At 49.1% G+C, this 144179-nt stretch overlaps 1 protein-coding gene across 9 annotated transcripts; it reads right to left on the minus strand.

Annotated features, from left to right (window-relative positions):
- Positions 1–2869: 2869 nt before the first annotated feature.
- SH3BP4 (SH3 domain binding protein 4) lies at positions 2870–97860 on the minus strand. 9 transcript variants are annotated; one of them, XM_057746538.1, is made up of 8 exons: positions 97696–97860; positions 74136–74246; positions 59015–59089; positions 39518–39708; positions 22503–22751; positions 15271–17630; positions 5710–5898; positions 2870–4922 (listed from the first exon to the last, which is right to left on the minus strand). In XM_057746538.1, exons 5-8 carry the CDS (start codon positions 22618–22620, stop codon positions 4698–4700), a joined length of 2892 nt encoding a protein of 963 aa, XP_057602521.1. In that variant the 5' UTR covers positions 22621–22751; positions 39518–39708; positions 59015–59089; positions 74136–74246; positions 97696–97860; the 3' UTR covers positions 2870–4697. The 9 variants fall into 9 exon arrangements, with proteins under 9 accessions (XP_057602521.1, XP_057602525.1, XP_057602519.1 ...); XM_057746542.1 differs by lacking the exon at positions 74136–74246; XM_057746536.1 differs by lacking the exon at positions 39518–39708.
- Positions 97861–144179: the final 46319 nt, after the last annotated feature.

Below are 144179 nucleotides of genomic sequence, written 5' to 3' on the forward strand. Positions count from 1 at the left end.
CGCCCAGCGTGCACATGCATCCTGGCAGAGAGTGGAGTGGAGACCCCCGTCTAACCCCGACCCAAGGCTGGTGGTCAGTGCAACTGCCCCGGCTCTGGCTTTGGGCATTTGCTTCTCAAGCAATTGCTTTTGCGCCGTGTCCTGCTTCCAACATTCTGTGTCTGAGGTGGCACGGTGGCGGGGTGGACAGAGCTGGGCGTTGGCCTCTGGGCCAGCTGGGCCTGCTCACTCTTCCTAAGTTTCAGTGTCCTCACCTGTGAAACTAAGGTGGTCCCCAGGGTTAAATAGGACAAACCTTTCCTAGAGCACAGGCACTAAGCAAAGCCTGGGCACTTGACGGCATTCCTGTTCCCCCTAACGTTCAGGTTAAGATGAGGCCATTTCAATCTATTCTACGTAAAACTCAATTTTATTACAGCAAAAACCAAGGCCCAAATTGACAATGTTCCCCTTGGTCCGGAAGTGAATCATTAGGGCGTGTCATTGCTGTTGGTGTACTCTCCACTGAGTTCCATCCCTGCCATGCTGTCCCCTTTTCTTTTTATTTTATTATTTATTTATTTATTTTTAAATTTATGTGGCTGTGCCAGGTCTTAGTTGTGGCACGAGGGATCTCTACTGTGGCACGCGAGATCTAGTTTTCTGACCAGGGATCGAACCTGGGCCCCCCGCTCTGGGTGTGTGGAGTCTTAACCACTGGATCCCCAGGGAAGTTCCTGAATGCTTTTTAAAATCTGAGCTGGTTTTAATGCTTTCATTGCTGGACAACCTGTCACTTATTTTTTTACATTGGTTGTAAACCCAGCACAAAGCCCATTCTATCCACTCCAGTAGCCGAAGCCATCCCTATTCTGAGATGTATTTTTATGCCAGAGATACGGGCAGTTCCCCCATGTAACACGCGTTTATTGCCCCAGGCTCTGGGGACTGAGATGAGTTTAGACATGGTTGCTGCCCTCAGGGAGCTCCGCGGGGCGGAGGAAGAAGGAGGGACGGGTATGTCGGTTCTAGTGTGAAGAGCCCAGGCAAAGGCAGAGAGGGCTGACAAGGGGAGATGGTCAAGGGAGTTCTGCAATTGGGGGCGGGGAAGCCCAGAGCTGACCGCACAGTGGGAAGTAGGAGGGTGTCTGGATCATCCTTTGTATCCCATGGGTTGGGGAGGAGAGATAGGCAGGGGGACCAGCGGAGGGTGCCGGAGTAGCGTGGCCATAAGAAGAAATGAGAGCAAAGGCACAAGGCAGAGGTTAAGTCCAGGCAGGGCAGTAGGAATGGCTGGGAGACCTACTACGGGCTGCGAGGATCTGCTGACCTCTGGAGCGGATGGTCCCAGGACTAAAACTGGGCTTGACAGCCGCTGTGGCCAGGTGACCTGGGACTACCCGGACAGGTGGGAGCTCAGGGACCACAAAGTAAACGATTTGGCCCATGCCGTTTGATGTGACTGCACGACGGTCAGGTGAAGACCAAGACAGGAACTGACCATGGGCAAAATCGCCCTTTTCTTGGGAAACTGAAGCTTTTTTCAAAGAAGTCCTTCTGATCCTCAAAAACACCTACAAATACCATAACTTTATATGCAAATTATTACCATTAGCAATGTCAAAATCGACATCAATGAAGGACTGGGATTCACCTCCCTCTGCCCCTCTGGCTTTTGCATTAAACTGGGCAGAGACCTCCAAGACAGAGCCACCTGGTTCCTTCCCCATCCTCCCAAGCAAGCCACACCCAAAGGCCGTGGTGTAGGAGGCAGGGCTGAGTTGAACTCTGTCCTCCAAGATCTGTTGGAAGTCCCATCCCCCCAACCTGTGGATGTGACCTTATTTGGAAATAGGGTTTTTATAGACATAATCAAGTTAAGATGAGGACACACTCACTTCAGGTGGCCCTCACCCATGACTGGGGTCCTTAAAAAGAGAGGTTTGGATGGCCGTGTGACGCATTCACCTTGGACTTCTGGCCTTCAGAACCGTGAGAAAATAAACTTCTATTTTAAGCTACCCAGTATGTGGTACTTTGTGACGGTAGCTCTGGGTTGAAATCTCCACCTTTGCCACTAGCTGTGTAAGTCAGTCAACTGCAAAATGGGTGTGAGGACGTGGCTGGCGGGAATTAACAAGCACGGAGGGTAGAGGTGCAGCCCAAGGTTCTTGCTTGTTCAACACACCCCAGGCCCGTGGTGGGGAGGGGGTCTGCCTCTTGTGGTCCCTGTACCCTCTCTCAATGCTCCAGACACCCTGTTCCCCAGGTCTGGCCTGGCCTTGGGCTCGCTGATGCCTACTTACCCCTTGACCTTGGATTAAAGTCACTTCTCACACAAGGAGGCTTTCCTTAGCCCCACTCCTCCCCACCACCTTCAGGAGGCTCTGGTCTCCATCAGTTACGCCGCCCCCCCCACCTCCCGCCGCCATCCTCTTCTCTGCCTGGGCTACGTCGTATTCAGAGGGCTTGGTGAGGGGCAGGCCCCTGGGAGCCTGGCTTGCTCTAACTTGATAAAGATGTCTGGCACTCAGAAATGGCTCCATCCTCAGCTGTGTATTGTGGATTTGGGATTGGCCAATTCCAGGTGCACAGGACCAAGAACACAGCAAGCCACCCCACTTGCACCCTTTGGGTGCTCTGGTCAACACTGATTCCCATTAGTCAGTGAAGAATGAGACCCCTGTGTTCCAGAAGCAACTAAATCAACAGCAAGAAAACATATCCCTGCTAAGCCAACTGTCACCCTGTCATCTAGGGGCGACCGTGTGTGTGTGTGGGGGGGGTGGGTGGGGGGGGCATTGTTCTGTGCACAGATACTTACACTAGGTTTTGTTTGTGTTTTATTTAAAGCCTGGGTGGGTACAGAAAAAAAACACACACACTTAGGTTAAAATATCCAAAGAAAATTTACTGCAACTTTCGTAGAATTGAATTTGTGCTACAAGACACGTTGCATAGGAAACTATTTAAAGCCCCTGAGGAAAAATCTCCATATTTAAGGTGCAACTGGTTTTGTTTCTTCTTTGAGGAGAAGTGAGAGATGTTCTCTGGGAAGACTGAAGGCGGAGAGTGAAGAGGCAGAACGTAAGGTGATTTCGTGTGATGATTTGGGGGAATCGTGTGTCTTGGCTCTTGCAGCATAAAACATGTAGTGTGTTTGTTGTTATTGTTTTTGTTGTTTACTAGCCAGTTGTTCTTCCGTATCTGAATCAACAGATATATAAGAATCTTTTAGCCTGATAAGGGATTTACATTGATTATACTAAGCAATTAACATGTTTCCAGAAAGCAGATTTAGAGAATGAGATTCCGGAACCCCAGACGGCCCGGCATCACTCATGTGAGCACAGCGCATGTCCGGACCCCTTCTTGGGGGTCAGCTCTATCGATCTTCACCCCTGCCCCTCACTCCCTTCCAAGATGATGCAACCACAACGCGATCATAGAATTCAGCCCAGCAAGGTGATCTCCAACCATCAAGGTCGTCAATGCAACAGTCCACCAAGTCCCAGATTTTATGTGGGAAACATTTTCAGAAAATATTCATCCTGCTCAGATAATCTTTATATTGTTACAAAAAAAAAAAAGAAGGAAAGAAAGAAAAGAAAAGAAAAAAAGATTTCCCGATGCTATTTATTTCCAAGGAGAGACCAGTACCCCAGGAGGGGAGAGGGGTTACAGTTCAGGTGGAATGAAGTGGAGAATTTGGCAAGTAGCAGCAGGCGCCTCTGGACGTCAGCGTAGGGTGTGCTTGTGGTGATGGTGTCTTCGTGCCCAGGAGAGGCTTTGAGCTCTGCAGCAAGCTCTCCTCTGCCCCCGGGGGAGAAGCAGGACCTGTAAGAGCCGCAGGGACCACCTCTCTCCAGATGGCATAGCTCTTTTGCAGGACTAAGTGTGCACAGGCAGGGGCCGTGGAGAACGCCAGCTGCCTGCCGTCATCTCATCTCAAGGGTTCCCAATCGCTCCTGCTGGGTTTCACTCTTCCTGCTAAAGCACAAAAAAGCTTCCCCTGTGCAGTGGCCGAGACTTTACTGCAACATGAGGCCGAGGTAACGGAAGGAAATAAAAATAAGAGGGAAGCACAGGACCAGGACGGCCTCAGATAGAATGGGCACGGACTAGACTCGTTTACTGAACACCACGTTTCCTATTTGATTTCTTTTTTGTACAAGTACAGAGCCAAAAAGGTCCAACACCTGAACGAGTGTCTTTCCGTGCTACGTGTTGAAATGCAAAGTGTATCTGGCAATCAGAAACGCCCCCATGACTCTTAAATACATATCTACATCTGTAACATAATTTAAAAAGGTCTTTATAGAACATAAAAACCTCAACAGCATCTGCCCCTATGAAGTATTTCCTTTTTTTTTTTTAACCTTTATGGTCCATTAAAAAATTAGACACCACCATTTTCGTATGCCCCCACCCCCCATACTTTAAAAAAAAGTGATTTTACATTTAAATTTATACTTAACAAATAGAAAGCTATTTGATTGGCAACAACCTGCAGTAGAAATTCCCTTCAGGCCTCCCCTGTGAGAGAGGAGGCGGGTGGAGCATCGTGTGTGCTCGGTCCCGGGTGTGGGTCCAGTGGGAGGGACCCCGGGTCTGTGTAGGCAGACCCTCCCTGCTTCCCCAGCTCCATGTGCCCGCCCAGGCATCCGCGGCAGACAGAGGGCGCGTGCCCTGGAGCAGCAGGAGGTGGGGGAACCCTTTCAAATCACGAAGTCATCGTGGTCCATGGGACTGAAGGCGGCGGCTCGCAGGATGTCCAGGGAGTTCACCAGGATCAGGGTCCCCGTGAGGTGTTTCCAGCGCTTGGTGATGGGGTTTTTCATCTTGTCCAGGCCGAGATGCAGCTCCTGGATGACATCCCGGTAGCTGTCCCCGATCTGGTGGCTCCAGGTGAGTAAAAAGTCATACGCAGGTTTCCACATGGCCTGGATGGTGGAGTCGTCCAAAACCAAAAAAGAGAGAAAAGATTAGGGGACAGTGAGAGACTTGGTCCTAGAACCTCTCCTAGTATGAGCATCTCTGCTCATCACTGATGCTACTTTTTTAAGAGTGAAAAGAACCCAAAGGAACAGGAGGAGCCACCTCTGCCCTAGGCCAGCACATTTCAGATGGAAGAACACACTTTGTGTGTAGTGCCAAGTAGTGACCGAACAAATAGCAAGGGTTTCTCTTTCCTTTCAACCCCTGTAACACTTTTCATTTATTTAGAAACTCATCACATCAATCAAGGACCCCCTTATCCTTGGGACTTCCTGCTTCCCTGGTCTCGAAAGCCTGACTGTCTTTCCAGAAGCTTGAGGTGACCCCCCAAAAACAAGTGAGAAAACAAAGACTCCCTGAGCAGGAACCCGACCGGCCTTGGCCGAAACTGACAACGTACGAGGTGCGTTTCACACCACGTGGGGCACAGCCCCGACCAGAAGTGACCACAAAAGGCTCCGGCGAGCATCATCCACTCGGGCTGAAGGTAATTTAAGATTAGGATCAGTGAGGAACAGGCCGTTCCGCGGATGCTGTACCAGCTTCCCGCCAGGGCCTGGCTCATGACGAAGGATCCTGAGAAGGATGACACGTGTCCCGCTTGGTGCGAGCCTGCTAGGTCCTAGGCACCTGCCTTCACACTGTACCTCATTTTGTCCTCACACAAATGCTCAACAGGAGACATTGTCAGGACTGCATTTTACAGGTGGAGGGAAGGGCAGCCCCGCTCACCTCGCTGTCCACCACCCCGTTTCTGTCCCGATGGGGGGACTCGTACGCGTCCATCTGCTGCTTGGACACCTTGGCGAGCCTCTCGGCCAGCTCCCTCCAGCGCTGGGCCACCTCCACGGCCGTGGTCAGGAGCACAAAGTCCTGGATGAGTCTGACCACCAGGCCCTGGCAGTCCATCTTCAGTAAGGCCTGAGGAGGAAGGAGCAGTCAGGAGGGAGGACAGAGGGCAGGCTCTGGTCTCACCGGAAGCCTGCATCACAGAGACCGCGAACCAGTACCCTCATCTCTGTGAGGCCTGAGTGCCAGCACCGCCGGACTCACAGGTGCAGGAAAAACCACGATCTGCAGGATGTACTGGGTCCCCCGCCCGTAAATTCTCATCCTCCTGGGACCTCCCAATGTGACCATATGTCAAAGTAGGGTCTTTGCAGATGTAATTAGCTCACATAAGGCCCTCATGGACTAGGGTGGGCCCCCTCAATCCAATGACTGGTGTCCTTATAAAGAGAGAAACAGACATGCAGAGACAGAGGGAAGATGTCCGTGTAGGATGGAGGCAGAGGCGGGGGTGATGCAGCCATGTCACTGGAGCCACCAGGAGCTGGGTGAGAGGCACGGACTAGAGCCCCCTCGGGGCCTCCAGGAGGAGCCAGCCCTGCCGACACCTCCACACCTGATCAGGATAAACCTCTGCGGCTTGGAGCCTCCCAGTTTGCGGTACTTTGTCGCAGCAGCCCCAGGACACTGACACGGGGGTGGGAGGTGGAGGCGGGGATGACAGCTGTTCATGTGTTCCCACCCTCACCAGGGCAACTGGAGAGGTGATGCCCTTTGCCCAGACTGCCAGCACTGTGTGGCCTGGGGCTCAGAGCCGGACGAGCTGACATCAGCAGATGGGGAGCCCCAACAGGCAGAAGAGGCACAGCTGGGGACTCAGATCGGGGCCTGGAGCTCAGAGCCTGGAGCCCAGACCGAGATCCAGGCCTTGGGTTCTGGAGGCACCTGAAGGCCCCGCTAGGAGAGGAGGCTGACAGAACCATGAAGGAAGTCTCCAGAACTGATGGACAGCTCCCTCGACAAAGCTGTAAGAGCTTTCTAGCCTGTCTCTAGGACGGGAATCACTAACGATGGCGGGACGGGGGCTCGGGGAGGAAAGAAATGCCCGTCAGCTGGGAAGGAGGCAATGGGCAGAGCCCGGCCCAAGTCCCAACTCCACCTGAACGGCACGGGGCCACCTTGGGACTCGACGCCATGTGGGTTCTGTGTGGCCCCAGGCTGGAGGCTGGGTCACATTAGCATTTCTGGCTGAAGGAAACGAAGCCACATCAGTAGCACACACCCGCAGGCCTACCGTCTGCACACATCACCCTGAGCTACACAGATGGCTGCTGGGTGTTGGGCTGTGGCTCCGCTAAGAGCTCGCACGATGAGTGTGCGGCTTTGGGCGGCCAGGAGGGAGCCCCGGGCAGCAGGAGAGTGGGCATGGTGAGGACCACGGAAGGTGCCGCTCACCCTGCTCTCATCCTTGAAGCCTCTGTGGCCAGCACATCCTCGGACTACAGCCTGACAACTGCAGAAGCGACGGGGTCTCAGACGCCCTTGGACCCTTGGACATCGAGGACACGACAAAAGAGAGGCTACCAGTCACAGGGCCTGGCCTTCTTTCTGTCCCTCTACGCTCTGTCCAAGCACCTGATGTTGTTACTTCATGGCTCCGAAGAGAAAGTGATAAAAACAGCAGCCAACCGGCCAGCCAGCCCCTCCCCAGCTGAGCCAACACGCCACTCACGCTCTCCCGTCAAACATTTGGTGACGACGCGGGCGACCTGGCACCCGTGCATCCATGCAGGAGCAATCTGCTGGGCTGCTACTTGAAGGCACACGGCTATTTCTGAGTATTCTCATCTACATTTTATGTTTATATGCGGGGAACTCAACAAAACGAAGGAATGGTGACTTTGCGGGCTCCCTGAATGCACAGCCGGATGCCCAGTATCTTTGCCTTAAAACACAAGATCAATCCGAGGCCGTCCTGGGTCCAAGGGGTTAGCGACTGGCTATAAAGGTGGGAAGGCAGAAGGGAGCTTGAGGACCATGTGGTCCTTTTCAGATTTTTGCTTTTTGCTTTTAAATAAGTTACCAACTGAGTACTTCCAGGGAGCCGGGTGCAGGGCTCACCCACTCCTGAGAACCCCCATAAAGGGGAAGCCAAGTGCACCCCAATGTGCCGGTAAAATCGAGAGGGAAAGGGAGGGGCTCCCACACCCGGTGAGTGTTGGAGTGGGTCTGGCCTCCAGGCAGCCTGTCCCCGGCTCCTACCCACGGTGTGGGCTGCACAGTGTCTGTTTTATAGACCCGGTAGATGCTGGGTGGCTTGTCCAGGCCCTCAGAGCTCGAGGGGACAGAAGTGGAGGCAGGTCCAGATTTCCCAGGGCTCAGACCAATGGCCTTTCCAACTCTGTGGTCACCACATGACATCAGGAACTGAACATGAGGCTTCATCTCAACGATTTGTAGATTTCAGAAAGTGGTCTCTGAACTTTGATATCATCATGTGAAATTGTTTGAAAAAACTTAAATATTTACTAGATTTGTGCTGCAGAAGACGTGAACAGTATACAGGGATGTGCTTATGGTATAGGGGAGACGATATATTGATAGAATTCTGGATTTAGATTCTATGATAGAATTCTGGATTTAGATTCTACTGCTTGAATAAAATAAGTTAAAAAAAATAAACAACAAGGTCCTACTGTATTACACAGGCAGCTATATTCGGTATCCTGTGATAAATCATAATGGAAAAGAACATGAAAAACAATGTGTGTATATATATGTATAACTGAACCACTTTGCTGTACAGCAGAAATTAATGCAACATTGTGAATCAGCTATACTTAAATAAATTAAATTTTTTTAAAAAGTTAAAAAAAAAATCTTTTGCCATGGTGTAGTCTGAGCCCAGACACGAGGCGGAGGCAGGGTGCCCTCCAGCCACGGCTGCTGTCCTGAGGAGGCCGACCCTTGATGACAACTGTCCCACCCAGGCTTCCTCACAGCGTCCCAGCAGCGTCTGTGTGCTCAGCTGTCAGGCTCTGCAAGTGGCCTCATTTTCCTGGTAACAGAACACTTCGGAGTCACCTGCTTCTGATTTGGGTATCCCTGACGGGGGTGATCAAAGCTGCTCTCTCCCTAGGGTACTGGGCGCAGGCACGAAGGTCCTGAGAAACTCAAACCCTCTCTCTGGCCTGGAGTGGCCACAGCTGGGACTGAGCGCTGCCCACACCGTCGCCAAGGGGTGGTTCATGCATTTTTTTTCTGAAGGGTGCATTTTAGGTACCCACCAATAGTCTCAGCAACAGAAAATTTCTCAGTGGCAGGGATGTGGTTCCCTGTAGCATCCTCTTTAACTTCTGCACACACACCAGTACACACAGATGATACTAGTAAAATACCCAGCTGGTTCCAGCGGAACTCTTACTAGCTGGAGAGACCCATGACGTAAGTCAGGGTGGCCAAGCTTGTTCTATAAAGGGCAAGATGGGACCTATTTTTGGCTTTGTGGGCACGGGGTCTCTGCTGCAGCTACTTGACTGCGGTGGGGTGTGAGAACAGCGCTTGAACAAGTGGGCAGGGCTGCGTTCCAGTAAGACTTCACTTACAAAAGCAGGGGGCCCGCGGGCCAGTGTGCCAATCCCCGTTTGAAGAAACATTCTTATGAAAATACAACAAAACATCAGTCAGGAATAATCTTACATTGAAAGCGCGTTGTTGAATGAAAATACTTCCAGTTCTTAGAGAGCTGGGTTGCTCAGGGTTCTGTCTGCCACCCTCCACACACACACACACACACACACACACACACACACAGGAGATGGCCGTCACCCAAGTCTACGCAGCTCTACAGCGTGAGCCAAATCCTTCTCTCCACTCAGCGTTACCACGGTCCCGGTACAAATCCTGCCAATGTTTTTCGCTTGGGCTTTTGACCACTCAGAAAACCCCTCCCCAGGCCCACAGAGTATATCAGAAGCACCATTAATGCCCTAAAAACAAAAGAACACACTCTGTCGTCTCTCCCCTTCATAAAACAAAACAAAACACTGGACATCGAAAGCCAAGTCCGAGAGAGGTGAGGAGGATGTAGGCATGCTAGCAGGGGCTGTTCAGTCAGGTCACTGCAGTGACCGCTCCTGACACGCACAGGGCTGTTAGAGCATCCCCGTCATTCTCAGGCCTTGCTCGTCCTGGAGTGACACCCGCTGCCACTTGCCAATGCTGGCTCCTCCTGTCTCGGGAGGGCGACTACAGCTCCCAGAATGCTGTCACGGAACGAACAGGGACAAGCGTGCAGGGCCACAGGGCTGGGCCCTGCCTCAGAGCATCATCAGTAACGGTGAGACCAGGCTCCACCGCCCTCCCAGAGACCGAAGACCAGCACACTCGCCCAGCTGGGGGGCCGCAGGCGCCTGTACACGCTCTCTAGGGGGAGATGCAGAACACGGACAGCGCAGGGCGACCCTGGGGAACTGAGGAGCATCCGCAGTGTCCACACTGCAGACCACGAACACTGGCTGCCTCTGGGGGACGGGCCAGGGGCCCTCCGCTGCTGTGGTTCAGGACTGGCAGGTATCAACGCAAAAAGCAGCATCTGCTGTCTTTACAAATAGAACAGTCAATGAGGATCACCTTCATTCCGGAAGAAACAAAACCTGGGATGAACCACAGCAGCAGGGCAGACCCCAGGACCCCGGAAGCTCTGAAGGTCAGCACCGATGTGCACGTGGCCTGGGAACTGGCCCGGGGCCACCAGCCATCCAATCCTCACCCAGCAGGCCAGGCCAGAAGAGAAACCCAGCGCTGCTGCACAGGGCGCCTCTGGCTGCAGTCGGCCAGGTCTGAAGGCAGATGGGGGAAAAAGCCAAGGGATCCACGCACGAGCGTGTGAGGGCTTCCCCACCCGGCAGCCATTCTGTTTGACTTTACTTCTCACCTCTAACGTCCCCTAAAAATGAACCACTCATTGCCTTAACAAGAGCAGAATCCACGATGTGTGTGAAAATTAGATCCTCCACTGCCTGGCGTCCTGGTATTCTGAAAGGGGAGAGGGGCAAGAGGGGAGCCACTGGCTGTCATCAAGGTGGCTCTGAGACTGTGAGGTAGCAAGGAACAAGGACATACCTAATACCTGGGTGGATCCCTGCGGAGCAGGAACACACCTAGATCCCCTTCACGTAGCCTAAAACATTTAATCCCCCCCAACCAATGCCTACAGAATAAAGCACAAGCATTACTGCGTTGTGTCCCACGCCCCCGCTACCCTGCCCCGGTGTACCATCCTCTTGATTCGGCCCAGCCTCTGGCCTCGCCCAGCAACTGCGCCTCTGCACCCTTGGCCCTTGCCCATGCTGTGCCTTCAGCCTGACAGCCCCTCCCCATTGGGTGGGCCCCTGCATATCCCCCTGCTTCAGTGGGGATGTCTGTCTTTCCCTGGTCCAAGGGGATCTTTTCTTCGGGGCCCGTTACGGGTCTGCCCTGCACTCCTGAGGTTGTTCGCTCTGCGTCTCCCTCTGGGAAAGGCTCAGCACCTGGCATCCCTGCTAAGCACACGGTGTGCACCCAAGAAGTGCTGAACAAGTATGCTGTGCAAACGCCCGCCCTGGCTGGCAAGGCGGCTCTTCCGAGCTGTTAGAAGCTGCAGCCATGTACCTGCCACCAGTGCTCCCCGGCCTGCCTTTGACAACAGAATGTGACTTCAAAAGCTCTTCAAATATGTGGTGCTCATTCCAACATCTCCCCAACCCCCAAGTGCCACCAGCAAAGAGATTCTCAGGGGTTCATTCAATGCCCTCTAATGTCTGGGGGCTCTAGGAGCTTGTCCACTCTGGTTACTCTTTTTGGGGTCAGTCCAGCATCACGTCTCCACCCACTTTCATCGAAGTGGGGGGGATGGTCATCAGTGTTGGACAGCCATCCTCTGTTACAGATGGGCATGGCTTCTACTGGAGAGCCGGGTGTACCAGAGACAGAGGGGCATTCTCCATGGTGGTCACACTGTGCGGGTGAGAAAGGGCAGCAGAGGCACCGTGGGGAGGTCGTACAGTTATACATGATGCCTCGGGACCAGCTCTGATATTGAAAATATGCACTAAAACAACAGAGAGAGGAAATGGAACCAGAGAACAGAAACACATCTGACCTCACCATTCTGTGTCCAGGTCAGATTCTCAGCCTGCTTCCAACCATCCATCCATCCATCCATCCATCCATCCATCCATCTAACCATCCACTCATTCATTCATCAACTATCTGCTTGTTTCCTATGTGCCAGCATCCGTTCCCTGGTGGAGTTCATATCCAGTTACGGCAATGACAAGAACCATGAATACAAGTAAATGAGACCATTTCAGATTTGAGAAAGCGCTGTGAAGACAATGATATGATAATACAGAGGGTGAGTGACCCAGAGGCACACGGTTGCTTTATCGAGGGCTGCAGGAAAGGTCTGACAAGAGGACATTTGAGCTGTCATCTGAAGGACAATAAAAAAGCAACCACGTTGGGACTTCCCTCATGGCGCCATGGTTAAGAATCTGCCTGCCAATGCAGTGGACATGGGTTTGATCCCTGGTCCGGGAAGATCCCACATGCTGCGGAGCAACTAAGCCCGTGCGCCACAACTACTGCAGTCTGCGCACCTAGAGCCCATGCTCTGCAACAAGAGAAGCCACCACAATGAGAAGCCTGTGCACTGCAATGAAGAATAGTCCCCACTCGCCACAACTAGAGAAAGCTTGCACACAGCAACAAAGACCCAACGCAGCCAAAAATAAATAAGTAAGTAAATATTAAAAAAAACAAAACAAAAAGCAACCACGTGAAACTGGGGGAAGAGAATTCCAGGCAGAGGGAACAGCACGTGCAAAGGCCTGAGGCAGGGCAGCTGGGTGTGGTCAAGATACAGAGAAAAGGCCGAAGTGGCCAGCGTGCAGGGGGCAGGTATGGGCCCCCAGTGCTGTGGGGTGGGTGGGGCCAGGACTTACAGGGCCTGTGGTATAGAGGAAGGGGCTGGACCTCAGGCTGAGGGCAGTGCAGAGATGGACAACTCAGTCCCTGATTCCTTTTTCCTTTCCATCTCCCAGCACGTTTACTGTCCAAAACCTCCACCACTTCTCATTTGTTCAATCTCTGCTTTCAAACCAAGGAATCATAACTAAACAGAAAACTGCCTTCAGAATGAGAGGGGTGGGGAAGAGGTGGTCTGGCTGTGACAGGGCTGGAGAGGGGGCAGGTTCAATCAGCAGTTGAGGCCTTAGGAAGCCTGACTGCTCAGTGATTTGTTAAGTTCCTGGAAATAAAATACTTGATTTCCAGCGACTCCTCAGACACGCTGGGATAAATCAGCCTGTGGTTTCTAGAAGTTTGGCCAACCATTCAAATCTGCCAGCCCATAAGATGAGGAGATAGGAGAGGAGCCGGGGAGGGGAGGGGAGACACTACAAAATCGGTTTCACTTTTGTACCACAGATCTAACCTGTCTCAGGGCCACGTTCTTGCCAAGGTCAAGTTTCATTTCCTCCTCTCTGGGAGTCCTGATGGCTGTAGGGCTGGCCAGGGAGTGGGGAGAAGGTCCCGGAGTTACACAGACCCCTGTCCTCACACACACTAACCCAAGGAAGCCACCTGAAAAACCTGCTCTCAGAGAAAGTCCCCCAAGTTGAATAAAAAAGATAAAAGAAATGAGGAGGAAATGGAAGTAAGAGCCACCTCTGCCCACGGGGGGAGCTGCTCAGATGGATTCCTCCTGCACCTCTGCCTGTTAAAGGTGAGCCTTTTTCAGCTGTGACGAAGGAACCCTTTATGTTCCACAAATGCACATCATTCCACCATCGACGGAGCATCCCAGCTGGAGGGTCACCCCTGCACACTGCGCGAGGTCCATCCTCGGGGCCCCGGGCAGCTCGGGCTGGACACGAGCCCCAGGAATTGACTTCACAGGTGGGCTGGTGGGGCGAGCCCTGAAGGCAGGGCCCTGGGTCCCTGCTGTGCGGGAGCCCCATCCAGTGCCTGGGCAGGTTCCTCTGCTGCCCCTTCCCACCCCTTCCTCATCCCCCCTGTCGCCATGACAACCGGCTTCCTCCCCACTGAAGCTGCCATCAGCGACCCATCAGCAATGGATGCCCAACAACCTACTGGTTGCCACCTCCAGGTTCCCATCTCCCTCCTCTGGCCAGGTTCTCATCCTGCTCCACGCTTCTGGCACTTTGTATTATTGTGGGGCCACCATCAAGGGGTCTTTCTTCATGCCCCGCTTCCTGTCAGGCTGCAATGCATGCTTCCTGCAGCAGGGGCCATGCACTGTGGACCGTATCCCTTCTGTCCCCTCAGCCTCAGGGGGCAACCCAGGACGTGCATGCAATGATGAACCTCAGCTGCACACTTCCATCCACGTGTGCATCTGCACACTCACGCAGACATGCCTGGCCCATCTGTTTCAACAGGCATTCACGCAGAATGGCAGGTGCTGGGGGGAAAGAGGGGAGCTGGAGTGGCAGAAATGCTCGGGGTGCTGGGAGTCACACCTTACAGAGATTAGGAAGCAAAAAAGGCTGTGTGGAGTCGGCAGAACAAGAAAGAAAGGCCTAAGACCGAGTCACAGGGGTTTCCCATGGGAACAAAAACTAGTGACGTGTCCATATCAGGAGGATGGAGAAGGGAACTGAGGTGGTTTCTGTCACAGAGAAAAGTCAACAGAGAATGTCCGGCAGAGTTTCAACCAGGGATGCCCAGAGGACTTTAAGCTTCTCCCAGATAACTCCTCCAAAGCCAGCAGAACTGAACTGGCAGAGTGGGCTGCCTGTGGGCCACGTAACCAGCACAGAGCTCAGGCCTGTTGGAGGCCGTGAACAGGTCCAGAAAGAGCTTCCCAGCTGGCTTACGGGCCAGGTGGACCCAGTAGTGGGACTCTAACGCCCCGCTCTTTACTTCTTACGGACCCAGTTACCAGCTGTGCTGACAAAACAGAGGCTGCCCTCTCCCCAGCTCAAACACACGCAAAGAAGGAGGAAGAGGAAACAATACAGAGAGAGAAGAGAACCTTTCGGTAAGGTCTGGAGAGAAAAATTCACATCAAGATAAAGTCAGAGTTTGGAGCAGTGGTTCATCAAACTTTCGAGTCACAGATCCCATTGGGAATCTGATGAAAAGATGGATCTTCTCCCAAGAGATCTAAACAGGGGCAGGGGGAGCACAGGGCCCCCTTGCGCCCTGACCCCCTCCCGGCAGACAGAGATGCATTCTGGACCTCCGAGGAGCTCACAAATTCAGTGGGAAGAGACCTAAACGACCCTTGCCGAGGTGGCTCCGAGGTGTCCGGGGGCCCCTGTCAGGCCCACGTAAATGCCTATCTCCAGGTGCACGTAAGTTTCAGGGAGTGGAGGGGGCTCAGACGCTGGTCCGCTGACTCACAACACCACACCCGTGCCCACGCGGGTCAAGGAAAAGGCTGAAGGCTGGACCGAGCCCCATTCTCCATGAATCCAAGCCCCGCCGGGCACTTACCATCATGAGCTCCTTCTGGAAGGATTTCCGCTCTTTGTTCTCCGTGTTGTTACAGTCCTCCTTCAACTTTTCCAGGACGGATGCCACCCGCTCGGGCTCGCTGTCCAGCTCCGCCCGGCAGAAGAAGGTGAGCGGCAGGTTCCCATAGCCCAGGGCGTCCGCAAAGGAGCGCCAGCTGCTGATGTTCTCCATGAGCAGCGTCCGGACGGAGGCGTAGATGTAGGTGAGGAACTTGCATGGGCGCAGGATCTGCTCCAGCAGCACCGACGTGCTCAGCTCAGGCCCGGCGAGGAGGCTGGGCCGCGCCTTGCCCACCACCAGCACGTTCTTGGCGTGCACGAGGCCGACCCTGCCCTGGTGGTAGCCGATGTACCACTCCTTGGTCCACAGCTGCCCCTTCAGCCGGATCTTCTCCTCGCTAAGCAGGGCGATGGCGTCCCCCTTCTTGTACTCCAGCAGGTAGTGGTTTTTGCTCTGCCGCACCACCGTCTTGAGTAACTTGCCAAACTTGAGGTTGGACACCGGGCGGTCCTGAAAAGTCGGGTACTTGGTAGTGGCAGCAAATGGGGACAGGATGATCTTCCCGACCTCATTCTTCTTGAGGAACCGTCTCTGCCCGGACGGCTTGATGGCACTTTTGGGGGGCGGCTGGGGGGTCTGGACGCAAAACTGGGTCAGGATGGCCTCCTGGTCGTCTTTCACTTGGACCCTCAAGGTGAAGTCAGAGAGCTCGCTGGGGTTCTGGCAGGTGATGGGGAAGATGAGGCGGCTCACCTTGCCCAGCTTCACCTGGAACCCTCTCACGGCCTTGGCCTGCTCGCTGGCTTTGACCTCATAGTTGGTCATGTTGGAAAACATGCAGACTTGGAGATCCTGGGGCCTGGACAAGACGAACTGGTGCTTGCCCCAGAGCTGCAGCGCCACCGGGGCTGGGCTAGGGGCCTGGCGGGTGACCTCGCTAACCAGCAGGGTCTTTGGGGCACAATCATGCCCAAAAATGGTCACCACCGTCTTGAAGGATGGGTGGATGTGTTTGGGGCCATAGAGACCCACGGTGACTTTTTTATTGATGAAGTCCCAGACCGTGGAAGGGTAGAGGATGTTCGGGCCGTGAGCAACAATGGCCAGGTACATACAGGGCTCCAGGTTGTCCAGCTGGACCTGGACCGTGTCCCCATAGCTGTAGGTGAGTGGGATGGGGACATACGGCCCCTCCTTTGAGTCGCTCCTCAGGCACTGGAGGCCCACTGTGCTTTTGCTGAAAATGTCACTTTTCACCTCGGCTGAAACCTTCATCTCCAAGATGATGTGGGTTTTCACCTCCAGGGTGCTCAGCTTCACCTCCAGCACAGGACTGATGCAGCTGCACCTGTCGCTGTTGAGCTCCAGCGGGGGGTCCAGCAGAGCCTTCATAGAGATCTGTTGCGTCTCCCCTGGAACCACGTGGCCTTCGGGCACGTGGATGCTGATGTTGGTGTCGGGAAGCTGCACGGCGCCCCCCGAACTATCCAGCTTGCACACGATGTTCGTCTCCACCGCTTGGGTCTGGCCCCACCCGGGACTTTGGCCCAGCAAGTCCAAGTCGTGGCAAGACCGGGCCAGCTTCCGGTGGCTCAGCCAGGCGGCCCGAAAGTCCTCCCGGCTCTGGAACTGCTCAGGGGCCGGTGATTTCAAGCCCGTGAAAAACCCCGAGGATGCAGGAGTGTCAGACTTGGCTTGGAGGACGGAGAGTTCCGAGAGGCTGTAGGAACGCTTGCTCCGGAAGAAAGGGTTGTCCCTCCTGACCAGCGGCTCCGCGTGGAGGCGGCTGGGGGCGGGCAGCTCGTCAAAGATGTTGCCGGTGCTGTTGGTGGTTGCTGAGCTGGATTCGGTGAACGAAGACGTGCCCGTATCGAAGAGCAGCAAGTCCACGGTGCTTTTGGGAGTCAGCTCGTCCACACCGGGCATCACTGGCACGTTCCCGTTGAGAAACGGGTTTGTCTGGACCCCGTTCCAGAAAGGATTATTACTGTAGGTTTTGCTCGATTCCTTCTTGTCATCTGTCCATCCTCCAAGCAAATCTAACTCCTTGGCTACTTCGTCCGGACTGTCTGGAAGATTGTCGATCACCCCGCTGTCACTTAAGGTGGAGTTCCTGTAGTTTAAGGGCTGCACGTAGGAAGAAGGGATGTAGCCCATCTCCGTGGTGTTGTGTGCGTACCACCACTCCCCGCCCGACGTATCCAGGACGTAGAGGTGGTCACCCTTGGAGAACTTGAGGGTGGTGAAGTTGGTTGGGCAGTAGTCTTTGATTGCGATCACTTCCTTTGCATTTCCAAAGGGCGTGGGATTGTCTACGAGCAAGGCACTGGGAGAAGGCACTGTGCGAAACACAAAGGACAGGCAGTGAGAGCAGGGCCGCGGCACGAGGCAGAGCATCATCAAAACCAGGGAAAGAAGTCTGGGAAACCATCACCCCCAACACAGAGACAACAAGCCAGGCAAGTAACCGACAGAAACAAACCAGTGGAACCTGGTGTGCGATTCACCTGGCTGGTAGCTGAAATCGAGCGTGGTCTCCCCAGATCCCATTGCATCCCAACGCTCGGGTGGAAAGGCCACAGAGAGTCTCTCCAGCATCCACAGAGATGCACATCAGCATAATGGAATTGTCAACATGTCCCCAGGTTTCAAACATCTCATTTTGACCAAATATTTCTTTTTTAAAAAAATTTTTTCAGTATAGCTGCTTTACAATCTTGTGTTAGTTTCTGCTAAAAGTGAATCAGCCATATGTATACATATATCCCCATATCCCCTCCCTCTTGAGCCTCCCTCCCACCCTCCCTGTCCCACCCCTCTAGGTCGTCACAAAGCACCGAGCTGATCTCCCTGTGCTATGCAGCAGCTTCCCACTAGCTATCTGTTTTACATTTCATAGTGTATTATATGTCAGTGCTACTCTCTCATTTCGTTCCAGCTTCCCCTTCGCCCCCCACCCCCTGTCCTCAAGTCCATTCTCTACATCTGCATCTTTACTCTTGCCCTGCCACTAGGTTCATCAGTGCCATTTTTCTAGATTCCATATATGTGAGTTAGCATATGGTATTTGTTTTTCTCCTTCTGGCTTACTTCACTCTGTATGACAGACTCTAGGTCCATCCACCCCACTACAAATAACTCAATTTCGTTCCCTTCTATGGCTGAGTAGCATTCCATTGTATGTATGAGCCATGTAACTAACTAACCGGGACTGCCGCTGGTCGAAAGGTAAGTTGAATGTGATTTACTTAGAAAACGCAGTGATGTTAAGTGACCCACTGCATGTAGTCAGGGACCAGAAAAGCCCCTCAGCAGAATCTCTCCATGTCTAAGAGCTGATTCCACGTTCTACCTTCAACATGAAATACATAAACCACGGGGAAGGTTCCCTCAATAAACAGGCCCGGTTCCTAGTTTCCGAGTTCAACTCATTCTTCATCGAACTGTTTATGTGAAATAAGATTTTTGAGGTCAGTCTCTTTCAATCTCTTTTAAATAATCATTCAGAACAATATGGCAATGTTCCCTCCCTCATTCCTCGGAAATCAAAGGTTTAGGTCTGGTCGTAATTCACAATCTTTTTGAACAACTCTTGAAGCAATCTGAAAAATCCCAACACTTTCAACAGTGACTCAGGCTAATGTGTGGTTCTTGGCTTTTGACTGTGTGTTACCGATGTTGACCGCAATTGGAACAGCAGAAAGACAAAAGTCATCTAAACAAGTAGGGTGTCTTTTGAAAAAAAACAGATAATTAAAAACCTAAGTGTTTTCTCTCTTTCCCATACATGACAAAGTGCGTATACTCAGAGGATGAAGAAACTTCTTTCTGAATGAAATAAACCCATATATTTCTCTCCAACCCCCACGCTGACTGTGCCTTGTTTTACGGAGTGTGCTGCCTTCCTGTAACAAACAAATGAAAGTAAACTTTTTTAGTTGCTTATATAAACAACCAAAAAAGGACTACATTTTTTGTGGAACTACACCTACAGCTTGTCTAATATATGATTAAGTCAACAGACATCCTATTCTATCAAATTGCTCCCCCCCACGAAAAAAATCATCAGCCAGCTCCTCTTTCCTAAAGGAAATAATAAAAATTAAATTGTATTTCTTTAGCAAAGTCTCAGGAAATAAAGTAGGAAGTTTCTATTTATTTATACTAACTAAATTACAGAGATATGTTTGGCAGTGTTCGTACCTGGGCCTTGAAGGCTGTCACCTACCATCCTGTCTGGGGTGTCGGGGAGAAGCTGGTTCTGGGATCACCAGACCTGTGATTTAAATCTACACCCTTAGCAGCTGTGTGATCTCTGGAGCCTGAGATTCTTCACGATGGAGAAACCATCCTTCCTCAATGGGCTCTGGCAAGGATTAAACGAGCTGATGCTGATGAAGTGATGAGCATAAAGACGCTTCACCCAAGGTGAGGACTCACAAAATATTATGTTTAAAGAGACATCTCCAGCCCCTTTCTAATTTAGTTTTTCTCCACAGCATTTATCATCAACCAATATAAAATGGACCTTACATATTTATTTTGGTTTTGTTGGGGAGGGCTCCATCACCCCACTAGGGTGTAAGCTCTGTTAGGGTACGTTTTGCTCGCACTGGTGTCCTTGGAACAGGGCCTGTGTCACGTAGCTTGTGCTCAACAGACATTTGTGGAACGAATGCACATCCTGTAAGCTTACAACAGAGAGGTCACATCCATGTTATTGGGACAAGATGTTGGCCAAAGGCAAAGTTAGAATCCCCCTGACTGTGCCCTTCTGCTATAAAATCACACCAGAGAGAAATCACTTAACACTGAAGCGGGGCAGTGAATAAAAACAGCCAAGTCAAAGACAACAGCCTCGAGGGGAGGTGGAAGAAGGCAGATGGGTCAGCTGGGGTCAGGGGATAACATAAGATCTTCCCTGCCCCTTTGTTTTCCAGTCACCGGCTCTAGTAATATCAACTACTTTTTGTTTCCTTGACACATCTAATGAAAATGTCACATAAAAATTAAAACCAAATGAAAATCAAAGAAAGCTGGCCAGCTATTAAAATCTTGTTAGAATTCCTCAAAAGTTATATCCCTATTATGTTCCTCCAAAATAATTCCCTTACAGTAATATTTTTTAAATTAAAAACCAAAGCTATTAAGCAGGCTCTGTACATAGCCTGAGAAAATGTATCGGTGCAAATGATCACTTTAGTCTTACCCCACTGAAGAGTAAAAATGGTTTTACTTAAAATTCCAAGCACTCTCCTTAGGAGAGGAGCAGTGATAAATTTCACTCAAGGATGAGGCTCGTCTGATGCGAGACGGCGCTGCTTCCCATGGGGGACCCCCGTGGAAGTGGACCTCAGTGTGAGTTCCCTTCCAAGACCTGGCCCTTTATCAGTCAAGTGCCACAGACACCTGGGGGCTTCCAGCCAATCAAATGCAGGATAATCCCTATCGAATTCCATCTTAATGAATTCTGGGGAGTGTCGCCCAGATTCACAGGTACCTTGATTTTAATACAAAAAAATATCCCTGGGTGTCAGGAGGTTCAGCTCACTGAATAATACATTTCCTACCCTTCTGACTTGGTTCTCGTGCAGGAAAAACATTCATCAGGGGCAGAAGACTGTGCAGCACATATTTTGGCTGGAACATATTCCCACCTTGAAGCTGGTTTTACCATCGGGATGTGTGGGGAGCTGCTGGGTGGAAATGCTGCCTGGACCATAGGCTGCCCTTTGGGAGTGGAGTCAGGGGGTCTCTCCCCACCCTGCCCCGCCAAGCTAACGAGCCCCTCCCCACATCCCCAGCTGTCTCGCCTGTCCTCCTCCCCCAGCAGTGGTATTCTTTTAGGAATAATAGTTCCTCCCAGATCAGCAGCATCGTCTTTTAAAATTCAGCTCTCTGCCCCTCGTTTTGAAGTCACAGCCCAAACCCCACAACTTAAGCTCAGTTTCCAGCTTCAACCATGATTAGCTGGGTTATAAAGTAAGAAAATAATGCCCATTACTGGATGACGAAAAATAAACGGCTTCATTATTTACAGCAATATGCAATAGGTCCGCTGCACTTATTCACAAAACCTCATGATTCCCTCACTAGTCTTTTCTTTAAAAGAACATTTAAAGCAATGCTCAGGGCCACAAACATAAAGGACAGATAGGAGGAGGAAGGCGCTGAGGATAACTGGGAGAGAGAAGAAGAAAGGCAGACACAGGCACGGGTGATTTTTCGTACATCAGGGTGGTGCGTCACGCCTTTATCCGGGAGATAGCAGTTTAGCTCGAGAAATATTTATTTACCACTGACTTTGTGCCCGGGGCTAAGGATATAAAAGTAAAGATAAAGCTGCTGCAGTTGAGGCAGCACAATGGACCCTTTCAACAGAATTCGGTAAATGTGGTGGGAAAGCTGACTGATGGTGACGGTGATGGAGCATCAGATGCCAGGACGCTCACGGGAGACTCTGACCACAGCTAGCGAGGGCGGGATGGACCCTAGGAGGAAAATGACCCACTGGTATCCTCCTCAGTGTCCTAAGGGTAAGGCTTTATCACAGCCCAGTTTTATGCGGCTGTTAGGGAAACCCAGAGACTCGGTGATTAAACCCTGGGGCCCCCTCTAAACCAGAGGTTGGCAAACTCTGGCCCCTGGGCCAAATCCAGCCAGCTGTTTCTGAAAAGTTTTGTTGGAACACAGCCGTGTCCGTTTGTTTACTCTCTTCCTCGACAGCTTCCTCGTTACAGTCTCCGAGTTGAAGAGCTGTGACAGAGGCTTTACGGCCTGCCCGGATTCAAGTATGTACTCTCTGACCTTTTCCAGAGGAGGCGTGCTGACCCCTGTCCCAGGCCGCCTCTTTATTCTCCAGTGGCTCTCAGGACCTCATCGACTTACCACACTCGCCCTCCCCCTAGTCTTCTGCAGCACCAAGCTCCTACCTTAATGTCACCAAAACTCATGAAAAGAGATACATATTCTGCATTAAGACGTTTCATGACTAAAGGGAAAATTCAAAACCACCTCCCAACACATCAAAACAAAACGAGAAAAGCGGTTATTGTTCCAGGACTGAACTCAGAACACGATGAAGTTGAGAGAGCTAAGATTTAATTATCTGAACGTGACCTTGGCAGCCTTTAAGGGGAAGAGTCCTTGGGTCTTAGAGCTCTTGCAAACCCCATCTTCTCCTCCAGCCAGTTCTGATCCCAGGAGCTCACCTTTGACATCGTTAAAGCTCGATTCTGAAAACCCTTCGCTCAGGTCAATCAAGGTCCCCTCGGACTTGCACCGCGGGAGGCCGCTGGAGTTGGCAGCTCGGATGCGCTGGGCTGCCATCTTGGAACTCTCCTCTTGGGTGAACGGCTAAGGTTTCATATTTCTCCCTCCAGTTATTCCAGCAATTGCTGAAGCTTCTGTCTCAGGCAACCATGCTGCACTACGGAGTCGGCTTTGCAATGTGCTCCTTCCTGAAAGTAAGGGAAGAAAAAAAAGAATTTCTCTTGAGCAAGTGAAACATACGCTAAAGGGTAAATTGAAGGCAAGAGGGAATTCTCTGTCTTCCAGATGCCGTGTCATTTTTCCTGGCCCAAGAGAGCACAGCAGGGCTCACTGCCTGGATTCTATGCCTACTCTATGCCCATCTCCTCGTTCTCTTGGTGCACACAGCCCCGGCAGTGTTCCCTGGCCTGCTGTTTGCACCCCCTCTTCCTGGGGCACAATGAGGTTTGTGAAATTTGCTCGAGCACCTGGTTGGCCCATTCATTACAGTCAAAGAGGAGGACAGAACAGGATCTGTCCACACTGCGAGTCCCAGGGCTCAGGGAAGGGGAAATAAATCTCTCTCTGGCTGCCTAGAGAAAGTGCCTGGTGCCAACGTACGAACAGCGGCTGCTGCGGTGCCAGCCCTAGGCGAGCAGCCCTTAGCATCACTGCAGTGGGTCTGAGGGGACGGCTCCAGGCCCGCACGCTCCCTAAGTCCTCCCTGGACCCCAAACAGACACACACAAATGAAACACTCGTGGCCACTTGTGCCTATACAGCATTCTCGTGTGGCTTCTGTAGACGGGAAGTGGTATATTCACTGAATCGCTGTGCTGTTACCAGGCCAGCAGAGGAAATTTTTGTGGGAAAGAACACAGATGCTCTCCTGAGGCCTTGACTTTTCTGGTAAGGGGCACCCAGGCATGTGAGGGGTTCTGGAGATGAACAAGGTGACTGGCTCCGAGCACACCTCTCTCACCAGGGCCATTGGACAGAAAAGGACCAGCCAGAAGCCAACTTCAGAGCAGGAAATTTCACACACTCCCCCACAGCAGACCTGGGCAGACATCGTTCCGGCTGACCACAGCTGACACAGCTCGGCCACAGCACTCAAAGCAGAGTGCAACCCGAGGGCAGGTGAATTTCACCCCAGTATGGCTGGGTTCACGTAACCTGGCCTCAGGTCCCTTGTTCCTAGATTGCTCTGTCCACAGACAGCTGGAAATGCATCTTCTGATGCAGGCGTATCGCCCTTACTAACGAGAGGGACCAGGGGGCCCTGCACCAGCCTCTGCAGCTTCTGCAGTGGGGATGACGCAGCCCATCTCTGCATGCAGCAGCCGTGCAGCGAGCACACCAGGTTTGCATCCACACTCTATGGCTCCCGGGGATGAGCCTGAGTTAAATGCTCAACAAGAGATCTATTTTCATCTTTGTAACATGGGCTAGTGATAGCACTGTCCTGATTTGTGTGAAGGAGAAAAAGATGACCCAGGCAAGGCACTGAGAACAAGGGACAGGGCTCAGTGACTATTGGACGGACACCACCCCACCCCTCCCCCGGCCCGCTACAGTCAGGCATCAGCGGCCCCAGTCCTGGCTCTGAGTGACCCGCTGGCAGTGGGTCCAGGGTGGATTCCGGGCCACCCAAAGGCCACAGAAGGCCACATTCTTGCACCCAAACACCCTGGACAGAGGCCTGCATTATGGGCTGAACGCGTCCCCCTCCAAATTCCTGCGCGGAAGCTCTGACACCCGATGTGGTGATATCTGGAGATGAGGTCTTCGCGGGAGAGGGATGAGGTTAGATGAAGGGGATGGAATTAGGGCCCTTGCAGGAGGAGACACCAGAGAGCTCGCTTCTCTCTCTGCTGTCCGCCAGGTGAGAACACAGTGAGAAGGCAACGGTCTGCAAGCCAGGAATCGGGCCCTTACCCAAGATCCAAACAGCACCATGGTCTGGGGCTTCCCAAACTCCAGAAATGTGAGGAAATAAATTTTCATTGTGCAAGCCCCCCAGCCTATGGCATTTTGTTACAGCAGCCCGAGCTGACTCATACAGCATGGGGTGGGGGTGGGGGGACAGAAGGGGAGAGCAAGGAGGGGCCCTGGCATCCTCGGGGGAGGGGGCTTGATGCACATGTACGGGAGGCAGGACAGCAGCGACTGCCTCTCTGGGGAGGGAACAAAGCGGGTCCTGGGGGGCCCCTTCCCTTGAAAGCATGCCCAACCTGGGCCCCAATCGCTGTCCCTCCCACCGCCTCCCATCTCCCATCCTGGAGCTCTCCAGTCTGCCTGGACCCCACCCCCCACTTCCATCTGTGACTCACGCACCAGCACTCACACACATGCCAGTTATTTCAAGCATGGGGTGAAGCACCTGGATGGTTTCCCCAATCAAGTGGGATCCCAGATTGCTTCCATTCCTTCCCCATGATGTTACAACTGATGGGATCTTGTGCTCAGACTCCCTTTCCCACCAGGCTCCTCCCCGCAGAGAACTGTGCCCAGGAGCCGGGCCTCCAGGAGAGGCCAGTGCCGATGGGGCTGGGGGCACGAGGCAGCTGTGGCCAGGAGGTGCTGCTGGGCTTTGTCTCCTGGTCCCCATGCAGTCAGCACCTCTCCTCCCCACCCAGAGTCCCCCCTCCAGCTGGGGACACAGCCCCCACTTTAGCAGCAGTGGCTGCATGGCTCTGTCTGCACAGGCTGCATTGCAGCTGGACTGAAGGCCTGGTCACCAGGCTGAAGGTGGCTCTGCCCCCACCAGGTAGCCTGTGGCCACACGTGGGGAGACTGGTTACTGAGACAAGAAGACATGAAAATACTTTGGATCCAAAAAGATGAAGCCTCACTTCCTGGAGGGAATCAACACAGAGGATAAAACGGGATTGCTGGGTGGGCGGGCGGGGGAGGAGAGCTTTACCACAGTTTCAAGCCCATAACCTGCCTTTGATGAGTGGGCTTTCACTTCAATGACAATTCCTACCTGAGATTCCAGGCCTCTTGGGGAGGCAGCAGCCGGATGCAGGTAAACGATTTGGGGGGGGGGTGAGGTCGGGGTTGGTTAAAGCCAGGAGACGCAGTCAGCTGTGGAATCTGACGGCCCCCCACTCAGGCCAGGCTGCTCCCAGGACTCAGAGGCATGAGGGACAGAGCTCTGGCTCCTGCCCGCAGGCTGGAGCACTCTTCCTACCCCATGTTCCCCAGACCCCCCCCACCACGTGCTCCTGCTCAGGACACAGGAACCCCAGCAGCGATGTGCACCTGGACAAAGGATCCCAGGGTTTTCCAGGGCCGCCTGTCCTGACCGCCAAGAGATCAGGATGAAAGAGGCGCTGCCCTGCCCCCCACCTCCCCTGTGCGTATCACCAAGTCCCACTCACAACCGGGGGAAAGCATCTAGCGGAGGGTTTTTATAAAAGCCGAGGTGGGCACAATCTCGGTGCCTTACTTCATGGCCCTGCTCCTGAGGACCCCAAGGCCTGTGGTACCAGCGAGGTTCTGCAGAGCCCGGCCAGCTGCCCAGAGGAGGTGAGGTGCCCCTTCCAAAGGGTGAGGAGTCGCCAGGCAGAGCAGGGTGCGCAGGCCTGGCGGACGTGGCGGGCTGAGCACTGCAAGAGCTGGAGGGCAGGGGCCAGAACATGCCCAAGGGTTCAGTCTTAGCCTGGACACTACGGGAAGCCACAGGTTTCTGATCAAGAAAGATGACGGGCTGCTATTGACATAAATGGAAGCAGCAATGCCCTTTGGTCTTTTTGAGAACTACAGGCGCAGTTTAGGAGAAGCGGCTGAGAGCTGGTGGAGGGGAGAGACGCAGGTGGACGTGGCAACAGAGAGGGGACATCAGACCAGCCCCACCCCCCTCAAAGCCCCGCACAGACGGCCCCATCCTCAACAGAGGAGCTGGATAAAGTCCGGATGGGGCAGATTTTACCTAGGGCTGGAAGAGTGGTTGGTAGCCAAAAACTCAGCTGAGGCCCCTACAGGACACAGCTTCCCAAAGGCGGCCAAGACCGGAGATTAACATGTAAGAGCGATGGGATTCCTGCCGCCCCTGCCCCTGCCAAGAAGGCAGTGGGGTGGGGGGGAGAATCAGGGCCTCGGGGGTGGGCAGGGGGAACAAACCACAGAACACCGCTGGGATTTCGGGAGACTGATGCTCGTTTTTGTTTTGTTAGTGATGGGGGTTACAGTGATGACCCAGAGCCGATGGAGACAAAAGCGTGTTCGTTACATAAAGGGATGGGCAGTCCTTGTAAAACACAGATACCCTCACTGAGGATGCCATTCCAGGAACACTGAAGCCACTAACCGAGCGGTCCTGACAACGTCGCCACTTACCGGCCGGAGCCGGGGACTGAAGTCTGATTCCCCGATGAGCAGAAGCCTAGTTCACACGAGCTTCAATGCACTCATTCACTCTCTCTTCCTCAGGACTGGGAAGCTTTTGTCCCGTGATGCTCAATGCCTCATGGAAAGCCCAGAATGGCAACTTTTCCCAGGGGCAGGGGGAGACCGTCCTTGGACCCAGTCCTGACATCCACCAATACATTCGCGGTGAGTGCAGACACCAACCGTCGCCTCGGGGATGTTATTTTACATCAGAGAAAGACAGGCAGGCAGCTCGGCTGGGCAAGGCCTGGTGGAATTGCTCCTCCTGGGACCTCCCTGACCTGACACCATCAGGGTGAGGGTTCAGGGTGAGGCTCTGTGCCTCCACCTTCTCCAGTCCCCATGAGGAGAGACCCCTGGAGGGACCTGCTGGCGGGGAAGGCTCCAAGAGGAGCAGCTATAGAACGCTCGCTGCTTCCTGCCTTGCTAACCTTTTCTTTCCAAACCCAGAGAGCCTTCATTGCCTGTGGCTGTCAGATCTCTGATTACTCCCTGGTCCAATCCATACGCACCCTTAATTTTCTCAAAGGTCCCTTCCCCAGTTCAAAACTCTCCAGGTGTGGTTTGCTGCTTTTAAACCAGCGAAGGTGGACGTCCCGCCCTGGCACTCAGAGCCCCCACCGCTTGGCTCACCTGGGCATCCAGGTTTATAACTCACCTCCACCCTAGCATGAACCAGGGACCACACTTCTGGAGCATGTTTGTTTCACCTTCTGCTCCCTGGAGCTCGCTGCCCTCACCTGAAAGCTGCCTTCTCTCTCCCCACCCTCTTTCTGCTCCACCCTCCTCCCCAGGGCCCTGCAAGCTCCAGGTGACTCATGTGCCGGCCTCAGCTCTGCAGCCAATATCCCGGAGGCTCAAATTCAAGTGGCCCAAGTTCAAGAGCCACGGCCCTTGAATTAGCCCCTGCTTTATTAGAAAAATAATGTGGGGCTAAATGACCTGATGCTCTCATCTGCTTTATAATAAGTTCATGGTGGTTCACTAACACTGCATTTTAGTATATGTTATATCGTTACTATATATTACTATACATTATACTATTTTCCCTATTTTTTTAACCATTTCCCCCTTTTCTTATTTAATTTTTACTATTACTTTCATTGTTTATTAATTATTGTTTACTATTTTCCTATTTATGTATGTTTCAAAATGTCCACACCAAAATGTATTTTAAAATTAGGAAGGTAATATTAGGAAACCTTTATCACCTGCCTTTCCAGGAGGGACGTGTCAGGCATGAAGGGGGGTGTGTGTGTGTGTGTGTGTGTCTCCTTTTGACTGGGAAAAACTCTAAGGAGCCCTAAATGCAAATGCCCAGGTGGTCTGAGCCCCCTCACAGCACAAGTGGATGTGGTCAGGTTCCCGCTCAGTGGACTAGTGACCCTTGAACCCCAGATTCGGTCACCGCGGGCTCTCCTTGAGGACCAATGGGCATCTGGCACCTCCTAGGTCCAACCCAACTTCGGGTTTGCCCCAAACTTCCTTCCCGACTTCACCATCTTCACCATCAACAGGTGAAGGGCTCATTCAACCAGCCCCAAAGCCCCGTGTCCTTCCCCAGGGGCCCCCTCCCTTGCCTCACTCTCCGTGGAGGGCATGCGCTCCACAGGGTGTGTGCACACACACCCCGCCCCACCCCACCCCGGGGCAGCTCCGGCTGAGCCCCCCTCAGCACCTCCTCACCCCCATCACAGCTCAGCTCCCTAATTAGTCCCTTTCCACCAGGTCTAATGCATCCAGCTTTGCCTTCCCATAGTCTGCCTCTCCATGAGCAGTCAGGACTCTAAAAATGTCAGTCGGGACTCTGTTCAAAAGCCTCCAAAGCTCCTGAAGTCTTCATGCTGACAACGCCCTCAAGGCCAGCATCATGGGTCCTGCTGGCTCTCTGGTACCACCCACCAGAAGTTCTCTCCCTCCCACCGCAGGGCCTTTGCACTTGCTGTTTCTGCATCCTGGGAGGCCCCTGCCTAATATTCACCAGACTGGATCCCTCACTGCATTCAGGTCTCTGCTCAAATATCACCAGATCAGCAGGGACAGTTGTCTGCAATAGCAACACCCCTCACCCCACCCTCTTCCCCTACTTTCCTTTTCAACCGTAGACATATCCTGTGCGCTTCGGTTTCTAGCCTGATTTCTCCAAGAGAACGTAAACTCTATGAGGCCACGAGACTCGGTCTGTTTCCTCACTCCCTGGGTTGTGATAGGCCTGTGCAGAGCAGGCTCTCATATAGGAATGAGTGCATGAATTCCATTTAAATAAAGAATACAGCTTTGGAGCTATTTGGTAGTTATCCCCGGGACAAGCTCCTTTAAAGAGCCCAAATCCCCAAGTGTCAAATGAACCCCCGGATGCCTGATGTGACAATTATACTCAGCAGGCTAAATTTAGGAACCTTACCCTATTTTGGAAATCTGTTATACATTTCTAAAACACTGATGGGTTACCTGGGTGGGCACCTGGGATGTACCTGGACAGCTTGGCCTACAAATTTGGCCACCTTCCACTGGGGTCTGGACCTCACCCACAGGCGCCAGGAGCATCATGTCTCCGGGACAGCCTGCAGCTGCACACACCCTCGGTCTGGGTGGCCGGCACTGGACCTCAAGACTATCTCAGAAGGGCAGGCTGTAGCAGCCACGGCAGCCCGCCTCCCCTCAGCCATGTCCGGACGTGGGAAGACTCCCACTATCCCCTTCACCCCCACATGGTAGAAGTCAGGTCTAAGAAGTCAGGAAGGGGCATTAAAGCTTACTAATGACTGACTCACAACTAATGAGGCTTTTCTTTAGCGTAAAAGCCAATTCATTTAGAGAGAAAAGAGCCTGCTGCCAGCTCCTCCCCGGTAACTAGGGGGCTGGCCTCTGAACAGACACCGTTGTACAAGGACAGAATTATTGACAGATTCTGATGGCAAACTCAGCAATCCACACACCGTCCCTCAGCTACCCTTGTGGACTTGCCACTCCCCAGATCCCAGAATATTCTCATGGGGTCCTGTGTGCCAGTGTTATGCCCAAGGAACAATTAAAAAACAAACCAACCAAGAAAAACAATAGAAAACAAGCATCTGCAGGGTGGAGAACGCCCTTGTTGGGACCCAGCGTGTGCACAGCCAAGCGCCAGGCCCTCCAGGTGGCCGGGACCCAGAAAGGCGCAGAAGGAAGGCGCTGGGCCTGGAACCCTCCTGCAGGAGGCACCGGGCATCGAGACTGCCTCTGGCTTCTCCCTGGAGAATTCTGTTTGTGCCTTGTTTAAGATGACTCACTCTCCACATTTGATTTTAATTCCTGGAGTAGGAGTATCCTGTTGATTTCATCAGATTTCCTCCGGGCTAAAAAGAAAGCACAAGTTTCGACCCGCTCTGGGGAATGTCAGTCGCCAGGCTCTGTGGACAGACACTCCATCCCGTCTGCCATCCCCCACTCTCTCCCTAAGAAAGAGCATGTTCCCAAGGATGAAAGCCATCCAGAGATGCCCTCCCTCCCCAGCTGATCTGCTTCCTGTAAGCAACCTCCTGAAACCCAACGTCCTGGGCTCCTGACCCAGTGGGCCGGCACAGAGAAGCCAACACGCCCAGCCAGCCCACGGGGATGGACCAGGGACACCTGGTTTCACAGACACCTCCCCATGTCGAGGAGGAGCCCGTGAGGAAGGCGAGCTAGTGAAGACACAACGGGGCGAGAGTGAGCCTGTCTGCGCACCTGTAAATGTCTACAACAACCTTTTCCCTCCAAAGCAAACAGCCCTGGAGGGAGGCCCAGCCCACAGACTCCAAACAGCCCCAACTCCCTCTGCCTCCTGACCCTTGACCCAACCCGTCTGGACAACGGCCCAAGTGGAAAAGCAACACATGACTGGTATCCCCTTTCCAGGCTCTCCTCTCTTGGCAGGGAATGTACAGGCTCTGGTTACAAGAGCACCGTCCTGCACAGCGAAACTCGAACCTTCCCATCTCGGTGGTGGGACACTTCCTCCCCCCTCCAGGAGCCTGATCTCCAGAACCTTTCTGTATCCACCTGGAGAAGACCTGAAAGCGCTGTCCAGTGGCCTGGAGGAAGGCTGCCTCCTTTAGGGGGGAAAGCGTATGGCCTCATCGGAGGGAGGGGACCACGGGGAATCAGCTGCTCGTCCCAGTGCCTGTCAGGGATGTATTTCACTTGGGTTCAACAATGACCTCCATCTAGGGGACAAGCAGTGGCAGCTATCGGAGCCCCCCAGCTGGCTGTCTGGGCAGAATAATGAGGTTCATGGGCAGAATTGTGTGTCCCAGTCCCTGGGCACCTCCCGAGCAGGGGACCACATCGCTTGGGTGAGCAGCCCGAGAGCTGCACCTGCTTGTAGGAACAAGGCTCTGTGCGCAGACACTGGGCTGGCAACGTGCAGCTGGTGCAGCTCAAGGCCTTCTCTGTTCACCCAAAGCTGGTGGCTCAAACTCAGCCGCCCATGGGCTCTATGGGTGTGTGGGAGGGACGCCCGCAGTTGTGGGTGCCCGCTTCTCACTTGCTGCTTTTATAGTGTAAAGTGTGATGGCTGGAGGGACCCGGCCCAATGACTCGAGATTTTTTCACCAGCCAGTGACAAAGTAAGAAAATCAGAGTCTGGAGATACACGGGGCTGTGGGCAAGGGTCAGGGCGGGGAAGAGGCGGCCAAGCCCCTCTCTACCACTTATGCGGGGCCTGAACCTCTTGCTGCCTGGCCTCTCTTGCCTGCAGCTGACTTGACGCCCAGCTGTGAGATTGTTCTTTGGGGCGGGATGGACCAATCCCATCATTTCCTGGGGTAAAAACAATAATCTCCGCCACCTCAGAGGCTCCTACAGTCTGTAGAAGACAATCCAAATCTGGCGTTTCTTTCCAGACCCTCCACGTCTGCATCATACTCGCCTTTGCGTGCCCTGAACTCTCTCCAAGCACAGTGACTGTTTCTTTCCCTTGGGCTCCAAACACCCCCCAGCCATCGCCCCCCCGCCCCAATCTCAAGCCTCTATCCCTCTCCCCACCCCACAGACCTGAAGACCCAACAGGGCCCCTAGTTTCTGCTACATTAAAACCTACCCATTTGAGAGGGACCCCCGTCAAATAGTGCCTTTGCAGATGGAATTCTACCTTTTCCCTGAGCTCTCTTGGGATTCATCCGTCATCTTCTTTGGGCACTTACTGCTTTTATTCTGGGCATCACAGCCCAGAATTCTGCATGTGAGTTCTTAGTTTCCTAACAACTACCTCGTTTCCTTGAAAGCCAGCTGGATACCTGGCTCCTCTATAATCACCTAGCACCAAGTGCAGTGCCTGGCCCAAGCTGATGTTTAGCACCATCTGTTGAAAGGACAAATGCTTCATCCAAACATTTATTCAGCACCACAGTGCACAGGGGACCACCAAAGACACAAGCAGATGGAGACTCAGTCTCTTCCCTTGACTGCTGGTCATTTAGCTGGGACCACAACGTGCCTGAAACTGACACGGGGGGGGGGGGGGGGGAGGGTGATGTCTCCGCCATGCCTTCTGAGCCTGCATGGGACCTTCTGATCGTGCACGGGACCAGAAGCCCACATGCTTTGGTCTGCCCAACATACCACTAGACCATGAGGACGCCTTCCAGCTGCACGTCCTCCTGTGCTATCACCCTGCTGCTGACAACAGCAGGAAGTTCAAAGACGACCTGATGCGTGCGTGTCAAGTGCTTCCCAAGGACAGGCTTTAGAAGGTCTGGTGGGGTGGGTCAGCCTCACCAAGTCACATGGGAAGAGCTGCAGCAGACAGGCTGGGAAGTAAAATCTTGTGATCAGCCCAGACTAGAAAAACTTCCCCACTCTGGTCCCCAGCCAGCAACCAGAAAGAAAAAGCACGATTCTCTCTGAAGATGTTATAACAGGGATGAGAAGAGAGGCCCATTCACTTGATGGGCTGGTCAGGTGGTAGACTTGGGTTCCTGACCCTCATCTGACATGTTCAACAAAACTGCAAAACATCAGCACTGGAAGGACTTGCCGTTTCCAGACATTAGCCATTGATTTACTGTCTTCCTTAAAAGAAAAATCGAATTATTGGATTTCCCTGGTGGTCCAGTGGTTAAGACTCCACACTCCCAATGCAGGGGGCCCAGGTTCCATCCCTGGTCAGGGAACTAGATCTCTCATGCCTCAACTAAGACCCGGCACAGCCAAATAAATAAGTAAATAAAGAAATATTTTTTAAAAAATCAAATGATTTAATACTTCTCTTTAAACCAACCTACTTTTTAACAATGTAAGTTTATTCAAGAAAGTTAAAGGCAGCTTTCTATAGCTTTAAAAAGGAAGCTTCGATCCTTTAAAAAGAAAGGTCTTCCTTAGACATACTGATAAATCTTTTCTGGTATATATTAACTTAAAACATTTTTTTCAAGTTCACCTTGGCTACCACTCTGGGAAACACACAGTAGCTGGTGCCACTCATTCTACATGTGAGGAAACTGAGGCTTGTTTGGTTTTCATTGAAAGAGGTTTTCCCTGGGGTTGATTTCTGAGACTCACATGAAAATGCCTGATTCAGATAAGCTCGGGGGTGGGGGGCAGCTTCTAAGGCTTCATGCTGCCCCTGAATCTACTGATGGTCCTCATTAGTGACAGACATGTGCCTCCTCTGAGGCTCAAGTTCAAGCTCAAGTTCAGGTGAAGATGGGGCAGGAGCTGCAGAAACCAAAGGGGTGGGGACCGGTGATGAGCAGGGTGCAAACACTCCGCAGGCAGAAAGCAGAGCCACGCCCGCCAGACAGCACTGCTGAAAACAGCCAGCAAATACAGTGCATGCCGGAACACTAAAACCCCACGGAGCCTGCCCATGGGCCCCCAGAGCTTGGGAAGAGATGGCCACACGAGGCCCCGACGCCTGAGGACCAAGGGGTCAGTGCTCAGCTGACTGGTTTACTGCTGCCCCTAGGCCAGACCTTCCCCAGGATCGAAGGGAACTGTTTCAGTTCTACACACCCATTTACCGAGGATCTGAGGGTCCGGCATCTAGCACAGTAAACCACCAATGAAACTTGCGGAATGAATGAATTTCTTTACAGAAGATCTACCATGTCTATGAATTACGAATTGAAATATCTAGGGCAATAAACCAATCACCGATCTAGATACTTCATCAATATTTAGTAAGGGAAGGAGAGAGGACAGGATTCTTATTCATTCTCTCATCCCACTGCCTCTCAAACTCTCTGTCCTTAGGAAATCAAAGATGTAGAAAAAGTGACTCATGCACACACTGTTAACATTGATACAGGCATGGAAACAATTACTTAACACGTGGGCTTGAGGGTGTCCTACCTGCAGGACAGGGTTATGCAGCTGTTAAAATTCATTTTCTAACACTCAATAGAACGGAAAACCCACATAATAGAACCTTGAGAAAAACGAAATCCACAAACTTTACAATAAAACTCATTCCACTTTGTTCTTAGAAATGTATATTTGCTAGAAAAAGAAGAGTAAATTTCACACCAAATGCTGACAGTGACCATGTCCAGGTGGCAAGTGTGTGGTCATTCTGTTCTTTAGACTATTTTCCCTAAGTTTTCTACCTTTTGTAATAAACACACACACACATTTTATAAAACAAACTTCTATTCTCCTTCCCAAACACCATGATTCCAGCAGGTTCTTTCCAGCCTTGCGAGGCCGTTTTCTGAGCACGGGTAACAGTATGCCATCTGCTGGGTTGGTTCTGAACACTTCCCAACACTTGACTGAGCACCTAGAACGATGTATTAATCCCAGTGGATCTAAATCCAGCCTTCCTAATAGACACAGATGCAGAGAACAAATGCATGGACACCAAAGGGGGAAAGCCAGGGGGTGGGGGGGTGGGGAAAGGACAGACAGACAGGGAGATAGATGTATTCTCTGGTTTTTATGTCACAAAAATACAGATTAATTTTTATTGTAATAATAAAAATCAATCAATCAATCAATCAATCAATCCAGCCTTCCCAATTCCAGCTCTGTGACTTGGGGAAAAGTCATTTTCTCAATAACTGAAAAAAATGCATTCCTATTCCTCCTTCCCTTATGATTCTACTAACTAGGAAACACAGGATATCTGATTGTGATACTGTGATTTATAATATATAATATTTTGGTCTGTGTTCTGTTTATGGCACAGAGCTCCTAAATCCCTGGGGATTTCTTAAGCAAAGAGAGCAACAAAGGTGTCTTTTGTTATGTTAATGAGGTGCCTTTGGGGCTGCCCCCAGGTAACCTCAGGATGGGGGCCTTACAGTCCTGCCCTCTGACCTATGGGAAGGGGAGAGGGGCTGGAGGTTTAATCAATCGCTGGCCAATGATTTAATCAATCGTGTCTGTATAGTGAGTCCTCTGTAAAAACCCAAGGCTGGAGTTCTGAACGCTTCTGGTGAACACCCGGAGATTTGGGGAGGGGGCGCTAGAGAGGGCACGGAAGCTCCACGCCCTTTCCCCAGATCCTGCCTTACATGTGTCTTCCACTTCGCCGTCCCAGAGTTCTGTCCTGTGATACTAAACCTGTAATCTAGTTTGCAAAATGTTTTGAGTTCTGTGAGCCGCTCTAGCAAAATAATCAAACCCAAGGAGGGGGTCATAGCTGCCTCCAATTTACAGTCAGTTGGTCAGAAGCACAGGTGACAACCTGAACTTGTGATCTGCGTCGGAAGTAGGGGGTGGGGGGCAGTTGTGGGACTGAGCCCTCAACCTGTGGGATCAGACTTCATCTCCAGGTAGAGAGCAACCGAATTGAGGTGAATTGCTGGACATCCAGCTGGTGTCTGAGAACCGGAACTGGGTGCAGAATTCTAAGCCGCTTTTGGCAGGAAAAAGCCCTTTGCAGGAAAGAGCTGTCTGCAGGAGGCCCCTCTGTCTTGTCAGTAACCTTAAACCAGGCGCCCCCATACACTACTCATCTCTGGCCCTAGCACACCTTTCAAACCTTTGGATCACGAAATACTTTGCCTAACTTCTCGGTTCTTTCTGTAGATCAAAGAAGTAGAAATGAAGAATAAGTCATTAGCAGATGAGCAGATCTCTTCCCTATCTTCCCCTTCAGTGATCCTGCCAACAAACTATGAACAAAATAGCATCTAAAGAAAGATTAGGAGGCGTCGACAAGCCTGCACACAAGCTTGCACACGGTGGGTGATGGCGATGACTCTGACCCCCGTCTCTATGATTAACTGAGAGTACGTCCCTGTTTCCCTTTAAAAGTTTTCATGGCCGAGCAGAATCTTTGGAGGTGGTTTTGGGGGATGCTGAGTCCACTGCCTCCCCAGATTGCCAGCATTGTGATTAAAGGCATCTTTCCTTTCTACCAACATTTGTGAGTACTGATTTTGTAAGCGGCGTGCAGGGGGACCCAATTCAATAACAGAACCGTTCCTGATGGAAAGTCATCGCCAAAGCTCTGACCAGTGGGCTTGTTTTCAGGTCTGCGGAGTGGAGAACACTCTGAACTGCTGCTCCCTGCAGGAGTCCAACCTTCCGCCGCTATAAACGGCAGGGCACTGACCATCTGTATCCCTAATCTTCCTCCGAATTTTGGATTATTTTCTTAAGATGACTTTCTAGTAGAGTACGAAGCATTGCCAAATGCTTTCCTGGAAAGCTGTGGCCATTTATTCTCGTGACAGCAGTGGAGGTCCCTTTCCATCCTTCTGCCGGCTGCTGGAGAAAAGCTTCGCTGATCTGACAAGTGGGCGACCGAATATCAAGTTTAACTTCACATTCCTTTGACCATCAGTGAGAAATTTTCAAACACTGACTACATTTTATTTCCCGCTTCGTGACCATCATTTTGCGTCCTTTGCTTGATTACAGTCTGAGATTTCATCTCAGTTGCCAATATCTTCCCCGCTGTAGCTACACGCACGAATCCATTTGCTAACTTGATAAAGTCTCAGTTCTCCGACCCTATCAATCCTTCCTTTGTAATTTCACCTTGAAGCACAGAAAAGCCTCCCCTAATGAAAAATCTGATAAACATTCACATCTATTTTCCTCTATTTAAAAAAAATGGTGTGTGGACTGACATCAAAGTACAAAGAATTTATTTTGCGGCTCAGCAAGGAACTTTACAAACTTAATTAGCAAACAGCTAAGCGATTACTCCTTTACCGGTTCCCAAACAATCTGCCCCCTCTGTGATGTCATCTTAATGCTTTTTAAATGTGTGTAGACACCAGGGTTTGAATCTGGCCAATTCTGTGTCATGCATCTGCCTATTTTTATAACAACACCAGCCCTTATATAACTCCGGGAGTTGTACCATGTTTGGCCATCTGGAAGGACCAGCCTCCATAAACCGTTCTGTTTCAAAGTCTCCTATCAGTCATTTTTACCTCTTTTTTTTTTTCTAGATGAACTTCTGAATAATTAAGTAATATGTCTTCCTGCCTCTTCATTCCTTCAAAAAAGTAACCCCACTGGGTTTTTGTTTTTGTTGGCATGGCACTGGTAAGAACTGATATCTTTATACTATTTTTTCTTCCAGAAATACGGTGAGTCTGTTTCTTTAAAAATAAGTGCCAGGGGACTTCCCTGGTGGTGCAGTGGTTAAGAATTCACCTGCCAATGCAGGGGACACGGGTTCGAGCCCTGGGTCGGGAAGATCCCACATGCCGCGGAGCAACTAAGCCTGTGCATCACAACTGCTGAGTGCAAGCGCCGCAACTGATGAAGCCCGCGCACCTAGAGCCCATGTTCCACTCAAGAGAAGCCACCGCTCACAGCAACTAGAGTAAGCCTGTGCGCAGCAATGAAGACCCAATGCAGCCAATAAATAAATAAAATTATTTAAAAAAAAATGTGCCAGGACGGTGTACAGGGTCTGGCAAACTCTTCCCGTGAAGGGGCGGAAAGTAAATTAAGCTCTGGGGGCCATATGGACTCTGTCAAAGCCACTCAAATCCAGGCAATTCCACAGGTCCAAGCAATTCCACCTCCAAAGTATGTAGATCTGACCTCTTCTCTCTGCTCTCTGCTCCCGGCTAAGCACCTCATCTCTCCCTGGACTCACCTCGGCTGCCTCCCACCTGGTCTCTCTGCACCTTCAGCCCCAAACACATCCAACGAAACCATTCTCCTTAGAGAGCGGCTGGGCCCCTCAGCAAAGTAAGTCTCTTCAGGGGCATTTCCCTGCACTCACAATAAGTCAAACCTCCTTATTGGGACTGCATGACCTGGCCCTGCCTGGTCCTCCACGACCTCGTTTCCTTCCTGTGCACTCAGTTTCTGAGTTTAACTCTTTTCTGTCCCAGGACCCTTGCATTGGCAGTTCCCTCTGGCTGCCAAGCTCTGTCCCCATCCTGAACTTCACTTGTTGACAGCTTTTGCCACTCAGCTCTCAGGTCAATATCACGCTTCAGAAAAACCCTACCTGACTACTCACCAAGGCAGCTAGCTCACCCTGACCTCTGTGCCTCACTGTCCCCAAGTGTAAGAGGACCATAGCAAGAGCCTGCACATGGGAATCACGTGCACACAGTGCATGGGGCCACAGGCACGGTACACGCCCCACAGAGTTTGTGGCCATGCTGTTTATATGGAGCCAGATCACGTATAAGCCCTGTACTTTTCACCAAGTTTGAGACACACTTCTTTTTTTACACACCACTGTGGTCTGGAATGCTATGATTTTTGCTACAGCAAAGAATTAAACTTACTTGGTTCACAGGTGCTTTACCAAATGAGGCAGTATAATTTCTTTGTAAACCACTAATCACTTCGTAAATTCTACCTCCATTGCTAGTTACTGCAACCATGGGTTGCGTGTAGTGAAGGTTTAGTAGCCCTGTACCTTATTTCCATTTGCTTCAGCTGTTTAAGGCCCAACCAAGGGGTTCAGGTCAAGCACCCGAGCAAGCATCTTTTGGCTAAAACCTAAAAGCCACCAAGCTGGGGAGAGGACACTACTGAGAAGTCACATATGTTCACATTTTTCTAACACCCTCTTCTTATGGGTTGAACTGTGTCCTCCACGACCTACAAATACGACCTTATTTGCAAATAGAGTCTGTGGATGACCAAGTTCAGATACAGCGATAAAGGTGGGGCCCTCATCCAATACGACTGGTGTCCTTACAAAATGCGGAAATTGGGGCACAAAGTGAAGATGGCGTGGAGACACAGGGAGAAGGCGGCCGTCCGCAAGCCAAGGAGAGGGGCCCGGGCCTGCTTCTGCTTCACGGCCTCAGAAGGAGCCGGCCCTGCCGACACCTCAGTCCTGTACTTCAGGCCCCCGGAGCCGTGAGAGAGTGAATTTCTGTCGTGTGGAGCCCGTTTGAGGCAGTTGGCTCCGGGGCGCCCCGGGAAAGTCGCACACCCTCCTGGGGTGTGGACGCAGATCTGCCTTCTCAGACCCTCCCTCTCCTTGGCCGGCGTGGCCTCCCACCTCCCAGCGAACGTCTCTCTGTCACGTCTAACACAACTGCAACTCCAAGAAGCAAATGAAAGCCAAGACCCCAGAACAGAGTCCCGGCCTCTGCAGAGTGACGTCTTGCCTCCACACTTCCGGACCGTTCTCTCCTAAGATCCCAAGCTACGAGGCCAGCGCCCAACTGCCGCTCACCTCACATTCCTGAAGGCTGAGTCTGATGCTGCCGGGGAATCACATCTCTATATCTCGATTGTGACCGTGGAAAATCTTCCTGCGTCGCCACGAGGGCCCTGCAGAGGCATTTCCAGTGGCAACCCAATCAGTGGGGGTTTGAAACAAGCTACTTTCGCCAAGATTCTGCAGCTCTCTTAACGGAGAACACACTGGAACCATCAGAAAACAGAGGGGAGGACAAAGCAGGTTAGAGCCCCCTAGGCTGTGGGGAGAACCGGGGACCCCCCTCCGGGCTCCAGCTCAGGGGCTCCGAGGCCACGACGTCACGTTCCTTCTGGGGGTCCCAACCCGTCTGCAGCAGGACACGCACCAAGTGAACACACATTTAGTAACACAGAAAGACACCCTACATCGTCACAGCGCAGAGGCAAAACCCTGATAGAAATTTCCAGCAGCTGGTAGAAGCCAAGTGGGAAAGCAGCTGAGGGCGGCACTCGGGCACGGAGATGGCGGGGGCAGGAGAACACAGCTCCAGATGCAATGAAGATGTGACGGGACCCACCATCTGGAAGGAGAAAGGGCGGCGGCGGCGGGAACGACAGGTTGGCAGGGAGAGCAGAGTCCTGAAGACCAGACAGCCAGTCCATCAACACTTAGGGGTTTAATGTGTCTTCTCCCACCTTCCCTGATTCCTCAAGACACGATAATCCTGGGGATAGGAGCAAGGAGGAAAAGGCTGTTTGGGAACATGTGTTGTGAGCAGATACAAGCGTGTCCTCTCCCCGCAGGCCAACCCTCTGTGCAGCCTTCGACATAAGCAGGTCCTTTCTTTTGACATCACAAACGTGGAGACGCTGCAGGTTTGCACGCTCAGCACCCGCCTCCAGCCCGGCCGTGGAGAGGCCCAGCTCTGCTCCCCGAGGCCCTGCTTGGTCTTCTAGCGTGGCCCTTGGTTTCCTCACCTGATCCTTTATCACCAGCGTCTTCTTCCTCCTCATCCTCCTCGCCTATAGCTGAGTGTAAATTAAGGTGATAGCATCATACAAAGAAGGAAACAAAGGGTTCTGGAGCCAGATCGCAGTGGGACTGGCAGCTTTAGCTGTGTGCTCTTGGACAAGTTACTTAACCTCTCTGAGCCTCTATTTGTATCACCTGCAGCAGGAAGACAGTAAAATCTGGCTCACCGGGTGAGCACACAGGAGGCGTTCGATGAGGACCGTTCCTCGTCATCATTGTGCCTGGAGATGAAGGCCAGTTGGCCCAGCATTGATGTCCCCAGACAGCGATGCACCAGGGACTCAAACTGACTCACACAGTCTCCTGCAAACCACGCATTCTCTGCAGGTCCACTTGGAGGTGTTGGCGTTTACTCAAAACCAAAGTCACCACCTTCACACCTTTGATGACCTCCCTTTAATCCCTGGTATCACTTTGTTCCGAGCAGAGAACCCCTCAGGAGGGTATAACTTAACTTCTTGGTCCCTCCACTTCCTCACCATAGCACGGGGGTAATAATGTTCTCCACCTCTTCAAAGTGTGTGGATAGGGCTTCCCCGGTGGCCCAGTGGTTAAGAATCCACCTGCCGATGCAGGGGACACGGGTTTGATTCCTCTGGGGGGATCCCACATGTGGCGGATCAACTAAGCCTGTGCGCCACAACTACTGAGCCTGCGCTCTAGAGCTCATGAGCCACAACTGCTGAGCCCACAGGCCACAACCACTGAAGCCAGTGAGCCTAAAGATCATGCTCCGCAACAAGGGAAGCCACCGCAATGAGAAGCCCACACATCGCAACAAAGAGTAGCCCCCACTCACCGCAACTACAGAAAGCCTGTGTGCAGCAATGAAGACCCAACGCAGCCAATAAAAATAAATAAATAAATAAATAAATAAATAAATAAATAAATAAATAAATAAATATTTATAAAACAAAAACAAGGTGTGTGGATAAAATCTGCGGGTTTGTGCCGAGCACTTAGTGAAGAGCCAGCCCACAGCCCTTCCCAAGTCAGGGTTTCCCACTCTTGGCGCCAGAAACACTTTGGATGGGACTGTGCTCTGTGGGGGGCCGCCCTGCACACTGCAGGATGGCTGGCAGCATCCCTGCCCTCCACCTACCTGAAGCCGGGGCATCCCCGCCCCCAGACAACCCAAACGTCTCCAGGCACTGCCAAGCGTCCCCAGTATCGCCCCTCTGAGAACCACTGTCCTTGGCGAGGGCTATGTCATTAATGTTATTTATCCCCTACCTTTACCTTTAAGCCTGAGCCCGGCTGCTGTGTTGCAGCCTCTTCTCTCTGGCTCCCTTCCCACCATTTCCAGTCTCCGCCTCCACCCTATGGCCACGCCTGGCACCCCTGTGCCCCAGAGGGCTCCCCTTAACAGTTTCCCCACCCTGGATGCCAATGACAACCACCTGGAGAGGCTTTTGAATAACATGGTCCCACCCCGGAGACTGAGCAGTACTTTTTAAAAGCTCTCACGTAATTCTAAGGCACACACAGGGCAGAGCATCACTGTGCAGCCCGGACTGACCCACCGCCCCTGAAGAACCTCCAACAGTCCTTCCATTTAGAACCCGGATGCCATCCTCTTCGCCTCAACTTTGCATGGTGGTCCGAGGTCCCCGACTCCCCTGCTACCTCACACTCCGGCCTCCTCAAGGCCCAACCAAACTCTCTCTCTCTGCAGGACTTGGCCTTCTCCAAGGCCCTCTAGATCCCCCACTAGCTGCATGGCCTTGTTACTCAGAAAAAAGCTCAATCTCCGAGATATCCACTTGTTCAACCCCCGAGATACACCCTACTTCATCCCCGCCCAATCCCCAGCTGCAAGGGTCCTAACGACCAGCTAACCGGCCCCCTCCCCAAATTCAGCATCTCAGACAGGCACACTGCTCATCTTCCCTGGAAGGTTCTCTCTGGCTCTTCGAAGCCTGGGCCAAACCCACCTACCCTTCAACAAATCCTCCCTGGGCGGCTCGGCTGTAAGTGATCCCACACAAAACCCCATCACAAAACCACCCAAGGGCAGCAGCACTTTCTGGGTGTTACACAGAAGGTTCTGAGTCAACACACCGCTGGAACTGAAATCCTGGAGGGACTTTCCAGATGACTCGTCCCCCACAGGACACAAGCTCGCAATGCGGGTGACGTAAGCTCTGTAAATCCATGGGCCATTGTGCACTCAAGAGCATTTTGACTTTGAAGGGATCAACATGTGTTTTATCAGGTTTGTGACGGCTGGAGGCCAGACAGAAGGCCCACTAAGGACAGCCTGATGTGGCCACAGGAATCCCAGGACCCTTGCATGGCCTCCAACCCCTATTCTGGGTGTGGCTGTCACTGCCTGCAGTACAGATCCAACTGAGCTTCGCTGGGCGTGAGGCTGAATTGAAGCAGATCTCAGAAATACACAGCCAAGCTCTTGGGAGAACTCCCTGTATCAGGAGGGCCCCGGGAGCATGCAAGGTTTTATTTTTAGAAGCAGGACACATTCTTCAAAGGAAATCTTTGCAGAAACCTCGAGCCAGAACTAGGTAAGGACGAAGCAGCTCTGTGAGAAGGGTGGAAAGGGGAAGTGTGGGAACAGGTCTGGGGAGGAGCGGGGTCCACCCACTGGCCCACCTGCTGCCCTGCCAGCGGCACCCACTTCCCATGGATGGAGGAATCACTGACCACCCGCCTGACAAGCAGCAGAAAGTGGAACCACTGCTCTGGAGCACTTGACCCACACCGGACACAGCCACTCCACCCCCAGGCGCACATACACCCAAGGGCAAAGGAAGCAGATGTCCACAGAAAGACTGGAGTAAGGATGTTCAGACGGCTTTCATTCACAATAGCCCCAAATGGGAAATACCCGTGATGTCCACCAACAGGAGAAAACAGACCAACGGTGGCGCGTTCACATGGTACCACGGATAGGAAATATGCGTCCACGCCGCGCCGAGGAGGCCCATGGGCACGATGTTGAACAAGGAAGCCAAACCCAGGAGCACGTGTCCTATAAGATGTACAAGACAGGCAGGTGGACCCCCAGACATCAGGAGAGTGGATGAGGGGAGGAGGCGGGACGGGATGGGGAGGAGCCCCTGGGTGACGGGGACGCAGCCTGATGGAGTGTGGGTGATGCAGGCATCAAAACTCACAGATGCATGACGTGCAAAAGTGCAACGATGGCACGACACACCTCTCACAGTATAAAGGATAAAGAAGCCACCGGAGCAGGTACCTGGGGCTTCTGCCCAGAGTCAGGGAGCTAATCAGAGCGCTGGGCTGAGAACCAGGCCTCTGGGGCGCCTCCACCGACTGGAGGGCTTCCCTGTGCCGCACAGAATTCTGGAATCACCTGCAACTAACGCCCCAAGCCTGGCCCCTATGACCCATGTGCACCAGGGTCTTCGGTGATGGGCTTCCCAACCCCGCAGACAAAGACGTACCCGACCACCCCATCACCACCCCCACCTCACATGGCTGCTCTGAGTCCCCGGGGCCCTGGGCTGTGCTGCGCCGGGTGACACCTCATCAAGGTGCCCTGGGGTCGGCAAGACTGTGGATGGGCTGGTTCCCAGGGTTCCTGTAACCAGTCACCACAAACGGGGTTGCTTAAAGCAAAGAAACCATTCTCTCCCAGCTCTGGATGCTGGAGGTCTGAAATCAAGGTCTCCGCAGGGCCCTGCTCCCAAAGGCTCTGGGAAGAATGTAGTCCAGGCCTTTCTGCTGGCTTGTGGTATCCTGGGCAGCCTTGTCTTTCCTCGGCTTGTAGATGCCCCGAAATCTGCCTCCATCGTCACGTGGCCTTCTTCCCTCTGCGTCTCCATGTGGCTGTCTTCTGAGGACACCAGTCCTGGGATTGAGTCCACTCATTTAATGAAGCCAATTGCATCTGCAAAGACCCTATTTCCAGATAAGGTCATATTCTGAGGTAGACATGACGTTCTGGGGACACGACAGCACCCTGAGCATCGAGGAACGAGGGAAGGCGGGGGTGGGGTGGGGGTGGGGGGGAGGCCAGGCGAGAGTGAGGCGGCCCTTGGGGCACTTTAGCCCAGCGGCCGGCAGGTGAGGCACAACCTTGAGAGTGGCCTGGGGCCTTGTAGGACGGTGGCTGGCAGTTAAGGGAACGTCCCTCTTGTCTGGTGAAGTGGTCACATGCCCACTTAGACACACAAGTGTGAACCCATTTGGAACCTCCTTTACCTAAGACACACATGTAAGGGAACACAGTAACAATATAGGTGAAAACTGGGCAGATAACTTGGGTTTCTCCCTCCGCTCCGGTTAAAAGGACTTCACGGTATCCGTTCCTAACTGTCACCCTTCTCATCGACGCAAAGAAAGCCTACTCTGAAGGCGGACTGTCTGGCAAAGATGCTGGGTCCGTCACTGCATCGGTCACTGAACTCTGCTGTACCACAGGGGCCCGAGGGACCTGTGCGCAGGTGCAGGAACACTCCCGTCCCCGTGCGCCCATGTTAGGGCAGGTGGGCAGGGGTGTCCCAAGTCCTTAAACCGACAGGCTGTACCCTGAGTCAACGCCACGTCTGCGGTTACCAGCCCTGGCGCCTCGGGCTCCCCTACAATAAGACCTAATCACGTGACTAACTGCTCATTTGTGTGCGTCTCCAGCCAGGCTGTGAGCTGGAGATCAGCAAGGCCCTGCTGCATCCCTGGCACACAGCATCACTCAGTAAGTAGCACTTACACCAGCCGAGGGCTTGTGGGTTGCTCCAATCTCACAGTGTATAAATGGGGCTGCTTCTCCAAAGCAAGGCTTATGTTCATAGCTTTCTTCACATCTATCCTGAAAACCTGAAGGTTATCAGAAGTGGAGTCCTCCTTAATTTAAGTCACTAACTACAGGGGTGCTGAGCACTTGTTATGCACCACGTTGGCTGCCACAAGAACACAAGGAAAAGCAAGACCATCCTGCTCTTAGCAGGCTCACAGAAATGATGAAGACACGGACAAGAACTACAACAGAAACCAAAACACAGGTAAAACAGCCAACCACACCTACTGCCACCAGTTGAATGGTGTCCCCCCCGTGCCCCGCAAAAGATATGCTTGATCCTAAATCACAGTACCGGTAAATCTGACATTTGGAAGCTGGGTCTGTGCAGATGTGAGCAAGTTAAAATGAGGTTATACTGGTTTAGTGTGGGTCCTAAATCAATCACTGGTGTCCCTATAAGATGCTGGGATACAGAGACACACACACAGAGGGAGGAAGACCATGTGAAGATGTAGACAGAGATTGCAGCGATGCAGCTCAAGCCGGATGGCGTCAAGATGGTGGGTAAAAGACCACAGCCAGAAGGAGGCAAGGATGGAGTCTTCCTGGAGCCCTCAGAGGAAACATGGCCCTGCGGACATCTTGACTTCAGACTTGCAGGCCTCCAGACTTAAAAGAACCCATTTCTGTTGTTTTAAGCCATGCACTTTACGGTAATTTGTTATGTAGCCCTGGGAAACTACAGGCAGACCTCTGAGATACACAGGTTCAGTTCCAGACCACCGCAATAAAGCACTTACCAAGGTAAAGCGAGTCACATGAATTTTTTGGTTTCCCAGTGCATGTAAGTTACGTTTATACTATAGTATAGTCTATTTAGAGTGTGCAATACATGTACAGGCCTTAACTAAAAAATACTTTATTGCTACAAAATGTCAACCATCATCCGAGCCTTCAGTCAATCGTCTTTTTGCGACAGTCACATCAAAGACCACTGATCACAGATCCCCCAAACAAATGTAATAGTTATTATTTGAAATATTTAAATAAGTATTTATTTTAAAAAGTAAAAAAGTTAGAAATAGCTCAAGAATTACCAAAATGTGACTCAGAGACACAAAGTGAGGAACTCCTGTTGGAAAAAGGAAGTCAACAGACTTGCTCGCTGCAGGGTTGCTACAAACATTCAATTTGTAAAAAAACCCACAGTATCTGTGAAGTGCAGTAAAACGAGGTGTGCCTGTCACTCTCTGACGGCACTTGTTGGGTGTGTGTCAGGCACTATTCTAGGTGCTTCTGTACTCACTGATTTACACGTCACAGCCACCCCATGACATAAACAATCATTCCCTCCATCAGTCAAGAAAACTGAGGTGCAGAGAAGCTAGGTCATTGCTCCGAGGTAGAGTTCCCAGCTGGGCAGCTGCAGGGCCTGCTGAGTGAGCCCAAGGCTGGTGTGAGCCCAGCACAAGGACAGCCCGGCTGGAGCAGCTCCTTTCTAGACAATTCCAAGACCACCAGTGCTCCTCCCCTGTCCACTGGGCCAACAGCAGCCCGGCTTCTGGAGACCAGAGCAGGACCCCCAAGCTGGGCTGCTGGGGCAGAGCTGACAGGAAGGTCCAAATGTCTGCTCTGTGGGTTTTTTTTTTTTTTTAATCAATGCATACATTAGCAAACCTGGTGTGAAATCATCCTCTGTTTTTTGGCAGAGCTTCTGTTACAAGTCTGTACCAGGCAGAGATGAAATGGAATCCAACCGACCCGACAGGTTTCCTGCGGGGAGAGCGAGTTCACCAGAAGCCCTGGAATCCACGTCCACGGCCTTTTGATAATCAGCTAATTTCCTTCCAGTTCTGAGGGTGACGCAAGTGAGGCACTTGGCCAGGGAGAAAGTGTGACCTGGAGCCAAAGGGCAGTCGGAGAGCTTTCCTTTCACCTCCAACTAAAAAGTACCTGAGGATGATTATTTTACACAGAGGGTAAGAAAAGGACCAGGGGAAGAAAAAAATTACCCACAGTAGGAAGGGGCACCTCCTCGAACGCTCCCATCCTCTGCCTTGTTTGTCACCGTTCATACCCAGCCGTCTAGTGGACTCTTAGCAGCATCTTCTCCCTGCTGCCACCCCTCCCCCATCCTTCCTCCTCCTCCTGGCCCGCAGGAAGGCTGTGCCCTTTGTCACACAGAGCCTCAGCTTGGACTAGAGTTCCAGGCGGCACCGGGGCCCCCTTTCCTACAGAACCAGTCGCTGGCTCCAGCCCAGGGCTCCTTGCTGCCTGGCAATGGCTCCTTTCTGCTCACAAACATCCTCCCTGTCTCCCCATGGCCCCCTGAGCTCCTGCTCTCCTCCCCTCCCCTCCCCGGACCTCCCCTTCCCCGATGCAGCTGCCGCCCCAAGGCTTGGACACGCTGTTCTCCATCGGGCTTGGTGATGAGGCCACGGGAGCCCCAGGTCCCGAGGGTGTTTTCCCACATGTGTCTCACCGGGCAGCTTTCTAACCACTGACCTCTCCATGGCCTCCCAAGGTGATGGCTCTCTCTTTACTCTGTGAGCCAGCCTTCGAGGCCTGTCTAGCAGGTGTCTTTCCAGCACCTGCACGGCTGGTCCTTCCCTCTTCCTTCCGAGATTTCTCCTCCTCTGTCTGCCTGCAGTGTCCAATATCCTGTGTCCGTCCTTGCCCTTCTGCTTTGTCACTTAGGGCACTCTCCTAAGGGGGCTTACCCACTCCCAGGCCACCCTTGGGAACGGGGTGGGGATGGGACCACCTAGTCTCTGCTGATGCCGAAAGCCCTGTTTGAGCAGCACCTCCCACACGCCCTCAGGATGGTGACCTCAGGGCCAGCACGCCGGCTCATCTTCCGCCTCCTGCATCCCCATCCCAGCAAAGGCAACATCCATCTGCCCCCAACCAGTCCATTCTCTAGTTGAAAAGAAACGTTTTTCTGGAAAGCAGCATTTCTCAACCTCAGCACTACTGACCTTTGGGGCCAGATCATTTTTCACTGTCGGGCCTGTCCTGTGCATTGTAGGACAGCCAGCAGCACGCCCACCTCTACCCACTAGACGCCAGCAGCTCCCCCCCAACCTCAGCCGTGACAGCCAAAAATGCCTCCAGATGCTGCAATGTCCCCTGGTGACACCACTGCTGGAAAGGGCCAGACAGGGAAGATTGCAGGCTTCGTGAGCCATTTGGCCTCCACTCCAAACACTGAGCTCTGCCTCTGAAAGGCAAAGACAGCCACAGACAATGAGTGGGCATGTCTGGGTTCCAATAAAGCCTTATTTACAAAAGCAGGGTGCATGCAGGATTTGGTCCACTTGGTCCTGAGGCCACCACCCCGCTGGCCCCTACTCCGGACATTACCAGCTCTCTGCTCGGCTCCCCTCCCCAGCTCCTCCCCTTGTGCCTCCTTTCAGGCACTTCCCATGTCTCACCTGGACCCCACTCCCTCAAACTGCCTGCAATCTGGGCCCCCTACTCAATTTCTCAGGTACGGGTCCACCCTGACCCTAGAAAAGCAGAAATTGTTTGAATCCTAACTAGGAAGATAACACCCCTTATCGCGAGCCAGGTCCTACAGACTTCACCAACTAATTTAAACCTCCAAAGCGGTTCGGTCAGCATAAAGGTAATGAAACAGATTCGGAGAACCAACCTGTCCCGGGACACACAGGCATGCTGTGGACCCCAAACCTTCATCCTACCCCTGGGATCCCACGTGGCTATCCGCTGCTGTCACTGCCCCACTCCCCTGGTGCCTTCTTCCACCATCTCCTGTCTCAGCCCCTTGGAGTCCACGAGCAGGGCCACAGGATGGAGGGGTGGCACTGGAGGCCCGCGGCAGCAGAGACCAACACCCCCATCCTTGGACGGGCTCACGCCCTCCTGGGGACGCAGGCCTAGGAGAAATCCAGGCTGGCGGGTGAGACCCGTGGTTCTGAGCATCCCCCAGTCCTGGCTGCCTCGGTCCTGCTGGTTCCCTTTCTGGAAGGTTTTTATGTTACACTTAAAAACTATTAAAAATGAAAGAGAATCTGCTTTGTTTCCCATGAAAATGCTACACGAGAGATTTCTGGTTGATCTATTCTTTATCAAAACCCAGGAACACCAGGTAAGATACCCCTGAAGAAGCAAGTAGCCCTTATGAGATCTTCTGAACATGCCCAAGCACAAAGGGAAAGAAAAGAGACAAGAAAGGAAGCAGCAGCAGCAGCATCCTCTCGGACCAAAGCAGGGAGAGACGAGGGGCAAGCCCGAGCCCACCTCTCACCTGCGGTCCTTTCTCCATTTCACACCCCACGCACGAAGAGCTGGCACCCAGCATGGCATCCAAGTACAGAGAGGGCGCTTTCCAGGTCCCCTACTCGGCCAGCCCAGGACAGGAATAGCGGCCGGAGCCAGAGGGCCTCCACCTGCTCCCCACGCACCCAGAGGTCAAACCCCTCCCCGCTAGCAGGACATAGACAGGGATGCAACCTAGGGATTCTGAGTGCAGCCACCAAAGGGGAGCCAAGGGCTTGGATGTAAGAGGTCCCTGGGGCGGGGGGTGTCGTCATCCTTCCCAAAACCAACAGGCGCTGGCTCTCTCCTCCCTTCCCGCTCCCCCCACGTCATGCCTGTAAGAAGATCTGTGTTAAACCTGCAAAATCCGGATGTCAGGAAGGGTGCAGTACACATTTGCTCCAAACGGCGGGGACAGGACAAGAGCGGTCAGCCCGGAGTCTGGACCCAAAGTAGCCGAGAATGTCAGCGACGACCTGGGCCACTCAGGACTCAGGTGGAAGTGTAGGTTCCTGAGCCCTGCCTTGTGGTTCTCAGAGGGTGGGGACAGGCTGAGCGATTACCCAGATTAGCATCATTTGAGTGGAGTTTAGTAAAGGGACAATGACAGGGAGGTGGGGGGTTGCGGGAATGCTCTGGGGTAGTGACAGCAGTGGGGAGGGGGAGGGGGAGGCAGGTACTGGAATTTGGGGAGACGGGGACCCTAGATCAGGGGAACTGGAGTGAGTTCCAGGGTATTCTGCAGGGAGAGGCCACTCTGACCTCCCCTGACCTCCCCTCCAGCCCAACCTTTTACTGGAGGCAAGGGAGCCCACCTGATGCACCGATTTCAGGTGACTCGCTGGGCCAACCTCCTGCAGGTGTGGGAAGAGCACGCAGGGCAGCCCCACGGCACAGAGGGGGCCCAGCAGCCTGCTTTCTCACCACAAGCCTCCCTGCATGGTCCTGATGCAGGTGGCCGAGGGGCCACATCTGGAGAGATGCCCCGCCTGGGCCTGCCCCGCAGGAAGCCACCCTTCCCGGCACTGCTGTGTTAGCACACAGGCGGGTGAACCCACAGGGGACGGCACCAAACCGGCCACTGCGTGACAGTGACCCAAGCCGGCCCACACCAAGGGCGGCTTCAGAGCCAGGGCAAGCCCTGGTTCTCGGGGATTTGTAAGACATTGCGGACAGGCATGCACGTGGGGGGTGGGATTGGGGGTTGAGGGTCAGGGAGCTGGAATCTAAAACTAGGGGTCTCAACAAGAACCTGGAAATGAGAAAAGACAGCTCTTAAAATTAAGTCAAGGGCTTCCCTGGTGGCGCAGTGGTTAAAAATCCGCCTGCCAATGCGGGGGACCCGGGTTAGAGCCCTGGTCTGGGAGGATCCCACATGCCGAGGAGCAACTAAGCCTGTGTGCCACAACTACTGAGCCTGCGCTCTAGAGCCCTCGAGCCACAGCTACTGAGCCCACATGCTGCAACTACTGAGGCCCGTGTGCCTAGAGCCCATGCTCTGCAAAAAGAGAAGCCACCACAATGAGAAGCCTGCACACCACAGTGAAGAGAAGCCCGGGTCGCCACAACTAGAGAAAGCCCGTGCGTAGCAATGAAGACCCAACTCAGCCAATAAATAAATAAATGTATATATATAAAATATTAAGTCCACATCACAGTATGATGACTCCTAGCAGCGCTATTCATAGCAGCCAAAAGGCAGAAACAGCCCAAGCGTCCACTGACAGATGAAGGTCCCACACAGTGTGGTCCCCGCATACAGTGAGTATCACTCAGCATGAAAATGCAGGACATTCTGACACACACTGCAACGTGGGTGAACCCTGAACACACTATAAGCGGAAGAAGACAGTTGCAAAAAGTCACGTGTTTCACAGTTCCACTTATAAGAAATACCCAGAAGAGGCAAATCCCTAGAGACAGAAAGCAGGTCAGTGGCTGCCAGCGGCTGCGGGAGGGAGGGACGCCCCGGGGCTGCTCCCAGGTCTCCTGTTGGGCTGGTAAAACGCTTTGAAACTAGAGATGGTAGTGGCACAACTTTGTGAATATACTGCATATAACCACATTGGGACACTTGAAAATGTGCCCATTCAGAAACCCAATTTAGGCTAAAATGTGTATGTGCTTGGAGAACAGTCTGAAAAGATACCTTTATTTAAAAAATTGTATACATTGAGATATATTTTTGTTATAATCAAGGGTAAACTACAAAAGGACAGAAAGAAAAAGAATCCTATGTGTCAGGAGCGGGGCTGGTCTGGCAAAGAGAAGAAGCCATCACAGGAGGAACCTGCAGACGAGCAGACTAAGGCACCACTGAGGCCAGCGGGCGGAGGCACAGAGTCAGTCCTGAGATTCGCACCTGGACAGGATCTCTTCACAGTCCAGGCCACACCCTACCAGAACCACACAGGTGAGGCGGGAGGAAAAGGTTCCCCAAGGGTCTTTTTCTCAACAGACAAAACACACAGCTGTCCTTCCCCCGACAACCCTCCTTCTGCTCTCATCCCACTCACCCATCTGTACGGCCAGGACACTTGATTTACTCTGCAAAGTATCCACTTTTCTCACGTCAAATTGATAAACTGGTAACCTGGCCTCTGTGGCTGGGTTTGTAGGATCTGGGCCCAGAGTCCAGCCTTTGAGGACCAGACCCCGGCCAAAAGGGAGTTCATCTCGGTCATGCTGGCCTCAGCCCCACTGTGCTTCCTGGGCCAGCCTCCCCGAAGGGCGGCCCAGGGCAGGGCTGCTGCAGGCTCCTGCTGCCCGGCCACACCCTGTCCCCAGGACCCCATCAACGGGCGTTTAGCGAGATTCCCTCTGAAGCCTACTCATAAGTGTTACCCGGAAGACTATCAACAGAAACTTAGCATCCCAAGGAGCACAAACTGTTTCCTGGTGACACATGTGAACCTGCCACTCAACAAATATTTATGCCCTGGCAGATGGAGGCCTGATTCTCAAATTACATTAAGTCCTTTGGAAATCTAGAGATCCCAGCCAGATGGGACGTACCTCCAGGCCCCACCTGGGCTCCGCTAGAGCCGGGCAACCCGTTCTGCCAATGGACAGTTTTAGAACCCCACCTAGCCTCGCACCATCTGATCCCAGGTCTTTTGCTGCAGGGAGCTGTGTGCTAGAGTCAAGGTCAGAGGTTGCTCTGAGTCCCCTTTAATCACTGTTCTGCTTCTGAGGCACCCGCTTCCTAATCTGTAAGACGAGGCTACTGGTTCCTATCTGGCTCGACCCACTTCTCAGAGAAGATCAAGAACAAATCTAAGAGGACTCTGCAAACTGTAAAGCACTCTGCAGAGTTTCAATATAAACAAACCTACAGAAGAGCTCTTCAAACACTGTACAATAACATTTCCTCCCGGACGCTTCCTCTGCTGAATCCACGACGGCCCCAGACCACACCCACCCTCCCTCGAGAGCTGATTCACGAATTCCTCTTCCATCGCAGCTCAAGACCTAACACCGTGCAGCCGGGCAGGGCAGGAGGCCCCCTCTCTCCAGCCACCGACCCCCGGATGGACTGCTGGTGACCCGGACCCTGCGTTCCTGTCAAGTGCCCACACAGCATCTCCGATTTTCAGGTGTGGGTCAGAGCAAGCCCAGGTCAGCTAACACCCAAAGGTGATTTTCATAAGCCACGTCCTCCCCATTCTGTAAAGGAGCAAATACCATCGGGACTGAACGAAAAGCAATAGAAATAATAACCAGAAAAAGGAAAGAAGAGTTTCATCTGGGTTTGGGCTGAGGGCTCTTGGTCAAGGGCAGACCTTCAAGCCCTCGGGCAGACACAACCCTGGCTTCTCTCCTGGCCACCTTACCTCCAAACTGGTCTTAGGCCTTCCTCCAAGTCAGGGGTTTTGTGGGCAAAAATCATCTGAGGAATCTGATAAGGGCTGTGGGCTTTCTCTTTAGCAAATCAGCTCTATCTGTAAAGTTTTGCCTATCATTTTGGGGTCTTGAGGAGCCTCTCAATGGATTGCTAGAAGTCTGCAAGTCCCATGGGGACACACCTGTTACTGATAAAGATTACATTCAACAGGCCAAGGCCCAGACCACAGGGCCATCACAGGACACCCCACCCCAGACCAACCTAGAGCAACCATCAACGCTTTTACAATTAATATCATCAAAACCCAAAGGCAGAGATGAGGCTGTACATTCCAGCTCATACAGAAAAACAACAAGTGTAAACAGGGTTTATGGACAATGACAAAGAAGAGAAGAGAATCAAGTTGTGTTTACTGATCACAAAGTCCAGGGCTGCCCGGGAATGGGGGGTCCTATCCACCGGAACCAGGGCCATGGCACACAACGCAGGGACAGAGCAAGGCAGACCCCACGGGACGGATGGGAATGGACCGACCCTGGTCCACGGGTGGGTCTTATGGGAAGACGCGGTGAGCTTGCACGGCACTGGCCTGTCAGTCTCTGCTTCCTCCTCTGCCAAGTGCAGAGCTCGGCTCAGTGGTCTTTCAGGTCCCTTCCTACTGGGAGAGAGTGGAAGGAAGGAAGCACGGCGGGCAGCACAGGTGGGACTCCAGGATCTGCAGCCACCTAACCGGGACGGCAGCATCCCAGCATCCAAGCACACCACGAGGAGCTGGGACTGTCCCTCTGTTCAGCCTTCCCCGAGGCCAGCTGCTTACCTCTTGGCAAGAGGGCCCTGAATTGCTGACTCTGGCCAATGGGTCGCGTGAATGCCTCTTCTGACCTTTGGGGCCCCTGTGGCAGCCTGAGGTCAGGAGGGTGAAGTGCTTGAGAAACAGAATGAAATGTCCGGGGCAGGGCAGCCCCACCAGCCACATCAGTTACATGTTCAGAGAAGCCACGTAAGTGATGCTCAGGGGACCTCAATACAAACACAAGAAAAGGGAGGCCCAGGGAGGCTTAAATGGCTTACCCAGCGGATGGAGTTGGAGCAAATTCAGAAGGAGGGATGGAGGGCAGGAGAGGGAGGGAGAGAAGGAAGGAAACAGGGGGGAAGGGAGGGAGAGAGGGAGGGCAGGTTGGCACGTTTGCATCAAAACCCAGGTGAGGCTGAATGCATGCTACCTCCTCACTTTGCTGGGAGTTTCACTGCCTGGTCCAGGCACACCCCCAGCCTGGACACCCCATGGCCCTGTCCCCTCCCTCTGACGATCAGCAGCAGACCCATGAGCAGGTGACCCGATTCACCGTCTGCCTGCTGACCCAGCAACGGAGGGCCTGCCCAAAGGGTCAGCGGGGCCCAACCCACTTCTAAGAGCAGGGAGCTGGGAAAAGCAAAAGCAGCCCAGGGGCAGGTCCTGCACAGCACTGCTGGGCCTTGGCTGGTGGCCATTCCCAGGCCAGGTGCACGCTGGCTGAGCAGCAGAGGCCGGGTGACAGAGGAACGTGCAATGCGATTCTTGAAAAGCAGTTTCATTTCTCAAATCCCGGTTCCCAGGTCCTCTGCGATCTGGGGGGCTTCATCTCTGGATCTTTCCAACAATCCTCCCGCTTCTTCTCTTGAGCAAGTTTGAGTGCATATTTGATTCCTTTTTACCTCTGAGAACCTTCTGAGACTGGCTCCATCTTTACAGATGAGGAAACCGAGGTCCAAGGAAATGAATTTCTACAAAATGCTTATGTGCTCGTAATTGAAATTTGTCTCTGCCTCGAAAAGATCAACTCTCTAAGCTCTTTGCGCAGATATTTTTCTGACCCCAAACAGACACTTTTCTAACCCAAGAAAGAAATACTCTGTCCTTCCTAAATTGCAGGCAGTCCAGTCAACTTTAAATGACGAACCAAGAAAAAGGGAAAACTCCAGCGAGAGATAGGGAAACTGGAGTTTTCTGATTAGACTGGAAAGTTCTTTGTAGTCTAAGCAGGTTTCAGCAAGAGACTGGAAGCCTCTGGAAATAAACAACGGTGGAACCTTTCTTCAACTCATCTCTTTTATCTCCACAGCCTCAAGTATGTTAAAAATGTCTCAGCGGTCCTCATGACATGCCTGCTTTAAGAAGGGTGAAAAGGCAGGCTGGCAATGAGACTAAATCCTCACATGGCCTGTGAGGATGTAGATGCTGTTTTGAGTTTAGCACCCTGCCAGGGCGCACGGCTTTCACACCCGCCTGCATTCTCCAGGCTTCACTCTGGTGCCACCTGACCTCACCCACAGTTAACTGCAGCCTCTATTTATCGAGGCAGCACCGACATGAGGCTCATTCATGCAGATGTTCTGAAAGAGGCTGAGCACTGCCTCACGTTCAGGTAATGCGTGGCCGGTTCCCCGTCCCCCCAGTGGATCAGTTGCCGACCGCTGTGATGTCAGACCTCACCTGCAGGCCTGGGTATCTACAGTTAAGGACGCTGGCCTTGGCTGCTCTGTCCCAAGGACACCCGAAAGCCAGGCTCTCGTGTACATGTAGATAGGCGCCCAATTCAAACCTCAATAATAAACCACTTGGTGGCCAAGGCATGGGGGCAGGGGGCAACGGAAATACTTAACGGGGAGGGGGTCTTCTTCTGGGGTGATGAAAAGGCTTTGGGACCAGAGACAGGTGGTAGTCACGTGACACTGTGAATGCACTAAATGCCAATCAATCTGTACACTTTTAAATGGTTAATTGAATGCTATGTGAATTTCACATAAAAAAACAAAACAAAACAAACTAAACTCACGCAGTCAGAAAATGTGAAGATGCCGGGTCTGAAAAGTAACCCCTGAAGAGCAAGAATTTGTCAGTGATTGTCCACGTGGTCCAGAAAGCGCCTGGCCAGAGTCCCAGACAGGGAGAGTGGACAAGTCCAGGCAGCTGGAGAGCGCCAGCCTTTGAGACCATCCAGCTCACTCCCTAACTGTATCCTTGTTTTAAGTAAATGCATAGCTCTAAGAGAAAAACTTTAATCCCACCTCTTTATTTTTCCTCTCAAAATTACCTATGTGGTTCACGTTTGTGACTCACAATTGATTTCTACTGGCTGGAGCGGGACTCGAGGATACTCGCCCAGGTAGCTCACGTGTCCTCCCAATAAGGAAGGATGGCTTGGGGCACACAAGCAGGTATATTAATAACTCTCTGAACGTGAACTTGAATGAGGCCCTCTCTGAGCCTCACTTCTTGTCTGTAAAATGGGCAGGACGTATGGAATGTTCCGAGGCTGAAGAAGACACAACATGCAGGGGAGGGGGAGCCGAGGCTGGAGCTCCCACCTCCACGGCCACTGGCAGGATCGTGGGAACCAGCCTTGACCTTGGTCTCCCCACTGAGCTCCTCCTCGGCTGGCACGCTCCCTGAGGAGCTGTCGGGACACACTCTGCTATTTGCCGGTGACAATGGTCCCCCACGGGGTCTCAAAGTGAAGGGAACTGGCATCACTTCTGCCCCCGCACCTGGTCCATCACCTTGAACAGCAGCATCCACCGCGCCTTCAACAAACTACTTCTGACAGTATTAACAGGGGATCAGTAACAGGGTAAGAACCTGACCCCACCCCACCCCCACCCTGTGCAAATCACAAAATCAGGTACCAGCAAAACCCTGGGAAGCTCTGCCTCACAATGAACTTGAGACAAATCAGATCCTGAATATTAAGAAGCAAAGAGAAGAAACTGTATTTATGTTTCTGGAAGGAAAAAAGCCACAACAGTTTGCCAAATGTGTCAAGATCCCATTTTGGCCACAGCGAGTGGGTGGTCTCTTTAAATGCTGGGAGATACACGCCCACTCCCCTAAATTTCCTCCAGGGCCCGTCTCCCATCTTCAAGGCAAGCAGAGGTGACCTCCCCCCACTCCAGACTCCCAGGAGCCCCTGAGCACAAGATGGGGACAGCAGGCATTGCTTTGGCTCATCTTGAGATGGAAGGCTCCGTCCCACCCTCCTCTCTCCTCTTCCCAGAAGTCCTGCTGCCCCGGGTACCCTGGCTCAGTGCCAGAAAAAGCAAACCACATAAATGACACCCAGGGAAGTGCCAGAATGCAGGCAGGGCCCCACATTGACCTCCTTCTGCTTTGCTCAGGAGGGGGTCTGCACTGTACCCCCCAATTCAAACCCAGAGGTGGGATCCTGTGGGGGTCAGGCAGGGAGTCCTGTTGCACCACCAATGGCATCTATCATGTTTATCTACAGAGAAGAACCAAGCAGCATACTTGGCTTGTTTGATTTCAGAAACCCCAGCATTCTGGCTAATGCCAGTTCAAAACAATGCGAGGAATGTGGATGCCTTTCACTGGGTTTCACTGCAACCCAAACAGACCAAAGCCTCCAGGGCAAGTGCCTGCTGATGGCTGCTTCCTGGGCAGAAATATTTTAAGTCTCTAAGACCTCAGCGGGGTGAGGAATGACCCTGGGACCAGAACACTCCTGAATTCCTCACTCACTATTAAAAGCCCCTGGGTCATAACCTGTGAACGTCCCCAAATATTCTTTCAGTCCTAAAGCACAGGCTGATACTGGAAAACAAAGAGATGTGATACAAAAGCTGGGGAGAGAAGAAAGTTGGAACAAAATCCAATCATCTTCCCCCAGGTAAACAGAAGACACACATGATTTAAAGAATAACCTGCACTAATTCAGGCACTTTACTTGGAACGGCTTTTATTATTCAAACCCGACCCTGACAGGAAGCAGCCTCTGAGCTGTTTCATCTCAATGCCCCTCTTCACGCTGGGTCTGCAAGTGACCCCTTTTAATTATATCCATTCCTTTCACCTGGAGAGAAAAGCCTCATTTTTTTTTTTAAACACATAAAGCCTGCACCATATGATGTAGATGCTCTTACCCAACTGATTTTACAATAGACGGTTTTTCCTACCAGTGTTGCCAGCCACCGGAATAAACACCAACCACAGCCAAGAAAATACCTGCGAACATTCTACTCAGCCACTCTTTACTCTCCCTTCTGCTGGGAGGTGCCGGATGCCTCCAGTTCTTCCTCCTGAACACCAGCTAAGGCTTCCTGTTAACATTTTCTGCCACCGTACTCCTTCCCAGAACAAACCTCTCCCAGAGCCACAGGGCCAAACGCATCACATCTCATCACTGGTGGCCATTGTTCGGGAAACTCAGAACGTCTTAGGTTTTAAGAATAACTCCTTTGTGCAAACACACAGGACAGCCAACCTGGGCTCCGTCCCCCGGCTGTTGGGGTGGAGGACAAGCTGCCCAGCTGGTTTCTGGGGAAAGTGAGAACGTTCCACGTGTGGCCACAGAGAGGGAAGTCACAGAGATAAACAGAAACCAGGGACTGTTCTGGGAACTCACCGGTGCCAGGCACACCGGTGACATCTGACCTTCCCGTGTGAGGACACAGAGAGCTGATGAGGATGTGAAGACGGGGCCCTGAGGGAGATGCCTGCAGGCTCAGGGGAAGGAACCTCTCCCTCCTGAGCGGCTCTGCAGGCATGTGAGGCCCGTCTCCTAACACGGGTCTGTGCCTCTTGGTCGTGACACAGGCCCCTCCACGCGGCGGACCCCAGTCTGGCTGCTCATTCAGACTCCCTGTCTGCATCCCTTACCCGCAACAGGGCCCAGCTCTCTGACGTCAGAGCACCAGTCCCAGGACCTGGCTTTCCGTCCAGAGCAGGAAGATACTACAAGACAAAAGGGGAAACGTGACTAAGATTCAGTCTCGTTCAGCTGAAGAACTCATTTCCACCTCTTCCCCCCAAGACTCTCCCATGCCCAGACCAGATTATATTCTAAAGTACATTTACCCGGGAAGGAGAGGATGGCAGTGTGGCAGTGGACACTGGGATGGGGCACCCGGGCCCCTTTCTACCCTGGCTGCCAGCAGCATGGCCGGCTTCCTAGAACTGCCTCCTGGAAAGAGGCCCTCCTCCTCCAGGTCATGGCCCTGCCCTGGGGCAGCCACGCAGGGGTGAAAGGTGCCCCCCATCCCCCTCCAAACCTGGACAAGTGGGAAGGACCATCACAGGTCTGGAGCGCCTGTGGGGTCTCCAAGGGCTTCCCTCTGCCCCCCACCCCCGGTTCCTTCCAAGGCGGCTGACCCCAAGAGTGCGCCCCAGTACACCTGCACGGTGACCTGTGCCACGATCGGCTCCTGGGGGCCCAGCCTGCCACGAGGGCTGTTTTTGCTTGTTTCTCCCCAATGCTGCATTGCTTTCCCTCACCTGCTGTCACTTCTGCTGTGGAGACGGGCAGTGTTTGCTCAACAGAATAATCTTAGCTAAACTCAAAAGATGTATTCCCGATGCCTTGCAAGCAGTGAGGTTTCGTCCCTACTCGCCGGTCACTTACGAGGTGGTTACTAACAGTAACCACAGAGCCCACGTCTGTGACAGATTCCTTAAACGAGGATGGTGATGGATGGTGAACTGAAGGTACCATCACCGCATGACCCCCCTGATGTTCTGGATGGGAGTAGCAGAGCTGCTCCAGGCTTTAGAGGAACCCTGCACCTGGCCAGACTGTGAAACAGGAAGAGGAAATTTCACCCTGGATACCTTCCCTAAATCACTGTCCTCCTCGAACAAACAGCCTGGAACAGACCCTCAGCTGCATAAATAGTTCACGTGCAATTACAAGGAGCATCACAAGAGGGCAAGAATTATCCCCTGAGATGCTGGGGCAGCTGGTTGGTCTTCAGAACATCGTTTCCCTCCTGGGGCTTCCACGGTGAAATGAATCCCAGATGTAGAGAAAGGCCAGAGGGAGGGAGAGGGAGGCATGGAAGGAAATCCATCAGAAGGAAAGAGAAAATCCGGTGTGTGTACAGTTAACACTCGAGGTAGTGACAGACCGAAGTGTACAAGCAACTTGTGAAACCACAAAGGCAAAAGGAAAAACTCCAGTGAAAACAATGAACGCTATGAAAAAAGCAGCAACTTGAGGAAATAAATGCAAATGTGACAAAAGATTTAGACCCAGAGAAGATGAGAAAATGCAGGGGTGGGGGCGGATGTTCAGGACTTAGGGGCTGGCTGTCCACCCATCTCATGGATTTTGGACATGTCTGCCACGTTGCTGACGGGTCCTATGACCTCCGGGTATCATCAGAGTGCTTGTGGTACCCCAAAGACTGTCAGGATAGAGCAGGTGAGAACCTCATCGCGTTGAGGGGGGAAAGTGAGACACTGCAGAGGTGGCCTCTCAGAAGTGGGTTTACGGTATTCTTCTGTTTTTTCAGACTCCTTTAACCTTTCCAATCCATTCTATGGTGAGAATAGTATGCATTTCTTTTATTCTTTTTTTTTTTAGTCACTATTCCAGCCTAAGAACTTGGGGGTCTCCTTTCCTTTACACACCCCAACCCCGCATGTCTAGGCTGGAGGATGGGACCTTCTATCCTACATCCCGACCAGGGGCCCACACTGCTGGGCCTCTGACCTCTGCACGGGTCCATCTGCAGGCCCTTCAGGAAGGGTGAGAAGGGGTCGTGGGCTGGCGAGGCCCCGGGGTCTCCCCGCAAAGAGTATCTCCGTGTGGCCGATGGCCTGGGGCACCCGCATCCGTGTTCCTGCTCACCCTAAAGCCCACCTTCCAGACACAAGGTAACTGTACGCTCTGCAGAACCAGAGCAGCTGGCCGCCGGGTCTTTATGAAGAGAGCGGCACGTTCCCTCTCACAGCCCATCTGCAGCTCCCTCCTTCACTGTGGCTTCACGTGCTGAGTGGCTCAGCATTTGGGGCAGGGGCCTAGGGAACCACCGGGCTTCTGCCTCGCCCGCTCCTGCAGGCTCCTGGGTAGAGAGCTTCTGCTTACGGCCCCAGGGCCCTCTGGCTGAGCTGTATTCCCTCACAGGGATCCCTGGCAGCTTCCCTGGATGGGAGGTGATTGGGAAACTCACACCTCTTACCTAAGCCGGGTGGGCCCAGTGTGGCCTAAGCGGGCAGGTGTAGGTGCACACCTGCAGCCCCCTGCCCAGCCGGCGTTCACGACTCTGGCTGTGAACAGCCGTGCTCATGAGGTCCAGGACCAGCCGGCCCCTTTCCACCTCCCCAGCTCCAGGTTCTACCTCTTTGGAAGTGCCAGGTTTCTGCACAAAGACCAGCTTTCCTGAGAGGAGAGGGGTGTGGTCCTTCAGTCCCCATGGCCCCCAAAGAAAACCAGTGTGTGTGGACCAAGTTAGCCCAAAGCCCTGGAGTGTAGAAGATGTCTGCTTCCCCGATTTACTGGTTTCCAGACACGTCCATGCTTTTATTAGCTGAAGTTTGGGGGAAATCTCCAAGAACCACAGAGCTGTCAAAAATTAACGCTGAGAAGATTCTGCTGTGTTCCAGAGCCTCAGAGCATACGCGCAGTCCAGCGAGAACAGCACCGATGTCGCCCTCACGCCTCACTCAGCAGCTGTTTCATCCACAGCTTAATTTCGGCTGATGATGTAGCTACAGAGTTTATCCTACCTGAGGAGGTCTGGAAACCTCAGTAGGTAAACCTAGAGGCTCAAGAAACTTAGATAGGAAACTATTCAGACAGAAACAGAGATGACAGCCTTGTCCTCAATTCTCACCCCAGGACAGTCCCCAGCAAGACACTCACCCACTCTCTCCACCTGCCCTAAGTCATGGATGAAATTATGCCCCTACCCCCACCGCCTACGTTGAAGCCCTAACCCCCAGACCCTCAGAACGCGGTGGTATTTGGAGAAAGGGTCTTTATAAAGGTAATCACGTTAAAATGAGGTCATTAGGGTGAATCTAAACCCAATATGACTGGTGTCTTTATAAAGGGGGAAATTTGGAGACAGATATACACGCAGGGAGAGCTCCACATACAGATGAAGGCTGGGCTCAGGGTGATGCTTCCACAAGCCAAGGGCTGCCAGCAGACCCTCAGAGGCTGAGGAGAGGCCTGGGGCAGCTTCTCCCTCACAGTCTCGGGAGGAACCAACCCTGTGGACACTCGACCTTAGACTTCCAGCCTCCAGAGCTGTGAGACAATAATTTCCACTGTTTAAGCCCCCCAGCTTGTGGTCCTTTGTTACGGCACTCTGGCAAATGAATACAACCTGACTGCAAACCAGGAGAAAGAACTGTCCTGACGGTGCCTGTCTCCAGAGCTGCCAGGAAAGTGACAGGTTCATGAACGCTCTGTAACCTCTCCTCCACCTTGACCTACAGCTGGGCTACTAAGCCTCTTGGGGCAGGACCTATGTGGTCCTTTGATGTCTCTGAACACCCACACCTTCGTGCTTTGTTCCGACAACCCCAGTATGTGCTCAACGGCCTTGTATCCACACAGACACCCAGCACATTTCTTCAAGACTGGAGGGGAAGCGATTCCAGGGTGGCTTTGGGGAAATTGGAAAACCGCTAAGCCTTTCCTTAGGTTTCCAGCCATCATGATGGATACATATAGCTTCACCGACCAAATGATCCTTTGCATCCAGTACCTGCCAATATCTAGACTGCGATCTCTCCGAGGCAGGACTCGGTTCTCGCCCACCCTTGTCCCCACCACACCTGAAAAGCACCAAAGCGGTAGCACTAAAGCACAAAGCAGAGCCAAACCCAGCCCATCACCTGTCTTTGCCCATGAACGAAGAATATTTTTTCAATAGTTGGAGGAATAAAAATCAAAATAATATTTCATGGCATAAAAAGGATATTGAAATTCAGATCAGATTGTGCAGAAATAAAATTTTATTGGACACAGGCACACCCGTCATTCCTTTACGGTTTGTTTATGGGTCTTTTGTGCGTTGAGACCCCTGGTCTATACCAGCCCTACACAGGCCACGGGGCAGAGGGCCAGGCCAACACAGGCTCAAGCCACAGAGAGGTGGGCAGTACCCATGTGGCGTGGCTGAATGCTGGAGGGCTGGCCAGGTAGCCGGCAGGATCCCAGATGGCAAGAGGGAAGGGAAGGGAAAGGAAACAATGGGAGGTGTGGCTCAAAATGGGAACCGGAATGGCCCAAAGGTAAACTTCATCCTCTGGAACTGCTTCCTGGACCCAGCTCCAACCTCAGGAGGCGAGGGCTCCCGGCCCCCACCCCTGAGCACAGGTGGGCACCATCGGTCCCTTGGCAAGGGATGCTCAAGGCACATCGGGGTCCCGTGGCCTGGCCATGGACTCCACCCTCAGTTTTTCATTGCTTATGGAAGAAACTAAAAGGCAACCCATTTACAAAACTGAGAAAAATCATGCTGCTGCAGACTGACCTTTGTATTTAATGCTAACAAAATAAACACTAGTAAAACTGTTCACTGAAACAGTATTTAGGTGTGTGGTGGCTGGTGCAGCCAAGAGAAAGTGCCTGAAAGCACACCTGATCTATGGGGCAGAATCTTCTTACACTGAATACAGAACTGGTTGACTGACCTCTCCTAATATTTCATAACATGTCAAATTGTATAGATCATGCTGTAAGGAATATGCTTTCCTCTCCTGTGTATGAGATCTATGTTGACTATGAAGCACAAACGGGGGGTTATTGAGACACACACCAACCAGACGCCCACAGTGGTTTCACCCTACACACCTGTGGGTTCCCACCTGGTGCCTGACATGGTAGCAAGTGGGTGGTTTAGTTCATAGCGCGTGGCTGGCGCTTCTGAGCATCCTTCCTCCCCAGCACTGCAGGGAAGAGGGTGGAGGCTCCTGTGTGGGACCCATACCCACTCTCTCTCAGGTATGTAGACGCCCATACCTGTGGCCAGAAGGCTGCCTTCTCCTCTTTTGGGCTTCTGCTCCCACTGGATGGACATTTTAATGGTTTTAATTATCACATAAATAATTATGTGAGATGAGCAGCTTCCAGGACTTCCAGGAAGTGGAATATTTTGTAAAGACTCAATAATGGGGAATCACTTAGAAACAGGCTGGCAAACTAGACCACGTTAAACGTTTAAGGAAAAAACAATAAAACTTCAGAAGAACTCTGGACTTAGACGGCTTCGCCAGCCTGTGCGTTGTCACATCGAGAGGATGTGATAGGCTGTGGTCCACGCCAGACACAGCCGTGAAACCCACACTCAGAGAAAGACCTTCACCCCACCTAGGAAGACCAGAAGATCCATGGACACTGGCTTTTCACATTAAAAAACAAAAAAATTCTAATTCTTCCAGCCTTTGACTAACTTTTCCCACTCACTGACCAATTACTTAGGGACTTTTACAATCTGACCCGGGTCACAGTTCTGGGCTCCCAGCGGGGCTGGAGGTTTAACTCCAATGTCTTGATGATCACCGCTTAAAAGCTGATGAGGGAGTGCTTCTGAAGGAAGTCCTAGGTTTATGATTCTGACCATAACCTCCTCCTTTGACTAAACGGGGAGCTGGCACCAGCCAGGGGCTGGGTGTGTGAACTGCCACGTGGAGGAAGGCAGCCAGCCTGGAAACGGAGGCTTCTGAGCTGATCCCCAGTCAGACCCGTGGGCTCACATGCCAGCGCTGCCCTTCGATGGCCTGATGACCTTTGCTATGTGACCTGACTTGACTCCGGGCCTTGGCTTCCTCAAGTGAAAAACAGGCCTCTCCAAGTCATGCGAGAGATTTCTCTTTTTTTCCCCTACTTTATCTTTTTTCTCCATAGCCCATGAGGGTATACCCTTTCTTTCTTTTCTACTAGCCTACGGACCACTTTGAAGGCAGGGACCCTGCCTTTCTCTTCTTTGAAACATAAAAGTCCAGAAATTTAAGCCAAATACGCAGTAGAAACCTCGCAAAATGCTTATAGCATAAATGGCTGAGAACTTCACTTCTTACGTGGGACTGCGGCGGTGGTTCTCACACACGGGCACGTATCTGACTCACCTGGAGGGTTTGTTAAAACACACGTGGCTGGTCTCCACCCCCGAGGCCTGAGCCAGGCCTGAGAATGTGCATTTCTAACTTGCTCCCAGGTGCCGCTGGTCCCGCGACCCACCGTGAAAACCACTGATAGAACGCACAGTAGCTGACAAGGTGCTTCTCCACCTGGCCTCCCGGCGATTGGAGGTGGGCAAGGCCGGCGTCCTCGTGTCCCTTTCAGCAGACGAGGGAAATGAGGTTCAAGAGGGTTTCAACGACTCACCGAGGTCAAGAAATGGGAGCGGGCATCATAACCCACTGTGCAAAGCAGCCCCCGTGACACTGATGAACAGAGTAATGGTCAAGGGCAGAGAAAACAACGGCAGACAAAGCAGATGGCAGGGACTTCCCAGGTGGTCCAGCGGTTTAGACACTGAATGAAGATCCCACATGCCACATGGCGTGCCCAAAAAATAAAAAATAAATTAAAAAAAAAAAAAGACAAAAGCAGGCGGCCATCAGACCGGATGTCTCCACGTAAGGGTATAAAATGCCAGCCCGGGTTCCAACACTGCACGGCCTTCCTTCTTTCCTTCTTCCTAGACAGAAATTATAACCTCACCCCACCCCCTAAGTCTACTAAAGTAGGAAGAAATGCAATGTCCCGCCTGATGTTTATGAACTTCCGGAAGGGAGTGTTTGCGCCGGTCCTGGGAGACGGCACAGAGCAAAGGGCCTCCTGACAAATGCAGAAAAGGCTGAAAACGCTGGGACAAGTCGGTGCATGGAAGCGCAGACCCTGTTTGAACAGGGCCTCCAACTCCAACTCGGGCCCTGAACGTGTGACTCCCGGGATGTGCACCCTCGCTCCCTGGGGCCGGGCGGGGCAGGGAGTTCCTTGGCCTAGCGTGAGTGACACACGGTCCCTGCCCACGCGGTCTCCAGCGCTGCTCCCTTTCTGCCAGAATCCCAACACCCACCTCCTTCCTCGGAGCTGCCTTTCTGCTAGCTCACCCCTCCCTGACCGCGGGCAGAGCTGTCACATGAGGACCACCCACCCTCTGACCTCTTGGATTCCTCTTCCTGGGGGTCATGTCTTCACCCCGGCAACCTCTCACTTTAGCAACAGTGAAAGACGCAGGAGAGGGGGAAACGCAACTGGAGCCACCCCAGCGGGCCTTTCGGGCTGACCCGAATTCCCACCCATGTCCGACACACCCAGACTCAGCCCCGCCCCCTCCAGAGGCTTCTTCCCCACTGAGCTTTGCTGGCTCAGGGGCCTGGGCCTGCCTTGCTATTGGACTGGGGTACGACTCAGCTCCAAAAACCTAGCCAAAGCAGTGGAGAAAGGGCAGAATACCTACTTCATAAGAGCATCGAATGATTTGTAATTCGTTAATCTACTACATATCATAAACCACCCCGTACTTTCAGGTAACAAGCCCTACCCTCAAAGACATGTAGAAACTGGGTCAGAAACAGAATCCCTGCAACAAACATTCTCTGATGCCTGAGACCTGAGTCAGGTTATAAGAGGACCTTTCTGTACATTTATTTCCCCCAAATGAATTCTCAGTTTCTAAATCTCTCCGTTGAGATAAGCACAACGTTTCCAGAAATACAAGGCAGTCCCAAACTCGGAATATCCTACTTTTTTAACAAGACTTTTAAAAAAAATACAATCGTCAAAAAACAAGTTTTGTTTTTGTGTTTTTGTTTTTTAAATGCTAACTACATTTCAGTGGCCACTGTCCATTGGAATGGTGGACATTTTGGGAGATGCCTGGACACCAAGGTTGGGGGACCACCCCCCCACCCCCCCGCCCACAAGCAAGACTGGGCAAAGGGCACAGTTCTATGGGGTCATTTCTCTCCAATCTCCCAGCTCCTAACTACAGGCTGGAAAGAGTGAGTGTGGGATCGGGTCCTGCTCGGAAGCCCAGCCCAGGGAGTTATTATGGGACATGAAAGGGGGATGCTGTTTGCCGATCCTCACTCCCTGCAAGGGCCATCTGAACCTCTGTGACGAGTCTCCCCCCAGTGACTGCTCTACACATCTACTTATTCTTCTGCTTATTCTTGCCTTCGTCATAAGCAACCACCAACCAGGCGTGAAAGGTTAACACAACTTTAAACACAGTTCAAGTTTCCTGGCTGGTGCTCATTTGGCGTTGAAGGACATGAGGTTAGAGGGTCAAAAGATCACTCCGTCATCTCCCAAATCCTCTCTCAGGCTCTGTTCCTTGCAAGCTACAGAGGGATGGACAAGATAAATAAAACACGTGGGTCCTGCACTCTAGAACGGAAGTAAGAGAAAGCAGGTACCTAAATATAAGACAAGGCTGAATGCAGAAGACGCCAAGACATAAAGCTGCTGGTGTTGAGTACAGAGCTAGATGGAGAGAGAACCCCTGGATAGAGAAGGGGCTCCTGGGACACCGAGAAGGTACCACCTGGGCTGACTGGGCTCCAAACAGGTATCAAGAGAGGATGCTATACTATACACAGAAGTCAAAAGTCCCTCTGCAGGTGAGGTGCTCAGTTACCTCTGTGCTCCCATCACTCCCCACATACATTTGAACTTTCTCTGATGAACACCTGAACACCGTCTGCCTTGCTGGTGGCTGACAGTCGTGAAGACAGACCTTGGTGGCTGTCTCAGTTCTCACTGGAGGGGAATGAAATGTCTGCCCTTCTCACGATTCACAGGGAACAGTCAAGTCTGGATTTCGTGGGGGCCACACCATATTGGATTTGTGTGCAATCAGTTATGCCCTCAATGTGCTGTCAAGCTACCCTCCAAATGGGTGGGTGCAACCACCCATTACAGCATCCCAGGCCCCCAGTCCTCACTCAGCCTGCAGGGACATACTCCCAGGACGGCCCCTGTCCTCCGGAGGCATGATTCTAAGGTTCCTCGGGAGGGTTCCCAGCAGTCACAGCGATGATGAACTCAGTAGTAACTCACCTTGCACTGGCTTCCCCGCTTCCTCATGTTGCCCTCCTGTGTCCCCACTCCTGCTTCTGGGGACCACCTCTCCCCAAAACATCAGCCCTTAAGTCCTCGCCTCACGCTGTGCCTTTGGGGGTCCCAAATGAGAACAGATGGCAAAGGGCAAGCTGGCACTAGGCCACTGGGCCTTTTGGCCAAGACACAAGCCCCGCTGAGTGGTGGGGCTGCACATTTCCGGTCAGTTCTGGTGAAAGCCAGTGGGCTATTTTGCATGGTTAGAAATTCCCAATTTAGAAAGCCAAGGAAATATTTTGCTCCATTAATAAGATACACGTACACTCAGCTAAATCTGGAAAAAGCAAAGGGTATTTATATCCCGACTGACATTTGTAACGTATAAATTCACTGCGGCTCACTCAGGTCCAGGCTGGAGGCCATCAGAGCTCTTGATTCCCAAGGAATTTCTGATTCTAAGCTGTGCCTGGATCCCAGTTCGGGCCCCAGGGTCCCAGCCCACAGGTCAGCAGGGAAGCCCACCCCCACCTTCTGAAAGTATCATTGATTATGACCTTCAGTCACCTACACCTAGGGCTCTGCTCAAATGTCACCTCCTCAAATCCCCAGACTTCTGTGTTACTCTCCTAGGGCTGCTGTCACAAACCACCACAAACTCAGTGGCTTAAAACCAATTTATTCTTACAGTCTGGAGGCCAGAAATCTGAGACCAGTTTTACTGGGTGAGAGTCAAGGTATTGCTGGGTCTGGTGCCTTGTGGAGGCTCTAGAGCAGCGAACCCCCAACCTTTTGGGCACCAGGGTCCGGTTTCGTGGAAGACAATTTTTCCACGGATGGGGGAGATGGCCCAGCCTGTAACGGGAGCGATGGGGAGCGGCAGGTGAAGCTTCACTCTCTCGCCTGCCACTCACCTCCTGCTGTGCGGCCCGGTTCCTAACAGGCCACGGACTGGTACTGGTCTGTGGCCCAGGGGGTGGTGACCCCTGCTCTGAAGGAAGAATCCATTTCCTGCCTTTTCCACCTTCTGTCATCCTAGCAGCCCCCTGGATTCCCGGTATGTGGCCCCTTCCTCCATCTTCAAAGCCCACCACTCTGTCTGTCTCCATCAACACATGGCCTCTGCTCTGTAGTTACATCTCCCTCTGCCTCTCTCTTAAAGGGACACTGGGCCCCTCTGGATGTGCAGGGTAATCTCCCTATCTCAAGATCTTTAACGTATCACACCTGCCAAGTCCTTTTTGCCAACTAAAGTAACATGCGCAGGTCCTGGGAATTCGCATGTGACTATCCCTGGCGGGGGAGCCATTCTTCAGCCTAGTATACACCCTCTCAAAATAGCACAGCTTTGCTGCCCATCCCTCCACCTGGCTTCAGTGATCCCTCCCAACATTCTTTCTTTATCATCTGTTTATTTCCTTTCTCTTCCACCAGAGAAAATGCTCCTCAAAGGCAGAACTCCATGCTGTCCACCTGGAAACACCTGGAACACAGCAGGCACTCCGTAAATCGCTACAGAATCCCCTCAAGGAATTAGCATCTGTATCTTTTACAAGCTCATCTGTATGGTCCATGGGGCAGGAATCCACCTGCCTGACTCAATGTTGCATCCCAGCCCCTATGCCTGCTGCACGGAGCACATGGAAGATGCTCCATCAGGAGTACCTGTTGCCTGAACATAAAAGAAAGCCTCCCAGGTACCTGTGATCTACAGCCGATCTTTGGAGCAAACGATCAACTGTCCCCTGGGTGGTCCTAGCTGCATCTCCACCAAATCCATCTTCTGGCTCCCTCATCTTCAGTGCTTATTCCCTGCCTATGAACACAAAGTGCCCTTCTCCCTCCTGCCACCAGCCCACCTGGGGCCAGGCTTCCCTGTCCCAGTTCAGGGCTCTCCCTAGCTTGGCCCCATCCCACCAGCCTCCTTAGCACACACTGCCAAGTTCCTTCACTCCTGTCAAATCAGCCACCAACCAGAAAACTCCTTCACCCCACCCACACCACCTCCGCCTTCAAGGCCCAGTGCCTATCCACGGCTCCCACAAGGAGACCTGTGACTCCCGGTCTCGGCAACACCCCCTCCTCCGCAAGGGATGGCACTTCCGGGCAGTGCAGTGCAGGCGAGCTTGTGATGCCTCCAGTTCCCTGGGCGGGCGCCTCTGATGAGCACTCCTGTTCTCCAGGGAAAATGACGCTGCATCTCTCCTGTGCCCTCCCGCTTCCGGGCTTTGTGTGACAAAGCAGGAGGACTCTGATGTTGACGAGCTGCACGAGCCCCCCAGCTCTCCACCCATAAAATGGGCGCAGCAGGAGCCATGACAGCCTGACTCCAAGCTTCACCCCAGCGGGTGAGAGCAGCCGGTCCAGCACCAGCACGAGGAAGTGTCCAAACCCAGAGAAGCCACAGGTGCCACCGGCCAGCCAAGAGCAGACAACACCCCTCCTCACCTGGGAGAGACCAAGACGGAGGACCACAAAGTATCACCGGGGGTGGGAGGGGTGTTAGGGTCTCCAAATAAAATCCAGGACACCCAGTTAAATGCGAATTTCAGATACACGACAAATAATCTTGTGACTCCAAGTACGTCCCAAACAGTCAAACATACTGGGATGTAGTACATTTTTATCTGCTAAACCTGGTGCAGCGGTGGGGGGTGGGGTGGGGGGGAGGCGAGGGTGGCCCCCCAGGCTGTGCCAATCAGAGGGGGCTCCCCAAGGAGTCCAGCCTCTAGGGGAGAGGTGGGAGGTGGCGTCCCTGGGAGGGGGCAGGGTGAGCCGAGCCCCCATGGGCCAAGGTCCGCTCCTTCCAGAATTCATTGACAAAGAGAGACACACCATGGTATCAACCTCCCATTAAAGAGCTTTCTCAAAAAATAAAATCTTCCCTGCTAGCTATAAAAAGGAGTTGTTTCACGAATATTTTTCCATGCTGGCATAATTCTACAAGAATCCACACACAAAGCAGTGACTCTGACAACAAAGATTGCCATGGAAACGGATCACCTCCATCCCACAAATCATGACTTCACCTCACATTCCACCAGAAACCAACCCCAGATTGTTACCAGAAGAATCCGTGTGCAAACAAACACCAGCCAACTGCGGCTGAATGGCAGGAAGCTAGCCGCTTTTTCTAATTTTAACTTCCTCTAGGAATGCATTCATTCTAAACACACTGGGCCCAGGCTCCCCAGACCCCGCATTCCTTTAGTAAAGCACCCACACCTCTAGCAGCCACGACAAAATGCAGATTTAAAGCTGTAGGGCCCGGACGCCAGAGGTCCAGCGCTGACTCACTGATTTTCTCCAAAAATGACTAAGAGACTAAAGCGAGCGACTTAAGCAGGAAAGCACTCCCAGACCAGAGGGTGAGCCAAGAGGGGAACAGAAAGTGAGAGACTCGCCTCAGGAAGGCAGCGACAAATAATTACGATAAGCTGGAGCTAATCTCCAAGGCACGATGCCTTGGCCAAGACCACGGACCCACGGGCCAGAACTGGGAACGCCTGGAAAACAGTTCTGCAAATCCCCCAGGACAGGATTCAGAATGGGCCTCGCTGAAATTTTAAAACCCAGTAGGCAAGTAAACTGGGAGGCAATATTTGCAATGCTCACAGCCAAGAAAGGCTTATTTTCCAGAAAATTCAAAGAACTCCTAAAATCCGGTAAGAAAAATGGGAAAAACCACGAAAAGGATGTTCAGATCCGAAGAAACCGCAGCAGCCGATAAACATTAGTTTATAGCTGATAGTGAAGAGAAGCAAAAATTAAAAACCCTCTCACCTCCATCAAACCTCCTCCCAAAATGAACAGTCAGGCCACATCAGGGATGCAGGGATGATGAGGATGTGTAGCAACATGAATGGCCTGGAACGTGGCTGGTGGGACGTGAAGGGGACACCCTCCACCCACAGACAGATGTGTCCCATAGATGGGCACGGGGACACTGTGCTGCAAAGGAGGTTTGTAATAGTAAAGCACCGAAAAGAGCTGTGGTCCCCGAGAGTAGAAGGAATAAGGAAACTGAGGTATTAGCACACATGGAAAACTGTGTCAGTGAACTGCAGCTGTTCATATCAACACAGGTGGACCTCAAGAACACGTGAGTCAGAAGGATGTGTATCAGTTACCTAGTGCTGGGTAACAAGAGACTGCAAACAGGAATCCAGGTGTGGCTTAGCTGGGTCCTCTGACTCAGGCTACAGTTAGTGCCTGGGCCAGGCTGGGGTCTCAATGAAGGCTCAACTGGGGAAGGCTCTCCCTCCACACTCCCATGCTTCCTGGCAGCACCAGGCCCCTGGCTGGCTGTTGGATTGAGGGCCTCAGCTCCTAGCCATGGGGCCCCTCTATATGGCAGCTTGTTTCACCAAAGCCAGCCAGAGAGAAAGTCTGTTCTCAACAAGGATGTTATAATCTTATGTAGCCCGTCCATGGCAGGGCACCATCATTTTGGATGAATTCCATCAGTCAGAAGCAGGCTGCTAAGCCAGCCACATCCAGGGAGGATGACACAAGGCTGTGAATGCCTGCAGGTAGGGATCACGGGGGCCACATTAGGGATGGCCAGCCACAGACAGTGCATGGTTCCATTTATGTAAGTGCAAAGACATGAAAAGCAAACGATGCTGCTTAAGGAGACAGTGCTAGCTCTGCTGTACAACTATAAATAGCAAGGGAATGACAACCAGAAAATTCAGGAGGGACTACCTTAAACACCTAATATTAGATAAAACGCATTTGGAAGGGGCAGGTGAGATGGTGTTGGGATTGGGGAGGGGCAACAAGACTTCAAAGTCAAGGGTAAAGTTCTACTTCTTGGCCTTGGTAAAGGCTACACTACACCAGTCTATACAAGCGTTCACTGTTTCTGCGATTTTCTATTCATCTCAAACATCTATTTGTATCTATTCAAGATTCAGGGATCACATGGCTTGGCCCCCTGATACCCCATGGAATAAAGGACACCCTCCACCCCACAGCCAGATTTGTCCCGTAGATGGGCGTGGGGACATTGCAGGGCCAGGGATAAGGCCACTGCCTCCTGGTTCATCTTGCCCTAAAGAGAAACAGACCAACTGTGACCTGAAGGAGGGCCCCACCCAGAAAACCAGACTCACAGGCCTCCAGCTTCACGTGGAAGACGTCTCCTCCTGGGCTGGATTATGATTCTCAGAATTCACCCCACCTCTTCCCGCTCCCTCCCCTGCAATTAAAGGCACAGGTCCCCAGGCGCTGCTATGTTGGGCTTTTCATTAATCCAGGGCTCCCCGCAGGGCCCCAAAGTGCCCTGTGGTTGTGGGGTTTGTCCCTCTCCAGGCAGCAGAAAACGAGAAACCTTCGACTGCTGGAAGCTGGGAGTCACCCAGACCACATCCTGTTTGGCTGCAGCATGGATTCAATCATGCCAATATCACCGAACAAAAGAACTTTCTACGCAGGATGATGGGCGAGACTTGCAGCAGGGAAGGAGCCCAGCCAGAGTTCAGCGCACAGGGAGCCCATGGCCAAGTGCACGCCAGCTGAACCTGGGGGGTCGTGGGGTGCAGGGAAAGGGTATCTCGTCCCTGCTGCCCAAGGATGGAAATCGGACTGTGTCAGGGACCCTGCCCTTTGCCTACCCGCTACCCTCCGCACCCCCATCCCCACCCCCCTGGACGCAGCGGGCTCTCAAATATTTGCTGAATGAATGAGTGACAAAGCGCTTCCAGATGCAGTGAGGAAACACAAGAAATGTAAACCGTGAACATCATCTGAGGCAGATGAAGCTGCCCTTGGCTTTGGCCGCAGAAGCAAAGCCCCCGAGGACCATAACCAGGCAGCCACCCTGCCCTGGAGGCTCCTGTCACAGAGCCAGGAGAGACACAGGGGACATCCAGTACCAAAAAGTCAGGCCCTCTCTAGAAAATTCTCCACAAGCCGCACAGCCTGCTCCCACGGCAGAGCTGAAAAAGACCAGAAAATGTGTTTTCTCAAACATACCTTAAGCATGTAAGGAATCTGGAGGAGTTTCTCCCAGGAAAGGCTGCCGAATGCGCTGGTATTAACTCAAACGTGCTGTGCATCCCAGTCGGGAGTGAGATCACTGCACGCCTGAGTTTGGGAAGCAAAGAGAACGTTTTGGAAAGCCCAGATAGCAAGGAAGTCACCCCTAATGGGTTCAGAACACCAAAGCGGCCATCCTGGCTCTATGTCCATCACATATGTGAGCCTCTGGGCCCAGTGCTCGTCTGAGAAAAGGGGGACCCCAGAAGTTCGCAGGACCCGGAGCTCGCCTAGCGTGGGGACCCTAAGCTCCGGTGTGATGCTCGTCCATGTAAACACATTGGCTGGGAAACCCCACCTGTCCCACCTGAGCAGCTGCAGGTGCAGGGCTTGGTGGGCTGCCTGGGGGCCAGAAGCATATCTCCCATCCACTCCTACCAGTGGGGACTTGAGCAGGGAGCAGACCTGTCTTTATCTCTAAAAAGGCACAAAAGGGACTACCCTGGTGGTCCAGTGGCTAGGACTCTGAGATTCCACTGCAGGGGGCATGGGTTTGATCCCTGGTCAGGGAACTAAGATCCCACATGAAGCACAACAAGGCCAAAAAAAAAAAAAAAAACCCACCAAAAACTGTAATTAATTTAATGCATAAATGAAAAGGTGCAAAAATGGGATCCAACTGGGCGTCCAACTCACAGGCTCTTGTGGGGAGCGAATGGTACACGTGAAGCGCTTAGAATAGTACGGGGTCCACAGTCGGTGCTACATAAATGGTCGCGGTTTTACTCTCCAATGAGGAACCATGTGTGCACACAAGGGCCACCCAAGACAGCTCCATCTCTCCTGTTCCTCCCACCAGCCACCCCCTTGTCTCTTTCCAGCTGAATCTCGTCCCTTTACACACTTTCAGGCTTATCTCCTGGTTTATCCACCTGACAAAATTTCAGTCCCAGCCCCCAGCAGAAGCATGAGTTCCGCTCCCCGCAGAGGTCACCCCCCACCAGCCCAGACTGATCCTCTGCCACTTAGAAGGCGGTCCCCATGCTGGCTGCCTCCTCCCTGTCACCTGGAAGCTGGTCAGAAATGTCTCCATCCCGGGGGGTTCCTGGGCACTTAAGATTGGCCAGAGGATGGTAGGTCCAGCTGGAGACAGATCTTTGTCCCCCTGCTGTCCTGGAGCTGGGTCCTCTAGGAAAGCCTTCTGGCCTAAGAAGATTACAAACTCAAGTGCAGGGGCCCTGTGCCTGTGTGTGTGTGTGCCTGCGTGTGTGCGTGCGTGCGTGTGTGTGCTCAGTGACTCTCCTGGTGCTGGGCGGGTAACAGCGCTGCTCCCTGAGCCCTGACTCACTGCATCAGCAGAAAATACCTAAAGGAGCAGATGCCTCCATGCAGCCATGCATACTTTAATAGCCACCTTCAGAGGAGAGACAACCTCACAACCTCATCCCATTTTCCGTGTATTGACCTCTAAGCCGCTAACGGGATTAGCAGGGCCCTCGGCCACCACCCCAACCCATGTCCCCCCACCTAATGCTCTAGACTCTGAATTTGGGAGCCGTTTATAAACAGGTCCCTTGTCCCCGCAGCTTTGCTCTCGTTCTCAAGTTCCCCTGGCAGACATGACCTGTGCTTGTGTTTGGAAGCTGGCTTCCTCGCTGGCTGGGAGAGCAGCTCACTGTTAAAAGTCTGGTCCAGGAGAGAACAAAGAACATGCTGGCGGAAAGAGACAGGCCACGGCCGACCCGGAGTGGGCTGGGCGCTGTGCTTGGCAGAAAGGGCGGTGACTAGCCCGAGTGTGGAAGCCTGGGCTCCTCCCTGGCAGGGGGCGCTCCGGTACCACTGGGTGACATTACAGGACACCCTCTGGACACCAGCCGTGGTCATTGCATGAGGCAGATGCGAGAGCAGAGGGCCATGCCTGGCCTGAGAGCCGTGCCACAGACCCCCTGCCTCCCTCGGCCTGCCCTGCCAGTGATTTTTCTCTTTTCTAAAATAAACTTTCATTCTGAATAGATTTAGATTTATAGAAAAGATAACACAGGGCGTTCCCATATGCCAACCAACATCTAATTTCCCTATTATTGAATTTCGCATTAGCATGGCCCATTTGCAATGAATGATGACCACAGACGATTATGAACTGAAGTCCATTCTTTATTCAGATTTCCTTAGCTTCTCCCTAATGTCCTTCTTCCGTTCCAGGATCCCATCCAAGTACCACATGACATTTAGTCCTGTCTCCTGAGGCTCCTCTGGGCTGTGACAATTCCATAGACACTCTTTGTTTTCAAAGACCTTGATAATTTTGAGCAGGACCAGCAGGTACTTTGTAAGTGCCCTTCAGTTGGGGTGTGTCTGATGTTTTTTTTCATGGTGAGACCAGGTTTGTGGATTCAGGGTAAAGTGCCCTCATCATATTGTGTCAAGGGCGCATACTATCAACAGGACTTAATACTGTTGATGTTGACCTTGGTCACCTGGCCTGGCCTCTATTAACCCCCTTCTCCAGGCCCCTCCCTCCCTCTCAGCTGAAAGATCCCCCTACATCCCCTGCCAGCCAGAAGGGCATAAATACAAGCTCCTCTATTTATTACAAAACAGGAAACAGAAGTACTCAGCCCAAGTCCAAGAGCATGGAGGCCTGGTGTGGCTGCAGGCAGCTCTACGCAAAAGCCTCTCAATCACACACACATTGCCCTCCACCCTCCTAAGGATTTAAGTTAGCGACTCAGAACTTTCAGTTGACTATAACATCAACAGGAAGTCACAACCTGAGAGGCTGGATAAATAAAGAGGTGATAACCTGGCCTGTATTTATAAAAAGGCAATTTCTAGGAGAAGGGCCCAGATACCACCTGCCCTGCTCAGGCCTTTATGCATACCTGGCCGAGTGAGCTGGGTGGCCCCCCTGCACTGATGGATGGGTTATCTGATGAGGTCCCTCAAGTCTGCGGGAATCCTTCAGAGGGATCACAGGATGAGAGGTGGGCCCCTAGCCCAAGGAGACGCCGGCACGTATGGGGACATACAACGTCCCTGACACTGAACTCAGCCACAACCCCTGTGCTCTGGGGTCATCAATCAACTTGGAGACTTGATCAGCGTCTGTGTGGGACCTGGAGACTCTGGATGGAGGACACCTGAGGATGAGATGGGAGGAAAGAAGCACAACCTCCTTTAGCTCCTTTCGGGAAGAGAAGCAGCAAAGTGGCTGGGGGTGGGGAGGGAAGAGGGAATGCTCTGAGTTGAACCACTTTTGTTCAATTCTTGACCCTCAGTGTTCAGAGGAGCTGCTTGGTGCCTCCGTTTCCCAAAACACTGAATGAAGACACTCGCAGTGCCTGCTTGAGTCTCCAGGCAAGGGTAGGTGAAAGCTGGTTACAGGGTGGAATTCGGGCCCCGGATGCAAGGCGCCCCAAGCTCAGGGGCAGCAGGATGTCTGGGGGCAGCAGTCTGCCGGGGCGGCCTTGGCATGTGACTGAGCTTCCCCGGGCAAATTCTCTGCGAAAGTGAGAAGGGACAGCAGCTGCACGCAGAGGGCTCAGCGCTACGCTGCTCCGGTGCTCACAGGCCAGAAGGATTCCATCTGGGGAAAACAGCTCAACCAAAACCAAGCTCCTTTCTCCTGAAGAGCTCTCCAACACGGAGCTGCTAGACGCTGCCTGGCACGTCCAACTCTGCACCATGCCAATCCCGAGAAATCACCGCATCCCCAGCCACCACCCGCCCGGTCCCTGACCCCTCGGGGTGCCAGGCAGCTGCCGGCCGGGCCGGCTTGGCTGCTCCCAGGGGGCAGGGCTGAGACCAGAGCCAGGCACACTGCACACGCGCCTATAATTGGGGTGAGTTTTACGATTCTCCCCATCACAAATCGCCACGTGTCACGGACAGCAGGCCTGAGCAGTGAAGGATGAATCGCATCCCCCAGGGTGGGCGCACAGACCGGCTCAGAGCCCCCTAATTCCTGCCCCTCCTCCCACCTAGTGGCCAAAAGCACCCCCAACACGTGCCAGTGAAGAGGAAAGAGGTGGGGAGGGGAGGGGGTGGAGAGAAGCGCGAGCGGCTGTGCTGGGCACGGACCCCTTGCTCTTTCTGAGCTAAGGAAGCTGGTGCATGCAGTGAGGAAACGGAGCTCCAGCCTCCTGGAGCAGCTAAGCGCCAGCCCATCAAGGCAGCAGCCTCAGGGCCAAGTTGAGCTAAGGATTCCAGAAGCTCCTGGGCTCCCAGAGGGCCTGGCAAACCCAGAGTTGCATTTCAGGATAACTGTCAACTGAGGGCTGCGGGTACACAGGGCCACCCGCCCTGCACGCTGCACATTTTAGGGGGCAGCAAAGTATCCAGTTCACGATTTTCCGAATCTCTAAATGACCTTCCCCCAGGCTGGTGAGGAGCTGACCCACTGAGGCAAGTGAAGACGTTCGTTCTCGAAGGTTCAAGCGAACTTTCCAAACCACACCTACCACACTGGACCCAGGAAAACACTTTGCGACTGGCTCGCACTCCCTGCCACCTACGGCCCCCAAATTCAGGGTTCAGAAAGGGGAGGGGGGCCTCTGGGAAGCGCCTGGCTGAGTAGGTGAGGAAGCATCACAGTCCAAGAGGGTCTGAAACGTGCATGTCTTCGCCAGAAGCTGGAATCGCTTTCAGCCTGGTGCCACCGCGGAAGAGGTGGTGAGTAGCTCCTTGCTGACTGGATCTCAGAATAGAGTATTGAAAGTACAAATCTGCAGCGAGAGGGTGCTTCTCCTGCCGGGGAATGCCTGCTACAATTTCGTCTTAGGCAGCAAGGCTGGGAGGGAAATATTCAAACTGGAGCACACAGGAATGGGTGAGCTACTGCTTTCAATCAATGTGGGGGTCATGAAGAAGTACTGAGATCACCTCCCCTGACAATGGCATTCAACTCATCCCAGTGACAGCTAAGCAGCCGGACGGCATGGGTGACATCAGTGTGGCCAGAGAACGCTGCTCCTCACAGCTGCCCAGCGAAAAAAGCAGGCTGTAGGAGTGAGCACGGATGACCCCGTTTCTAACACCATGTCCATGTGACTTATCTCACAGTGATGGGGCGATAGGGAGTCAGATGATTTTTCATTTCTTCTGCAGGCTGTATTTTCTAAATCTGTGATAAGCATAGATTACTTGTAAACAAACAGAAAAGACAACCGATGGCCATTCTTTAGAGGCACTGGGTGGCTTCAATTCTTACATTTCAAGTCTCCAGGGTGACAAGCATATTCTATAGGTGTCATTCATCACAATGCATTTGAACTATATTTACTCTTTAAACAACCTGCAAAGGGGAAAGTGGCTTTCTGGGATGAATGCAGGGCCGGGGGTGGGGGGTGTGGGGGGAATGGGGCTGTTCCCACTTTTCACAAGGAACTCCTCATTATAAATGGTCTATTCAGAAATAAGCTCCCCCAGCACACATGCATGGGAGAATCGCTCGAAATATACATCAATTCCCTTGAGTTTTCATTTTTACCACAAGTACCTATAAGAAAAAGGATCCTCAAAAACACTTCACAGAAAATCTAAGTAACTAAATGCTATTTAGAAAGGGCAGGCTAGCCAATAAGCACATGAAAAGCTGCTCAAATACCACTAATCACTTGGGAATGCAAATCAAAGCCTCGGGATCTCACACCTGTTAGGACAACTACTGGCAAAAAACAGAAATTGACAAGTGTGGACGAGAATGGAGAAACTGGAACCCTTGTCCGGTGTTGGTGGGAACAGAAACTTGTACAACCGCCGTGGAAAACGGTATGGACACTCCTCAAAAAGCTAAAAGTAAAACTCACCTATGATAAAGTAACCCCACCTCTGGGTATGCATCCAAAGGAGGTGAAAGCAGTGTCTCCAAGAGATATCTGCTCACCATGTTCATAGCAGCATCGTTCACAATGGCCAAGAGGTACAAAGCAAACGCCCAAGAACAGATGGATGGATGGATAAACAAAACGTGGTCTCTCCATGTAACGGAATATCCTTCAGCCTTAAAAAGGAAGGAAGTTCTGTCACATGCTACAACCTGGATGAACCTTGAGGACATTATAAGTGAAATAAACACCAGTCACAAAAAGACAAATACTTTATGATTCCAACTTATGTGGGCTATGTAAAGGAGTCAAATTCACAGAAACAGAAAGTAGAACGATGGTCAGTTACCAGGTGGCGCTAGGGGAGATGGGGAAATGGGGAAAATAATGGGTGTTTCAGTTTTGCGAGATGAAAAAGTTTTAAAGACCTGTGTATAACCATGTGAATACAATTTACACTATTCAATTGTACACTTTACAAAACTGTTAAGATGGTAAATCTTTTATTAGATTTTTGTTTTTTAAACCACAATTCAAAATAAACGGAATTTTTAAAAAGAGAGGGAGATCCTATACAGCAGCCTATTTTGTTTTCTTCATGCAGTTTCTGAAATTCCAGTCTGGCAATGACCTGAAGCAACTCACATCTAACTCCTTCCCATTCGGGCCTGGTCCCCCATAAGATGGGTCTAAAGGCGTTTAAAAAAAAAAGTCCCCTTGCCAATCACTTTACGAAGCAAAAAGTATTCCTGACTCCCAAAGCTAATAAACAAAAAAGGAAACTATACCTAAACCCCACTTGGGGACACAGACGCGGAAACCTGAGCCACACGGGTTGGCAGAAGAGTCCACCACCTAAGGGAATCAGCCCGAGGAAAGCTGCTGAAAGCAGAGACACAGGTGGGGAAGAGTGACTCACTTTTCACGTGCCAGGTGGCTAATATTTGGAATTGTTACAAAAGCACTTACTATTCTTACAATAAAACAATTTAAGCACACCGACACTTTTGAAAGACCATCATCTGAGGAATGATACCATTCAAGACATAAATTCCAATGGGGTCACTCTACCCTGGGCCACAGAGTCCCCTAGGATGCTTTTAAAATGAAGGATGCAGGGGGCCCAGCCCGAGGCCAACTGACTCTAAAGGAGGGACCTGAGCAATGCTGCAACCCTCAGGGGTGAACGTGATGCTCAGAGAACGAGAGAAGCACAGCTGAGGGCCAGAGATTCAGCAAGACCCCCCTTAAGTTCAAGAGCAAAGGAGGGATCGCATCCAAGCCAGTAATCAGTACCAGTGACTGTGATTGCTGTGACCAATGTAGCTCGAACTACAACAGGAAGACATTAGGGGTTACAGTGAGTGTGTGTGTATGTGTGTGTGTGTGTGTGAGAGAGAGAGAGAGAGAGAGAAAGAGACACTTAGCCTGAAGGCCTGAGGAGGAGGAGGGTCCGCACGCATCACACAGGGGACCACCCTGGCATCTCAGGGACCTGCGAGCAGGTAGAGAAGGGCAGGCAGGAGACAGAGAGTTTGCAGACCGGCCTGCCAGACCCAATGCCGCGTTGAAAAGGTCAGGCTTATTCTGTGAAATAGGAAGGTCTTGGAAGAGTGCAGGCCAGGAAGGAACACGGTCAGCTAGGGATCTCTGTTGTTGGCAAAGGGCAAAGGTCATGGCTGAACTGTGTCCAGCGCGCTGAAGCCACCAGGCCTGTCTGCTGAGGGAACCGATGAAGGAATGAGCAGGAAGAACAGGAGGGGGTCGGCCTCCCAGGCAGAGGCGGGTTACAGAGCCACACCAGGCACAACGGAGGCCAGCACATGGTGCCACGTGACCACAGGGTCCCACCGAAACCCACAGCCCACGTGACAACACACAACCTCCCAGACACACAGAAGGGACTGAGCGCTGGGGTGGGGGCCAGACTCTGACCACACCTCAGTCACCCCCAGATCCAAGTGTTACACACACACAATCAAAGCACACACTCAAGGCTGCAAACCTCAACTGATTAGAGAACCAGAGAACTCAGTAGCATCGCCGATGCACCATCACAGGAGGAAAACGGCGCCTGTGGACCCTGGGAAGAGACGACCCTGGGGAGGAACCCCGGCTGAAACACTCACTTTACCAGCGGAGCAGCTTACCTGAGTCCTGATACAGCTCTCAAGACACACCAAGCACTTTCAGCCAAAATGTTCTCCTTTCCAATGAATGTAACTGGAGCCATGGCCATGGGCCTAACTTCCAAACCACGCTCAACAAAAGAACACGAGAGGCAAGCCCTTCGAGGAAGAGGGAAGTGATGGAACCAGCGCACGAGTTATCACACCAAAGGTGAACCATCCAGGAAGGAGCTCTAACCCAGTGAGAAGCAGCACTTGTACGCCAGGTGAAACACATCTGAAAATGACCCAGAAGGGGAGTATCAGAAAAGGTGAAATTTGGGCCACAAACACTGAATACACACACGGGAGCATTTTTATTTTTTATTTTTTATAAATTTATTTATTTATTGGCTATGTTGGGTCTTCATTGCTGCACATGGGCTTTCTCTAGTTGCGGAGAGCAGGGGCTACTCTTCCTTGTGGTGTGCGGTCTCCTCATTGCCGTGGCTTCTTCTGTTGTGGAGCACGGGCTCCAGGCGTGCAGACTTCAGTAGGTGCGGTGCATGGGCTCAATAGTTGTGGCCCACAGGCTCTAGAGCGCAGGCCCAATAGTTGAGGCACAAGGGCCTAGTTGCTCCATGGCATGTGGGATCTTCCTGGAGCAGGGATTGAACCCGTGTCCGCTGCATTGGCAGGAGGATTCTTAACCACTGTGCCACCTAGGAAGTCCCACACGGGAGCATTTTTAGATTGACAAAATGGTGAAGCTACCAAAAGATCCAATTTGCTGAAAGAACAGCTAATATATATGAAGGAGAAGCTGCTAGAGTTGATCCAGAGAACATGACAAAAGCGCAGTCCCATCGGGAAATGGGAGCCCGCCCCTGGAATCTGACAGCGCGATGGACAGAGCTTCATCTGGTTACAATATGAAACATAACATAATCAACGAGTGGAATTTAACTGGTCCACACCCAACTTCACGTCCTGGAGAAAATGCAATGGGTGTGCAAGTGTCCAAGGAACGTTTGCAAACACTAGAAGCATCTGGAAACCCCCCAAAACTCTCTAAAGTAGAAAACTGTATGAGACACCCCTGGCCCCAGTGTAGTGAGACCAGAAGTTAACTAGGGAGGAAAGAGGGGGAAATAAACAAGGAAAAAAATTACTTAAAAAAAAACTCTTGGGTTAAAGACGATATTAAAATAAAAACAAGAGATGACTTAGAAAACAACAAGGATGGCGCTGGGGTCCACTTGGTTCCAGGCACTTGGGTGACTCTCCAGAGCTCTCCGCATCACGGAAACACAGCTGTAAAGCCCACCCCCCACCCCCACCATCCATGGTCCTACTGATTTTGCTACTGCCAAATATTCCCTCATGAATTCAAGCGGTCAAAGGGGCAAGATCTGGACTCTTCCATCAGTCATCACTGTGGTCACTAAGGTAACCAGAGTCCCAGATCCTTTGGTGGACCACAGCCCACCTTTCATTCCATCAGCTGTGGATGGATGGGTCACAGAGGACCAGGTGGCCACCCTCACTTCATGTAGGGAACTCCAGTGGGGCTCTTCCATGGGTGGCAGGCAGGAAAACTGGGGGCACCATGACAGTAAGCTGGGAGCTTCCCATACTGCACTAATTCTTAGCTGAACATGTAAAGGCTAATGAGAAAAACACCATAAAACAGAGATACTTGAGTACAAGCTCTCTAGGTACAAAGATTTACCTCTAAAACATCTATCACGCAGGGTCGCGAGGACCCGTGATTCTAGATCACCTTGACCAAGTGTCCAGCACATGGCCTGATGGGATGCAGATCTTGACAAACGACAGCTTTGAAGGAGGCAGGAGGGGACTGGGCCACAGAGCCACCCACCACAGTGGGAGGGCTCACATGTGTGCCAAGTGTGAGGGTGCCGTGTGTGTGTGCGTGAGAGACTGAGCATCCCCCTCATGCCCAGCTCCCCACCCCACCCAGCGTTAGGGTCTCTCTCCCGTCCTCAAGCCTTGGCTCCTGCTGGGGGTCAGGAATTGTCCCCCTCAGACAACCCACCCGGCTGTTACCCGCCCATCCTCATCTCACCTGAGACCTCATGTTCCCTTGTTCCCTGCCCCCAGGACTGGTTCCCGTAAGCACCTTCTTGGTCCCAGGATTTCCCTGCCTGGGGGAGACCTGGCTCCCGGTGTGGGGCAGAACAGATAAAAGTTGACAGCCTGGACTCAAATCCTGGCTTCTGCACTCATGGGTCAGACAAGTCCCTTCTTCTTGGGTGCCTTAGATTCCCTGTGATCCAAACATGCTGAGAATCCCTCCCTTCACAGGATGGAAAGATGAATAGTTTAGAGGTAAAATGCTGAAGATGTTGGCTGGTATACAGCAAATGCTACTGGTGTCCTAATTATTACCAACACTACGAGCACAGCATACAGGTGCTATGTAAGAACCAGACAAGGGACTTTCTTGGTGGCGCAGTGGTTAAGAATCTGCCCGCTAATGCAGGGGACGCGGGTTCGATCCCTGGTCCCGGAGGATCCCACGTGCTGTGGAGCAACTAAGCCTGTGTGTGTGCCACAACTACTGAGCCTGAGCTCTACAGCCTGCAAGCCACAACTACTGAGCCCATGTGCTGCAATTACTAAAGCCCGCGTGCCTAGAGCCCACGCGCCTAGAGCCCGCACACCTAGAGCCCGCGCTCCGCAACAAGAGAAGCCACTGCAATGAAAAGCCCGTGCACCGCAACAAAGAGTAGCCCCCACTTGCTGCAACTAGAGAAAGCCCGTAGGCAGCCATGAAGATCCAACGCAGCCAATAAAATAAATAAATAAAAAGGACCCAGAGGAGAGGGGGAGATACGTAAACACCATTTGTTATCAGCAAAGCGGGATTACAGGTTTGTTTTTGGTTTTTTTACTACTTTTATTCTCAAGGATAATGTTAGCTTCGCTAAGCACAGCATGTATGCTTTCTCTGCAGACAAGCAATGTTCACATTAGTTTGATACCAGCACTATTTGCCATCAATGAAAATAACTGAGTATCCTTGTAATTCAAAGGAAGCTAAAACAGGCAAGGCACAGGCATCCTCAAATGCAGGATGTGAGAAAGAGTCGATATAACATTAAAACAAGATGCTGGTGTCTAAGACCTGCTCACGGAGGCAAGAAGTAGGTGGCGTGTCACTTGGGGTCAAGGTGAGTAACTCCAGTGCAGTGCTGATCCGACAGGTGCTCGTGAATGAATACCCTCCAGGGCAACGTCTGGTTTTGTGTCATTTTCAATGCACTTAATCCTCCCACTCTAACAGTCCACGTATCCACAATGGGACAGCTGCACGTAAAGCCTGGCATTCGTGTTTTGGGTAAATAACCCCCTTGGTTAACATCCAGGCATAAGGACCACATAAAACAGTTTATCCCCTGGTATGCATTTCCGGACACTCTCTGTGTCCATGGACACAATAATTAACCTCTTGGCTTCAGTTTCATCATCGGTAAGATGTGAACAATGCCACCTACCCCGCTGGGTTTGGGGAGGGTCTTATGTATAAGTGAGAGGACCTGGCTCACTGACTGCCTGTAGGTACTTTACAAACACCAGCTACCATTCCCCCTCTTTCTCCCTCAAACAGGTTAAATATCCAGTTTACCTTGTTTTGTTAAAGACAAGGGAGAGAGCTGTGGGTGGGGCGGGAGATGACCGCCGCAGACCTGCCCACCAATTTTCACACCCAAACCACTGTCATGTCTGTACACTCCCTTCCAGCCCTGTGTGCAAGCTCTCCACAGCTGCCTATTTGCAATTCCCAGAAGTAAAACCTAAAGGCAAAGGACCACCACAAACAACCTGACATATTTAAAGTCACACACGCTCAAGTTTTTCCCATAACGCCTAATTTACAATCATCTGCTAAACCGTAGATCCGGCGCTTTGTCCTGAATGCCTTACTCACCTGTGACTCGCAGGCTTCCAACTCTGGATCCCCACGGGAATCACCGCTGTTCTCTCCATTTTCCTGCTCACCAGAATAACCTCACTTCTGCCCAGAATAATAATCAGACCCTCGATTTAGCAAGCAGCCAATTTCTTGACAATTTCACTAATGACAAAAAAGCAGTGTTTATGACATCATTTTCCAGCTTTTAGTTCTGTCCCTTTTAACCTTGATAAAGCAACGGTTTTCCAAGCACGTTGAGGACAGCTGACTGTCCGACCAGAGCAAAAGGTTGGACTGAAGTTTTTCCCCAGAAGTAGACACAGGATTAGCCAGGTTAACGTGGGTTAAACACAGAAATCCTCTGGAAGGCCAGCAAAGCTGCAACTCTGCAGTGACCAACTCAAGAGGGGCCGAGAAGGGGCCTGTTGGGAGGGGAATGACCGCCTGGCCCGGAGAGTTTCAGAACCTGACAGGGAGAGCCAAGACTCACCCTGCCTGTGCCCATGAGCCATGCCCTTGGCGGACAGCCACGCTCAGAGACAGCCAGGGACTCAACTGACCAGGGCGAGGTGCTCTGACCTGTCTCACTGGATCCCTCTGATGTTGTTTTATCTGGAAAATCTCCATATCTTTACCAATACCTTTTCCTTTTTGGAATATAAGATGCTGTGACTCCGAGAGTGAATCCGAGAGTCGGCTCCGTTTCTAAGGGTCATTTTGGGTAAGAAGCGTAAGTCTTAAAACTGTACAGGGCCGTCATTTAATCCGTCGGATGATTCTATGAGGCTCTCACAAGAGGTCAGGAGGGAGCGGTGCCCTGTGGGGGTCACAGAGTGGGGTGCCAGGAGGGGAACCCAAAGTGGCTGTGGGGGGTCAGGGCTGTGAGAAGGGAGGTGCGGTCGTCAGATCACCTTCCCAGACCCTTGCAAGTCAGGTTAACACGTGTAACAGTCTTCCCGGTGGCCTCAGACAATAAAAGTTCAAAACTGACTGAGACCCAGGACGACCGCCCTTTCAGCCACCTGCCACCTGCCTCTTGCATCCCCGCCACGTGATCCCAGAAAGCCAGCACCCCTACTGGTTCCTGGCACTCACCACCAACAAACTCACCACCCTGTGGGCACCTACCCAATTCCTTCTGGTTCCCCGCTTAGTAGGGCTTCTTTGGGGAGCCAGTCCTGACCCCCAGCACACCTAGGGGACCCTGACTCTTCTCCTGGGACACTGGTGGCCCATTTCCTGCACAGAGGCCATCCCTGGTGGTCTCTCCATCCCCCCAGCCCCCCACCCCCATCTGGTGCACAGTGAGGGAACGAATGAACAAGTTCAAGTCAGACAGGAGCTAACAAGGAGGGGGAAAGGCCACGGCAACACCCCAGAGTTACACGAGGGCCTGGCCCTCAAGCCCGCCCAGACTCCCTGAGGTGGACCTGGCACTCAGAACATATAACCAGCACGAAAGGACGGTCCTCCTGCCTCCCGGGCAGCCCACAAAGTGCTGCCTCATCTTACACTAGTGGACGATGACTCACGGATGCCACAGAGCCAGGACAGAGGAGGCAGCCACCCCCCTGCCCCAAACCATACTCAGGACACAGGCCAACAAATACTCCGCCCACAACTCAGCTTCCCTCTCCTGCCAGAACTGTGACACCAGACCGCAGCTAGAAATCAAAATTATGGCCTTACCATCAGCGGAAGGTATGAAGTTCTTTCTCCTCTTAATGAACCTGAAGGTCTCAAAAATCAAGCTATGCCATTACCATGCGCCAGATCAAACTGCATCTCATCAAGCAACACGGCCCCACCAATCACTCTTGCTGCCCACAGTGACAGGAGCCTGGGGAGCTTGTAGCAACAGTTCTTGAAGCTGAATGCCTGGAAATCAGACTCATCCCCTTCTAGGAGGGAGTGGGCCCTGGAGACGTCCACCAGAAACATCTGGGTTTTAGGGCACACGGTTTCCCCCATATGTTACTGTTTCTGAAACTGGCATGTATGTGCGCTCCCTAAAATTAAGATGTGCACTTACAACCCCCGCCCCCAAAGCTCACAATGCAGAGCACACATAACCACTCAGACTATCAGAAATCCATTCCCCACAAAGGAGTGCCAGCAATTCTAAGAATGACTCCAAAGTTCACCAAGTTTTATTCATCAGATCGGGAAACTCTCCCAATATTACTCCCTTTGGATGTGCTTTTCTGAGCAGCAATTATACATTCACCTAACCATTAATAGAGCTAGAAGTTCTTTACAGATTTTAAGGATAAAAGAAAAAAAATCATTGGAAGGAGAAACTTACATGTATTGAAAGATGTTCACTGCAGCGTTGTTTATAATTTCAAAGTCACTGGAAACTATCTATGAACGTGGGCTTGTTAAATTAAAGAGGGTGCATCCCCGGAATAAATCTGACAGTAAAATTGAGGATGCATATCTGTATTTAGTGATCTGAAGGTACGTCAACAACATGATAAAAAGCATAGTATGCATGACTGATTGAAGGATTACTACACGTCATGCATCTAGTAAACTAAAAACAAGTTCCCACTCCACCATGCTGTTTTGTTTGGAAGGGGCTAGATTTACGTGCGAAAATACCTGAAAGACACAAAAATGCCCAGAGCAGTTATCATGAGTGGCAGAATTCCACTGATGAAACTTTTTTCTCCTTTTGCATTTTCCCTTTCTAAAATGAACATGTAATTATTTGAGTAATTGGAAAAAAACAAAACAAAACAAAAACCTTAGGCAGACAGGGGTTTTTTTTAAAGAAAAGAATGAAAAAAATCACAAGACACTCTTCCCAAAACAATTCATTTATTATCTAGAAAGTATGTATGTTGAACACAATGTTTCACCTCCCTCCTCCACCCCCCCAAGGCAGCTAGGGCAGGTAAGGCCTCCTTGCACAGAGGCACAGAGTCCTCCAGCCACTGGCTACTGGTGCCCCCCGTCTACCAGGGGACCATTCCCCATCCCAGGTCTTGGACTGGGGCACAACTTGCTGATTCCACCCCTCACCCGTCCTCCTGCTCCAGGAATTTTAGAAACAGACAGCAAGGATTGGGGGTCCTAATCCTTATTTAAACACTTACCATCATGCCACTAGTCTGCACCTGTACACTTTTTAAAGGTCAGATTGAACACCTAAAAATCTCTCTCTCTCTCTCTCTCACACACACACACACACACACACACACACACACACTCGCACTCCTGTTTAATTTAGATGGTGAAACAGCAAACAAAATCTCTACTTACTCAAAATTTTAAATGATCTACAGTGCACACAAGACTCAAAAAGGCCACAGCCACAATCACGAAGGACTCCCCAAGATAGGTACGGGGCTCAAAGCCCAAGGCAAGGGGTGATACGGTGAAATCCATTTCTCCACGTTTAAATCTCCCAGCCGGGGAGGTTAAGTCCTACCATCACCATGTTATAGATAAGAAAGGCCAGCTTCAAAGAAGTACAAAACTTTGTCCAAGGTCAAAACCAGAAATAGAAGCCAAAGATTCAAACAAAGACAGACCCATGACGTCACCCAAAATAAAACAGGTCTCAACGAAGACCACTGGAGATACCACTGAGAAAAGGAACTTGTCACCTTCTAGTCCGTGAAAACTTATTTCAGCTATTTCTGTTCCCTGACAATGCCCTGGGTACAAAAACACGTTAGAAGGACACAATGGATGGTTAATCACTTAATTCTTGGATCACCTATGATGATTTGCAGCTGTGCAAATTGGGTTGTTTCACATTTGGTTGACTGAAAAGAGCCATTTACAGAAGACTCCGACATGGGCCTCAAGTGGGACCAAAATTTGAACTTTTGGTTTCTTAATCCAGCACATAAAGGTGCAATAGCCAAATGACTGCCAACCAGCAGAAAACCAGAATAGAGCTTTCCTCCTAAAGATGTTGTAAACACTGATTTTGGAATCCACAAGGGAGTAAAAAACCACAGCTTCTGCGAGAGGATATTTGGGACAGGATGATGGGGAGGAAAAGTGAGACTAGACCATCGTAGGCAACTGTTTTCACTACCGTCACTACTGCCTACACTGGCTGCTGAGGGGCTCTGGGTCATGGGCCTGGTCCAGCCCTTTACACAAATTACTTACATGCACTATTGATACACCAGCCCCAACCATTATTCCCAGTTAAATTCAAACGCAGCCCTTTATTGTCTACTTCTGTAAGGGACGCATACAAATATTTGACACCATTTGTCAGAACAATGATTCTCAGGGTAATTTTAAAATGTTTAAATGTACCTGCATTTTTTTGGATATTCCATTTACAGATGGTCCCTGACTTACAACTCTTGACTTTACGAGGGTGTGAAACCAATATACTTTCAACAGAAACAGTACTTTGAATTTTAAATTTTGCTCTTTTCCAGGGCTAGCATATGTGGCATTGATGCTCTCCCGTGATGCTGGGCAGGGCAGGGAGTGATCACCAGGGCCAAGAACAGACACTTCAAACTATTCTGCACCCAGACAATCACTTTGGTTTTCATTTTCAGTACAATATGCAAACAATGACATGAGATATCCAACACTTTATTACCAAACAGGCTTTGTGTTCAATGATTCTGTCCAACTGACGGCTAATGTAAGGGTTTGGAGCACGTTTAAGTTAGAGAGGGTTAAACTATGATGCTGGGTAGCTTAGGTGTAATTGAACACATTTTCAACTGACGCTATTTTCAGCACAGGATGGATTTATCAGGAGGTAACCCCATCCTAAGTGGAGGAAGAGCTGTACTTCTCTGTATCCTGAAGCTATGAAAATTAAAATCCTTTCCAAAAGGGCAATAGCACGAACAGGTAAACAGAGGTGGGAAGCCAGGCTCAGTGAAACGGTAAAGGGCGGAGCCGCGAGGGGGTCACTGGACAGCGCTTTACAAGTCAGCTGACTATTATTCATAGAAATGACTTCTGTTCTCTAGTGCAATTTTTATATGTGAAGATGTCTAGAAGACTACCAATGTTGTTGCCATGCGGTTAAGTGCTAAGTCACCGCCCTTGGTCTCCATCCTGTGCTGTCTGTGCAGTGAGGATGTGGAGATAAAGAAGCAGCCCCCCACCCAGCAGTGCCCTGCCCAGGGGGGGACAATGGGCAGGTAAGGAAGCAGCAGTCAGCTCCTGGCCTTGGCAGTCAGGAAGGGCTTCCGTGCGAAGCCTCAAGGAGCTGGGTCTTAGGGACAAACGAGGCTCCCAGCTAGCCCCCCACAAAGGCTGGTGAAAAGGCGTGGGGGCGGAGCAGTCTTCTAACCAATTTCTCCGGATGACAACCACTCACACCCACCTCTTTCCCTCACAGTCCCTGGGGTCACTAACCCCCTCTCTGGACCCTCCATCACTCTGTGCTGGTCCTACTCCCCCCCACCCAACCCCCCCCATCAGCCCCCGACCAGGCGTCCACAGCCCCCAGCATCCCAGCCCCTCTGAGGCAACTCTGGGTCCTTCCTGCCTCGACATCCTCAAAAGACAGTCCTTCTTTTATCATTAACATGCTTCTCAGAGGGCTATGGCCCCTGTCCTTGGTTTTCTAGAAGCTTCCCACTACCACAATCACATGGTTCTAACAAGCCAAACCCAGTGGCCCCTGGACTTCCAGGTGTTACTTCTGTGATCATTTACACACACATTGCCGTGTACAGCGATGGAAGGTTTTCCAGCAGAAGGCTCCAAGCCGAGGAAGGGCCCACAACTTCCCAGCTGCCAGCTGTCAGTCTGACTCCAGCAGCGCTTTCCCACCATGGTGGTGGTCAACACTGTTTTGTGTCGGTTGCTTCTGCTGGTCTGGAATGGAGACGGGTCTTCATGGAAGAAGACAGCAATTGTCCTGTTTGCGTCAGGCTCCCAGACCCCTTCCTCCGCACCCCAACCTTCTCCTTGGCTTCAGGGACACATGGTACATGGTCTCCCACCTCCGCCTGCTTCTTTCCTCTGCCCCCTCGGCCTTCCCGCCCCATGGGGTGACTGAGAAGCGCCCAAGCCCACTCCACACTCAAGCCTGCGGCAAGCTCTTCCACAATCACGGGTTCAACTCTAAGGAAATGAGCCCCAAGCCAGCCCTCGCTCACACAGGCGACCCCTGACCAGCAGGGCGGACCCCGCGTGCATACAACCCGAGAGTGAGGCCTCCCTAAACCTGCACCCTAGGGTCTGGCTGGCCCCTTCCTGGTCCCAAACCTGCTCACAAGCCTGGCTCAGAAGTTCAGTGACACTCCCCTTCCCACGTGCTTGCTGCCTCTCAAGGAAGCTCTTAAATAATCTGACTGCTAATTATGATAGAGAAAAAGTACTCAGCTTATGTGTGCAACCAAGCTCAGGCTCTTAAAGAGCCTCAGCCATTGAGTTTCTCCTTTCTTCACTTGGATGGTCCTGAGAAGCTCCTCTAGACGCTGGCTCTCTGCTTCAACATCCAAGGTCAGCTCACCAAGCCCACCCAAGGAGCCATCTCCCCAAGGGGCGATCTCTCACTTCACCCTGACCCCTTCCTCTACGAAGGCCTGTATCTGTTCCAGCCAGCAGAAGCAACCGAGGCAAAACAATGTCAACCACGACCACGGCTGGAGTCAGACTGACAGCTGGCACTCGGGAGGACGTGGGCCCTTCCTCCGCTAGGAGCCTTCTGTTGGACAACCTTCCGTCGCTCCACACAGGAAATGTTCAGCTCCTTGGCCTCAAACACAGGGTCTGCCATGCCTAATCCCAAACCACACCTCTAATTTTCTTCTTACACGAATTCCCTACATCAATGGATTCAGCCCTGGAAACATATCAGAATGCCGATTCCACCGGGCAGCTTTTAAAAATCCCCCAGGTGACTTTAATGCGGCATCTGAGTTTTGAAGCACTCTACCCTTGCTGGCCAAACGAGGCCACTCAATGACATTCAAATCCTCTTTCAGTACATACAGCTCCTGGGCAGCCGTGGTCCACGCAGAAGCCAGGCAAGCATTTCACCCATTCTACCAGGGGGCTGGGCTGGCAAGCTGGAGCCCACTCTTATTGGCTACACAGGTTGTCAAATACTTAGTAATATCGCCAGACCCAACTGGCAGCCTGAAATCAGTCATGGTGGGAGTATTTACACCAGGGCAGTTGACAGATGCTACCATCAAGGCTCTTTGTTTTTTTCCTGAACAGGCTGACCAGCACACTTCGGGCTCAGGGACCTGCAACAACCGAGAAGCCAGGAAAGGAAACAGCTGAATTCCTTCCAGGCCTGCAGATGTTAGCAGGCTTCCATGTTTCATAAGAATGGGGCAGGGTTATCCTCGGTGAAGCAGACTGGGAGAAGAGGAAAGGGGAGAGAGAGGAGAGGGGGATTTAATAAGAACTTGGAACCACAAACATCCTTTCACAGAAAGGATTCTTTTCAATTTGTTCATAAGAGTAGGGCTACCAGGCATCAGCTCCGAGAGTTCCCCAAAGATGAGCTTTCATGAAGCAGATAAGAATAATCTCATTAGTATATCCTTTATTTGACTGTAAAGCGGAAGGTGGACCCTTATCTTACATTTACTTAACAGCGTTCCCGTAATCTTAATCTTATTCTAGTGACCTCATCTGCCCAGAATACCCTCTTTTCATGGTACAAGGATAAACTTCAGAGCAGATTCAGTCTGAGCTGTCTCAACTTCAAAATCACAATCTTCCAAATACATCAAACTTTACCTTCCAGACAGGGAGCAAGGGCATGGCCCCTGGGGAACAAAGGTGCAAACGGATTGCCTCCCATTTAGGCTGCAAAGATTTCTCAGGTTTTAAAGATTTCTTCACCTTTTTTTTTATCATTGTGTAAAGGAGGCAGGCACTCTGCTATTTTCATGCCTGTGTCTTCATGCTCCCAAAGGTGTGACTTGTTTGTTTCATTTCAGCACACTGGGAGATGTGATGAAGAGCTCTGGACCTAGGCAGGTCTGTGTTCAAATCCCAGCTCAAGCACTTACTGGACGATTAGGCTGGAGGAGCTACTTCAGTTCTCACAGCTTCCCCGTAAAATGGAACCCCTCAGTTTTTGTGAGGATTTTAAAATGTGAGCACTTGGCTTGATCCATCACAAACCCTCAGCAAGTGATGCCCGTTAAAACACCCAAATCTTGACAAATTATTTGAACTCAGGACACCATTCTATTCCCACAAGTCCATATTTTCTTACTGATGGTTTGGGAAGCTATTTTGTACACCTGGTGGATGGGAGGCAGTGAGGCATAATAAGGAATTTTTCCCTTCCTAGGAAGGCATCACACACCCTGTTTCTAAAATACCTTCGGTATTCGCTTGCCTTCTAAAGGCGGACTATCGACATCCTTTCCCTTGAGATGCTGGTCCTGATGACATCAGATGTTGTCCTGTAATACATGATGCCCTCAGGCCCACGAGACACAGGCTCAGGCACCCTGGAGGACCCTGAGTAAGTAGCTGGATGGTTCCTGGTGTTTGGGGGCTTCCTGGATTGTTTTCCTGTCACTCTGCAGAGCATGATGGCAGAACGTGAGGCTTCTATTGTGTAAATAGCTGGGGAAGCAAGAGACCCAATTCTGCTGGAAGCCAGTGTCAACTCTGGATGGCCCTGGGCTCCCCTCCCGGCCACTCCTGGCCACGCAGTCACCCTGAAGTCTATTTAGCTGCACGGTGACCCTTCCCAGTTCCTGGTTGTCAGGCAGCGGCCTCAGGTCAAAGAAGTCCTAGTGCCCATCTCTAGGGCCTTTGAAAATATCCCAGGGGCCTGACTCCAATTCTCAGAAGAAAAACCACACAATTCCAGTGTCAATTTGAAAACAACAAAGCTAAGGGAAACCCACGTGGCTGGCCCACGGCCCACTAGCTGAACAACAGCTTCTCCTCAGTCAGGTACCAGGCGGGCACAAGGCTGGTTCCTCAAACAGGGAGTCATGGAGGTTTGCCTTGAGCCGGGGTGAGGTCAGCCAGGGCCCAACTCAGCGGCTCCTAACCTTGTTTGGTCCAGGGTTCCCCTAAGAAGCTGAGGGAAGCCAGGTGGCCACCCCCCCACACCAAAGAAGGAAGCGCACACACCCCTCCCACACTTAACAGGCCCGGATGCCAGGATCTAAACACAGGAGCGGCCTCTCCAGACCCAGGGGCGTAAACCCCGTCCATATTAGCATATCTTATTATCCCACTAGAACCATTAGAATAAGAAAAAAGTCTGTAGAAGCAGCCCACAGGAAAACAATTCCAGGCTGCTGGGTAACCAGAAGTTGAGTTAGCAAACAGCAGCAGAGGAGAAAATCCAGGAAGACTCCCCCTTCCTCCCTACCTGGAGAACATTCAGGGCACAATACTAACAGTGGGTGAGCCCCGGAAGGACACTTATCAGCAACTTGTCCAGACCACTTTCCAGGTCTTTTCAGAAACTCCCCTGTGTCTGGGCTGTGATCAGCTACTAGACCTTGGGCAGAATAAAGTGCTGGTGGGAGCGACAATAAAAAAAAATAAAACTATCAAATAACTGAAGCCCTAGAGACCTGCTACAGAAAGAGGAGCTTCCATCACCGTTGCTGTGCAAGGGGAACAAAAGGCAACCTGTGCGGCCGGGCACCTCCGGCAGTTCCTGCTCTGGCTTTCTGTATCTGAAATTAACAAATGAAATGAGCTCCTCCCAGCTGTTTCAGAGGCCCCTTAAAGCCCCGTGGTGCCTGAGTCTTGGGACAACAGGAAAAAAATTAAAGCTCGCAGAAGCTTCTCAGGCACGGCAGATCTGAGCTGGTCATTGTTCATTTCGTAAACAAGAGAGCCATAAAACAAATGCCTGGGAAGCCAGGGTTGTTCACCGTCTGAGTCCTCCCAGAACTAACTGTTCCTTCTTGGATCAGCATGGCCTCAGCATTCTGGATGCACAAGCATCAGGCCTGTGAACACTGGGGTCCCTCTTAATGTCAAAGCCCCCTTACACTCTCCATGTCTGCCCACATGCAGAAAGCAGACAGGGAAGGTGGACTGGGGAGGTCTGTCTCCCTCCACTCCCCCCATTTTCTGAGGGACTTGGCCTGGGCAGACTGTCCTGAGCAGGGAAACAGGAACCTTCTCCAGACTCCACCAGACACTCTGGCGTCTGTTTCCTGGTCAAGATGGTCAGGTGGGAGGTAGATGGTTTTATTTGATGACGAAAGCAAAGGACATCCCTAACCCCTCAAAATACAGCCGCTGTCCATCCAAGGATGCCAAAACACTTTGCAAACTACCCATTAATTTTATGGTGCTCTGAGAAGCCGATTGAGAATCATTACCTTCATTTTTACAAGGCAAGCAACCAAAACCACAGCCAATCCATCCAGTCTGAGCCAGTGGTCTAGCTGACTGCTGGCTTCTCTCTGCATCTCGGGCCTGCAGAGGGCACGGAGAACACCACCCACTGGAAAGGGGACTCACAGCCTGAGAAGGGAGCCTGGCCGATACACCCAAACTTTGGTGCTCGGAGACAATCCCCTTTAGAAGGGTGGGAAGGGGAGAGTTGCACAAAAGGACTGCTTTCATTTAGTCAAGAGAGGCTCCACTTGTAAACTTATCGATTAGATCGGCAAGCCTATGAAATGTGAGTATTAAAGAGTGTAAATACCGAGGCCGGCAGGAACCGTGGGATCAATGATCAGGTTTCTGTTTTACCGTTTATATTTCTATGTTTTCTACCTAGAGAACATATTGCTTTTGTGATCGGAACAAAAGTTATGCGAACTTCTTACTACTGACAAAGCACACGGTACCGATGTGCTGCACTAACTTGGAAAGAATAAACACGGATAAAATCCAGCCCCGTGTTCCCTTTTTAAATCGCATTGACCGGTGAGGCTCCGCCGGCCTCTCCGCACGCAGGAAGCCTGGCCGCCGTCCCGCTGCGACCCCTGACGGCACAGCCGGCCGCCCAACACCCGGGGGAAAGGCCAGCGCGGCCTGGTCCCCCTGGCTGCATAACCAGCCCCGGGCTAGGAGCCGCCGGACTCCAAAGCTGGGATCCTCAGACCACCAATCCGCACCGCGGAGCGGGCTTCCCCGGAAACACCACTTAGCAACGTGCGTCTCTGCGGGCCCTCCCCACCCGCCCGCCGCCGGCGCTGTCACCTCGCGGCTGCTCGGGCACCAGACGGCCAAGCCAGAAATCGGGGTTTTCATTTCCATCCTAAAATGAGGGGTCTCCGAAAAAGTTGAAATATGCATTGTCACCAAGTTTAACCCGGGACCGCGCACCCTTCCCTCCTCCCCAGGGCCGCGCCAGAGAAAGCCCCGGCTCCTCCAGCCCTCGGAGCGCCCAAGCCCCCCGAGCCGAGCGTCCCGAGGACGCGTCCTGTCGCCGAGGAGGGCCACCCCTCAGGGCCTGCCTCGGGAACGCTAGGGCCAGGAGAGGGGGATTCGCCGGGCGCACGCGGGGGCCACGAGTGCGGTTCGGCGCCCGGAACCCCGGCCCGCCCGCCTGCGCCGGAGTGACTGGGTCCCCGGGGAGCACGAGAGGCGCGCCGAAGCCGTCCGGCAGCAGCCGCGCCCGGGCACCCCGGAGCCCCGAACTCAGGCGGCCGGGGAACGGTCAGCGCCCGCGAGGCGTGCAAAAGTCGCCGAGTCCCAGCAGGCGCCACGGGGGCGAGGCTGGGCGCCGGGCTGGAGGAGCCCGCAGGGGACGGCCCGGGGCGCAGCCTGCCTACCTGGCTCGCATTGCGTCCCGCGGGCTCCTGCGGCTCTCCTCGCGGTCTGGGAGCTCGCCCGGCCGGCGGCGCGCGCCGATCCGCGGGAACCACCGCGCGGCGGCGGATAGGGGCCGGGACAGCCGAGAGTGCCCCGAGCGCTCGGCCCCCGCCTCCGCCGGCGGAGGGTGGTCCCCGCGCTGGGGCGGGGCTGCGGGGGCGGGGGCGGGGCGCGCGAGGCGCGGCGCGGGAGGCGGGGACCGGGCAGCTGTCAGCAGGGGTGGTCTCCCGGCCCGGGCGGGGCCCGGGGGGCGGAGCTGCGGGGGAGGGGTGGTCCTGCGCCTGAGCAGGGCTTTGGGCGGCGCGGGCAGAGTCTGAGCCGAGCCCCTGGGGAGACTGGGGTGGGAGGAAAACCCGGACGAGGAGGCCACTGGTCCTAGCCTGGGCCTCCGGGAAGCAGGGGCGGAGTGTGGACTAGCAGGGGGCGGGGCAAGATGAGAGGGGCGGGGTGTGAATAAGTAGTGGGCGGGGATATGCTGGAGTGGCGCGGCCTATCTGAAGCTGCCGAGAGGCGGGCGGGGTGGGGGGAGTGGTGCTGGTGGAAAGGCAGGGGGTGGGGACGAGCCGCTGTCGCCTGGAGGCTGGGGGAGGGGCGAGCCGCGGCGGCCGGGAGGCGGGAGTGGGGTGTGGTCCGCCGGGGCGGGGCAAGGGCGGAGGGGCAGGGCCGAGCCAAGGCGCAGGGAGGCCGGGTGGGAGAGTGCGCGCAGGCGGGGTCTGGCGCCGTGTCTCCCGGAGCCCCGGAGGGGATCCGGCCGCGGCGTCTCCTCCTCTTCCTCCTTTTGGCGCCGGCCGGCGAGCAAGGTCCAGGCGGCTGGGCGCCCCCAGGATCGTGGTCCTCGGTATCGAGCAAATCTAGAAGTGGCTGTTGCATGGCGACCTTTGGGGCGCACTCATGAGCCCCCGGCATCCCCATCCTCCCACCCCTTCTCGGGGAACCCCAAGCGGAGACCCCTGGGTGAGGTTCTGATCTGCAAGCTGGCGTCGACCAGGCCGCGGACTGTGGCGCCTAATTCTCAAAACCCTCTTACAAAACACTTGTCTAGGACCGTGGAAAAAAAAGCAGGTGCGAGACTGGGGACCAGGGCAAGTTTAAAAAGTAAAAACAAGAAAAAGGCAGTCACATCGAGAATTACAAAGAACTTCTGCTAAGCAGATCGCAAATGGAACACATAGTGTCTAGCCATTTACAATTTCTTTGGCCGGTACACTGCTGGGTCACCACCGCCTGGAACATGCCTGGCGCGTAGTAGGTACTCAATAAATGCTCAGTGAATGAACGCACCACTTACTGTGTGGCAAGCACTTTCCATGGACTGGAGCGTTTAATCCTCGAGAAATCCCACGCTTGGCCGCGCTCATTAGTCCATTTCACGCATGAGTAGACTGAATCTTGGAGAATTAATTTGACAGCAAGAAACTGGTAGAACCAGAATTTGACCCGAGGCCACTCCAGAGGCTGGGCTCTAACTGCTTCCGGGACCACCAGCTACTGTAACTGAAGGACTGGGAGCCCCCTGCAACTCCGAAACCAGGAGGAAGCACAGGTCTTCAGGGGGAGAAAAGCCATTCCGCGGCCAGAACTAGACACTGCTTGAGTCACTCCTCACCGTTACCTAGCAAAGCCGACATTATTACTCTTCCCATTTTGTAGGTGACTTTAGACCTCATGTACTGCGTCATGATCCCTTGGGGCATGAGCCTAAATTCAAACCCCAGATTTTTCTGGATCCCAAGCCCTTGCAGCTCTGTTGGTCTTTGGGACCTCCCTCTACCTAAAGGGATCTGGTTTTCTGCCACCTCAATTTGAAGTCCATGTTGAATTTTCAGACGGAGACACAGGAAGACAGAGACATGGATCTAGAAGAGTGGAGACTGGTGTTCTGATTTGGGTGTCATCTATGTGTTAGGACAATCGAATTCCTGAAAATGGATACAATTAGTCCTAAAATGTATGCTACAGATTTCAAAAGGAAGCAGTCACCCTGAAAGGACAGGTAGAAAAGCCTCAGAGAGGAGGAGGGTGTCTAGGGCGTGTGGGGGCCCAGCGGGTCCTTAGTGGTATAACAACACGTTTGGAGCACTGACCTGGGAGCCAGCCTGCTGGGCTTGAATCTCTGTGACTCAGTTTCCTAAATGAAATGAAAATTTCATGTAAAGCATGTAAAGTGCTTAGCAGAGGACCTGGTGCAGGGTAGCACTCAGTATGTTTTAGCTACTATTATTACTGCTTTTCCCAATGACTAATATCCTTACTGTGTAAAAATGCCTGTAAAGCATTGAACAAGACGAGCCAGTAGAAAATGGACAAAGGGTACAAAAAGACAATTCCCAGAAGCACACAAATGGCCCAACGCATGGAAAATCTCTGCAGCCACGCCGAGGAACGAGGCAAGGGCAAAACACAAAAACAATCAAATAAGAAAGCCAAGGTCCAGTCTGGGAAAAGCTGAGTTTACTGAGTAGTGAGGGAGGGACAGGTATTAAAATGCACAAAAAATGAAGTGATGTGGAAATGCAGGATACAGTGCGAATAAGCAAAGCACCTGCTCTGTTCACCTTAGGTGGCAAAGAGCATGTCTTGTGATGTCCACAGCTGTACCAGCCCAGTACTTGGCATCATGGTGCCATGAGCATCTTCAAACCAGCCTGCATCCTTGGAGAGGAATTTATGGAAGTCAGAAAGTTTAAAGCAAATTGCAAAAAAAGCATAAACAGATTTTCTTGTACTTTTACTCCCCGTAGCTCGTGGATTTGAGGCAGACATGAGCTGGGGAGACAACCTCGTGTGGCCAGGTGTAAGTTGTCTGTGGACTGTTCTGTCCCTGGTATTCTGGAAAGCAAGGAGGTCTCGAAATGTTGCTCCCTGTTAACTTTGTGCCTTCTCATCCTGCCAGTTTTTCCTACTTGCCCATCCAAAGGCAAAAGAAAAGAAAAAAACATGAGCTATTCATAACATTCAATGACTCAATAAGCATTTCTAGTGGAAACACATTCAGCAACTTGTTTTTTAAGTACAAAAATAATACGTTTGTTTCAAAGGATTCAAATGATCAGAGAAGTGGGTAGAGTAACAAGTAGGCACCAACCCCCAATTTCATACCCTCTCCCAAGATCCCACAGTTAGCAGAGTACTGTTCCATCCAGAAACTTCTCTTAAGCATTTACATATATGTTAGAGCATGTGTATGTATATATGATACATGTGTGTGATGTGGGTGTGTGTATATACACATATATGAGTGTACACATGCACAAATGGAGTACTGAAATCAGGTTGCCTGCAGCTGAATGTCAACCCCACCACTTAACGGCTGGGTGTTTTCTCATCTTTAGATGGGCACGATACTGCAAGGATTAAATGAATAATGTGTGCAGATTGCTCAGCGTAGAGCATACAGCATTTATAAACATAGGCTACTGCCATTTTGATGTATACACACACATATTTACAAGCTATTCTTTCGTTCCTGGTTTTATATCAGTTGTACACGGACATAGCTTTTTGCAAGCCCCCTTAGTTACCAAGGAGCTGACCACATTGCCCTGAGGGAAAAGGGCTAATGAGAGAATCCAAGAAAGTGACCTTCAGACTTCATAAAATGACTTCACCTGCCAAATTTCTCCATGAATGTGGGCTCCTCTATAATGGCATGTGCTCAGTGTATAGGAAAAAATGGCACCTGTGCATAGGAAAGTGACATGCACAGGAAGTTAGAGGAGGCTGGGGTGGATTTGGGCCCTCAACATGGCAGTGCATTTATTTAAGCCAGCAATAGCGTGAGCTTAATTCACACCAGGCACCACCACCAAAGATTCATTCCTGGGGCCTCCCAAAGTGCATAAAGCACTTGCCAGAAATAGCAGCTCAAACAAGATTAACTCCTAAGGGATATATACACGCCCTGAACTCTACCAAAGCTTGCTAATTGTAGCATTCTAGCCACCTGTAAAAATACTCTCCACATTAGGAAGTAACTACTCAGAAATCTCATGTGTGCTCATGGTGAAAGCATCTTTCTGTGTACAAGGGCAGTTCTCAACAAGGAAATAAAAGGAATAATGTTCTTTTGTTGAAGTGAAATCAGTAATGACCAAATGTCCACATCAAGGGGGAAGGAGAATAAAAAGATACAAAACACAGCTAAGGGAGAAAAGATGAGCATGAGGCATAAGGCATTTTCCAGTGGAATCTATAAAATAGGAATTGTATCACCAATGCGGCCAGATGGAATTTCAAATTTGGTGTCTCTGACTCAGAATGTGAAGCGGGGCCTGTTGGGAAAACCCTAGCCTGGCTGAGTACCCTGTGTAGATCTCAGCTGAGGGAGAAGGTGCTCCTGGCATGAGTCACAAGCCTAAAGAGTGACAACTGTGCACTTGAGAAACAGGTATTGAACACCTGTTTGCCAGGCCCTGGGCTCAGCCCTGAGAACAGGAGGCTGGGCAACACAGCATCGGCTCTGCTTTCCTGGTGCTGAGAGTCCAGTGGTGGTTTGAGACAGGAGAGGGACAAGCCTGGCGATGGCACAGTGCTCTAAAGGAAATCACCTGGGCCAAGAGATAACAAGAGACACCTGACTTAGGTGGGATGTCTAAAGAGGGCCCTCAGGGGAGGTGACATCAGATCCAAAGTGAAAGGAGCCAGGGAGGGGCATGCTAGGCAGAGGGAACAGCACATTCGAAGACTTTGAGGCATAGACTGAAGAAAAGGGCACAACCTAAAAGTCAAGAGCTCTTATGTTTTATTTGGCAGACACTCTGAGGACTTCAAGGCCAGGACACAGAATCTCAGATAACGCTGAGAAACTGTTCTGACGAGGGCGGGGAGAGCCAGGATACATAGGAATTTTTGCAACAAAAGACCAGATAGTCAGAACATCAAAAGATGACTGTTAATTAAAGAAAACCAGATATCTCAAGTTAAGGAATTTAGTGCTTTTCTGTGTGTGGGAAGACGCAAGAGGCTGGGCTCACTGAGATCATTCCTTCGATATGCACCTCAGCTCTCTGCGGCCAGTCTCCTCAGCTGCACCCTGGGTGGGGTGGGTGGCTGCAGTCTGATGAGTTGATGGGGGGAGGGGGGGCTTCCTGTCTCCATTCAGGGTTCCCCCGGGGCTCATCCTCAGGGCAGCTGTACTGTGGTGGCTTGATGGCTGTAACGTCCTTTGTTTACTGATATGGCAGGCGATATTTTAGTTCACAGAGGCTAGAAAAAGCTTCATGCCCTTCTGGAACTGGCTTGACAACAGTGTAGTTGGAGTGAAAGGGTGGGGTGGAGAATAGTGTGAGAGGTGAGGGGGGAGAGGTTCGCAGGTGCTGGGCCCCCAAAGCCCAGTGACTGTGCAGGGATGCGGGGAGTCAGGGGCGTGCACGTGCTGCTCCGTCCTCACCGCTCCCTCCCTCAGCTCAGAAAAAGTCACTCTGCCAAGAAGTCAATGAGACATGAGCTATGAGAGAGTCTCTTTCATCAGAAAACGTCGGGCCACCTGTTTGCCCTTCTCAGAAGCCTCTATCCTTCCCGCCCTAAAATGCTGTGACCCTGAGCCCTTCATCCCTGTGGATGTCCTTAATTAATTCATACACACAGGGGCATGACTAGGATGTCACAGGCGCATGTGCAGAAACCAGAAGGGAGACAGACAAAAAAGGCAGCTGAGAGGAGTTCTGTGGCTTTCAGATAACTTCTAGAAATACTTCTAGATAAATATTCACTTCCTCATTTATTCAGTTACTCATTTAACACATATGTCTAGGATGCTTATTGCATGCCAGGCAGTGTGCTAGGAGCTAGGGATGGGAAGATAAGTACATCCTAGATCCTTTTATATAAGAATCAGACAGCTGGGGGAACAAGCAGTTACTCTGTAGGGTGGCGAGTAGTCAGTTAGGTGTCAGGGTGCACACAGGACAGCCGCTTGGCCCCTCCTGGACACAGGTGGCGGTGGGCATCCTCAGGGCTGCATGGCAAAGGGCAGGTATAATTTGCCTTTGGCTTAGAAGCAGGGAGGTGGGGCAGCGTCCCAGGCTGAACCTGCGCTGGAAAAGGAACAAGCTGCTCGCTGTGTGTGGTGCCGGGTGGGATGGGTGACCCTAGGAACGATGTGGCTGGACAGACAGGCTAGCTCCAACCCTGGGGTGTCCCACGTAGCGCAGAACCCCAACTCTATAAGGCTGGGCCTCGCCACAGTGAATATTTCAATGTCAGATATGAGAATTTAATACAATTCAGTCACTTTGGGAATTTAAGGGTGAGGTGACCCTTTTGCAACCGGTGCTTAGGAAGCACCATGAGAAGAGCAGGAACGTCTGCCTGGAGGGCCGAGATTTGCCTGGACTTGTTCCTATTGTGTGCACATGGCTTTCCACGTGGCCAGGGGCGTGCTGCTTTCTTTCTTTTTCAAAAAATCAGTTGCAACTGGTCATATCAACACGGGTTTAAATATGGGTTCAAATTGGGATTAGAATTTTCCAGAACAAGTGAGAACCATCAAACTGCTGCCTAGGGAGTGCTGATTCCTTTTTGCAGTGCCCTTGCCATAAAACACACAGTTCACTGCTTTCTGTTCAGTTGGGAAAGACAGACCCTTGGGTAAATTTCAAATATGTTAGTGTGGCAGGAAGGAGAGCCAGGGGAACCCTTAGAATCCTAGGTGTCTAAAACCTACCAGGGGGAAATCATCATGTATAAGAATTTATTGTTTGTAAGGAAAAGAGAATTACCCTGGAAAATAGAACCTTGGTCCAAAACCCACCATGTTTTTCAAAAAACTCAACTATCAACATAAATTTTTCAATTTTTAGAGAGCATGAATGGCCACAAGCAGCATTGGACTCTCTTCCTAACAACAGAGCATTGATTTCCTAGCAAAATCTCTACATTTTTCTTCTGTTTTGCTGTTATGTCTTCTGGTGGAGTGAGTTTTTCTATGCATAAGATGTTAAGAAGGGCACTCTTCTTCCTTCCTTCCATCCTTCTTTCCCCTCTCCCTCCCTCCTCCCTCCCTCCTTCCTTCCTTCCCCTTTTTTCTCTTCTCTGATAAGAAGCTTTTCTTCACCTCTTAGCTTTCTTAGCCACATTTTTGTCTTCATAGTCCTTTTTGGGGTCAGAGAGAAAAATGGACTTGAGATGACTATTTAAATAGCATGTTTCTCACTGGGCAGAGATAAAGTTCTGGTCACCATGTGGCTTTTAACCCTTCAAAAGTTACCAACAACCATTTGAACTCCTGGCGTCTAGCATGTGCGTGGATTACTTTGTCTGCCGTCTGAACCCTCTCAGCCTTTTTCAGGGAAGCACACTCTCATGTGTGTGCTTCTAGTAAGCCTGACCCCACCCCCAGCTCCAGGCCCCGCCAATCAGAGCCTCCAAATCTTAGGGATGGACACAGAACAAGTCAGCCAACAGGACATAAATCTGGCACTTTTTGTGGAAGCACAGCCCTGGGACGTAGAAGTTTTCAGGTAATAATGATGATGATGATTGCTGCGGTGTATCAGTCCCGGCAGGGTCTTGTGCCCAGCACCTTAGATGGGTGACTATGCTGAGTCCCCACAGCAGCCCTAGGAGGTAGGCACACTCCTCATCATCCCCACTCTGAAGTTATGGAAACGGTTTTAAGGGTACCCAGGATTTGTCCTAATCAGATATGACAGGACATGCAGAATCAGAAGTGACAAAGGAAGAAGTGTATCATACTCAGTTCCCTAGAAACAGGAGGTGCGGCACACAGGGCCACAGGGAGAGGCACCAGGGTTCATTCAGTGGGAGGCAGAGAGGGTCAGGGGATGTGGGCAAGAAACCTGTACTGTGGTTTCCAAGGGAGGGAATGGGCACGGCAGGGTAAGCAGACTTGGGATTGGCTATTTTGAATAATTGCAGCAGGTTCTGGGGCAGAGGGGCTGTCCCTAGCCGTCTGCTTCCTAGCCCTAGTGTGATTAGGGCAGGTGGAGAGTGGCCTGGAATATGAGGACCTGATAAAGGAGATGGTTGGGTGTGAACTCTGGATTGGTTAGTTTGCATTTAAAAAACGTGTTTGAGGGCAAGTTGTTTGCTCTCTCTAGGAATTGGCCCCAGGTCACAGCACCAGAAAATAAAAGACATGGTTAATACAGAAACTGAGACTCAGATAATTTGAATGACTCAGCTAAGATCACGGCTAGAATAGATATAGAATTTGGCTCTGGGTCTGCCCTGCTCCAAAATCTGACCTCCAGCCACTGACCAGTGCATGGGACCTATTTCTCCAGTCCACTTGGCATCAAGGGGCAGTCACGCTCATTGGGCCTCTACAACAGTCTCAGTCTTGACCTCACAATTCATTCTTCCCTAGCCACCAGCAGACCTCACTACTTATCTGAAAGTCCTGGAGGTGAATTCAGAAGCTGTCAGGCAGGGCAGCCCTTCCTTCTGGTCAGCAGAGAGCCAAGCATCCTCCGAACCACTACAAGGGATGAGGGGACGGTGCTGGGAGGTGGCCTGCACTGGGGTGACCCCCCCAGTGCCTTTCTGTGAGCTGACTGTTCAGTGTGTCAGCCTGAGGGGTTCCAGCCACTGTCCCCCAGAAGAGGCCAAATTAGGGTTAGGGAAGGGCAGAGAGCAGGTGGCAGTCGACCTGCCCTCTCTCCAGATAATCAGGTATGTTCAGAGAGAACCACCGTGAGACAGCAATCAGATAGATTCTCCAGACACACTTGGAAAGAGGATCCACGGGGGCTTTTTATTTCCCCTCTGAGCATCAGAATCTAAACTTTCATAGATGGGGGAGGGGAATTGTCTGCTTCTGGAGACAAATATAATATTAGAGATTCTTTTAGACAGTAGCAAAAGCACTTGTTTTTGTTTTGTTTTTTAAAGCACTTGTTCTTGAAGTGTGGGTCAAGAACTGTCACATATTACAAATATATAACTATATACTGCACACACAAAAAAGACACCTGGGTGTCTGCTACCCATTTCTGGTTCTTCCTCCTAGAGGCCAGGGTATGGCCTTAAGGGAGCAGAGTGCTGATTCCTGAGCTGCTTCTTAGTCCTTTCTCAAGCTGATCTATTTCACCCACACGAGGACCCTGTGACTAGGTCCTTGTTACTGCATCTTTTAGATGAGGACTCTCAGGCCCAGGTGATTGGAACTCTGTTTATACACTTGCTCAAAATACCATCTTTGAATTTCAAGACTTTATCAGTTGTTTCCATGGGAAGCTCCTCCTGATGTTTAGTCTGTTCTGCACCGTGCAGTTGGACCACCCAGCCTGAGATTGGGGACTCTCAGATCCCCTCACCTCTGGGTCGATCTTCTCAGGCAGCTGCAAAAATACTCAAAAAAGCACAGGTGATCTCTATCATCTTAGGATCACAAGCATGCTTTCCAAGGCAACCCTTCCCCAAGAAATACTGAGTCAAATTTAACTCACAGTTCTCGAGTGCTTCCAGCATGCCAGATGTTATGCTACGTGCTTAACCTGGTATTATTTTCAATTTTACAAAAGTCATTCTCAATGATAAAATAGGTTTGCTCAAGATCACACATAGCTAGAAAGTGGCACAGCAGAGACTTGAACACAGGTCTGCTTAACATCAGATGTTCTTCACCAGCCACTGTTGCACCTGCTACTGCTTCCTAGCAAGTGAGGACTCTTGTCCTAGGTGTGCCCACCGCTGCCTCTGTGACCCTGAATGGGTTACTTTTCCTCTCTAAGTTTGGGTCAAATAAGCAGATAGACTAGACCATCACTGAAGTCCCCTCAAGCCCCAAGATTCTAGCTTCATTTATTCATTTAACAGATATTGAAGAGATGCTGTGGGCTGAATTGTGTTCCCACCCTCCCTCCCCCAAATTTGCATGTTGAAGCCCTAACTCCAGTGTGACTGTATTTGGTGACAGAGGCTTTAGGGGGTTAATTAAGGTTAAATGAGGTCATAAGGGTGGGCCCTAAACCAAGAGGACTGGTGTCCTAATAAGAAGAGGAAGAGGACTTCCCTTGTGGTGCAGTGGTTAAGATTTTGCCTGCCCATGCAGGGGACTTCGGTTTGTTCCCTGGTCTGGGAAGATCCCACATGCCATGGAACAACTAAGCTTGTGCATCACAGCTATTGAGTCTGTGCTCTAGAACCTGAGAGTCACAACTACTGAGCCTGCATGCCACAACCACTGAAGCCCGAAGACATAGAGACCATGCTCCACAACAAGAGAAGCCACCAAATGAGAACTCCATGCAACACAATGAAGAGTAGCCCCTGCTCACTGAAACTAGAGAAAGCCTGCACGCAACAATGAAGACCCAACAAAGCCAAAAATAAATAAATAAATAAAGTAAGTAAGTAAATAAATAAATAAGACATTTCTTTAAAAAAAAGAAGAGGAAGAGACACCAGAAAGCCCTCTCTGTTCAAGCCAACCAAGGAAAGGCCATGTGAAGACACAATGAGAAGGTGGCCACCTACAAGCCAGGAAGAGAGCTCTCACCAGAAACCAAATTTTCCAGCACCTTGATCTTGGACTTCTAACCTCCAGAACTGTGAGAAAATAAACATGAAGCTACCCAGTCTGTGATATTTTGCATGACAGTCTTAGTGGATTAGCAGAAGAGCTTTCTATGTGCCAGGCATTGTTGTAGCTATGGGCATATAGCTGGGGGTATACACTCACAGAATTTAAAATCTGGTAGAGGAAATTTGGAGAACAAACTTACGGTTACTGGGAGAAACGTTGGGGGAAGAGATAGATTGGGAATTTGGGATTGGCATGTACACATGGCTATATTTAAAATAGATAACCAATAGGGACCTACTTTATAGCACAGGGAACTCTGCTCAATATTCTGTAATAACCTAAATGGGAAAGGAATTTGAAAAAGAATAGATACTTGTATATGTATAACTGAATCACTTTGCTGTACACCTGAAACTAACATGACATTGTTAATCAACTCTACTCCAATATAAAATAAAAATTAAAAAAAAATCTGGTAGTGGAAACAGAATAAATAACTACATTAAAAAGTCTAGGTTGGTTGTTTTCCTTTCTCCTTTCCCCAAACATGACAACCATTGTAAAAGAAGATAGTCGATGGTTCAGAGGGAAGAGAGAACAGTTCAGGAGAGGGGGTGGCTACTATGGACAGGGATGTCCTGGGCTGCAGGTAAGCTCCCATCAGGGGCTGGACACAACCGGAAAGGTGTGATGGAAAGAAGGGAGGTCTTCCTTCTGGTTTATTTTTCATGTTCATTGTGTCTCCCAAAGGATTTCAACAGTTTATGATAAATAATACATAGGCCATAAAGTCATTAAAAGGAAAATAGATGTTTAAGGGCCTTGAAATACGATTTAAGGATGGAAGTAGTTTTTCCCTTAGCAAAAGTTGACTGATCAGAGTGCCTACAATTGAGTCTAGAATTGAACTCTGAACTCCCTGGCAACCAAAGAGAAGGGAAAACACAGGAAATCATGAATAAGTAAGTTATCTATTAACAAGAATTTTACCACTTCATCCAGAGAGACCAACTTTTTTTTTACATCTAATGTGCAGAGCCTATCTTATGAATTTATATTTTCTCTTTCTCTCACTGTACTTAGAAACTTCTCTTTGTTTCCAGGTTGTGAAATTTCTTGAGCTCTCTCTTGATGTTTTTTATCTCTTTTTATCTATTCTGATTTGTGATAGATAATTTAACAGCCCTTTCAAACTGGAAACACATATCTTTAAATGATGGGAAATTTTCCAGAATTTTTTCTTTAATAAACAGAGAAATATATTGTCACTCCATTTTCTTTTTCTGGAGCTCCTATTATTCGGATGTTTGACCTTCTGGATTGATGCCCTGTTTTTCTTGTATTTTTCTCCTGCTTATTTTCTATCATCTCTTTGTCCTTTTGCTCTGTTTTTTAAAAGATATCACCGCCTTTTTCTTTTTCAAATATTCTACCAAATTATCTTTACTTCTGCTATTATATTTCTAATATTCTTTTTTCCCCCCACAAATGATAGCATCCCATGCACAGCATTCTGCAGCTTGCTTTTTTGTGTAAAGAGAATATCCTACACATGCTCCTGAAGCAGTTTATAGAGCTCTGCCTCCTTCTGCTTTTTTTAAAAATAATTTTATTTATTTATTTATTTAATTACTTTATTTATTTACTTACTTATATTTATTTATTTATTATTTATTCATTACTGTGCATGGGCTTTCTGTAGTTTTGGAGAGTAGGGATTACTCTTTGTTGTGGTGCACGGGCTTCTATTTGTGGTGGCTTCTCTTGTTGCAGAGCACAGGCTCTAGGTGCACAGGCTTCAGTAGTTGCAGTGCATGGGCTCAATACTTGTGGCTCGTAGGCTTTAGAGCACAGGCGCAGTAGTTGTGGCATGTGGGGTTAGTTGCTCCATGGCATGTGGGATCTTCCCAGACCAGGGATCAAACCCAAGTCCCCTGCATTGGCAGGCGGATTCTTAACCACTGTGCCACCAGGGAAGCCCTCATTTAATGAGTATAGTGTTTCTCAACATGGATGTGCCAGCATTTACATAACCAGTTGGGGTTGTATCTTGAAGAATGATAGGCATAGATCAATTGAAGAGGTTCTAGGCATTACAAGCAGAGGAAAAACTGGGGGGGGGGGGAGGCATGGGGATACAGAACAGCAGGAGTTATTGCCAGGGCTAAGTGGTGACTGAGGGGTGGGATGGGAGTGTGTTTGTGTGTGTGTGTATGCACGCGTGCACGTGTGTGCATGTGTGTGTGTGTGTTGGGGAGGAGTGTACTTAAGAGTCAAATGATAGACAGATCACCTTTCCACATGATTTGGACTAAAAACTCTAGACTTAAAGCAGGGTAGGAATATAGTGAAATCATTTCCTCAAATGTTCCCTCTCTCAGGCATACAGAGGATGGACCAGAAAAGGATCAGACTTAGGTCACAGAGAACAGTTAACTGGTTGTTACATTTGCGGCAAGAAGTGCTGAGAATTGGGACCAGGCTGGTGGCAATGTAACAAAGCAGAGGGCACAGGCAGAGACAGTAGATATTAAGAAGCAGAAACTACAGTTCGGCGGCTGCGTGGGGGGAACGAGGGAGGAGGGGTCTGGAAAAATGCCTCGAGCTCAGCCTGGTGGCCTTAGTGGACCGTGACTCCTTTTGTAGGACAGTGAATCCCAGATGCAGAGAAGTTCTGGGGGAAATGATGTAATCAGGTTTGGATGTGTTGAGTCTGAGATGCACATGGCACATCTGAATAGGGCTGCCATGACTAGGATCCCATTCTTCACTGGAAAGCTTGAGCTGAAGCAGACTTGTCTTCACTGGGATGAAGGTGGTAATGGAAGGTCTAAGCTTGGACGAGGTCCCTCTTTGAAAATATACAAGGAAAAACTAACAGGCTGCCTGGAGAGCACCGGCCTTCCTTCTTGGTATCAGGGGCCTTTGTCATTTACCCCAGGCACCTTGGCTTTCACTTTCCCTCTCCTCTTCCTTCTCCCACCATATTGTCCCTGCTGCTCTCGGAACATGCCTAATAGACACCTACCTTGGCATCTTTGGACTTGCCGTTCAGTTTTCCAGGTGCATGCTCCCCCAAGTCTCCACATCAATCACTGTCCCACATTATTTCAGCTCTGAGGTACTGTCTCCTTCTCAGAGAGGCCTTCTCTGATCACCTTAATCCAATGAGAGACCCCACCCCACTGTGACTCTCTATCAGCTTTGCTTTGCTTTATTTTGCTGCCTAGAACTTATGACCCTTTGACATCAGGTGACACGCTTCTTTATTTATTCATTTATCACTCGCTCCTTGCTCTTCCTTCTCACATGTTGGATTGTAAGTTCCATGAGAGAAGAGCCTATTGTCAATGCTGTGTCCGCCAGCAAATACTTGGTGCTCCATAAATGTTTATTGAGTGAATGAAGGAGCATCCAAAGAGGATTAAGAGAAGCTTAAAAAGGAATAGAGACATAGAAAGGAAGTCAAGGTAGATAAGGGTCTCTCAAGGAGAATAGTGGAAATATTTCTAATAAGAGAAAGGTTTCAGCAGTATCAAATGTCAGAGAGATGACTAAAAAGATGAGTGCAGGAAAACATGCATTGGCTTGGCCATGGGAAGATTGTGGGTCACTGTAGGGATGCCATGGCAGAGGGGCTTGGGGCAGAGGGCAGATTGCAGGGGATTGGGCAAGGCAGGGGAAGTGAGGGCAGGTGACCTGTGCTCAGGACTTTCTCAAAAAATTGGACTGAATGGATGGGGATAAAGAGGACAATAACTAAAGGGTGACCAACTTTTTTCAACTTGCTGTATGCTGGTTTTAGGGGCAGCAGCCAGATGAGAGGGCACAGTCTGAATGAGGGTCTGGGGAGCACCACTTCAGAGGCAGGAGCATCTGGGATGGGGGTCACAAAGGTGGGTGATGGGGGGGACCCCAGTGGCTCTGCATCGCCTTTCTTCAATAGTCACCCCTCTGAGGTCAAGTCAGGATTAGGTTCTCCTCCTGAGTCATCCCTTCTGCTGCTCCTGATTTCCTTTTAAGTGGTATTCTGACAAAACTGGGTTTCGTAAATGTCTATTTTCTGCCAGAGAGAGAGCCGACAGAAGCAAATAGAAGAAGCACAGCCCATTGTCTCATAAAGGGGGATGTAAGTATGTTTGTGTCCCCCTCAAATTCATAGGTTGAAACTCTAACCCACGAGGTGATGGTATTTGGAGACAGGGCCTTTGGGAGGTCATGAGGGTGGGACTCTCACTGTGGGGTTAGCGCCCTTATAAGAGAAACCCCAGAGGACTTCCTCATCTCTCCACTCTCCACCGCATGCAGGCACAGTGAGGAGGTGGCCATCTGCAAACCAGGAAGGGGTTTGCACCAGAGCTGACAGAGCTGGCTCCCTAATCTCAGACTTCCAGCCTCCAGAACTGTGAGATATCAATATCTATTGTTTTAGCCACCTAGTCTGTGGTAGTTGTCATAGCAGGCTGAGCTGACTGAAACTAAGAGAGAAGGAAAAACTATATGAAGGACAGCTCTGAGGATTACAGATAATAGCATTTCAGAAAGCGAGTGAGGAATGGAGATGGGACAAAAACCAATAATTAGAAAAACAGTGGAATTAAAGAAATTTAAAAAACAGTGGAATAAGATACAAATCAGCCCTAAAATAGAACTCAAAAGTGAGGAAATCAGCTGGAAAGAGCAGGGGGTGAGCAGAGTTAATATTGAAATAAAAGTATGTAATTTTTAGAATAAACCCACTGTGTTTCTCAACGCATATTACAATGTCTGCCTCCCCAATGACTCTAATAGCTGTTTTCCCTCAAGGTGAAGAATGCATGTTTAAAATCTATGATGTGACAATTAACAGAATTAAAAGGCTATTTGCTCTACAGATCGTGAATAAATCTAGTATCGTAAAAGAAAAAAACAGAAAAACAAAAACCTATCCAAACAAAATAGACTAGAAAGCAAACAATCAAAAAAACAAAGAAAAGAGCTTAAAACAAGATGACAGAAGCAAGACTGAATATAAATGATGATGCTGAGCAAAAATGGGTTATTTCTTTAAGTAAAAGGGGAAAATTGAATTAAAAAACAAAAAGCCAACGGTATGGTCCTTACAAATTCAGGCCTAAAACATGATGATGAAAGAAGAGATGAATAGAGACAAACACACGTCAGGTAAACGAGAACTGAAAAGGATGTGAGGGAGAATATGTTGATATCTGTCAACAAGTTCAAAGTGAGACGCATCCCCAGGAAAGTGGTCAGTTCACTTTGATGAGAGAGGTCTCACCCTCCTGGGGGAGGGGCTCTCCCTGCACCAGTACATTATCAGCCATGTGCTAACCACCCCCAATTTACACCTCAAGCCCAGATCCATCCTATCAACTCCACACAATCCCCTGTTCACCGCTTCCCAGCAGCTGCCACTCTTAGTTGCTAGGTGACCAACCAAGTTCCAGTTTGCCCAGGACTGAGTGAGCTTCCAGGGACTTTCGGCACCAAACTGGGACTGTCCCAGGCAAACCAGGATGGTTGGTCAGCCTGAGTCCCTCTGTCAGAGAGATGGGAGATGTCTTGCTACTTTCCTCAGGGACCCTCACCACAGATTGTTTTCATTCCAGGCTTTCTTCTGTTTCCTTGTCTAAGTTCAGGAGGGCAAAGTCTGTACTTGGGTGTGTTTGCCTTTGTATTCCGCCCTGTCTCGCAATGTCTGAGGCTCAGTCAATACTGGTTGAATAAGAGAATGAATGAATGATGGCGTTATAGTCAGGAAACATCCTGTGCTACATAACAGCATCAGAACATGCAAGGCCACTTCCAAATAACTTGCCCATTTAAATACACTTTTAAAAAACAGTGCAAAATGATAAAACATAACTGCATGTGTGTGTGTGGCGTGTGTGTGCATGTGTGCATATGTGCGTGCGTGTATGTGTGTGTTCCATTGGTTCACCTTCTCTTACAGAGATCATTCTGGAACATCTCCTTCTCCTCAAAATCCATCCCCTGCCTTTCAGTTGTCTGCATCCCTTTGTTTTGCTTCTCCAAAGCTTAACTTTTGCAGGCATTTTGGTTTTCTAAGACTTCAGAATCTCTTCCACTTTGATGAGTAAGTTTGGATTCCCAACATCAAGAATTAAAATAGATTCACCATTTATTATCAACTAAAGATTTTCCTCTTAACATAAGAGTTGCTCATCTTGGTACCATTTATAGAAACACTTTCATTTCCTTAAATATTTATTAATGAAATATTTTTATCGACCAACATGCCTTTTAAATATTTACCGCTTAGGAATCCTCTAGCAGTGCTCTGTTTAGAAAAGTGCTCAGCGCAGGCGAGAGCAACTCTGCCTTCATGGGACTCAAGTGATTTTGACAGTAGAGGTGAAAGTTTGTTTGGCTATTGACTTTGCTGCTATTTTCTGAGTAGATTTGGTGCTGTCATGTTTTATCCAGTGGTTCTAATGTTTAGAAATTCTCATCCAAGAATAGATGCATGCAAATTCTCTGGAGGGGCTCTCCTCTTAGTCCCAAAGAGGAGAGTGAAATGTGAGACTCAGGGCTGGGGGCTCTAATTTTTGGTTCACAGCTGTGCAGGCTGGTGGACGCAGCCCAGTGCTGCCTCGCTAGGCACAAAGACACACCCACCATGCACACTTCACACTCACACGGATTGGGCGGCTCCCCCTGTTCCTCTCTGTCCTCCGAATCTTCTTCCATCCCTAATTGTCCACCTCTGTCCCCATCTGGGCTGAGCATCTCAGTACTTCCCTTGCCTGACTTCACCACATTTCAGATTTTATGGGACCATCTTGAATTTAAATATTTAGTCTGTTTTTCAGCCATCTGTAGCAGAGTTGTTCCAATTTGGGGCTTGGAAAATGTGATCCTCCCAGAGCTGGATGCCTTTCAGTACTTTCCTTGGTAAAAGAGAATGGACATTCTTCAGTGTGCCTACACCCAGCTCCCTAGGAGATTTTGAGCTTAGATTTCATGTATTTAGTTGCTTGCAAAATAAATGCCTTTTTTTTTTTTTTTTTGAGTATGTCACTTAAGATGAAAGGGTTGTTTTATTCTGTACTCTATGTCAGCTCTTTTCATCTGGGCTGTTGCAACACACAGGGGTAGCCTGCAAGCTTCGTGTACTCCAGGTAATTTGTTACTAGCAATGTGTAAAGGACTAAAGTTGGTGAATGATTTACTTTACAATAAATCAGAGCTGCTACTTCCAGGATGGAATCCTTACTGACTCACGTGTGTTTGCTTTATTAGAAGGCGAGACGGGTTGGAATGACAACCAGCAAGCAAGGTCTTGCTCCTATACCCCAGCAAAGCCCTGGGACTGTCACGCCTGTGAGCATCACCTGGCCAGCGTAACTGGGGGGAGTCAAGCTTGAGGACACCTGTGTTATGTCACTTGCTTTCCAAAAGTGCTTTCAGCTCTTTTCTTTCTTTCTGAGGTGAAGGAGGCAGTTCTGGGAAAGGTGCTGGGTGTCTGATTGGAAATGGAAACCTTTAAGCAGAGCTAAGGAAATCATTTATTACAGGATTGATAATAGTTTCAATGTACTTTTTACAATTAAATTTTTTGTGCTAATGGAGGAGGTAATGAGAAGACAACGCAAAATGGGTGCAGAACCTAATGGTCTTTATTTTTAGCTTTAGAGTGTGTCTCTGTGTGTCTCCATCTGATTGTCCTGCCCAATTCTATTTTCTTAGGTCAGTGTTACACTGAGTGGCATTCCCATTTGCGGAGAGCAGGCTGTAGCCAATCACAGGAATTGTTTCCAAAATGGCTATAGGAGAAAACCTGGAACTTAACATTGATTAAGAAATCCACAAATTGGATACTCTGCACTCCCTTAGTTGAGTGTTGGTTAGAAACAAACAGTGGGGGAGAGGGGATGGGACGGATAAATTAGGAGTTTGGGATTAACATATCTATATATAAAATAGATAACCAACAAGGACCTACTGCATAGCATAGGAAGCTATACTCAGTGTCTTATAATAACCTATAATGGAAAAGAATCTGAAAAAGAATACTGTATATATGTACATAAAACTGAATCACTTTGCTGTACACCTGAAACTAACACAACATTGTAAATCAACTATACTTCAATTAAAAAAAAACCCCAGACAAACAGAAACCAGCACTGTGTCCAAGTAAACGGAAATGTAATAATTTACACTATTAAAATGTAATAATAAGTGATGTCATCAAGATTGAGTGAAACTGGCCACTTAACGAATTGGTCCTAATTAGTCATTCTGCTGAAAAATATGTCTTCTAGATGTCTGTGGGAGTATGTCTAAAATTCGGTATTCTTCAAATAGAAATTTTATCTTAAAAATTTACCTAGCAATTATTCCTCAACTGCCATATGGTATTTACCCAATTGTTACCTATAGCTGCTATTTAGAATTTTAATTATTCAACTTCTCACATGCTTTCTTTTCATTTGTTCAATAGTAGGGATTATTTTAGTAACTGAAACCCTCTGAAGTGCCAAGAACAATGTCTACATGGGGTAAAGTTCCAGCTGCTTTTAATTCAATTCGTTTCTCTCCTCTCAGAGCAACAGATAGATTTCAAGGTCTCATGTTCACAGAGAACATTAAATACCATCTCTTTACACAGACAGGACTCACCCCAGACTTGGGTTTAGAGCACATCACCTCAGGACTGGAGAAGAGACCACAGGGTGGAATGGGCTTATGGAGCTGTGTTGTTGCTGTTGTTTTTAGCTGCGGCCACTTCGAGGATGTTGTCGAGAAACGTGGATGATTCTCGGTCTTGCAGCCCCTTGTGGGGGGTGGGTGGGGGCGGGATGGGGTGAGCACAGCCCGCTGCAATCCATCGCTTGGCTCCAGAGCCGAGATCCTTGCAGGTGCCCCACCAGCAGCCCAGTTGTCTTCCTTCACGGCTTTTGTCTCTGGACAACGGTGAGCCGTGGAGTCTCACTGTAAATGCTTTGGTGCAATGATGCACTCTTCTTCCAGCTGTGAATCCAGGATCTGATAACGGCAGGCCAGACGGACCGGGCAGATTTCAGCGATGGAGGAGCTCAATTCTTCAGTTTTCTAGGTTTTCCTGCAGGTGCTCTGGAGCTTCTCTTTAGTGCTAGAATGGCCTCCCGAATCTGGCATGGGACTGAAACACATTTCCCAGTGCGCCCAGCTCAGTCATGGAGGACTAGCTGGAGAACTCCTGGGGCCACCTGTGGACACCTGAGATCTGCTTTTCTTGTCTTCTTTCTAATCCCCCAATGACAGAATTCATACAGATGAATTCATTTTCTAGAAAAATGGAAAGCAATTCCGGAACAAATTACAAAATGCTCATGATTCCTCCTACTGTTTCCTAAAATATACTGAATATAAAATGATGTATATTGGAGTCTTGCTGTTCTAGTAACAGAATTTATGATTCAGGGTTGTGTTGAGAAGTAAGTTTTAAATATGTCTCCCCTGGTATTTCCAGGAATTTGCCCTCTAAAATGGACTTGAAGGGACTTCCCTGGTTGGTCCAGTGGTTAAGACTCCAAGTTTCTTATGCAGGGGGTGCATGTTCCATTCCTGGTCAGGGAACTAAGATCTAACATGCCTTGTGGCGTGGCTGAAAAAATTAAACAAATAAAAAACAAATAAAATGGACTTGGAGATGGAGGCTGCTTCTACCACCCTGTTCCACTGTGGGTGGCTCTGAGTGAGTTCTGGAGGATGCTCACCTTGCATTCCTATTTTCTGAATATTTAACACCCCACAAATGTGTTTGATGTACCTTCTGAATGCATAGCCATTTGCCTTCCACTGTAAAATGCATTGTCAAAATGATGTACTATTCACTCAGCTGTGTATCAAGGATTTGATATCAAACGTCTTAGTCCAATTATAAGGGCTCTCAAACAGGCAGGTATAGCTGGAGGTACTATATCACCATGGAAACTGGAAGCTTCTAACAGAGAGTGAAATAATTAGCATCATGTTATCCTGAAATCTTGAAAATGCGGTATTGTTAAGGAGAGTCTGTATTTATACCTATCTATGTACCGTCTGTGTATCTATCTATCTATCTATCTATCTATCTATCTATCTATCTATCTATCATCTATCTACCTATCATCTATCTATCTATCATCCTCCATACCTGTAGGAAGGTGTAAATTTTACTGGCTTAATGATTAGAACTAGAATTATTCTTGGGAAAGTAGCTGTCTATTGAAGAAAATACTGTGATAAACCACTTGATGAAAATCTAAAACCCTGAGAGTATTGGATGGTAAAGTACAGAGAGACAAAAAGATAGCTAATCTGCTTCATTTTAAAATAATATGCAGGAAAAAGTGGATGCGAGGACTAAGGGGAGATGGGAGATGCATGAAATGATGCTAGAATCTAAGCTGTGAAAATAGGTAGAGGACTTCTAAGAACTGGCACATTGGCCATTATATTTTTAAAAATTAATTTAATATTACAAAAATATAACATACATGCATAAATCTTTATAATAAGTCTTGAAATCAGGTAGTGTTAGCTGTTCAACCTGTTCCTCTTTTTCAATATTGTTTTGGCTATTCTAGATCCTTTGCATTTCCAAATAAATTGTAGAATCAGCTTGTAAATCACTACCAAAATGCTTGGGATTTTGGTTGAGATTGCATTAAATCTGTGGATCACGTTGGGACATTTGACATTTTAATGATATCAAATTATCCAATCAATTAACTTGATGTACCTCTTTATTTTGGTCTCTAATTACTTGCAGCAACACTTTGTAATTTCCAATGTAGTGGTCTTGCACGTAGTTTGTTAAATTTCATCCTCAGTATTTCATAGTTTTTTGATGCTGTTATAAATGGTGTTTTTGTTTCAAATTTTATTTTCCAATTATTTGCTGCTAGTATATAGAAGTACAATTGCTTTTCACATACGTATTGTTATTTTATCTCCTGATCTTGTTAAATTCAGTTAGTAGTTTTCATAGCTTTGTTATCATCAGATCTTTGGATTTTCTCTATGAATGATCTGCAAACAAAACAGTTTTCCTTCCTTTCCAATTTTATGCTTTTATTTCATTCTATTTTCTTGTTGCACTGGCTAGAAACTCAAGGACAAAATTGAACAGGATTGGTGAGAGTGAAAATCTTGTTCCCAGTGTAAGGGGAAAGCATTCAGTTTCTCACCATTAAGTACAATGTAAGCTGTAGTTTTTTAAATAGACACCCTTTATCAGCTTGGGGAGGGATGCTTCTATTCTCAGTTCCTTGAGAGTGTTTTTTAAAAATCATGAATGAGTATTGAATTTTGTTAAATTCTTTTTACTTTTTACCTCTCTTCAATTTATTCTGAATTTATTCAGAATAAGTTATTCTGTTAATAAATTATGTTCAATTGATTTTTAAACGTTAAATCAACTTTTTATCCTGGAATAAACCAGACTGATCATGATGTAGTTTCCTGGTTACTGGGTTCAGTTTGCTAATAAAGATGGTCGCATCTATGTTCCTAAGGGATGTATGTCTATAATTTTCATTTTTTATAATTTGGTATGAGGGTAGCACAAACCTTGCAAAGTGAGTTGGGAAATGTTATCTATTTTTCTATTTTGCAAACAAATATATAGAGCTGGTCTTATTTCTTTCCTAAAGTTTGGCTAGCATTCACCAATAAAGCCATTCGTCTGGTGTTTTCTTTATAGAAGCAAATTTTATTGCTTTGAACTCCATCTCTTTAATGGATATAGAGCTACTCAAATTTTATATTTTTTTCTTTTATCAGTTTTGGTTCTTTGTGTTTCCCAAGGAATGTATCTAAGTTATTATTGGCATGAAATTGTTCATAATATTTCCTTATTATTCTTTTAATAGCTCTAATATCTGTAGCAATGTCTTCTTTATTTCTGATATTAGTAATTTGTGTGTTTTTGTTTTCTTAATGACTTTAGCTAAAAGTTTATCAGTTTTAATAATTCTTTTTCAAAAAATCAGCTTTTGGTTTTATCAATATTCCCTGTTATTTATCTGTTTGCTATTTTATTCCTTTTCACTCATATTTTTTAATTTCTTCTACTTACTTTGGTTCTAATGCTCTTAATTTTTACCTTAAGTTGGAATATTAAATAATTGTTATTAGACAAACTTTTCTAATATAAGCATTTAAACTATAAATTCCTTTATAAGTGCAATTTTAACATGTATTTTTTACTTTCATTCATTTGGAAATATTTTCTTATATCTCTTTTATTAAACCCATGGATTATTTAAAAATGTGTTATTTAACTTCCACATGTATGGAAGTTTACTAGATTTCCTTTTCTTATGGATTTCTAATTTAATTTCACCATGTTTAGAGAACACACTCTGTATGATTTCTATATTTGTTAAGTTCTCCTATATTTATTAAGTCTTGCTTTATGGGCAGCACATGGTTTTTCTTGGTGAATGGTCTGTATGCATTTGTAAAGAATGTTTTGTAAATAATTGTAAAGAATGTAAACAACGCGTTTTTTGGGTGGACTTTTCTAGCAATGTCAATTATGTTATGTTGGTTTATAGTGTCGGTCAGGTCTCCTATATCTTCACTGATTTTCTGTCTATTTGTCCTATTAATATCACTTTTTAAATTTCTAGCACGGCAACAATATAACTATTTCCATCTTCCTTAATTCAAATGCCTTTTCTAAATGTTTTATGGACTAGTCCAATTAAAAAGGTTGAATTTCAATGCAATTGGAAGAGACAGAGCCCAAGGACATGGAGTCAAGGTACAAAAATTGAACTGTTAGAAATCCTACATGGTAAGAACCAGAAGTATCCATGGAATATCTAGACATCCCTAGAAAACTTGGAGAAGGCTTGGGGAGGAGGGGTCACTGGAATATTATATAATATATGGAGTGTGGTTTAAAACAACTATATCTGGAAGCTGAAAGACTGAGTGACACTAACTTCTATGCATTAAGCCAGTATTTTTTTTAATTTTTAATTTTTAATTTTTTACAATAAACTACATATATTTAGAGTGTACAATTTGGTATCCCAATCTCCCAATTCATTCCCCCTCCAACCCTCCCCGCTTTCCCCACTTGATGTCCATATGTTTGTTCTCTACATTTGTGTCTCTATTTCTGCCTTGCAAACCAGCTGATTTGTACCATTTTTCTATAGTCCACATATATGTGTTAATATACAATATTTGTTTTTCTCTTTCTGACTCACTTCACTCTGTATGACAGTCTCTAGGTCCATCCATGTCTCTACAAATATCCCAGTTTCATTGTTTTTATAGCTGAGTAATATTCCATTGTATATATGTACCACATCTTCTTTATCCATTCATCTGTTGATGGACATTTAGGTTGCTTCCATGTCCTGGCTATTGTAAATAGTGCTGCAATGAACATTGGAGTGCATGTGTCTTTTTGAATGATGGTGTTCTCTGGGTATATGCCCAGTAATGGGATTGCTGGGTCATATGGTAGTTCTATTTTTAGTTTTTCAAGGACCCTCCATACTGTTCTCCATAGCGGCTGCATCAATTTACATTCCTACCAGCAGTGCAAGAGCATTCCCTTTTCTCCACACCCTCTCCAGCATTTACTGTTTGTAGATTTTCTGATGATGCCCATTCTGACTGGTGTGAGGTGATACCTCATTGTAGTTTTGATTTGCATTTCTCTAAGAGCCAGTATTTTTTAACTGAGCACTTACTATGTTGCAAATACTATTCTAGGCATTGGGTCACAGTAGTGAAGAGAGCAGTTAGTCCCTTTCCTAATACAAATTACATTTTAGTGGAGAAGCAAATAATTAGATGTGTAAAGTACAGGTGATAATAAAGCTATGAAGACAAATGAAACAGAATATCAATATGGAGAGTAATAGGGACATGTACTTTTAGACATGTAATTGTGGAAGACCCCTCTAAGGAGGTGACATTGTGCGATGGTCTGAAAGAAGTGCACACATGAACCATGTGGAGATTTGAAAGCAAGACTACTTCAGAAAGAACAGCTAGTGTAAAGGGCCTGAGGTGGAATCTTCCTTGAAGTGGAGGAAGCAGGAGATATGTCTGACATTTACAATGTCTTCTGATGCTTGGACAGGAATCACCTTTCCCACTGACCTTTACTTTGGGATGGGCACTGGGGGCTTAGATCATTTTGGCTATATCCAATGTGCCTTTAAATCAAGGAGAATTGTAGTTTGATTGTTGTGACACCACCAGAAGAGGGAAACTTCTGTGTCCCATTAGAAGTTGCAAGAGAAGACAAGGATGGAGTTCTCATGGTGGTGGGGCATGCATCCTGATTTTGAATGAGGGGAGTGGGGGGCCGTTCCATGAAGGAGATATGTTCTCTTTGGAATACTCTGATGCCTGTGGGAATAAGGTAGGAAAGGCCTCCCACTGTCAACCCAGGGTCTCTAAAGCAAGGCAGAAGGACACATAAAATGTAGATAGGGTGACTAAATGCCTTGTTTGCCCAAGACTAAGTCAGTTCTTGGGACATGTTCTGGGCAAATCAGGGCAAGTTGGTCACTCTGGGAGCAGATCCAGGCTACGGGCTGAACCTCCTTTTCCCCCGAGGCACAGTCCTCTCCTAGGGATCCTCGGACCTGTTGACCACCCAGCTGTGACTCAGGACACTCCACGCTTGAGGTTCTTTACAACTGGGTAGAGCTGAGCTCTGTGACAAGGAGCCAACTTTTTGTATAGACCATGGCTGATGCAAGGGGTCTCATGAGGCCCCAGTCATGTCTCTTAAGGGAATCACCTGCTCAGCCAAGTTGAAGAGTTGAAGAGTTAGGGACCCCGGGGGCTGTTGCCAGGAGGGCTATTGAGAGCCCATGGCAAAGATTGCCCCTTATCTTATTTCTCCAAGTAAAGAGGATCCTTGGGCAAGGAAACAAAAATTGGCAAAGGATGGCAAACTTTTACTCAGGAAAGGGAACCAGGGAACCTTGACTTGAATGTGAACTTCATCTGCCCATGGCTGGACACTTAGCTGCACACCACCACAGACACCAGACTCTGTATGTGGTCTCCACGACGTTTCCCTTGGGGGGTTCCCAGCAGTGACTGGGGGTGAGGCAGGCTGGGAACTGACATAGCAGATGGTGGCCAGAAAGACAACAAATTCTGTAAATGATCATTATTGGAATCAGAAACTTCTCTCCAGGGAGGTGTTATCTGGACCACTCACCTATGTAGCTCTTTTATTTGTGATGCTGAGTCATTCTCCATACTATGGTAGACATGTTGCAGAAGCTTTGATGTGCTCTTCACCACATTTTTGCGTCAGTGAAGAGCACTCTAAGAGTGACACCTACAATTAGAGATCAAAAGTAATGGCAAAAGAAGCAGAAAAACATTGCTGAAGGGGAAGAACCCAGACATCCAGGCTTCTGCTGGCTGTGGCTGTAGATGTATGTCAAATGGAACTTAGAAAGAGAGCTCTGGTTGGGGGACTGCCATTAATCCATGTAGAAATACGTGCTCCACCAGACACCAGAAAATGAGACCCATCTGCTGATTCTCACTTCTCTATTTAATGACTCCTTCTTTACGGAAGATTTAGGCCCTCTTAACAAGAAGCGAGTCGTAAAATATATACAGGTTCTAGGACCAGGACTTTATGGGCTCGAGGGAAAATTTAAACTTATGACAGTGAACTTTCCTCTATAAGATGTGATTTTTCCTAGGTTAATGAACATGCTGAAAATGTGACTCTCCTTAAAGAGTTGTTTTAAAATATATTTCATGTTAATTCATGAGGCAAAGGGAAAGGAATGAAAAAAATGGAGGCTGCTCATTTGAACTGTGAATACAGAAGTGATTGGACATTTTTCTCCTAGGGGAAAAAAGGAAGAGAGTAAATGAAGCCAAGATAGAATTATATTTAAAGACTCTGAGAATGTTGCTGTGTGTTTGGGAAGCGGTTACACACCTCCCTAGGTCTGTGTGCTTGCCGTGCTTTCTGACCAGAGCGGCCTTGGCAATGAGGGGGTCCAAGGCCACTGTCACCTTAGGGACCACCAAGGCGGCTTCTCCTGTCATTTGTGTGGTTCAAAGGCAGGACTGGACAGTGCCCCTTGTCATACCCAGTGTCTCATCTCCTGCCTCTGAGCATCCCTGCTGTCACTGAGGGTGGACCATGTGGGAACCACCAGGGTTATATGTGCCCCAACCTGAAAGTTCAGGGCTGTGATGTGCTGATGAACATCACACCAACTGGGGTGGAGGCTGGAGGATCCATTTTTCTCCACTCCTCCCTCTGGTTCGACAGTTTGAATCTGCAGTCACTCTTAAGGGTCTCTCTGAAACTGTCCCATGGGACACTCGGTCAGCTTGTCCCAAACTTGTGGCCAGCTGGGAAACAGGCTCTTCTCACCCACTGTCCCCCTTTCCCTGCTGTTAAATCTGGGTCTCTAAGCACTCAACAAAGATTTGCAAATAAATACCTTTTAAAAATTTCATAAATATTTGGAACATTTCATTTAAAAGAGATATAAATGCGACTCATACTGATTTAGGAGGAACACATGTCAGAGATTTTATTTAATGCATCAATAAATGAGGGAACCAGTAAGATGTTACAACCTGTTCAAAGGAGAATTCCAAGTACCACACATACAATGGCAGATAAGAAATGCAGAAATGATCCTACAAATAGATGCAAATGGGTCAGTAATCAATTGCATTCCACCAGATGCAAATAATTTACATTTTTATGGGCAAAAATAATTTATATTAGTGTCAACTTTCTAAAACTTGCAAGATTGTAAAATAATTCAAAGACAGTGAATGGGGCCTTGGAAAGGTGTGCTAGACAGGACACACAGTAATTTTTTTTCTGACTTTAAATTCTTTTACAATTTTTCCTAACAATAGTAGGAACTAACAAATGTGATTTAAGAACTGAGAGTCTACAGTAACAGGTTTTTAAGCAAAGTTCCTTTGTGATTTTCTTTTCTTGGCATAGGCACTATTCACTTACTGAACAGAAATCTGATTTTAAAACAATTACGTTTGGGGACAAATCCTAATTATTGTCTCCTCCCCTTTCTCCCTGTTTTTACAACAGGGGTTTTTCAATTACTGGGTCAAATGAAATAGTTTTATTTATTTTCTGTTTAATCATATTTTCTAGGGCCATTCCCACTTCTTACGTAGCCCAGTTCCTCTTCTTTCTTTAGCTGGGGTTACAGGGACATTCCATCTTCCCTTTTCCTTCTTAGACAGATATTTAAACTTGTCCCGATCAACCCTGAGAGGCTGAGCAAGATTTCCCTTTTTCAACTAGTGTCACTCTGACCAGATGGCCAGTATAAATGAATCCTCCTTTACTCTTGAGCCCCAAGACACTGGACCCCTTGCAGATTTGGGTAATTCCACCTGGACCTTGGTTTTCATCCTTATTTTCCCTCTTGTGATGGGTCTAGTGTCTGTCCCACTTCTATTTGTGGCCCAGCCCTGTGGGAGCTGGTCATGTCCGTCTCGGGGACTGAAATCTAACACATCCCTGTGCTCCCCTTCTTCTACAGACCAGTGATAACTTTCTGCCTGATGTGGGCCATTATCCATCCCACATCAACAAGTCTCCCACCATGAAATCTTGCTGTAGATTTCCTGAGCCATGTCTGGGTAGCTTTGCATCCCTTCCACCTGGTGGTTCCCACTGGATGGAGCATCTCAAGATCTCCCAGCATCCACCTTGCCCCAGGGCAGAGCCTAGTACCAAAGCCAAGGGCTTCTCTCTGGCAGAATTGGCCATAAGAAGGTAGCAGTTCAAGATCTCACAAATAGATTGTGCATATTCATTAAACAGATATTTAACAAGCGCCTGTTGTGCCTGCACTCCCAGGCTTATTCTTTTTTTTTAAATTAATTTTTATTGGAGTATAGTTGCTTTACAATGTTGTGTAAGTTTCTGCTGTATAGCAAAGTGAATCAGTTACCAGGCTTATTATTATTACTATTTTTTAGAACATATTTATTTATTTATTGGCTGCGTTGGGTCTTTGTTGCTGCATGTGGGCTTTTCTCTAGTTGCAAGAGACTCTAGTTGTGGTGAGCAGGGGTTACTCTTTGCTGTGGTTCACAGGCTTCTCATTGCGGTGGCTTCTCTTGTTGTGGAGCACGGGCTCTAGGCACGTGGGCTTCAATAATTGTGACATGTGGGCTCTGTAGTTGTGACTTATGGGCTCTAGAGCACAGGCTCGGTAGTTGTGGTACTTGGGCTTAGTTGCCCTGCGGCATGTGGGATCTTCCTGGACCAGGGTTTGAACCCATGTCCCGTGCATTGGCAGGCAGATTCTTAACCACTGAGCCACCAGGGAAGTCTCAGCCTTATTATTCTTAATCCTTAAAAAACAGAAGTGTTGGGTGTGATGTGTGATCCATGAGGAAACAGTGTCTCAGAACTTTTTTGTGATTTTAGCAAAATTCATGTAATTAAAATTATGCATTTGTCTACGTGTATTGGAAGTCTGGTTATGCCTACAACATGTCATCTCTTTTTATGAAAATTCTTCAATCTCTCTGTGTCCATGATAGAACTGAACAGTGCAAATAACAAGAATAACAACAATAACAATATTAGTAATAAAAACTTGGATGAGTCACTGGAAAAGAGCAATGGAGATAGAGGCAGGTATCCATACATTTGTTCTCTACATCTGTGTCTCTGTTTCTGCTCCGCAAATAAGATCATCTATACCATTTTTTTTAATATTCCACATATGTTAATATACGATATTTGTTTTTCTCTTTCTGACTTACTTCACTCTGTATGACACTCTCTAGGTCCATCCACATCTCTATAAGTGATCCAATTTTGTTCCTTTTTATGGCTGAGTAATATTCCATTGTATATATGAACCACATCTTCTTTATCCATTCCTCTGATGATTTGTAAAGCAACTATACTCTAATAAAAGTTTAAAAAAAGTATTATGTGAGCAAAAGTAATAAAAATGGTATCCCCCCTACCTCCCCCCACCCCCACTCCCCCCAAAAAAAGAGAGAGAGAGGCAGGGCTTTTAAGGCCTTGGAATCTGCATGGCTTAGAAGGGGACATTGACTTTCTATCAGTGAAACTTTTGGGAGGCAGAAGAAAATGACCTTGGCTAGAGTTAGTTGCACTCAGCAAATGCCCTCCAAGTCCTGCTATATCAGACTCAGGAAGGGTATAAATTTACACTCTTCCTGGTTTTTCTAGATGGTGCTTATTTAGCAAAAATACAATACAATTTCACATATAATCCAGAAATGTTTTGGAGACCATCTTTGAAGGTGGCAAGCAATTAACCCTTTTGTTTGCAATTTGTCTGTTATTTCCAGGATCAAAAATTATTTCTGGGGAGAACTTTTCTATGGAGTAGAGATGGCAGTCAGCATGGGAGCCCAGGAGAGGAGCAGAGTGCAAGAATCTGCTGGATCAATGGAAAACAGTTTTTTTTTTTAAACTAAAATTTAGGGTTATAATTATCTCAGTTTAGTTAAATCTAGGATAAAATTAGTACCACTGTCTTAGTATTCCAGTGAGAATGTGGCTATGAAAATGATGACTTTGAAAAAAGTGTGTTATAATTTTATCTGGCCCTCTATTATTTAATACATAAAACTATGATATGGTGGCAAAGGGAGGTGTTTTCTAAGATGTAGCTCTTGTAATATTTCATTTTAATAATGACTTATAAAGTTCTTTGTTAAATAGAAATGACTTATAAAGTCCTTTGTTCAGCAGTTAGTGGCAAATAAAAATAATTTATTTTTAGTCTCTCTGGCTGTTTGTCCTAAGATTCTAGTTAAATGTTTATTGCTAGTTTAAATTAATAATGGCAGCAGAAAATTCTTAGCTATGTGTTTTATAAAAGAAGATGTTTTAGATATAGAGTCGAATAACTCTAAGCAAAAGCTGGTGATTTAAATTTCTGTGCTAGTAGAGTCCATGGCTATTTAAAATAGCATCAGGTCCCAGATTTGCAAATCTGCTTTTGGCAAAGCCATTAGTTTACTGACTTGCTCTTTCAGAGGTCCCTGGTGAGCTCCTGAGAGCCATGGGCTATATTTTCTTCTCAGGGCAAATGAGAAATAAGCTGTCAGATTTCAAACAGGTGCCCCCTGAAAGCGTCTGGGTACAGCTCTTCACACATCACGGGCTCTTGGAGCCACGCTGTTGATGGTTACTCTCCGTCACCTTGACGACAGCAGACACCAGGGCAGTCTGTCTTTTCCTGCCTCTCCAGACCCCAAAGGTGAAGTAAGGAGGTTGCTCTCCTCCTGGATCGCTCTGTGGCCTTTGACCACCACCACTCTGCTTCCTGAAATTGCATCCTTCATGCCCTCATAGTTCTCCCAACCTCCCCTTCCTGTGGGCTCCTACTCTTGCTTCTCTGAGAAGGCAGGTCTTCTTCTAAACCTGCAAATAACAGCCTTGAGGTTGCCCAGCATCTCCATCATGGCTCTTTTACCAGGAAGGTAAGGCCAATTGTTAAGCTTGAATTATATAAGGGTGAGTCAAAAATTATCCACACTCCAGTTATAGTAAAACTTCTATAAATTCTACAGCCAGAGTGCGGATAATTTTTGACTCACCATCGTATATACTATATTTAAATATTGTACCTTTACAAATATATTTATATATAATATATATTATATATATATAGTTTGTCATCTATAGTTTCTTTTGTGAATTGCTTGGTGTAATTATCCTTACACATCTTACTTTGGGGGCACTTGTCAAAACATTAGTACGAGTTGATTTTTTTACATAGTAATGCTATTAAGCCTTGGTTTGTTGTGCATGTGACATGTATATATGTATTTTTTAAATTCACATTATTATTTTTTAATTTTTTCACCTTTACTGGAGTATAATTGCTTTATAGTATTGTGTTAGTTTCTGCTGTACAACAAAGTGAATCAGCCATATGTATACATATATCCCCACATCCCCTCCCTCTTGAGGCTCCCTCCCACCCTCCTTATCCCACCTCTTTAGGTCTTCACAAAGCGTCGAGCTGATCTCCCTGTGCTCTGTAGCAGCTTCCCACTAGCTATCTATTTTACATTTGGTAGCAACACATGTATATTTGAGCTTGCTAGTTAGCTTTTAATTTTGTTCGTGGGTTCTAGCTTGTTTTATGAGAAGGTGATTTTTCATGCTTTGGAAGCCAGTGCCTCTCAAGGGATTGGGTGTGCCTGGCACTAGCACAGTGGGGTCCATACCCTACATAACAGCTCCTCTGATTAGTGTCATTCAGCTTCCTAGAAAACTTTCTCACCTCTTGCCCACATCCTCAAACAAAAGGGACTGTGTCTTCACACTAGGATGGTGCGTGTGTTGTGTGCGGCTAAACTTGGGCAAGAGCGGCTCCTCCCAAGAGGGGAGAACTGGGAGACACAAATGCTTTGGGGAGAAAAAAGACAGATTGGTCAAACCCTGCCTCTCGAGAGTGTGAAATAAACACAGTCTTGCGTATTAAAATACAATTTCTTGGTTGGATTGAGTGTCCGTGTTTTTGCTTCTTTGCATGTGTAAATTCTTGAATCTGGAGGTGTTTCCATTCACAATTGCACATGGCAGCAAAGGAACATATTGCAATACTGAATAATTCAGATTCCCTGTCTCCATACATATGTGTACACACATTACTCTCTGTAAGGATTAATATCATACACACACACACATATGTACGTGTAAACACAAAAGGTATGAAGGAGGATTCCTTTTTTATTCCCAACAATAACAGCAAATGTTGGACTTGCAAATGTTTCTATTTTTATTAAAATATTTAGTGAGATGTTATAAAAATAAATTTGAAGTTCGATTTAAAATTCTGATAGCCATGAATTAAAACTTTGTCTTTTAATTTTAATTAAAATCTTGAATATTTTAGAAGAAAAATATTTTTTGAAAACTCATGAAAATAATTTTAGATGAAGAAAATAGTTCAAATATTGTACATTTGGCATGCAATTAAATTTTACTTTTTAATCCTTTAAATCATGTGTCAATGGAATTCAAATTATGTGGAAAAAATAATATAATGATTTCTCCTGAAGTAAAAGCAAGGAAACAATTTTGTTGAATAAATATAACATGTTAATTATGTCCACATTTGTTGTATGACATCCCCAAATATTGCTGGCAGAGTGACAGAGCATCCAGACAGAATGCAATAATGGTTAAATTTGGTTTTTGATATTTTGCCAACTTCCAGTCATATAAACACCATGGCTTTATGCAAATATTTTTACTTTTGTTGTTTGTTGTGGCAGTATATTTGTCAAGTTAGAAGGGTACATCATATTTAATTTAACAATGTGTTAACTTGATTTATAACCGTGTGATACTCAGGCCACCAGGTAAATGCTGTGTTTCCGGCCTAGTAAATTTCTGGCTGTCATGATGGAAACCATCCCGGTGACCTGTCTTTGGTGTTGAGTTTCTAAGTACCCATTTCACTTTTATGTAATATAAATCTTTCACCAGTATTTTTTCTCTTATTTTTATGGCTTTGGATAAAATTTGAATAAACTTTTAAGTATATAAATCCTTCATCTGTCAGGAATTCACTTTGGTTTAGGACGAAAAGTAAGGACTTAATAGTATCTCCTAAATCCTTAGCCAATTGTACCAACGTGATTTTGATGAAAAAAATCTTTCATTTTCTTACTGATTTGCAATTTTACCTTTATCATATGTACATTTATTTATAACATGTGTTTTTTTCCTTTCTGTTTTGTTTAATTGTTTCGGGGCTATCATTGTACTGTTTTAATTCTCTTTTTTTGAACATCATTATTTTGCTTTATAATATTCTTTAAGGTATGTTTCACTTCACCATTTTTATTTTTCAAAATGTATTAGACAGTCTTAAGAATTTATTTCCCAAATGAACTTTATGATATCTGGCATGTGACATACAATTTTCTTCTTTGTTAAAACAAGAACAAAATATTTATGAAATTTTGGGTATGAAAGAGAAAGATCCAATAGCTCTTACAGCATTATTTTAAAAAAAATGTTTTCTTTCAGACTTGGGAGACAATGCAAACACATTTTGCACATTGACAAGTTCTGTTTTGCTTTGCTTTTTGCACCTGCTGGGGCATGCTGGGAATCTGTGTCAGGGTCAAGCCCTTTGTTCGGCGAGGGACACCCCCCCGCCCCCGGGCCCCTGGGTTGGTGAGGCTGGCTTTGTTCAGTGGTGAGAAATCCAGGGAGAGGTGTAGTGGGGAAGCAAGCTGTCCTGACAGCCCTTTGCAGAGCAATGAGAGATTCTGTGCAGACTTCACTTAGAGAAAGAAGCCATGTTCTTGGATTCTGTCCTGCTATATCTGGGGCACGAAAGGAAGGGGTTTGGAAAGAATAGGAGGGAGGGAGTGATCTAACCAGAGGGTCAAGATGGAACTCTATTCTGGGAGGGACTTAGGGCAGGAAGTTAGTCAAGATGGACTGCAGACTGGTGGCTGAGGCTGAGACTGCTCTGTGGGCAGAAGTCGGGGAAGAGGCACTGTGATGTGGGGTGTGCAGGGGACGTGAGTGCTGAGGGAGTGGGGGCCTGAATTTTATCAAGTCTGCAGACCTGGGGGGTCTTTGAGAGCTGAAATATCATCCAACAGCCCATCAACATTCTATAGGATCCTTTTTTTTTTTAATTATTATTTTTGGGGTACACCAAGTTCAATCATCTGTTTTTTTTTTGGGGGGGGGTACACCAAGTTCAATCATCTGTTTTTATACACATATCCCCATATTCCCTCCCTTCCTTGACGCCCCCCCCTCGAGTCCCCCCAACCCTCCCCGCCCCAGTCCTCTAAGACATCGTCCATCCTTGAGTTGGACTCCCTTTGTTATACAACAACTTCCCACTGACTATCTATTTTACAGTTGGTAGTATATATATGTCTGTGATACTCTCTCGCTTCGTCTTAGTTTCCCCTTCACCCCCCGCCCCCTCCCATACCTCGAGTTCTCCAGTCCATTCTCTGTATCTGCGTCCTTGTTCTTCTCACTGAGTTCATCAGTACCATTTTTAGATTCCGTATATGTGAGTTAGCATACAATATTTGTCCTTCTCTTTCTGACTTACTTCACTCTGTATGACAGATTGTAGTTCTATCCACCTCATTACATATAGCTCCATCTCATCCCTTTTTATAGCTGAGTAATATTCCATTGTGTATATATGCCACATCTTCTTTATCCATTCATTTGTTGATGGGCATTTAGGTTGCTTCCACGTCCTGGCTATTGTAAACAGTGCTGCAATAAACTATAGGATCCTTTTTGTTCGATCATTTTCAGGCATTGGAGGTTGTAAAAGCATAGTTTTGCATATTGATACATTCCATCCTGCTGGAAACATACTATTTTCAAGGCAGGCTGCCTAGGAATGCTTTAAAGAGCCCCATCACAGAGCCTCTACTAGGCTTCCTTCCATGAAAACCAAGCAGGAAATTCAGCGACATCCTGCCCAAGCCACACAGGGACTATCCTTTCCTGGTGGACGTGCCATCATAAGGCACAAAGTGTGTGCAATTTTCTCCACATCCATTGAGCAAAGATATGAGGGTATGGATTTTAGAAAAGGCTCCTCTCCAAACAAAACTAGCTACATAAATTTTGCAGGGCCTAGTGCAGAAATGAAGAAGTTCAAGATGCAAGAGCAGAGCATTAAACCTGGCAGGGCGGCCTCAGTACAGGGCCTGTGAAGTGACTCCTTCTCCAAAAGGGCTTTGATGGGTATGATGTCTGAAAACAACACATTCCAGTCACTGAATATTTCATCTATGCAAGCAGAATCATACTGGTCCTAGGAGAAAGTTTTTGGCTTGAGAGTTTCGAGATAAACAAGGTGAAAACTTTAGAGAATCATCATTGAAGGAGGTAGAAGATTCATGAAGGGAAACTGGAGAGCAGAGGGAAAGGGAAAAAATGTACCAAGCATTCCAGGTGCTTGTGGGGTGCACACTGTGATGGCCACAGTTCTCATGCACATCATACAAAGTACAGTGTGAGAAGAAATCATGTTGGTGATGGAGATGAAGTTAGTAAAACCAACTGGTAAGTTATTGAGAGGAACAGAGGCAAAAGACAATGTCTGGTCCAAAGAATGACAGACAAAATAAAGGGAGCAAGAGAGATGAAGTCTGAAATAATAAAAGATTCAAATGTTCAGATAGGAAAATCAGACTTGAAGAAACAAAAGGGATGTAATAATGGAAAGACCAAATGTAAGGGTTAAAAAAAGTAAAAAGTGAAAAAAAACCTATAAAATACTTAAAAATGATTGTATAAGTTTTCTAAGGCTGCCATAACACAGTACCACATACTGGCAGCTTACATAACAGAAATGTGTTGTTTCTCAGTTCTGGAGGCTGGAAGTCCAAGATCAAGGTGTCAGTAGGACTGGTTTCTTCTGAGCCTGTGAGGGGGAATCTGTCCCAGGCCTCTCCCCTGCTTCTGGTGGTTTGCTGGCAATCTTTGGTGTTCTCTGGCTTGTAGAAACATCATCCTGATCTCAGCCTTCATGTTCACATGGTCTTCTCCCTTCATTCGTCTCTGTGTTAAAATTTCCCCTTTTTATAAGGACACCAGTCATTTTAGATTAAGGCCCATCCTACTCCAGCATGACCTCATCTTAACTAATTACATCTGCAAAGACCCCATTTCAAAATCCTATCACATTCTGACGTACTGGGTTTTAGGACTTCAACATATGAATTTTTTTTGGGGGGGGGGATAGGACATGATTCAACCCATGACAATGATAAACAAGATAAAGATAAAACCAGGACAGTAAAGAGATAATTTAGAAGACAAATGGTAAGAGAGTTATATTTCATAAGTGTAGGCTATACTGTAATAGGCAAATAGAAGACTTTCAAAATTAGGATATTAAACAGAAAACTTTTATGTGAACAAAACAACCAACAAAAATCAAAACTTTATGGAAAACAAAACAAACCGACAAATAAAATAATAGGCCCTCTAACTCCCTAAAGCAGCTCCTTTTGGCTGAGACCCCTTCAGGTGTCCCCAGGGCAGAGAGCCCAAAGGTGATGGCTGACCCAAGACAAAATACAGAATATTTTCATGTCAGAGTCCACCATCTGACCTCAATCATTCTGCAAGGGAAAATTGGGAAAATTCTTGCTGCACCTACTACTTTCTTTTTTCCAGTTTGGCTAGTGTGTGTGTGTGTGCGTGTGTGTGTGTGTTTGTGCATGTGCATACAGGCGTGTTTTTACAGTCTGGAGCATAAACAAAGTAGTCAATATTTTGAAAGAGACAGTGTGTCTATTGGGAAGAGGGTCTACGAATTCTGGTAGAATGGCAGGGAGAAGAGAAGGTCAGGAGTTATGGTGGCCAGGTTGCAGAGAAAGCATTTCAAGGGGCTTATCTGGAGGAGAACAACATCTGAGGAAGCTGTTGTCAGCTGTGAAGCAAGAGGAAGAATGACAGAGAAAAGGCAAGGACATTGGAGAAAGCTGGCATCTCTGTGTCCAGTTCCCTTTGGCATTTTGGAGACACTGATGTAAAGATCTGAATTCCTTTCACCTCTTTGCATCCTTGGATGTGACTCCATGGACCAAGCAAGGTGTTGCTTTCACACCGATTGCAATTTGCTGGACATTACGTATTGATCACCTACTAGGCGTAGGGGATGGACACAGCATGGGGCCCGATCTCTGTGAAGGTCTTATCCAGAGAGCAGGCTAAGCTACCTGAGCATCATGGAGAAAAGCTGAGTCTGCATTCCTGCTTTTCCTTGTGTAACTTAGAAGTGACAGACTTTCTTGTCCTCATTTTCTCTCATGTTTCATATGGAGACAATGAACTATATTATAATGTTATTATAATATCACTCATTGAAATATTTAATAAATAATAGCTCTCTTCAGGCTTTTTGTCAATGCTGCAGGTGGTCAAGCTGAAACGTTAGGTGTCATTATCTGCAGAGGCTAAAAAGAAGACATGAAAGACACAGATTGTTTACAGCAGCTCTGCACTAGAGCATCGAGACTCCCTTGTCCATCTGAGTTTGCCTGGCCCGTATTTCAGCTCACCCTTTCCTGGGGGGCCTTCTACTGGGTTCCATCTGAGTCGTATCAACCGGGGAAGCTCCACACATATAGTCTGGGTTAATGATTACTCATCCCATGATCTCAAACTTTCAAACATTAGTGTTGAAGCACCCAAGGTGGTACAAGGATATATATGGTGCGGGATATAGGATGGATGATCTCTGGCTCCCCAGGGCCCTGGTGACTTGAGACCCAGACCTGATGGTGACTTGGAAAGAAGACAGTGGTCCGTACTTGTCTTCAATCTGGACAGCTGCCCCTCCCTCTAGCTGTCTCTTTAATTTTTTTTTTTTTTAACGTTTATTTATTTGGTTGCACCAGGTCTTAGTTGCAGTAGGCGGGCTCCTTAGTTGCAGCTCAAGGGCTCCTTAGTTGTGGCATGCAAACTCTTAGTTGTGGCATGCTTATGGGATCTAGTTCCCTGACCAGGGATCAAACCCTAGCCCCCTGCTTTGGGAACTTGGAGTCTGAACCACTGCACCACCAGGGAAGTCCTCCCCTCCAGCTGTCTTGACTCCAGGCTCTTTTTTCAGGAGGATAAATAAACGCTCCATGAAGCAGAATGAGTCAGTGCAGAAAGGGTAAGAAATTCATTACCACACAAACAGACTAGAATATATTTGAATGAATAATAAGGAAAATATATCCATTTTTGTCCTATAAGAATATTTGAAATTCAAGATAACTGATATTTACACATACTTATAGCAGCTATTATTGTAGGTCTCAGTTGCCCATTCCATTAGGAAAGATGCGTGTTATCTAACAAAAGATGAGTTCAGAGTGATATATAATGGACCTGGGTACATGCCTCCCCTCCCATCCCACACCACCTGCCCATATTGGGGAGTGGCTGCCCCAGCCTTCTGATCCTTCTTGCTGCACCCATCTGCCCATGGGAAGCCAGACTTGTGCTCGACCACACTTGTGCAGGTGGCCAGGGAAAGTCCAAGGGCAATTATAATTTGACCACAAACAACCTACCAAGTGGAGAAAACACTCATAAATGATGTCAGTCAGGGGAGGGCTGGGAGTATATCTGATTAGCAATAAAGATTGTTCTTTTCAATTCGTATTTTTTGCCTTTAAAAAACAAACTTGTTTCTGCTATCATGGTGCCAACATTTTTCTTTAATGGCTACTTGTGGCAGCCCCTGAAATAAATTTTATTTTATTTGCGTATACTTGCCCTGGTTAGACAATATATGAAAAGTAAGGTAATTTTTTCCTTCAGTGAATTCATTCAATTTTCTACAATACCCAGATGTTTCCAACTCAGAGGTGATTTCCAAAGATACCTGACGATTTCCATGTTATTGCACACTGGAGATAAGAAGGGGATATTCAGAAAATATATTTAACATAACATTTCCTCAGCTAATAACTTTATAGGCTGTGTGCACTTCTGCCTCTGCGGATCACAGGCTTGCAAGTCCAGAACGCCATCCCCTCAGCTAAAACCCTGTACGTATCATTATTACTACAAGGCCCAGTGTGGGTAGCACCAATTTCTGTATAATTTTTATTGTTTTTTAAAAAGAACTTCTCCAAGTAGTTAATCTCTTTGGAATACACTGGTTGTATGCCTCTCTTTCCAGGCGGGATATGGAGGCAGTATTATAGGATGACAGTGATGCTTCTTACATGAAGTTGGCAAACCACCCATCTTCCACCAAGCAGTGAAATCCTATCTTGAAAGTGACTGGTCACTGGCTGACGCTGGACAAAGATGTGGATCTTTGTGTTGACTCCCCTGATGCTCTGTTCTCCCATATTCATGCTGTGGGATGCTCAGGGAGACTTTTCTATTCCCCCCAACATCTATTCTGGCACCACCAGGTGTGGGCTGCTTTAGTAGCCCCTGGACCACATCACTTACTCAGCCCAGTTCATTCTCTGGAACAGCTCCCTGGGTGTTGCTGGGAGACGGAAATCAAAATGCACTTCATTGTTCATTACCGCCTCTTTTCTGTGCCACCTCTGGGCCCATCACCTCTCCTCTGCTTCTCTGTCTCACTGTTGGAGCTGCCTGAGAGAACTACATGTGTTCTTGCTGTAAGGCCACCCAGAGAACATCCAAGTCGGGCTGCTCCCCACTGTCACATCAGTACCACTGTCAAGGGCTTCCAGAGTCACAGGGAGAAGGAAACAATTTGAAAACTTTGACAGAAGATCATCTCCTTGACCCGAGAATTCCTTGAGCTTTAAGTTCTGAAAGAATTAGAAATGTTTCTAAGCAAAAGAAATGTTGTTTGAAATAACTTGAGGAGAAGCAGTGCAGTGTGCGGGTTAAAGTCATAGGCTCTGGAGAGTCAGATGGGCTGAGGTCAAGGCCTGGCATCGTCACTTCCCAGCAGAGGGACCTCCAGCGGGTCATGCCTCCATGCCAAACCCGTTTTTCATCTTAGAAACAAAGATAGTGACAGTAGATACATCACGCATTGGCTGATGTGAAGGTGAAATGATATGGTACCTCAGACACACAGCAAGCACGTGTTCTTGTTTTGACTCTAATGAAATAAAAGCGTGTTCTTCATTCCCTTGGTGAGATGCAGTCATCAGACCTTCTCCTCCCATCCATCCACGGTCTGGTGGGGGTGGACCGAGGGGAGGTTAACTAGACAGACCCCGCAAGAGCCTCCCCTCCCCCAAACTAGAATGTCCCCTGCTCCTTATCAGATGGGACCTGTTGGCAGCTGGTCCCTCCAGGGCTTAGGGGACAAAGCTGCCTTCTGGTTAATTTGTCCACTCCCACTAAGATGCTTTTACCAGCTGAATAACAGTATGGTCCTCCCAAATTTAACTCCCAGGATCTCAGAATGTGACTGTATTCAGAGATAAGGCCTTTGACAAGCTGATTATGTTAAAACAAGGCCATCAGGGTGGGCCCTAATCTGATCTGACTGGCGACCTCATAAGAAGAGGAGATTAGAACACAAAGAGATGCTGGGTATGTGTGTGCCACGCAGAGGTCAGACCATGTGAGGGCGTGGCGAGAAGGCACCACTTGCAAAACATGGAGAAGGTCTCACTAGAAAGCAGTCCTGCCCACACCTTGATCTTGAACTTCCAGCCTCCAGGACTGTGCAGAAATAGATGCCTGCTGTTTAAGCCACCTGGTCTTTGGTATTTTGTCACAGTAGCCTGAGTTCCTTAAGACGGGTTCTGTCTCATCTGACAGAAGCTCCTCCTGGTGACTGTTGGCAGCTCCCCCACACCTGTGGATGAACAGGGAAATCTCTCCAAGAGGACGGGCTGCAGGCGCCGCAGACTCAGCCCAACAGGCTTCCTCCAGCTACCTCTTCTTCCTGGTTCTTTGTCTCAGTTCAGAATCCCCTCCAGCCACCTTGGCCTAAACCCTCAGTGGTTCTCAGCTCCAGCTGTTTGGTGCAGAAATAGCAGTATCCCTACATCACTGTTTAATGAGAACACACTCCCGGGTGATTGCCGTGGGCACCCAGCTGTGACCCATCCAATGTCTGACTTCCTCTGCCCTCTTCTAGTGGGTAACCACCATCTCACCTGAACTTGGTCTCCATCCCTTCTCTCCAAGCTCTCGGCCTCTGGTCTAGATTGGGTCACTGCAGTGACTTCCAGACGCGCCTGCTTGTCTCTGGTCTCGGTGTCTCCAGTTGTCCTCCCTGCATCCACCCGGTCGTGTCTCCACTCTGTCCTCCTTTCAATGACATGTGCTGGCTCCCTCTCAAGTGTGTGAGGAGTCTTACACTCTTGACAGTCAAGATTGGGCTATACCATTTATATCCACCCTTGCTGTGGGCCCCTCCCCGCCATGGACCCCTTTCTGTGGTCACACTGTGCTGTTATGACATCTCGACTCTGGGCAGCCTCCAGGCCTCCCATGTGGGCTCTCAGGGTGGCTCTGCCCGGGCTGGACCAGCCTCTTCCTACCTGTAAGTTCTCCCCCACCTCTGCCTGTGGGGGGGCCTTCCTCACCTCCCCCACCAGAACTTTGGGTCTCCTAATATTGTCATGTATGTCACGTACAAATACATATATACAAAACACACATACCTACATACATGTATACTTATATAAGCATATACATGCATGTATATATACTGAGTCTACATTTATGTGTACAAACTGTAAGTGCCATACATGTGGAGATGTTTTGTTTATTTATTCTTTGTAAAATTTATCTATATAGAATATATAAAAAGATATAATAAATTATTTTTCAAATGAAGTGTATAATAATAAAATAAGTATTTAAAATAAATATGTAATTTTGCAAAATATAGAAATAGGCTATACATAGGTGTATCAATATATAAGTATATTGACATATAGACAAATATTTATAAATACATTTTTTTTCCAAGTGAAAACTTGAGTTTGTCCCCAATCAGGAGGGAAAAGATTTCAAATGTTATCTCTATATTAAGCAAGATTTTCATATCTACATGTGTCTATTTCTGAATTCTCTATTTTGTTCTATTAATACATGTCCTTTCTTATGCCAATATCACACTATTTTAATTATAGCTTTGTACTGTGTTTTGATACTTGGTAGGATAATTTCCTTTTCATTCTTTTTCTTTTTAAAATGTCATTGCTATTCTTGCATATTTTCTTTTCTATATGAATTTGAGAATCAAATTCCAATAAATACTGCAGGAATTTTAATTGGAATGACTTTGAATTTACAGATTACTTATGGTGAAAATTGATGTCATCATGATAACAAAAATTCCCATCCAGGAATATTCTGTTTCTCTATTTGAGTCTTTAGGTTTCTCAATTAGGTGTGCTAGATTTTTTCAATGTAGGTATAGCACATATCTTGGAAGGTTTAATTTAATGTGTTTGCTGCTTCTGGTTGTAAGTGGGATACTTAAACTTTTACAGTGGAAAGTTTCAAAAGTGCATACAACTTGAGAAAATAAAGAACCCTTGTGTATCCAAACCCAAACTTCAACAATGATTAACTCACGACTTAGTTTCACTTCTTCTCTACCCCACCTAATCCCCTCCTCCCTACATAGTTATTTGAAGCAAATCCTGGATTTCACATCATTTCCTTCATTGAAACGTCCATGTTAATTTGTTATTAGTTTTAACAACACGTAGTCATTTACTTTGCTGTTTTTTGGTGGAGATTCTTTTCACTTTCTCTCAACACGAAACAGAACACAAGGTAGGTCATTAATACTTGGTTGGTTCAAAAGTAAATTTGTTCCTAACTGATGGTCATGATTACATCTGTTACTTGCTGTGTAACCCTTGGAGGTCATCTAAACCCTAGTGTCACGTGACTAGGATGGGTAGTTCTTCCCAGCACACAGTGCCTTAAACTCACTCTCAGTTTAGTAGGGCAATGCCAGCCTCCTCTGCTATTTTATATTCCACAGACAATGAGCTTCTTGGCCAGCAGGAAAAACATCCTATGGTTTGGGCCAGCCTCTCCCCACATTTTCTGAGTCCCCAGGTCTCCGTTCTCAAAATTGTGTGGCTTGGGTTTATTCTCCAAGAGCAGCAGCAGCAGCAAAAGTGGGGCAAGTTTCACCCGAGCACAAAACTGAGCCCAGCCTGGCTAATCATTTATGTAGCGTTTCTACTGCTCAGACCTGAATCTATTATTCAGCCTTAAAACAGGAATAAGATATGCAAATGCAGCATGCAGAAGTGCACATGCAGCACACATCATACTTCAGTTTTGGCAACTGCTGGGCCCACCGGAGTTTGAGAGAGAGAGAGAGAGAGAGAGAGAGAGAGATGCTTCACTTCCTCTGCCTGCAACTCTATAGAAAGAGATGCAAGCCTCAGTCCAGGCCTGGGCATTTCCTGACACAAGGGTGCCGGCCAATTGTTTGTCTTCAGACCTGACCTTCAGAGATGCCCTCATCAGCACCCAGCAGCACAGGAACACAAGACCTGCCTCCCCCGAGGCCTCGGGTCACGCCACCCCCACAGTTCCCCCTGAAAGACGTAAACTGTGTCCTTTGTTGTCAGTTTCAAATGTAAGGATGTGACCTTCTCAATCCTTTTCTCCTGTAAAATAATCTATTCTGGATGTCATCGTATATTAATATAAACCCCCTTTGAAATTTTTTGTTTGACATTTTGGGTTATCACTTCTGCTATGTATTGGGGAAAGTAGACACAATTTCTTGACTCTGATAGCCACCTGGATCAGGTAATTTGCTGAGGAGGGCTGAACACTCACCTTATCCACCCCTGCCATGATCTTCAGATTCACCTGTAATATATCCCCAAGGGTTCTTCGTTTGAGAAGCTGACCCTCATCACAGCCTCTGTAGCATCCTCGACGCTGGCATCCCTTCTGGCTCTTCTCTGGCTCAGTGGGGCTTTCTTTGGTTCTTTCATCTGAAATGGAAAGCAGCTTGGTTGTCTGCCCAGTCAAGGAAGATTTACCGGCATTTAAAAAGTAACTGTTGTTTAATGAAAAGAGGAATGAGTTTCAAATCCTAAAATATGGGTTCAGGGCCTGCGTGCACAACTTATTATTGGGGCCACCCTGGGAGGATCATTTTATATCCTGGGGCTTTGGTGGTTACATCTGTGAAATGGGACAGCATTTGCCTTCGAGTGTCGTAGAATCAGGATGATGGGTGTGAAGGTATTTGGCAGGTGTGTTGTTTATACTAACATCACAGGTACTGTATCCAGCTGAAATGCACCAGAACACAGAACCAGTTGTTAAAGAGTTGAAGTACTTCTGTCCTAATTTGCAAATTGCTGCCCTCCCAAGCCCTCTCTCCCACCCCAGGGGGCCCCTCACTGCTCTAACTGCCTCAGTGCCCTGTTTACTCCTTTCTCCCTATCCCATCATCTAGCGACAAGAGGGTTAACGCCTGGCACTATTCATGAGACTCACAATTTTCTGCCTTTGGCTCCAAGCAACACACATTTATTTTCAGCAATGACTAGAGCTTAACTCAGTGTTAAAATCTAGAAAATGCAGAAATTAAAATTGGCCAGTTTAGGCAAATTCTCTCTCCCTCTCTCTGAATGTATGAATTACTACTTCTACCTTCTGGGTAAGATGAACTGAATATAATAGCCCTAATCTTGTTTGTTCCAATAGAATATTTCATATGGTAGGGGAAGGCTAAATTATGTGTTTTGAAATTCCCTGAAGCTGCAATTCAAGAAACGTATAATTAAGTCCCAGCACTATCAAAGAGTAGAAAATATTTTTCTTCCAACTTTCCTATGGTTTAAAAACTATTCAGGGTTTTGACTTTGATGACGGCAGTCTAGATAACACACCAAAACTCTAAGAACCATGGTTAAATAGTAAACGAAGGTCAGCGAATATTTTAATACTGCTTAGATATTTTTATTAGTTTCCTAGGGCTGCCATAACAAATTACCCAAAACCCCAGGGCTTAAAAATCAACATAAATTTATTCTTTTATAATTCTGGAAGTCAGAGATCCCAAAACAGGATGTCAGCAGGACCATGTTCCATCTGAAGGCTCTAGGAAGGAGTTCTTGTCTCCTCCAGCCTCTGGGGGCTCCAGGTGTCCCTTGGTTTATGGCAGCATCACTCCAATCTCTGCTTGTGTCTTCACATGGCCATCTTTCTCTTCTCTGCTTGTGTCTTCACATGGCCATCTTTCTCTTCTCTGCTTGTGTCTTCACATGGCCATCTTTCTCTTCTCTGCTTGTGTCTTCACATGGCCATCTTTCTCTTCTCTTGAAATGACACCTGTCTTTGGATTTAAGGGTCATCGTAAATCCAGGATGATCTCGTTTTAAATCCTTAACTTGATTATATCTGCAAAGACCCTATTTCCCAATAAGGTCACATTCACAGGTACTGAGCATTAGGACTTGGGCATAATTTAATTGACTATAGATTTATATTTAAAAATCTCAGGAAAAGTATCTAAGGTGTTGATAACAGTAATTATCTCTTTAGAGAGAGTGATAGAAAGTAGAGAGAAGGCAAGGGAGAGTTTTGCCTCTAAATCATTTTCACGAGAGGAAGGGAGAGTTTTGCCTGTAAATCATTTTCAAATCACTTAAATTTTTGAGCCCAGTGAACAGGGTACTTATTAAATCCCAAATAACCAAAGTTAATTTAAAATTGACAAAATAGAGGTATTATCAGTTATAATGTCAACTTAGATTATCAACACAATTAAAGCCTAAAAAAACACAAAACGCCATTAAGATTTTTTAATAAAAGAAAGTTGGAGGTTTTAAAAGTTGATATTCATTTTTATATATCACGACTTCCACAAAATGTCAGCCCCAAAATGTAGAAAAATAATATTGTATCGGCCTGATTTTTGTTACGACTCCGTGATCATTCATTTGGCACACACGCGTGTTCACACTCGCTCGTTCACTCACTCAGTATTTATTGAGCACTTGCGCTGTGCCAGCCAGCCACACCCTCATCACCTGGATACAAAAGGAACAGAATGAGCAATAATCACTGAAGGGAATTAATCATCTCATTTAATCCTTAGAACGAACCTGAAAGGAGTAATTTAGTAAAAACCTCATCTTACAGATAAGGAAGCAGGAGGACTGAGGTTTCTTGCTCAAGGTCAATAGCTAGAAAGTGGTAGACTTTTTTGAGCCAAAAGCTGTTTGACTTGAGAAACACATCCTCTTAATCACCATACGTTACTGCATGAGAGGCCAGACCACAATTATACAGTTAGTTTTTGAGTGTGGAATTATATTGATGGAAATTCAAATTTTTGGATTTTGGATTAATTCTTTATCAAAGCTTAAAATATATTAAAAAACTAAAAATTACAAAATGGAAAATAGAACAAGCTCTTAATCCTATAGTCTGGAGATAAATAGCTTGTAATTTTCTGGCCTCTGTTCTAATCATATAAATTAGTAAAT

Source organism: Hippopotamus amphibius, chromosome 8 (genome assembly GCF_030028045.1).
Source record: "Hippopotamus amphibius kiboko isolate mHipAmp2 chromosome 8, mHipAmp2.hap2, whole genome shotgun sequence".
Taxonomy (NCBI): Eukaryota; Metazoa; Chordata; class Mammalia; order Artiodactyla; family Hippopotamidae; genus Hippopotamus; species Hippopotamus amphibius.

Bases quoted from the DNA above. Each gene is read 5' to 3' on its own strand.
- SH3BP4 (XM_057746541.1), bottom strand. From the start codon at position 22,620: ATGGCAGCCCAGCGCATCCGAGCTGCCAACTCCAGCGGCCTCCCGCGG. The intron at 17,631-22,502 runs GTGAGCTCCTGG...TGTTTCGCACAG, and splicing joins GAGCTTTAACGATGTCAAAG to TGCCTTCTCCCAGTGCCTTG. The intron at 4,923-5,709 runs GTGAGCGGGGCT...TCCACCATCCAG, and splicing joins ACGGGGTGGTGGACAGCGAG to GCCATGTGGAAACCTGCGTA.